The following is a 133,150-nucleotide window of genomic DNA, read 5'->3' on the forward strand; positions in this document are numbered from 1 at the left end:
TTTCATCTAAATATATGACTATGGTATATAAATCAAACTTGGTGTTTTATTTGAAAAATGGACATGTAATATATTTCAGTTTAATGAATGTTTTTTATTTTGCTCTCTTTCTCTCTTTTGTTATTTTTATTTTAAGGAAAATCTTTCCAACAAAGAAGAAAATCTAGGTAGATAAACAGAAACATATATAAATCTACGTGACAAATAGAAAAATATATGAATTTGTGGACCTCACAGATAAACATATAGATTTAGATTTATTTTACTGTTTGAGAGGTTTTATTTAGAGAAATACCTTAGGATATCCCTAAATTTGTTTTGTAACAAATATAGTCTATAAGAATTAAAATAACCAAAATATTTCATAAAATAGGTAAATATAAATTTATACCCCTAAGGTTAACTAATATAGATCTTAGAGTAGTCATAAGCATTTGTTTTTTTCGGGTTAAACAGGTCGGTTTAATCGGTTTACGGTTTGTTTGGTTTTAGAATTATCACACCAAAATAAACCCAAGTAAATTTTGGTTTGGGTCGGTTTGAAATTCGGTTTATTCGGTTTTAGAAATAATTATGTGGTCCGAATTGAAACGAAATAATTGGCTTCTCGGTTTATTCGGTTATTTTCCGAATTATTTTCAGTTTTCACGGTTTTCTCGGTTATGTTTGGTTATATTCAGTTTTTCGGTTATTTATGGTTTGATAATGATAAATGAAAAATTTAGACATGAACGATGTGATGTCTATAATGTTTTTGGTCCATAATGTTTATCCATAATGTTTATCCATAATGTTTTTGGTCCATAATGTTTTCAGTTTATCCAGACATGAACGGTTTTTGTTTTCAGACATGAACGGTTTTTGAACGGTTTTTGTTTTCAGTTTATCCATAATGTTTTTGGTCTCAGCCAGTCATAATGTGATGTCTATACAATAGGATTTTTTGACAGAAACCACCAAAAGCGAAAACAAACACCTTGTTCATCAACTTCGTAATTCTACAACGAGACTGAAGGTTGAGACCAAAAACAAACACCGTCTCTTTCTCTTCACACCAAAAGAAAACACCATCTCTTTCTTTTACAACCAAAAACAAATTAAGGTCTCTCTCTCTCTCTCTCTCTCTCTCTCTCTCTCTCTCAAGCAACAGAAGAAACCAAAATCCACTGCTTGATGAGAAGGTTTCAAGAGAGAAGGTTTCTCTCTCTAAATTTGTTTTGTAACAAATATAGTCTATAAGAATTAAAATGACCAAAATATTTCATAAAATAGGTAAATATAAATTTATACCCCTAAGGTTAACTTATATAGATCTTAGAGTAGTCATAAGCATTTGTTTTTTCGGGTTAAACGGGTCGGTTTAATCGGTTTACAGTTTGTTTGGTTTTAGAATTATCACACCAAAATAAACCAAAGTAAATTTTGGTTTGGGTCGGTTTGAAATTTGGTTTATTCGGTTTTAGAAATAATTATGTTGTCGAATTGAACCGAAATAATTGACTTCTCGGTTTATTCGGTTATTTTCCGGATTACTTTCAGTTTTCACGGTTTTCTCGGTTATGTTTGGTTATATTCAGTTTCTTCGGTTATTTATGGTTTGATAATGATAAATGAAAAATTCAGACATGAACGATCCATAATGTTTTTGGTCTCAGCCAGTCATAATTTGCTGTCTATACAATAGGGTTTTTTGACAGAAACCACCAAAAGCAAAAACAAACACCTTGTTCATCAACTTCGTAATTCTAAAACGAGACTGAAGAGGTTGAGACCAAAAACAAACACCGTCTCTTTCTCTTCACACCAAAAGAAAACACCATCTCTTTCTCTTAAAACCAAAAACGAATTAAGGTTTCTCTCTCTCTCTCTCTCTCTCTCTCTCTCTCTCTCAAGCAACAGAAGAAACCAAAATCCACTGCTTGATGCGAAGGTCTCAAGAGAGAAGGTTTCTCTCTCTCTCTCTCTCTCTCTCTCTCTCTCTCTCTCTCTCTCTCTCTCTCTCTCTCTCTCTCTCTCTCTCTCTCTCTCTCTCTCTCTCTACCTTGATTTGTAGTATTCTTAAACTGTCCCAACATATATATTGTATTTTATATATGTTAACAAAAATACAATACTTAAGTTTTGTTATAAAACTCACAATGAACAAAATAAGATAATACTAATACTTTTGTGTTACATATCTTTGTAAACGGTTTTGTGAATATATGATGACAAAAATTTTCACAGTCGACCACGTTTATGTTTTCACTTTTCACAGTCGACCCTTCTGCAAGAGTCTGTCAACATGCATCGGCTTAACATTATCAAACACCTTCTGAAAGAAGGGGCCACTTACAAGATCATTGGCTTCGAGGTTTCAAGAAGCAACACCCACTTCAAACTGGCAGATTCAAGCGTCCTTATTTGCCTCAACATCTTAAGTTTGTTGAAATTAGTTTAGGTTATGTTACTATGGTCAGCTCATGGCATTACGAAGTGCAGTCATAGTCAGCTGTCAGGTAAATCAGTAAATTGAATAGTCACAACTATTCAAGAATCAACATATAAAGACCTCAATTTCATGCTTTGTAGACATCTTTGGGTTTGTTGGTGAGATCAAGTCTACCTTCAACGACCATGAGCAACAACTCAATAGATCATGGTTGACCTCCAGATCGACATATACAATCATTTCTTCATTAACACTGATTTGTTTACATATTATAATTCTTTTAGAACATGCATCCCAGGTTCAACTTTTCAACAAGTACAAAACCTCCACTACAACGAGAGAATTAATATGTCCAACAATAACATCCATAAAAAAGCATCTTCACAATTTACTGCTTTTACAGTCAAGCTTTCAAGTCTCAGTGCTGATTTCCTATCATAAGTGTATATTCTCTATTATTAAACAGTACACTGAAAAAAATAACTATATAAATGTGCTACAACAAAATTTATTATCTCTTTGCATCCATATTTATTAAGTCAGACGGCATCTCCTTACGAAATATATCTAACTCAAAACGTTCTTGACATTTTTACTACACCAGAAAAAAGAATTAACAACATATTTAAAGAGGAAACTAAAGAAACAACCATCAATCCAACATGATCATCTAATTTATGGAAATAAATTTGTAAATTTGTATGCGACATGATTCACTCATAAATTACACTTCTACATAATAGATCCATTTAACTTATATCCCACATAAGAAGATATCATAAAGATCATGTCTTCCCACAGTGTCGTGCAAAGGTCCAAACAATAATTCATGCCAATAACAAAAGAACTCCCACTTAATTTTATAATGGTACAATAAATCACAACTCCACACACAAAATTCAAAGGTGAAAGAAATTCAGTAGCATTGGTTACAGAAAAAAATCCGTAACTCAGTCACATTATTAACTTTCGTTTCCAAAATATATGCCAGCAAAGCACAATCACAAAATAAACTCCCACCATAACAGCAATATAAACAAATATTCGATATACATCTCAATAACTCCGGCGTAATTCACGCTTAGATAATATAACATGTCACCTATAAATTGACCAACATATCCGACCTTAATAACAAACGCAAAAGAAAAAAGTCACAATGTCCCATACGCTGTGGCTCTCTTTATGCTTAAAATATTGGATACACTTGAATAGAAAACTGATAAAACTTACATCGACAAATGCTGGAAACAAACCAAAAGGTCTATTCATGGAGTGAAAGTTACCTGACTAGAGTGCTATCTGATCAATTATAGATGCACAAGAACAACAATAATATGTCACTAATCCAACATAATTAAATAACCGTTGTGACACATGCTATTACTATAAGTAAATGAAAAGAAAATATTTCTCTTACTTAAGTGAAACATAATAAATTATGTTCTAAAATACCTTTTCCCTTCTGCTGAAAAAAAATCCGATTTAAGACTAAACAAAACAAATTCTGAGAAGATAAAACTTGTTAGATTAGCCAAAGACAATGCAAATTTAGTATTTGGTTACACAAATTTTTGAATAAAAATATTGTTACAGACACACTCATAATTATGGATAAATACTTTCAGATTTATCACAATCAAACATAAAGCTTTTACACACAATTAAAAAATAAATTAAAATACTACACATATAATCTCATGCAAGTGCAAAAAGAGATCATATTTCCATTATAAAAATATAACTGAAATTAATACTGAAAATAAAATAGTACAATGTCATAAAATATAGTTGATAACAAATAAAAATCCAAACACGTAAGATTATAAACAAATGTCAAATGTTTAGAAAATAAATATATATGATCTAATTATAGAACAAATTATATTTATTATATTCAAATTTAAAATAATTTTTAAATGTTTATTAAAATATATTTACTAATAAAATAATTTTAGCATAAATTCATCTGTCAGTAGGAAGGACCAATTCTTAGTATCTAAATATATAATTGCCTTTTTATTTATGATGATGCAAAGGAGATTATATATGCTCCTCCACGGGCACTTATCGCTGAAGGACCACAAGTCTTAAACTTGGGTGATATTTGTATGGTGGATGGTTCATGGACCTTTACAGTTCAATTCAGTGGATTAGGATAGGTTTGGAAAGATAGCTCAGGGAAGATCTAATTCATTAGGATGCATAACTTAAGGAGGCGTGAGTAACATTATACTCGGAACTGGAAGCGCTAAAATGGCAATGGAGAACATGCCACAATATTCGAACTGTCAGAGTTTCGAGACAGAATACAAAGAATTGATTGCAATGATAAATGATCCAAAATCTTGGCAAAACTTCTCAACTGAGTTGGAGATCTTCCAAACTCTCTACATATGCTTCATGGACTTCTAGATATGCTACATTTCAAGGCCACAAAATGGAATCGCTGATTCGCTCGCTAGGACTGCTCGGCCATTTCATAGATCTCTTTGCTTTATTGGTTGTTCTATTCCGGTTTGGTTACTCAGATCCTATAAAGTTTAATTGATAGAACTAGAGTTTGACCCGCCCTTTGAAAGGGCGGGCAAGATTTTATTTTTGTCATTATCTTATGCATTGATCTTTCGGGTTTGTTAAATGTCTGAGATTATTATCAATCTTAAAATTTTGCATTTTGATGATTCTCGTTGGGACATAAGATATTTATATATATATATATATATCTTGTTGACAAATTTATTTAACCCGTCTTTTTGTTCACCAATATGTTTAAATATGATGTTCGGTTTTCGGTTTTGGTTTTGCTTTTAGGTTGTTTTCCGTTTTGGATTTATGTTTCTGTTCAATTATGATTTTTCCTTTTTTTGTTCAAGAGATATATAAACCGTTCTGTTATTTTTGAAATAAGATAATATAATTATATTTTCCTGACCCGGATATACGGAATCAGTTTTTTTTCAACAATTTATTTACTGAAAATTAGAAATTTCATACTTGTATTTTTATTAATTTTTTTATTTATAGATAATAAATTAAAATTAATAAATATAATTTTATGAAACTAAGATAATTCATTTATATAACCCGTCCTTATTAATTTACTTATATTTTAAAACTGTAAATTATAGTAAAAATTTATTTTTTATTTTTATCTTGGTCAAAGCTTACTTTAATATTATATAAATTAACTATATTTCATTCAACCAATATCATACTATATTGAATTATGTTTAATATTTTAATTTAACTATGTAATTATTTATTATTTTATATATCTTAATTTACTATTTTGTTTTAATACGTTGAAGTATATGTGGTAAAATTCATGAATGTATGTTAGTCTTTAGTTTTATGATTTGTAAAATATTTAATAAATGAATTAAGTCAATTTATATTTAGTTGATGTATAAATTTAATTATGAGTATAAATATTATGGGTATTATTTCTTGTTCTATAATGAAAGATTAATATTTGTAAATAATTTTATTAATATTAATACGAATTTTATTATTTAAAACTAAATATTTAAAAGAATTTTATGTTTACATATTAAATAAAAGATATTAAAAGATATTAGTAAAATAAAATCTTGGAAAATGATACTTGACAATATATTTTTAGAAATCTTATTTTGAAAATATTAAAATAATAGATTGAATATAATATATATTTAATAGTAATTAATTTAGTTGTAAGAGAATATAAATCAATGAAATTGTCTAATCTAGACTACTTGTAACTAGATAAAAAGTTTTCATGTATGTTTTTTTCATTAGGATTAATATATAGTTGTATATATAAAATTTAATAGACATATATATTTATTTATTACATTAATAAATAAAATTTAATTTATTTTTAATGAAATTTCGTATTTATATAAATTAAATTCATTAGTTTATAAAAATAATATCTTAGTTAGTTAGTTCCTCTATTTAAGGAATTATGTATATTTAATTACAATTAAATTAAATATATAAATATATTATAACATGTTAAGTTAGTTAGATTATTAGATAAATGACTAACATAGACTTTTTTTGTAGTCCAAAACATAGTTGATAAATATTGATCCTGTTTTAATAGTATTGACTAGATTTTGACCCGCGCTTTCAAAGCGCGGGTTTATTTTCCTTTATTTTTTTTTAAATTGACAAATATTTAGTAAATGTCATATTTTTATATATTTGTTTTTTTTATAAAAGATTTAAGCTTTTTTATTTTTCTTTATCGTGTTTCATTTTAAAAGAGTATAGGCCAGAACACAATATTCGGACCCGAAGAACCAACCCGAAACCGACCCAAAAATCAGGGTCCCGAACCCGATCAAACCCGGGGTAAATATCCGAATGAGTTCTAAATTGCTATATCCGAAGAACCGGTCCCGAATCCGACCCGAACCGAGAACCAAATGAGTACCCGAAGATATCCGAAATATATCTAAAAATATATGTTATAATTATATTTATAATTATTTTAATTTTTTAATTAATTTTATAAGTTAACTAAAGTAGTTATTTTCGGTAATTTTGAGTATTTTTGGATAAAATATGATAGTTTGGATAAAAATTTACCCAAAAACTGTATAAAATGTATATTTTGGTTACTATTGAATAATTTGGATAAAAAAATTTGAACCGAATCAGATACTTTGGTTACTTTAAGTACAAATAACTGAACCCGTTAGATACTTTGGTTATTTGGTTATTTTGCAGGTTCTTATGCATGAGAACCGAATCCACTCGGACCCGGAAAGACCCGACTCGAACCCAACCCGAAATTTTATAATATCCGAATGAGGTTTAATTTCAAAACCCGAATGGGGTTTAATTTTAAAACCCGAAAAACTCGATATCTGAAAGAACCAATCCGTACCAGAATGGGTATCCGAACGTCCAGGTTTAGTGAGTATTTATGTTTAGAAAATTAAACTTTATTTTTAATGAATTAAGTTAGTATAACTCTGATATATTAATTTTATTATGTGGTTAATTTTTTAATAAAAAAATATATACTTTTAGTAAAGATTTATACTTTTCAATGAAAAAATTCAAATTTTTTATGAATACTTAAATTATATTAAAAATAAAAAACATAATAATTAAGTTATTAATTTTTGTTTACTACACAAAATATTAAGAATGGTTGAAAATAAATTATTAGAATTAGGGAAAAAAATAAGAATTGGATCTGATTTCTTAATCAGCCCAAATAGCCCAAGAGAGATGATGTGGGCAGTGGGCTGAATCAAAAAAAAATAACCCAATAAAAATGAGTTATTAATATTACTTGATTACCCTTAATGAAATAAGCAATGTGAGTTAAAGAAATGGCATGTTTAGTAAAAAATCCAAATGTGCTTGTACTTTAATAGTATAGATATTGCAAAAAAAAAAAAAGGTTAAAGAAATGCGAAACGCCGACGTATCAAAACAAGGAATCATGAGGTCCCCCACTCTGTTCAGTGCTTCGACATCTAGTGGCTCACCGCCATCGGATGCTTCTCGGGACTTATACAAATCGCATAGCTTCAAAGTTTCAATTTGACTTCTCCTGTTCACACAATTCACGAACACTGCAGAGAAGAACGAAGAAGACGAACCTTCTACGTCTATTCCTCGCATTACGTAAGCATTATTTATGCATTATCTGAAGTTCTTCCGAATCTAATTTTACAATCCTTCACAGGTGAATCGATCAATTGGATCCATTGAGTTTTCGGATCCGAAGATCCGAACACTCAAGACGGATCATCTGATTCTGTTGGAGAATAATGAACCCCGAGATAGCCAGCTTCGATTACTGGTTTAATTGGAGAGTGCTTCTCTGCGCGGTATGGGTGCTGGCTCCGATGGTTGTTGCTCTCTTCGTTATATACAAGTACGAAGACAGTTCTGTTGAAACTCAGCGACGAAACGGTGATGATAGTGAAGAACACAGTGATGTTCTGTGCGTTGATGATGCTTGGAGACCTTGTTTTGAGCGAATCCACCCGGGTTGGTTGTTGGGTCTCCGGATCCTCGCCTTGTGCTTTCTTCTGGCGACCAACATTGCCCGGCTCGCTCTTCGCGGGTGGCGTATCTACTACTACTACACTCAGTAAGATCTTGTTTGCTGTTTCAAAATTGTGACTTTAAGTTCAGTGATGCTCTGTGTGAACCTTAGTTAATGTAATTGTTACGTTTAAAGATATTCTTGAAAAGGACTGAGATTTATCATTTATGAGATGATGGTGTTTGTTTCGGTTTTGATTTGGTATCTTATTGGGCTGGTTGTTTTGGCAGGTGGACTTACACGTTGATAGCAATCTACTTTGGGGTATATTTTTGATCTCCATGTTATGTTTTTGTAATGAGATAGTGATGATGGATGTGTTTGTTTGACTTTTATCTCATTATCACATGTGTGTGTTCCGTAGATGGGATCAGTGCTTTCTGTTTACGGGTGTTTTCAACACAAGAAGCAACTGAGAACTAGACTAGCGGACGATGCAGAGAGTGGATTACGTTTGCCTCTTAATGGGGAGAAAATGGTTTTGCTCGAGAAGAGTAAAGCTTCTGATTCAAAGGCACTACAGTCCTCTGTCCATCTCTTCCAGATTATATTTCAGGTTCAGACAGAGTCCTTTGGGTGTTTTTTACAGTTTTGTAACGTTGATTTCTGATGTTATATTATTACAATCTGTGATGAGCACTGACTTTGTTTTGGTTTTGTGGTTTGTTGGAAAAAAACAGATGAGTGCTGGAGCTGCAGTGCTTACAGACAGTATTTACTGGACCGTGATTTTCCCGTTTCTGTCTTTACAAGACTATGAGATGGGTTTCGTAAGTTTCCTACCTATCTCTATATTGTTTAAAAACCGAAATTTGTTGTTACATACTTTCTTGAAACTTATTTGAATCAATATCAACTTGTCTACTGCAAATTGTGTGTTTTCAGATGACTGTGAATTTGCATACTAGCAACCTCTTTTTGCTGCTCTGTGACACAACTCTTAACCGTCTGGTAAAAAAACCCTTCTGCGTTTAAGATGTTGCCAAGCGTTTTCGTTACATTATAAAGTCTCAACGTGAGGTTTTTTTTTCTTGGGTGTTACTCGCAGAGGTTTCCCATGTTCAGGTTCGCGTACTTCATCTTGTGGACAGGATGTTTCGTTATTTTCCAATGGATTCTCCATCTTTTTGTCTTCGTTGGGTAAATAACTCTTCCTCATTTGATGTAGGTGACCATATCTTACACTTGTTTTTTGATCTGCTTACCCTTTCTGTTCTTGATTTATGTAGGTGGCCATATCCATTTCTCGACCTGTCACTTCCAATGGCTCCAGTGTGGTAAGCCTTCAAAACAGTTGCATTCTACATCTGTTGGTTACATAGATAACGTGTTGTTAAATCAAAATGCTTCATTCCCTATAATAATTTTACTGATCACAATAGTAACTTTTAATTCATGCAACTGCAGGTATCTGTTGGTAGCACTCCTGCATCTTCCTTCTTATGGACTCTATGCATTATTCGTCAGAATCAAATACAAACTGAAGAGTTTTGCGTCGTAAGAATCAAAATCTTCATTTCATTTTAAATGGTTTTCCACAATGAATGTGAACATAAGTTTATTAGCATATATACCCATGTCTAAAAAACTCAGAACAGATGAATATAATCACCACAGTTTTTAAATCATTCCCAGTTGTTTTTGTCAATGGATAAACCTTATATTTGCTATCCTCTTATGCCTTATGCAATGCAATGGCTGTGATCTTCTGTTTCGACCAGAGGTTGTTGCCTCATCCAATTGGTCAAGTCTTATGTAGCTTCATCAGCTTGTACTAGTATTCCTCTGTTGAACCAGTTTGATCAAGAACTCAAGGCCTCGTCACTTTGACCAAAAGCTTCCTCTTTTGAACATTTTCCCCTGATTATTAACAGTTAATATCGGTAGTTCGGTACATCGGTAACACATCTCCCAACATTTGACTTTGAGCTAACGAAAGATCTGACGGCTGGAAATGGATCTAGACAGCAAGATGGAGATGTCATGGAGCCATGGAGGAATATAATCTCAGCCATGAAATTTTGTTAGGATGGTAACAGAAAGTAAACATTCCACTTGCAGTAGTCTCAGAAAGTGAACAAAACATATATTTTTGAACTTACCCCGTTTTAATAACTTATTTGCAAATTAAGCCCAAAATTTGTGAATAAATGTTAGATGATCCTATAAGTTATTTCAATTTTTCTGATCCGCCCAAAAGCTATTAACCGGAAACCGATAACTGCCCGACGTCGTATATGAAGCTTGCGTTACACTACAACGGTCAAAAAGGAACTTTGACTCCAACTGAATTTGAATCACTCTCTCTCTCTCTAGCTTTCTTCATTTCTCTCTGATCGTTGCTCTTCAAGTCTACTCTCGCACAGGTTAGATCGATTGATTCTCTATGCGTTTCTCAATTGGATTTGCTCGATTCGTGATCGGTTTCAGTAGAGTCATTGCGACCTCCGTCTAGCGACTTATCTCTGAGATTTCGCCACCGTAATCTGTTTCCAAGTTTGAATTCCGGTGAGCGGTTAGAGATAAATCGTTTTTTTCGAATTAGGATCTGATCAGGTTTTCGATTTGAATGTGAGGATGATGATGATGGACTAGTAATTAATGTTCGTGTTTATGAAGTAACCGATCTATCTAGATATGATGATTACTTGACGATTCTGTATCTCACGCTGTTGAAAAAATCTGCAGATCGTCGTCATGGATACACACACGCTCAAATCTGTCTCCGATTTGCCTCCAAATTTCCGCTCAGCTTTTAGTTTCAGGTAATTAGATTTAAGGAATCTTTATGAAGACGATGGTGATTTGAATTTGATTATCCAAACGCCGTTTTTGAATCTTTTCCTTTTGTGTTTGTTGCTTCTGGTGATGGTTTGTGTGTTCAGATACTTCAACTCGCTGCAGAGCGAGTGTTTTCCGCTTTGCTTTCACTCCGATATCAACATGGTTATCTCAGCCCCCACGGGAAGTGGCAAAACCGTGCTTTTTGAGCTATGCATCTTGAGGCTACTCTCCAAGTCTATCTCTGGCGACGGGAGGTTTCTCCATGCAAAAGGAGCTCTTAAAACAGTAAGCTTTTTGTGAAATGTTAAATGCCTTTTGTTTTTTTGCACCGATAATAATTAAAGTGCTGCTACCTTTGGTGTGGAGGTTTACATATCTCCGTCCAAGGCTTTGGTACAGGAGAAGCTTCGTGATTGGAATCAGAAGTTTAATTCGTGGGGAATCAGTTGTTTGGAGCTGACTGGTGATAACGAAACTTACAGTTCAAAGAATATACAAGACGCCGATATTATCTTGACCACCCCTGAGGTCAGATATCAACTTCTATTCCTTGTTCTGTGTTTACTAGTCTGGGAACCTGATTACTGTTTCTGTTTGGCCTCCATGATTTTATCCGGTATTCTAGCGATATATGACACTCTTTGTTAAAAGAAAGTTTAATTACATTTTTTTTTCCCTGCAGAAATTTGATGCAGTGAGTCGTTATCGCGTTACTAGTGGAGGCTTAGGTTTTTTCGGTGATATAGCACTTGTGCTCATTGATGAAGTTCACCTGCTGAATGATCCACGAGGAGCTGCTCTCGAGGCAATTGTCAGTAGAATAAAGATTCTTTCTAGCAATCATGAACTGAGGTTAAGTACTTTAGCCTCCGTGCGTCTTCTGGCTGTCTCAGCTACAATCCCAAACATTGAGGATCTAGGTAAAATTTAGCTCACAGTTCTGCAGATTTTATGACTATTTTTCTTTGCTTTGTTAACTTGCTCCAAAAAGCTAAAGTGGTAAATGTTTATCCAATTACTGCAGCGGAATGGCTCAAGGTTCCTGCTGCAGGAATTAAGAAGTAATCTATTGATTGATTTTCAGAGAAATATGCCCTTATGTCGTAAAATGTTTTAATGTCCTCAGTGTTTCCGCTCCCTTGTTGTATAGGTTTGGCGAAGAAATGAGACCTGTTAAGTTGACAACTAAAGTTTTTGGTACCTGCGGCATCTCAAAACTCAATACTTTGCCTTTTTTGTTCAAATTTTAAAATGCTCCTGTTGATGAATTAGGTTCGCTGTTTATGACATTCATGTTTTCATGAATTTTAAGTAAATGTTTTTGTACAGGATATGCTGCTGCCAAGAATGACTTCCTCTTTGAAAAGGTATACAGTTTCTGCATCTTTATTTTCGTTAGTCTTTGCCCGTCTTGTCTCTTCCTTGTATAAACTAAATCAAGTCTTGTTTCCTTCCTTTCATTTTCTCATATCCAGCGCCTCCAAAACTATATATATGGTAAGTTGCTATTTTCATGATATTCGTCGCTATTGCTGTCTTGCTTAGGTTGTAACTTACGAGAATCTCTTGAGGAAATCTATGAAATTGCAGACATTTTAATGCAATATTCCAAAGGAAAATCTGCCTTAGTTTTCTGCTCGACAAGAAAAGGCGCTCAAGAGGCTGCACAAAAGCTTGCGCAAACAGCAATGACCTATGGCTACTCAAATCCATTTGTTAAAAGCAGAGAACAGCTGGAACGATTAAGGGAGGCTTCGCCAATGTGCAGTGACAAACAAATGCAGTCTTACATTCTCCAAGGCGGTATGGACTGTTTCACCTTTTTAAGCTTGTTCATCGTGCCTTTGCTTCAACATTGTTCTGCAAGCTGATTAGCACCGGAATCCCTCAATTAGTTGGTTATCACAACGGTGGTCTTTGCCAAAAAGACCGCAGCCTCGTAGAAGGGCTCTTCCTTAGTGGAGATATCCAAGTTCTTTGCACGACCAACACTCTTGCTCATGGAATCAACCTGCCTGCACATACAGTCGTCATCAAATCAACTCAACATTTGTACGTCTTTGCGTAGATAATTCCTTAAAATTTATCCTGGATCTAATAAGCTAGTTTTCACTGACACTGTTTTCCTTTCAGCAACAAGGAAAAAGGTCACTACATGGAGTATGATCGTTCCACACTACTACAGGTATGCTATTCAAGCATGTGTAGTTGTGTAGATGTAATATTTGCCACCTGCTTATCTGCACATGGTACTGGAATTTGCTCTAAATTATAATGCTAGCAGAAGAAGTAATCTCTCTTTTCTAGATGTGTGGCAGGGCTGGTCGGCCTCCATTTGATGACACGGGACTGGTTATTATTATGACTAGAAGAGAGACGGTTAAACACTGCAACTTTTCTCTGTGCCTGAATCTCTAATTTTAATTTTATATCATGTCTTATGGCTGTGATTTATTAACTGATTGCAGGTCCATCTATACGAGAATCTCTTGAATGGATGCGAGGTTGTTGAATCACAGTACGTATTGACCAATAAACTTTTGTTTCTGGAACTCTTTGCGTTTTTAAACATTCTTCAGAATCTAGTTGTTGAATTCAAGAAAATTCCTCCTCTTAATTTTTTTTCAGATTGCTGCCATGCTTAATAGAGCACCTAACCGCAGAAATAGTTCAACTTACTGTCACTGACGTTACACGGGCAATTGAATGGATGAAGTGCTCATACTTGTATGTCAGAATGAAAAAGGCACGTTCACATGCTTTCTCAGTAAATTGTCCAGTAACTTTTTTACGATCATATATGGTATAACTAACTTCAAAGTTCGTTTGGACAGAATCCAGAGAATTATACTATTAAGAAAGGAATTCCTAAAGATCGAGTAGAGAAGCATCTGCAAGGTGCCCTAAGTGAATTTGTTAGATTACTTATTTTTTCCTTTCGAAGTACTCATTTGTCCTAGGTCCTACTAGAGCTTTGCCTTCAGAAGATCAATGAGTTGTCAAGCTATCAGATGATATGGACTGACACAGACGGTTTTGTTTTAAAACCAGAAGGTATTGAGATTTATGATTTTCATATTTTCGATTTCAAAGTTTAATTCTCTCTCGTTGTTTTGTGTAGAGCCCGGAAGGCTGATGACAAAGTACTATCTAAAGTTTGACACAATGAAGTACATTATTCATGCGCCAACGGGCCATAGCGTTGACGAGGCTCTTCATATTGTATGCCGAGCTGAAGAGATATCTTGTATGTCAAATCTGCTTTGGTACATACCTCTTTTTTACGTGACGAATACACTAATTTTGTTTATCCGGGGAAAATGAAGGGATACAGCTCAGACGCAATGAGAAGAAGACCTTAAATGATGTAAATGCAGATAAAGAAGGGCGGCTCAGATTCCACATCAATGATAACAAAGGAAAGAGGAAAAAACGCATCCAAACCAGAGAAGAGAAACTCTTTGTGCTTGCAAATGATTGGTTGACTGGGGATCCTTCAGTCCATGATTTATCCATGACTCAGGTCCACCAAGATTGTATTCATGTCTCCCTCTAATTATTTATCACCCTTACTTGTTAGCTCTGCATCTGAAAGTTAAATCTTCTTGTCTCAGGATGCTAACTCTATATGCTCAAATGGATCTAGAATAGCTAGATGCATGAAAGAGTACTTTATATACAAAAAGAATTATAAAGGAACGATTAGCTCAACTCTTCTTGCTAAATCACTCTTTCAAAAGCTCTGGGACGATAGTCCATATTTGCTGAAACAATTGCCTGGCATTGGGATGGTTACAGCAAAGGTTTAATCTCTGTCTGCTCATTGCACTTTACCTTCTTCAGATGATTCAGTGATTCTCTTTCATGGTAACTTTTGTCTGAATACGTTGTTTTGCTAGGCACTTCATTCGATGGGAGTCAGGTCATTTGAAGCTCTTGCTGAAGCTGATCCAAGAAGGATAGAGATTGTTACCGGTCGAAAATACCCTTTTGGAAATCATATCAAGGAATCTCTATCTTCTCTACCTCCAAAAGTAGAAATCAAGGTCGAGGAAGTTGAGTGTCAGAAGCAAGGGGTATCGAAACTAGCAGTCACATTGACTCGACTATCACAACCTCTCGTATCCACAAAACGCCATTATGCTGATATGGTCGGTTTCCTTAACTTTCTGCAAATATATTCTAACTCTACTGAAGATACCGTTACTGCATCTCCACTTCTCTGCATAGTCTTGTGATATTCTCATGAATTAAATGAGCTACTAATCTGTATCCTTTCCTGGCAGATTGTTGGTGCAGAGGAAGAAAATCGTATTCATTTTCATGAGAAAATAAGGTAATGAGCACGATCAAGTAAGGTATCACGCCTTTTTTTAAAACATTCATGTAACTGGCAACTAATCAGTGATTTTTTATGGCAGCAGAATGGATGACTTCTCCAGGTATGCTTTACCTTGCCCATCACTCTTTCATTATTAACCTAATGCAACTCTTTTATGTATTAATTTTATTGAACTTTTGCCGCCTTATGTCTCTAGTCCGTACAGCGTCACCATACTCCTGGAAAGACCCCAACAGGGTAAGGTGACTGTGAAGGCTGATCTCATCTTTGAAGAATACAGTTAAGTTCTCTAAATGACATAACTGATTTTAAACTTGATTATCAAGTATTGAGTGATACACTGAAACATAAACTGATCAAGTGTGTGTATTTCCGGGATTCTGAGTTGTAGTTGGTATTGATCTCCATGAAACGCTTCTACTTAAGAAGGCAAACAACAACACAGTAAATTACAAAAGCGAAAACAGGATGCCACACTATTATCCTCCTATGGTGGATGTATGCATTGTAGATGATGACACTCCAGTAAAATCTGCACCCCCAAACCGAAAGGATAGAAAAGATGATATGTGAGTCCATTATCGTTTGTTTTCTTGCTCAGAAAGTGTCTTATTATTGATGAAGTCTTTCATGAATACAACTCTCTTCTCAATTTTCTTCTGCAGGCCTAGTTTCAAGCTCATAGATGAAGATTCAGAAGAAGGTTTAGATGCTCATTAATATTTTAAATCCATCACAAGTTATTTTGTGTTCTTTGTTCCATTGACCACTTTGCAACCCAATCTTCTGTGCAGAGAAAGAGCCTTATGTGACGATGGAAGAAGACGACTGCGTCATTCTCAATGAACATACAGTCTTCGACCACATACGTCAGAAAGCAAAGTGTTTCCCATCACTGTGCACTCTGAATCCAACCTCTCCAGCATCAGAGAAATCAACACTGAAAAGGAAGAGCTTAGTGAAGAATTCTCCTGAACTCGATCCTCTGTTTCAGTATAATTCTGTGTTTGGCTCACCTACAAATACTAACGACATCAAACAAAGCGCACAGCAAACCACAAGCCCGGTTTATGCAATAAATAGTGAGTAAATCTTCATTCATTCTGAAGTTTATATTGTGTGTATATACACCTTTGCTTAAACTCTAACACTGACCTCCCATTAACCTGAAAAAATTGAAAACAGAGAGATCATTCTCAGATGAAACAGTATTCAACTACATAAGGAAACGGTCCAAGAACTCTCCCATACTCGCCACGTCAAAACTGGAGGATCCTATAACCAACTCTCCTCAGGAAGGAGGAAAAGCAGAGACAAGTCCGTATAGATCATACGGGTTATTATTGCCTAGTCCTTCTGCTAAAATACCAAGCATCAAATCTGGTGCACCTGCAGAAATGCTGTCGTTTGATATCTCGATGGCAAAGAGAAGCAACACCAACTTAGAGGAAAATAAGAAAGGATCCTGCTCCACACTTGCAGCTAAGTCCAATGGTTCTGATTCTTTTCTTGGATTTAAAAGCATCTTCTCTTTTCTGTGACATTCTCATTTGTATGTCAACACAAAACTGAGTGTTATTGAGTATCTAGTCTCCTCATGCTGATATGATACTACTAGTAGCGTGAGTGATAAAACTGCATTACATTAAAAGAAACTGAAGAATAACCAAAATAAAAAAAAAAGAGTTCTGTTGAGCACTTGCATCAATTGTTTACAAATTAAAATTAATATTAAATAATTTTTGAATCCTACAGAGCATCTAGTGTCTTCTAAGTTCTCTGATACGTCAGCACAAAAACTCAACTGCTTTCTCTATCCCCTCTGATCTGTAAGGTGAAATGCTATGGTTGATTCCATCTTGAGCTGTACCCAATAAGTCATTCTCAATGCACTCATACATCAATTTGCAGACTTTATCAACCACAACACCAATATCTCTGGTCTCACATCTCATCTTTTCTAGCTCATCAGAACTATACTCATCAAAAGACACGCTTAGAATCTTTGATAGTGTCTCAATATTACCTGTCAGTTGCTGCTGCTGATTTTCAAACAGATTCTTCTTTATCTCTCTATCTTCATCGCTCATCTCATCTTTAAACAGCTCTTCTCCAAACATGTAGAAGGCGAAAGCATACGACTTTGAAAGTATTCTTCTTGATCTGAATAACAGGTCGGCTCCGTTTATTGCCCAGTCCATGTTTTTAAACGCTGAATCTTTAGTCTTTAATGTCACCATGGCTGCCTTCTCACGGACAATCTCTCTAAGTTCGTTCTCTTGCTTTGATGAATCGGTGTGTGACCTGTATTGGTGAAGATAATGTGCGTACCTATCGAAATCCCTTTTGGCTCTCTCCTTTTGCCTCACTTTGTCTTCTTTGTACTTACCACAACTATGTCCTGATATACTCGTCCAGGTATGGTTCGATCCAGTAGCTCCACCACACAGCCAACAAAAATACTGTCCGCAAATACAAGTCACGAGATTGCATCCAACAGTCTTGTGAACAGGTTTGCTGCATTTGGGACACATCCTCGTGTGAATGGTTAGCCAAGTAACACTCTCAGACTCAACCTCACACTTCTTGGTCCATAGCTTCCACATCAAGCAAGAGCAAGGAGAGTGAGACTCACCAAGACAGGAGAAACAGAACTGATGACCACACGAGCATTCAACCTCGCCGCCATCATCATCCACTTTTCTTATCGCGTTCCCGCAGTGTGGTGTGCTTGGACACCACTTGACCAGTTTGTTATCATCTACGTATGACTCAACGAGGAAACGATCAAACTTCTCAGCGAGTTCCGGACAAACTAGTGTCCTAACAACATCTTCATCGCAAATCGCGTTGCATTTATGAGCCATACATGCGATTCTTTTGCTCTGGCCTTCGTTGATCTTGATAGTAAAATGCTCTTTCCAACAATCATTGCAAAAGCAATGACCACACTCCATTCTCGTCATCGCGTGACTTGTTAAATCATCTTCCATGCAGATGTCACAAGCCATCTTCTCCCTCGATTTACTCAAAGAAGGAAGATCAAAGACAGTAAGACCAGCACTTTTGAACAAGCTATCTTTGCCTCTGTCGATATAGACAGCAAACAATTTATCAACGTTCCATTGGTAATGAATAAGAAGTGTCCTAGCTTGACTCTCCTTGACAGATAAGTATTCCATGACCCTAACCAAAACTTCCTTCTGTGCTGCTACGAGAGATTCCATCGTGATGATTTGGCACGTTGAGTTTTTGGAAGACACGCCTTGCAACTCTGTATCCTGGCAAAGTTCCTCTAGACGATCTTCATCGAAGCAATCATAGTCCTCCTCCTCATCCTCAAAGCTCATATAATCGTCATCCATCGATCAAAATATAGTAATGACCAATTTATCGATAAATAGGAGGCGACCAAGATGGAAAAATATCAAGCTAGGGTAAACGAAGTACTCGATCATCACGCAAATCCTTAATTAAGGGTTAAGTAGCGTGACTTATATACTGTACGGAGTGAATCTATTTTCCTTTTTGACAATTTATCTAATACAGTACTTTTTGCTTATTCCGTTTACAACTTTACATTTTCAAAAATTGATTAAATTCTCTGTTTTACCTTATTTAATCCATTATTTTGTTTGATTTTATTAATTAATAAAATAAAAATAAAGGTAAAATTGAAAAAAAAACATTTTACATTTATCTGAACGACATTTATAATGAAAGAAAATTTAAAATCTAAAGCGATATTTATTAATAAGAAACATAAAGAGTATATAATGTATTTAAAAAGAAATATTTTATGTGATGTTAACAACAACAACATAAGAGAGAAAAGTAAATAAGTTCAGTTGAGATTTTACATTCTAGTATTGTCAATTTATGAATTCTTAAAATATTAATAAAATTCACTGTTATTGGTTTAAACTTTTTTAAAAATCAAAATTTTGTTATTCAAAAAGTTTTACTATGATTTATTCTTTAGTTGCATATAAATCTGATGTCGATGTTATTGGAGTATATATTCTTTTATATTTTATTCATAAAATATATATAACTTTTTAAATAACTATAAGGTTTTCAAATTTTCTATACTAAAATATAAAGAACAAAATAAATATTGTTAATAAATATCTATTGCAACGCTAATCCAAATTATAAGTTTAAAAAACTAATATACCTTGTTTTTATCCTTTTCAATAGATGATTATATTGTTAACTAATGATGTTTACACTATTAAAAACAAAATAATATAAGAACACCTAAGACAAACATAATACAATATTGTTCAAAATATTAGCATAATATTAATCTTATCATATTTACACAATTATTTTATTTATAAAAATAAACATCTTAACAAAAATAACCAAATATCTGAAAGCAACCAAATATCTGAAAGCTGAAAAAAAAAAATTTGGTGGAAGCACCTTAGCCTAATGGTTAAGGTCTAAAGGTTTCTACATTCATGTCTGGGGTTTGACTCTCAGACTATGCAATTTATTGCAGATTTTCTTAAATTCAGGTTTTAAGTTCCAGAGAGAGTACGATTTATTAGGCAACTATGCAGATAATGGAATGAAGGATTACAAGAAATCTTTAACATGGTGCAAGTAAATCTGGTCAGACGTGAATCTTTATAGAACGGCTAAGATGATGCAGTTAGGCGTAGGACCGGCTAAGATGATGTAGTTAGACGTAGATCTTCCTAAGACGGGTAGTATTGTTAGTTGTTGAAATGTTGTAATATCATAATAAATAAGGTTAAAAAAAAAAGAAAAAAAAATCTGAACTTTGCAGATAAGCAAACACAAATTAATAGAAAATATAGGGTCGTTCTGTAAATTAGGAAAACTCTTGTGGGGTAGCAAATCCAATTTCCCGGTCTATCCCCTCTCTCTCTCTAGCCTCCCTCTCGCTCAGCAGCTCTTCAAACCCTAACGACGACACCAGTCGACATCGGCGACGTGACTCTCTCAGGTTTCTCCTCGTAATCCCGAAAACTCGACGGCGAATAATCTCCGCCGCGGATTTAGTCTTCATTGCCGATCCCTCCTCCAGTTTCTTCCCCAGATGTTCCGTCCATCGTTTTTGATTTAGGTCATCAGACCTGAAATCTCGTCAACAAGACCAGCAGAGAGAGAGAGTCATCTGCTAAGCTATCCCGTGAGAATCTGTAAGATTTTGTTTTCCCCCTTCACCGCTGCTTGTTGTTTACTAGAATGGAGTTTAGCTTAATCGTTAGGGTTTTCGTTTTTGTATAATTATCTGATTGACACCAGACGAGAAGCTCAATCAGCATTTATCCATGGAGATTTCAGTTTCCTCTCCGAAGCAGAGCGTGTTGTTATCTGCATCGGATTGTATGAGTGACCCCGAGGAGGAGGAGGAGGAGCACGAGATCAGCGAGGATGAGGATGACGATCGAAACCACAAGCACCGTAGGAAAGAAGAGACGAGTTCTCAGTCCTTGGAACAAGGCGGCGCTGCTGCTTCGGATCAGGCCTTCTCGCAGCGTCCGCCCTACAGGAAAAGCTATGAGAAGCGGTCTCTAGGGCACCGTGTGCAGTTTGATAATAACCAAAGATCAAGATCCAACACTGGTAGAGGGAGAGGAAGTTATGGTTCTTGGAGTCAGCGTGATTCCACCAGGTTTAGTCACCATCCTGCTGTTGATCTCTCATCTCATAATATGGTTCCGGGGATGTTTGGAGGGAGGGGGCTAGCGGCTCAAACCGCACCGTGGCCTGCCTTTGGAATGCTTCCAAATGGTGGTGGCTTGGATGGTTTTCATCACTTGCAAGGGTCCTTAAGACCGCCGCCCTTGGGTATTCCTAGGCAGCGATGCAGAGACTTTGAGGAACGTGGGTTCTGTCTCAGAGGGGACATGTGTCCCATGGAGCATGGAATCAATCGTATTGTTGTTGACGATGTTCAGGTATGTTTTCTTGAATTAATATTCTTTTACTTGGGATCGGATTTATATGGAAACACACACAATAGAGATCTATTTGCATGATCATATACTGAAGCTCAACACATCTATGTATCTTGAATACGTTGCTAGTAGTATGACCACTTTATGCACTTAAGAGTACTTCTAGGTGAAATGAAATGAAACTCTTACTGTTTTCAGTGCTAGCTTTAGCTGCCATGGGTGGGTCTCAGCTATTTTGTATAGCATGACTAATATATTACTACTTCCAATTTATAACACCGTTATTCTCCTGTGTATACTTAACTGAGTAGTAGGTTTCCTTCGTTTTGCATTTGTGCAGAGTCTATCACAGTTCAACCTTCCTGTTTCTGTCCCCGGTGCACCTCATATGGCAGCTTCTTCCAAACCAGTGTCTGCACAGTTTGGGGGTGGTAATTTCATGAATACGAAAGGAGCTCATGGGAAGACTAATGAGAGTGGAAAGGCTGTTGATGGTATGGGTTATGGTGATGCATATCATAATCCTAGTGCAGGTGGAACTGATTTTTACGATCCTGATCAACCTTTGTGGAATAATAACAGTGCTGGTGAAACTTCAGGGGCATTTTCTGCCCTAAATTCTCATGGGATTGATGGGAATGTCGCTCCAGTGGATGACAATAACCAAGATGGCCCTGTAAATGCATGTGGTATTCGAGACTCAAGGAACACTAGTCAGCCGGTGTGGGGCAGAGTGCGCAATGGTCAAGCAAATTTCAAAGAGAAAGGTGATGATTTATTAAATACATCAGCTGGTCTTGAAGGTCAACCGAAGGAGGTCTCAGTTAATTTACCCCGCCAAAACAATGTTGGGGGAAGTGTCGCAAAAGTTGTTGATTCATCAAACACTTTAAATGATGCAGTGAATAACACAAGAACACCAATGCAAAAGGCAATGCAGACTCTATTTGTGAATGGTGTTCCCCAAGAGAGCAACAGAAGAGACCTCATTCTTGCCCATTTTCAGAAATTTGGGAAAGTCATTGACATTCGCATCCCAGTAAATAGTAACCGAGCATTTGTTCAATTCTCAAAACGCGAAGAGGCTGAGTCTGCTCTCAGGGCACCTGATGCTGTAATGGGTAACCGCTTTATCAAACTTTGGTGGGCAAATAGAGATAGTATACCTGATAATGGCCTGTCCACTGGCAATGGTGCTTTTATGAAGGGTCGTGGTGTGGGTGCTTCTGGAGGGCAGAACAAGATTCCTGTTACTGCAGCATCGAAAGGCAACCATGTCTCTTCTACTGCGAAGGGGCCTGCCTTCCCCACCGGTGAAGCTCCGTCATCCTCTGAACAGCCTAAGCCTGTTGGGATCACTAGTGGTCCCAAGGTTACGCCGCTTCAGAAGAAAAAGGCAGAAACTCTTGAGCAGTTGAAGGAGACACTTCGGAAAAAGCAGGAAATGCTGGATAAGAAACGTAACGAGTTATGCAAAAAGTTGGCGACGCTTCAAAAACAAGTAAGTACGAGTAACTGGATCCCTTTTCATTGTTTTTCAATCTCGTCAATACCTTCTTGAAGGAAATTACAATTTATCAGTCACTAAGAAGTTAAGCATATGTAGAGGTATGAGTGCTGAGGATTTGAATCTCAGCTGTGTCTTTCGGGAAAGTGAACATGTGAAAATGCTAAACAAGTGCAGATCTATGTTCTCAGTATAATAAAATTGAGTTTGTTTCACACGAAGTTTTAAGTAGACTGCTTAGTGAGTTCTCAGTCGTGATATATTCATTTTTCCTTTGGGGTGTTTCAGCGAATAAATAAATGAACTATACCTGACCCTGTCTTATTTAACAATCTGGTAGATGAAGTTGAAATTATTTACTAGCATTCATATCATATTGCTTTAAATCTTCTCAGGACACGGGTAAGGACGTGGAAGCAGATGAGCCGGTTACTAAGCGCGCTAAAGTGGACACAGGCTCTAACTCCGGTGCTGCAATCCCATCACCAAAAACAGAGTCATCGACTGATAAGAATGTGCTTTTCCATAAACCACTTTCTATTGCAAGACTGAGCACAGAAACGCCATCACCTGATTCAAAAAAACTAAAGCAAAGACCGTACTCGTTTGCCACAAGCTTGAACACTCCAATGGTACATAGGTATAAGTTGGACAACCGCACGACTACCATCAAAGTTGTCCCTCCTTTGCCAACTGGGTTAGCCGATGTATGTCCCCTTATTTTGTTCTACTTTATGAATTTGCAAAACTTTCTCATTTTCCGAATTGGATACTGTTAGATTCTACCTTTGATTATTAAGTGGTAACTGATGGTTTAAACCTTTTTTTTTTGCTTCCAGATTACCGTCTTGAAGGAACATTTCTCTTCTTATGGCGAAGTCTCAAAAGTGGAACTCGAAGACAATGCATCGAGTGATAGTGACAAGGATCAGGAAAGTGAAACACATAGCAAAATCGTTGCAGCTTGTGTGACATTTGTGAAACGCAGCGCAGCAGAGAAAGCGTTTGCTAATGCAAAGTCTTGGCAAGAACACACGTTGCAGCTCGCGTGGGTAACACGTCAAATCAAGAAAGAGAATAACAGTAACAGTGTCAAGAATAATCCATCTGCTTCTAGTGGCCACCTTAGCAGCAAAAACAATCCCGCTTCTTCTGTTTCTAATGACCCAAAACCAGCAGATGAAGTCAAAGCCTCTTCTACAGAAGAACAAGAGGTTGCAAGTGTCTCTGGAGATGACAATACATTGGATGAACCAGAGGCCAAAGAAAGCGACAATGGCAACGATAAAAGTAATAGCGAGTCCATCGAGGGAGCTTCTGAAGCGGTTGCAGCGACAGAAACTGATGAAGAACAGATGAATGGTTAAAGCTGGGGAAGAAGATTGGGCAGTGAGGTAAACTTTTGTCACAGAAACGTAATTTTTATTTGTTGGTGAATCTGGTATAGTGATCTTTTATGCTTTTTAGCCAATCCGTGAGACGTTAATATTTGTTGGTAGCAAAAGATATATCTCTATAGTTTTTTCTCACTTTTTTTAAATAGTAGAAGTGTATTGTTACATTTGGCCTTCCAAGAACTGTGGTTGGGTCTTTGTATCAGCAGAACTTTGTTTTCTCAGTTATAGCTTCTATAACAGTCTCGACTTGTTTTGTACATACATACATTGTTGGACTTGTAGACTTGCTTTATGCAATGGTTTCTTTGATAGGTTATATCATTAGGTTCGGAATCCTATAATTATATGCTTGTTCTAGTTTTAATCTAATCTATTAAAATGGAAGTACAAATAGTATTTAACCCTGAATTTTTCTTAATAATTACCATCACATGCCACTCTTTAAACTAATTTTAATTACTTAAAATTAACCATTTTATATGGGCTTTGAATTATATGGCCTTCGAATTTTTTTCTGCAGGCATGGGTTTCATATATTGTTCAATGGGTTTCAAATAAAATTGCCAAAATCTTAATAATATAAGTGCATGTGTTTTCGATTAACTTTTCATTATTTTCATGTTCATGACTATATAATGTATTTGTTTTTTTAAATCTATAGAACCATAATTAAAATATAGTTTTAAGTTTTAACCATAATATTTATATTATATTATAATTTTATAAAACACATAAAATTATGCTTAATAGTCTATTTTTTATACTTTAATACTTTTACCAGTAAAATGAATTAAAAACAATGAAAAAGAACACAACCGGTTAACCAGTATTATGAATGTTTTTAAATTCAAGTGAAAATCACAAATACTTATGAAGAACATACACCCGCACGGGCGTGCGGGTCAAAAGCTAGTATTCATTAAACAACAGTTGTAGAGAAATGAGTTTGAAATTCGATAATTTTATGTCCGAGAGCCGGTCACAAATTTTCTAGATCAGCAAAAGACAAGGACCACAAGCTTACGATGATTTCTTTTATTAAGACAGAACATCAAATCAACTGACACATATTTCCCATACATTAATTGTTTTAAAAACATTACATTAGCTGATAATATTCTATTTTCCGGGGACGAAGTTGGTGGCGTAAGCCCAGGCATTGTTAGCCACAGGGTCCGCAAGATGGTCAAACAGATTCTCAATTGGTCCTTTACCAGTGACAATGGCCTGGACAAAGAAACCAAACATGGAGAACATAGCAAGCCGACCGTTCTTAAGCTCCTTCACTTTCAATTCTGAAAACGCCTCTGGATCCTCAGCTAAGTTCAACGGGTCAAACGCCCCTCCTGGGTAAAGCGGGTCAAGGCCTTCACCAAGAGGTCCACCTCCGATTCTGTACCCTTCGATCAACCCCATCAGCACAACTTGAGAAGCCCAGATAGCTAATATGCTCTGCGCGTGGATCAAGTTAGGGTTTCCGAGGTAGTCAAGCCCTCCTTCTGAGAAGATCTGAGACCCTGCCTTGAACCACACGGCTTCGCCGAATTTAACACCGTTTTTGGAGAGGATCTCTGGGAATGTGCAACCTAATGCGCCGAGCATTGCCCATCTGCTGTGGATTACTTCAAGCTCACGGTTCTTTGCGAAGGTTTCTGGGTCGGCCGAGAGGCCAGCTGTGTCCCAGCCGTAGTCTCCGGGGTATTCTCCGGTTAGGTATGATGGTGTGTTCTCTGAGAATGGCCCTAAGTACTTGGGACGGTCTGGTCCGTACCTGTCACAATATGTTTGTTATGTATAAAATATTAGATATTTTCCGTGATTAGTTAAACCAAAACTGAGATTGGAGTATGAACCAGATGCTCTGAGGAGTTGACTTGACGGTACGGCGCATGACGACGCGACCACCACCGTTGGAAGCTCCGACTTTGCGGAGGAGATCGTTGGAGGACTTCAGGGCCGTTTGGCCGGCAAAAGAGGAGTGTTGGATTGCTGATGTGGCCATTTCTTGTATTTCTCTAACTCCCAAGCAAACACACAAATGAAGAGATGAATAAGAAGAGATGGCTGTGTGTTATGTTATGTCATTTCGATTTTATAATAGAGATACCAAGGTGGTCATTTTGAGGGAGATCACAAGATTGACATGTCAGCGACTTCTAATTGGTCGGTTTTAGATTTTCACAAACTCGAATCACGTGGTGCAGTAGATAGCTAGAGGCAATGGTTATGCCACGTGGTCGTGGAAGATCTTGTGACAAGAGGATAGTGTTCCAACACAGTCATGCGGCTTCTCTTGTTTCCCATTGGCTATGCTTACGAATTACGATTGCGATGATAAGAACAACCTTTGAAGCTTTGGGCCGAAAAAAATATATTATTAGCCCATAAGTATTTACAATAACATATCCATAACCAATAATACAATAGTGGGCCATGAAAATTCCCTTCAAAATCTATAGTCTCCTAATTATACAATATTTTAAAAGGACCCAAGGGAGGACCAGCGCATCATGTTAAAAGCTGTTTGCCTGTTTCTCAAGAGGCAGATGGTCTCTGAAGCTAGGCAAATGTGATGCATCACCTCCACAAGCATTGTTTCATAAATGTCGATGAAGTCATCAATGAAATTTATAACAAGACGTGTGAAAGCTGATGTGGTCAGGAATATGGTATGTACTATTGACGAACTTCTAGCTAGTGTCTAGCTAGTGTCGAAGAATAAATGTCTGGAGAACAAGTGTGGAAGGATGTATTATGCAAGTGGCTTAAAGAGTCAATTCTACAGTTAGAAAACGAAAATTCATGTGTTTGAGAAGTTGGAAGATTTTTTTATGCTATGAAATACCTGACTAACCCAAGAAAAACAGACAACAGTTCTATTCTTATTTCACCCACAAAATATTTTATTTGGACACGACAAAACAAACTTACACATTGACAATATATTGTAAAAGAAAAAAACTGGGACACAAGAGTAAAATTACATAATTGCCTTTCCAACAAAAGCCCACAACAGAGGGTTCTTCCATACTTACCCTATATGGGCCCTCCTTGCCTTACCCGGTTCGTTGGTCTCAGTGGTCAGACTAGTATCGTGGGCTTCATGAGCTTTATCCTGCACATACTGCCCCATATCTTTTCCCTTCTGACCAGCATAGCCTACTGCATCAGCCATACGCCTCTTAGCATAGTCTAATTGCTCCGGCACAGTATCACTCCTCCCACGGATGTAGTTTAGGACCCACGAGACTGAGCTAAGACCCGTCAGACCAAATAACCCTGACGCCAAAATTCCGGTTACAGCTAGCCCGATGGTTAGAGCGGCCGGAACAATCACCGGACTGAAGAGGAGGAAGAGTGGAATGGAGAGCATGAAACCTATCACCGAACCGGCTAGAGTGAGTCCAGCTAAGGCTAGCAATGAGCCTCCAATTGGAACTCCTGCTATAAGTGCCACGATCTGCATGATACGGTTAGACCCTTTTAAAATTTTGTTATAATTTTTAGCAAATTTTCTTTGTTATAACTAATGTCAACAATCAAAACTGTTACAAATCCTAACTATGCCCTGGATATGATCCTATATACATGCATGCATACACATGCAAGTGGTTTAGCTTTATGTTCAACACATTTTTTAAACATAATGTTTGATACATTTTTGCATATTTTGTTTTGGATAAGATTATATGGACCAATATATTTTAAGTTCGAACTCATGATTCTTCATATATCTTAGTCAGTAATTTATTTACAATTTGCAGAAAATCTTCATATAGTTTGAGTAAATGATTATTAGGAACTAAAAGGAAAAGCTAGAGAAGAACACAAAATACTTGGTTAGTGGAAGGGCCACGACTCTTGTAATCAGCACCAGCACCGTAACCATATCCATAACCGACACGGTCTTCGTAATGCGGCTGAAGTTGAAGTCCTTTGTCAGTACGGTCGACATTCACACGCCTGTCCACATTTGCCATAGCGATTGATATGATTTAGAACTACTAAAAAGCAAAGTCTAAACAAAAACAAAGAAAACACAAAAGGGGTATAAGAGGTATATAAGTTGTTGTTGCATACAGAACCTTTATATAAAAGGGATTGAAAGTTTTTTTGAAGCAAAAATGAGATTTAGATTAGAGAGAGAGAGGACACGTAGAATGTGGTGAAGGGAGAGGTGTGGCTTTGCATGATTTCCAAGTTTCATTCATTACCTGATCATCTTTATGTCCTTCTTTTCTCGCTGTCTCCCACCGTATTCAAATAAAAACAAACATATGAGATTGATCGATGCATCTGGATGCACTTTGTGCCAAGATTATCTTTCGCTTTTATTAACTGTGTGTTTAGTTTTTTTTTTGGAGCACTTTTTGTGTGTTTTAGTTATTTTCAATTTTTACAAGAATATATTTTAATATTTTATCTCATCCAAGTTTAGTCCAAATTACAATTCAATCTTTTTTTTGTCTAAAAAAATGGTTTCACCGAGAACCCAAACATTGCAAATTGTATTTTCCAACACAGATTGTACCGAATGGCTGAAGTTACGGCTGCAACTTCTATACCATTAGACCAACTCAACATTGGTTACAATTCAATCTTTTGATAAAAGAAAATCGTTTATGTCTATCTACGATTAACATGGACACTAATATAGCAGAAGTAACACTAATAAAACCAGCGAATTCAAAATGTAAATAGTTTGGACGTGTTCTTTTTCACCCGGGCATTTTCTTATGAGATCAGTCAGCATAAGGCAGCAAAAAATTGACCCCAAACAAATGTTTTCTAATCTCATACACAACTTTATAAGATCCGAGAATTCAATCTATACAAATTTGAAAACCCAAAAACAACCCAAACCTATGTGAAAAGGATCACTTAGGCCTTATGGTTCGCGTACATGTGACCTAGTAGTAGTTGGACTTTGGATCCAAAGTAGTCTTTCTTATCTCGAGTTACATAGTACGACTTGGGGGTTTTTTTCTAGCCACTTTTAGATTTTTTTTTGTTCAAATATTTTTTTTTTTGGATTTTTAGAATATACCTAGTTTTTTTCTGTCTACTACGTTACTATGGCCTGTTGCTTTACTTTTCACATATCATTTGATCTAATCTCCTTTGAATTTTGGTAATCAATATAAACTATCACACCTTTAGTTACTTAACATTATATTATTTTCCCAAAGTTTGCGTTTATGATGTGGCAATGTCAATCCAACATCATGTGCTCTCTGTTCTACACTCACGCTCACTTTTTTTTAGTCAAATGTGAATCCGCCTCCACAATCTGGCAGACCTTTCAAGGATAAGCAGTTTTCCTCTTTTGAATTTTACCTATGACTGTAGCTTTCTTCCCGCATAACTCACCATATTAAGCTTCCTCTTTAGGTTGCGAGTTACTCGGTGTATATGGAATGTAGGGCTCGTATCTTCACCTTTCCGGACTTTGCGATATATACTCTTAGGGATAACATCTGTAACACGAGCACACTATGGTCGCCCCCGGTGGCTTTAGTTAGTACTTTATCTTACATAGGTCTGTCTAATCAAAGAAAAACAAAAAGAGATAATCGAATCTATCAATTTCTGGACAAAGAAAACGATGTCGTCCATGGAACAAGGCTTTTTGTTTCTGTTATTGGACTTTACTAAGCTATTGTGCGGTATAGTGGTGTTTCACTGCTGCTTGATGACGAGATGGCAACCTTCTCTCTCGCTTTCTCATGGTCCACAAATTTGGCGCATATATGGACTATTTTACGTTTTGTTTTGTGTTCTCTTCGCCTTTTCTATGAATTTCAAACAGAGACGGATTTGAGCTTCTGAAACATTCGTCTTAACTTCTAAAATTTTAAAATGATACTACATATATATCTCATAGTTTCTAAACTATTGAAACTTATGTTTTCGCTAACATTAATTAAAGATATGTATGATCATAATCTCAAAAATAGAACTGGTTTTAAACTTGGATTTAACCTGTAAAAAGTCAGGTCTATGGTTCATATCGCAAGTGTGAGACATTAGAACATCATTAGAACAGCTTCATCAGTTACAAACTTACAACCAATCCAAGTTTCTAAAACAATAAAGTATATTATTATAATTATTTAGTTATGCGTTAATTTTTTGTAAGACCAATTAAACCAAATGCAGTGACATCTGTTACTTGAAACTAGTAAGGATCCTTAAAAACTCGGCAGTAAGAACTTTTCAATACTCTCTCACCAATATTAATTATTTTTTTTTAAATGGCAAAAACTCATCTAAGAGCTTACCGTTGGAGCTGTTCTTGTTCATGTTGGTATCTTATTCCTCATTATTTTGTATTTATCTATATTTTAATGCTTAGGAACTCCCGAAAATATCTTTGATGCATCTGCTTTTAGGGCATCTTTGGATGAGGACGTTACCAAGTTCAGTTTTTGTTATAAAAGGTTTAATTGTAAGAAAAAAGTGTTAACCGTGACAAAAATATTACAGGTCAGTCGTTTCTTAATTCATAAGATGCGGAAGAATGTAAAGAATTTGTTATCATTTTGCAATTATCGCAAAAAAAAAGAAGAAAAAATAAAGGAGATCAAGAAGAATGAATGAGATGGAGGGAATAACTGATGACCAGTCTAAAGATGTGTACAATATGATATATCATCTCACATGGCAAACAATCATATTTCTGCAGTAGACAGTGATAGTTGTAATAAATAAGTTGTTATAATAATTTTTTAAAATTGTTAAAATAGAATTGTAGCAGAAAATGTACCTTTAGTTACTGTTTCTGAAACTGACTCGTGTCTGAACATAATCTTCAATCCCCGGTGTCTTGAAGTCGACATGTAATTCCAGTAATCCACCCATGGAAGCCAGATTAGTATACATATGTTGCATATGTATATCAGTATACGTATCATATTATTATTTTAAGTTTAATCAAAACAATATACATAGTATCTTAGCCATGGTGTGTATTCCAGTGGTGATTAACTTGAGGGGAAAAAACCAATACGGTTAAACTATCAGGATTCAAATCTCAGTCACTGGAAAATTAATATTTCAGCATCGTTAGGAGATCGATACGTAGCAACACGTGACTGGTCTGGACCACTTATGTAGGACCATGATATTCCTGTATAACTAAATATATATATATATATATATAGTATCTCTTATACATTATTTGCGAAGTGAATATGACATGATATTAATTTAATTGTATCATTTACAATTTTCCTTATAAAACTTTATAGTTTTTGGTAAAAAATTCTAAAATATGGCAACTACTATTAATTCATATATTATCATTAATTTCTATATTAATATTTAATTTTAGCAAAATTATGAAAATATATTAATAACTGATATATTCTTTTTCATAATACAAAATTATAAATATATTTATTTTTAATATTACAAATTTAAGAAATATTGTTTAGTTTTATGTTTTGAAAATTATATATCTAACAAAAATTCTTTTAATTTTATAAAATTTTATTTAATATGTTTTAACCAAAATAAAAAAAAATATTTTCAAGATTATAATTTTAAATATATACATAAATCTTATTAAATATAAATTTAAACAAAAAAATTGTTTATTTTATCTAAACTTTTTACATATAATTAAAACTAATTTTTTTTAAATATAATTTAAATTTTAAATTATATTTCTGCACATTCTGCAAAAAAACACCTAGTGTGTGTGTATATATATATTTGGGTATACTATTCTCGCTGTTGGTTTATTTAAATTTCAAATACGTCACTCTTAATTACTGTCAAATTTAGGAGTGGGGTTCTGATGAGTTTTTGTATGTGAATGCATCGGTTGTTCGGTTACCGCCAGTTGACATGAAAAAATGTACCGACTTTAAAAAGAGTTATGCCCTATGAAGACATGTGCTTAAAAGGTTCTTAACTTTTTTAAGTCGAGAGTATATTAGAATATTAGCAAAATGATGTTTCTGACCAGTGACTAGTGTGTGTAATCAAACAATCAATTATTAGCGCTACTCTCCTATGAGTCTACTCGAAAACTGTCGACGCGAAATTGAAGTATCACAATCCAGTATTATTTGCTGCTTCATGGACATGTTAGGGTCACAATTGTTGAACGACATTTTGAATTGCTACAAAAGTTGGCCATGATAAATGAAGAATTGAATTATGTTGTGTCTAAACGTGACTCCTTACTTGACTCCCTGCTAATAATAAGATTACTTAAGTTTATTGAAATGCTCTTGGTGGAAGTTAGATAGCACCTTAGAGCATTTCAAACCCAAAACTTCATTTTAAAGAGAGCAAAACCTCAAAATAAAGATTTGAGGGTTGATTGTTGCAACCATGAATCTTCAAAAAAAATCCTTAAAAGTTTATCTATTTGCATTATAATCTTTAATATTGACAAAAAGTTATTAATAATGATAAAACTTCACAGACACATAAAAACATATTTTTAATATATTATACAACACACAATATTACAATATCATATGATAAAAGATAATATAAATTATATATATAATAAAACAACATATATACACAATTGTTTTTAGAAATTACGTATAAGATACCAAATGACTGAAGCAAGATATGTAGTATTTAAATGTTTTTGTATTTTTTTAATTTATGTTATGTTTTAATGTATTTGTGTTTTGTGTGAGATTTATTTAATTTATTTTTTATTTGTGAATTTTATTTTAATGTTATGTAATATTTATTCTATTTTATTTTATTTGGATGTACTTAAGTTATTTTAAATAAAGTTAGTAGTTGTATTTGTAAAATAAATAATTATAAGAAGTAAAAAAAATATAATAGTTTTGAGGTTTTGAATAGTGAAACCTCAAGTTTGAGGTGTCACTATTCAAAATTTTAAAATTTGAAAATTTGAAAATTTGAGGTTGAAAGGGAACGACAAACACTTCAAAATTTGAGGATTTGAGGTTCGGTTAAAAATGTTCTTAGCAAAGTATTTTGAGGTTGAACCATAAACTCATGGACTTTTTATTGTATTTATGTGTATGTAAAATTTAACAGTTTCATTAACTGTCACTAGTTTCGCTAAAACATATTATAAACAAGATTTAAAAATAACATTATCGAATTGTATTTAGAACAAAACTATATATCATATGGTCTCGATCTAAGGTAATATACTCGAATTCATTTGACCCAATGATGCCATAGTATTTTCTTGCAGAGAAGTTTTGTCATGGAAAAATAGCTTCCTAATCAAATTTAAAGGTATATCACCATAACTAGAAACATTTGTAAAGCAAAAAAAAAAAAAAAAAGCTAGAAACATTACATTAATTTTAGAAAATTATGCTGGAGAACTTTTTGCATTTCAACCGCTTATAGGTGGGCTAGTGGTAGGACGGATTTCGGATTGAGGGTGAGATTTCCAATACTCTCGGATTTGAATCCCCGCAGCTGCAAACACCTTTAAGTGGCCACACGGATATGAGTCAATTGCTTAGGACTCATTTGAATACCCGGGAGAGGATCTATCCGTGGGTTGCACCTCCCACCCGAGAGTTAGGCTTGGTTCCATTAGTGGCCCGGGTTTAACCATTTTATTTGGCAAAAAAAGAAATTTGCATTTCTTTCCGGTTTTTCTTTTGTGCAACGCATTTCTTTCCGTTTGACACCACACCAAGTTTAAGTTAATACTACTCGCCTATAGTGTCTAGGGCTGGGCATATTTCCCGGTACCGAAAAACCGAACCGGTAATTAACCGAAAAATCGGGTTTCGGGTCGGATTCGGGTATAGAAAAATACCCGATTGGATACAGTTTAAAATTTGATCGGATACCGGGTCGGTTACGGGTTATACCTGGGATCCATATGGATATCCGACAGATCTGACTTTTACCTTTACCTTAGTTAATGCACCCACCCACGCCATAGACATTCTCTATTTCCAAAACCCAATCTTCTCTTGATACCCGTAATCGCCGTTTCTTCTTGCCGACATAGAAGACGACCTTTGCGATTTCAGATGGTTTGATCTGCTTATTAAAGAGCAGAGTTGCAGTAGAGATGGATATCAGACACAAATCTCAAATTCAGTCTCTCCCTCTTGCTTCTGAGTCATCGAGAAACATATCTCAAGTAAGATTGTGTTTCTGTTTTCTTCTTCTGATCAATTCTTTTTCACTTATAACATCTCTATTACTTGAAATCGATTTGTTTAGTAGAGTTGGGATTGAAATCAATTTTTGAAATCGATTTGTCATGTAGAGTTATCATTGTAGTTCTTTGTGTTCTCCTTTTGTTCAACTCTTATGATCTTATTGATGTTCTTTATTTTTTTTCAGATGGATTCTTCACCATTGCCGATTAACAACGACTCTGAGAGAGAGAATGGAACTGAGAATGGGGTTCAAGAAACTCAAGAGGAGATAGCAAGCCGTGATAAGAATGGAAAAAGGAAGGTTTGTTCAGGCGGTGGTTCTGAACCAGCTACAAAGAAGCAGCCAAGCACAAGATCTGATGTCTGGGAACAATACACAAGAACTAAGGATGATCGTGACAAGTGCAGATGCAACCCTTGTCAGCGTATCTTCGGCTGTGCGTCTTCAAAAGGAACATCTAACCTTAGGAAGCATCTACTTTCGTGTAAGTCTCACTTGGCGTGAAAGCAGAGCTAACGTCCTGGTTCAACTGTGATTACCAACGATGGAGGTCTGACGTATGCTAAAGTTTCTGAAGCCGTGTTTAGAGAGGCGACTAATGAGCTGCTAGTTTTGGGTGAGTTGCCTCTGTCTTTCACCGAAAGTGTTGCTTGGAGACACTTTTGTGATCGTGCTGCTCTCTACAAACCTCATTCAAGAAGGACTGCAACAAGGGACATTGTGCATATGTATGTGAGGAAGAAGGAGGCTCTGAAGAATTGGTTTAAGGTCAGTAAGCAGAGGGTGTCACTTACCACAGACATCTGGACAGCACATGCTACAGGGGCAAGCTACAGGTGGTTACGGCTCATTTTGTTGATGATACTTGGCAGTTAAGGAAGCTTATCATCAGGTTTAAGCATGTCTGTGATCACAGAGGCCAGACGATTGCTACTGTTCTTCTTGAATGTTTGGCGGAATGGTCTATACAGAAGGTGTTCACTATCACTGTTGACAATGCAACAGCCAACACATCCGCCCTGAGAACGTTTCATAGTGAATTCATCTTGCTTGGTCCAGAAGCATTGGTAATGGAAGGCAACTTCCTGCATATGCGGTGTGCAGCTCACATTATCAACCTGATTGTGAGAGATGGCTTCCAAGATATTGATGGGAATGTGGAGGCCATACGTAATGCGGTGCAGTATGTGAGGTTTTCTACTCAGAGGCAAAATGTCATTTGAGTTGCGAGTTGAGTCGGGAAAGATGAGTCGAGGCAGCTTACCTTTGGACATCAAAACGAGGTGGAATTCTACCTATCTCATGCTTCAGAGAGCTATCAAGTTCAAGGTGGCGTTTGATAAAATGGAAATGGAAGACAGGCTCTACAATGACTACTTCAATGAAGTTGAGAATGGGAACAAAAGGATAGGACCTCCTGCGACTGTTGATTGGAATGCAGTGGAGAGGTTAGTGAAGTTCCTTGTCATCTTCTACAACTCTACGCTTGTTGTCTCAGCTTCCACAACAGTATGTTCTCATAAGTGCTATGGTGAGATAGTCACTATAGAGAGCAATCTGAGCAGGCTAAGTACGAGTTTGGATAGGGAGTTGAGAACCAAGGCTGATGGGATGAGGGCAAAGTTTGACAAGTATTGGGGAGGCATGAAGTATTTCAACAAGATGGTAATTGTTGCTTCAGTCTTTGATCCGACGAAGAAAATGCAGTTTGCGAAGCTGTGTTTTGAGAAGCTCTACGGCAAAGAAACACCTGAGGCTAAGGCGATGTATCAGTCGGTTCACACTCTCTTGACTGATATGTTCAAGGAGTACAGTCTTCGCTTGAGGAGAGATGCAACTGGTGGACAATCATCTCAGTCTACTCAAGCATCGTCATCAAATGTACAAGATCAAGATCAAGAGTTAGGTGAAAACATGGAAGACTCGATGGATTTGGTCGATGATCTCTGTTATGAGAGGATGGACTTTGCGTATACTGAATTGGTTGCTGAGATAGGAGTAGAAGATGCAAGGGATGAGCTAGAGCTGTATTTGAAAGAGAAGGTAGAGAATCCTAAAAACTTTCTTGGAACAGAGTATGATGTGTTATCATGGTGGAGGCTGAACTGTCACAAGTATCCCATCTTAGCAGAGATGGCCAAAGACGTACTTGCAATGCAAGTTTCCTCTGTTGCAGCTGAGAGTGCTTTCAGCACCAGTGGTCGACTTGTTGATCCATTTCGGAGTTGCTTGTCGCACTTCATGATTGAGGTGTTGATGTAGCCCTCGATTTATGTGTTATTTATCCATTCTTACTTTTTTATGCCAATGTTGGTGACTGGAGACTGCACAGAGCAATGGCTCAAGGCTGATATCAATCTGTTTGAGAAACGTGTTACCAATGCTCAAATGCTAGCTGAGGTTGAGCTACATGACAAGCTAGAGAAAGGTACATACTACATTCTCTTCTTTCTTCTTTTAAATTTCTTTCTGGTCTTACATGTCTTAAGTAGTAATTGAATCTTGTGATATTTGTAGAGTTTGATACTCTCAACCTGTCCTAGAAGTCATCTTAGGCAACGTGAGATGAAGGGGAAGTGAAGTAGAAGGTGGTCCGAAGACTGAAGTTGTTAGAAGTTGTGTTGTTGTTGCTTGCTTTATTGTTTCTCGGCTGCTATCATTTTTTCAAATCATATGATATGCTTGTTTTCATTAGGAGATTGAACCTTGGATTGGTATGCTTGTTTTTATTTTGGAGATTGAACTTATGTTATTGAGTTGTAATGTTATTGAACTTATGTTATGTTATGTTATTTCGGTTTTATTAATTGTTATAATTCATTCGGTTCTTTTGGATTTTTTTCGGTTTTATCGGGTCAAATGGTTTGTTATATATTAAGAACCGAACCGAATTCGTTGAATTTTCGTTGAATTTTGGATACTTCGGATGTAACCGGAACCGATCCGGAACCGACATGTACCGAACCGTATCCGAACCGAAATTTTAAATTATCCGAACAGTACCATTTTCACTAGAACCGAAATATCCGAAAACCGAAAGAACCGACCCGGACCCGAACCGGTTATCCGAATGCCCATACCTAATAGTGTCCTGACTTGAAAATTATTATTAAGCACCCAACAGAACCATAGATACATCAATTACTTATTCAAGATATTCAAAAACATCCTTTGACCTCCTATGTAATACAATTCAAATTACACATGCGTATAAGTATAAACGTGGAAAAAAAACATACACACATACGAAGATATCCTCATTCATCACATCAACCATTCACTGTCTCTTTATACCTGTCCGCCGCTAAATTCCTCCAAAGAGTGATGATGACTAGTTGACCAGTCAACCTCTCTGTCCTCCATAATTCGACGTCGTTTCACCGCCAAGAGCCCTAGCGTACCTCCTGAGATCAGCATTTGTCTCTTCTAGTTCCCTTTGCAGCTTCAAGACCTGTCTTTGAAGCACCGAGATGGCCCCAACGCAGCCGTACACTGGGTCATTTAGCCGTGCCTCCGCCTCGTAAGCTAGCGAGTTCACGGTGTCTTCTCGTTGATGTGGCGCCACCTCGTGGAGGATCTTGCTCACGTTGCTTGCCCCGAATATACGGTGGACGTTCGCAAACTTTGTAGGTTCATCTGGAGGAAAGTATGGTGCGAACACGCAGCCTGATGTACATCTCCGCCGGAGGAATTTGCATGCCGCGCACGGTGAGTTTATGTAGTTCGAATGTGATGATGCCATTTTTGGGTTATTTATCCCCTGATTTTTTCATTCGTGGAAACACAAAACTATGTAATCATATAATACCAAGAATTTATGCATCTAAACCGTTTGCACAATACTGCAATATAAAATGCAATTCCTTTATAATCAATTAGCTTTACATATTATATTGGCACATCAAAACAATATAATATCAAACATACTACATAGATATATATATATATATATATATATATATATATATATATATATTGCACAAAATTTTAAATCTAAATCGTATAGGTGAATCTAACACAATACGATTATGAAAAGTTATATAATACAGTTAACTGCATTAAACATAAACAAAAAACGTCTAAATGATTTCCTTACCTATATGAATAAAATGGGTATTGCTATATTAAATGCAGATTGAAGGTAACTCGGACCCGTTTTACTTCATGAGTAAATGGGGGTGCTTGGTAGAGGCTAGAGCAACTTTTATTTTTACAGTCTTGTTTTGAAACAATCATATGATTTAGTTTTAAAATTGAAATCTAAAGCCAAAACATTATAAATGGAAAATATTAGCTCTAGAAATCAAAATTTCTAGAGATTTTGGAGGTGATTTGAATGGGTAGTACTAGTACCTTTATATTTTTTACTGTAGAATTTAATATGTAGATATATAAGATGTAGTTTCGCTTGTTGTAGCTTTATAAAGCACTAAATATTTGCTTTTTTATTTTGGAAATAAAACTCTCTACAGAATTTTTTTTTATATTTTGGAGATTTTTGCTATATATTTTCTAAAGAAAGGAAAACTTAACTGATTGATTTATATGACTTTAAAAATCTAAAACATAAAATTTAGAACAAAAAATATAAAGTCACAGCTTCAACCAATCAAACCATATATTGGTTGGGTAAATCTGACGACATCATGTATTTTTCAAATGAGAAAACAATTTGTTCTTATAGATTTGACATTAAATTTAAATAAGAAAAAAAGAATTTTAAAGAAGGTAGTAATTAAGTATACATATGATTACTCGTGTTCCACCAAATTTGGTAAAAACAATTCAAACTTTTATTTGTCTTCTTGAAATTTTTTGACTAACTCATTTTATTTTAATTCGAACAGAAAAAAACTCTTGACCATACTTTTTTGTTCTTGGCGTCTAGTTCAGCAGCTTTTCCTGATTTTATCCTCACAACACTCTCTGTCTTTCTGACTCTGAGTTCCCACATCTATACAAACATGTATCTGTTTTTCTCTAGAATCTACGACCTTATTAAGTAGCTTTATTATCTACTTAATAAAGGAGTTAGTGTTTTAGTATGGTACATTATACGTATATATCATTAAGATCTCACAGAATATATATTACACGTTCAACTGTGACTTTTCGTTTCTAAATAAAGTTCGAGACCAGGCAGCAAGTCGTAAAGATCTAAACTCTCTAATACAGTATTATAAAGGTAACCATCATAAAACTACAATATGCACACTATGGTATTTGTATGTGTGAATTGACTGAGTAGAAAGAATGAAACACTTTTGGTCTTACCTTCTGATGGAGCAACAAGAGAAAGTGGCCCTTGATATCTAAATGGTTTGATCTTCTTTATTTCTCTCGTTAAATAATGTCTTAACTATAAGAAGGGGAGATGTAAAATTCTGAAGAAGATTTTGGGAGTCTTTTACTGTTTTAAAGAGGAAACCCTAGTTGAAGACAAAGAGGAGTCTTCTAAGGGGAAAGTTAGAGAGAAGAAGAGGGGAGGGAGCAAAAGGCATTTTGGTGGTATGAGCGAGAAAGAAGAGTATATATAATGAGATTTGCAAGAAGACAAATTAGCGTTAATTAATTGAGAACCTAAAATAAGAACTAGAAAATAATATATTAAATTAAATTTCGAACCGTGAAAATTTGTACTCTATCTAATACTTACTAGGTGATTCTTCCGTGCTCATGCACGGAAATAAATATTTACAAATAAGTACTTTACTTTGTTTGTTTATATATTTTAAGTAATCTTTTATTTGTATGTATAAAAAATTGTATTAAATATCTTTATGTTTTAAGTATGATATTTTGTATTATTTCAACTTTTTATTTTTTATTTATTTTGAGTTGTATATAGACGGTTAAATTAATGATGATTTTTCTCATTAGGTTAAAATTATCGTATTAGTAGGTAATTCAGTTTATCCTCTTATATTTATAAATATATTTCATAAAATTTTGTATAATTTGATATATCTTATTTTAGAAAAATAAAAAAAAGTAAATCAGATATTCATTAATAAACATAACTTGTAAAATATTGAAAATTTATTCACGTATATGAATATATGCAAAATAGATACGTCATAATAATTGGTTGATTTAGTTGTTCATATTTTGATTGATATCATTACTTGCATTTGTTATATTGGGCTATATCATTTTTTAATCATAATGTTTTGGTTATAATTAGACTAAAATAAAACGATTTTGCTAATTACATTATTTTTAGTTTACCTTAGGTTCATAAATATATTATGTATAATTTATATATGTTTTTGATAAAATATATAAGTCTATATTTTAAAATTTGATAGATAATTTATATATGTTTATGTATAATCAATCTTTTATATTCTAGAAATATTATTATCTTATAGAAAAATGTCTAAATTATTTTATTAATATTATAAATTTTCTTTTTCTTATAAATATTTTAATACAAATTTGATTTAACTGAACATTAAAAACTAAGATAAAATAATTTTGTTTATTTTGAATTATATTTAAGAATGTGCATGTATATATTTAAAATTATAATCTTAGGTAGATTTTCCTATCTATTATTTTAATTAAATATATTAAATCAATATGTAAAATTGCTTTATTGTCAAAAATTAAAATTAAAAAAATATTTATAAAATCTGTAGATATATATAAGAAACTAATGATTTTACGATTTAATTTGATTTTATGATTTTTTTTATAATTTTCTAAAAATATGTATATATTTTTGAAATATTTTTAATTTAAATGATAATCCGAAATTTGAAATGCCATAATTGAATATATTTATTTTAATGATGATTTATGAGTTATTACCATGTTTTAAAAAGTCCAAAAATATAAATCGACAATAAATGTAATATATGAGTTATTACCATATTTTAAAAATTTTACCAAAAATATAAATTAACATTAAATATAATTTTTTATGTCATATTAATCTTTAAAACATGTCATCAATTTTAGTAGTCATGTCACAATTATTAATTTAGGTGTTTTCCTGTACCATATGTAGTGATGAATTTTTTGAAAGTTAAATTTTATATTTTAAAATGTAATTTATTAATATTATATATTTTATTACTTTTACCAATAATTAATATAAATATCATTAATTAAGCATAAAATTAAGAGAAAATATTTTTTTTATTTTAAATTATATTTAAGAATATATATGTATATTTATAAAGTTAAAATCTTAGATAAAAAAATTATTTATTTCATTTGGTTAAATGTATTAAATCAACTTGTACTAAATTACTAAAAATCATATAAAATTGTATAGTTATCAAAAACTAAAACTAAATAATATTTACATAATTTGTAGATATCTAAAAGAAACTAATGATATTTCGATTTAATTTTTTTTTTTTAATTTAGAAAATTTAGAAACTTTTAGATAATAAAAATTTTATAATTCTAAAAGTAAACTTATATAATATTTCGAAATTCTAAATATCATATTTGAATATATTTATTTTAGTGATGATTTATGAGTTATTACCATATTCTACAAAGTTTACAAAAATATAAATCAATATTAGATGTAATATATGAGTTATTGCCATATTTTACAAAAAATTCCAAAAATATATATCAGCATTAAATGTAATTGTCCATGTCATATTTAACCATATGACATGTCATCAATCTTAATAGACACGTCACAATTATTTCTGTGAAAACGATTGTAGAGAAGACATGTGGCAAATCACTTCGCAAGTAATGTCTAGGGGATGCTAGTGTTCCAGTAACTATAAATCTTTGGTAATTTATTTTCTATGTAATTTGAAGATAATTATTCTTTGTGTAAGTCAGTAACTTATAAAGAAATTTTCAAGAATCGAGTGATCGTAATTAGTAATCCAATAAGTTCAAGTTTCAAAATATGGTACGTCATGGTGTTGTCGGATTCAAAATTGGACTAGCCCTTCGACCATCTGACCTTTGCGACCAATGTATATTTCATCAAGTTCAAGGCTAAAATCGCCTACAATTGTTTTATTTACCTTTGACCTTTTAACAAGGTTCAGTATTCTGCGAAAATAATAATTTCTCTATTAATTATAATGTTTGTGAAGTCTTTGGCCCACTTCTGAATATATTGCTTTTAAATTCAATTTCAGAAGGTTTGGGGTACAAAGTTACAAAGACATCGGAACTGTTGAGATCTGAGAAAATCTGACATATATAGTCATTTTGTTTGATTGAATTTAACTGTTAACACATAATCCCTTCTAGTTTTACTGTACATCTCTCTGAAAATAAGTATGACCTTTTACAGATAAAAAATAAATAAATGTTGTGTTCTTTCAAAATTTGCATACTTTGATGTTTAAATACAAAAAATGTCTATAATGCATATTCTTAAGGGAAATTTGCCAAAACCCAAAACAAAATGAAAATTCACTATCTATGTCCCTATAGTATAAAACAAACATTATCATTTCCATATAGTATATTTTTTTCATAATTTCAGAATTGATCTTGATTAATTAAATAAATACATTTAAAAGTATCTAAATATTAAACTAATTAAAAATAAAAATTTAATTTTTAAAATATATATACATATAATTTTAAGTCGACAATTTAGAATATATTAATAAAAATAATATATTCAATGTTTATTTTTATATTAATATAATTATTTTCTATAAACAACTGAATTCCAAATAATAATATAAAGAAATATATTAATAAAAAGAAACAAATATACTAATAAAAGTTTAATTAACATAAAGAGCACACAAAAATTGAAATAGATTTTTTTTTATAATTTGTACATTTAAAATTAAAAACAGACATTTCAAAATATCGACTAAAAGTTTTTATTCGATATTCAACAATTTTTAGTGTATCTTAACTTTTTTATAAAAAAAATAAATATCTTAAACTTGTATTATATATTTAAATGGTTAATCATTTTGATAAATAATTTTATACTTTAAAAAATTATACGAAGTAACACTTATATTAATATGTTTACGATACTTAAATTCAATTATTATTTTTTAATATATAATGTTAATTAAAAATAAAATATTCTCACGAAGAGCATGGGAAATAATGTTTATCTATTCTAATGATATACAAAATTGAATTCCAAGGAGTTCTACAAATTCCTAGTTAATGTAGTAATAAAAATAAATATACATATATAATTTCTAACCGATATATGTTGGTAAATATATCAAAACGATATATATATATATATATATATGTGTGTGTATATGTGTGTTTAACGTTTTAGGCAAGCACAAAGATTACAAATATTTTTAGAATATTTTGTGACCGAATATACATGTTTTAGGGAAATTAGAATATTACAAATAGTTTTAAGATATTTTCTTAATTGAACTTCCTAAATTTTCACAAAATAAGGTTTTCTTATCCGTAAAATCACTTTCTACACTGCTTAGCTTATAAACAAGACAAAATTTCTATATGCGGATTCTACCACATGTAACAATTTGACTTGTGCCTAGATTTCGCATTTCTATAATTTTAGAATATCTCATAAAAGACTAAAGGTAGAAAATGCTTTCACAAAAAAATATAGCTATCTTTACAACGGGTAGAGTTCGCATTCCTCATATTTAAACGTTTAATTTAAAATAGATTGTTCATTCTAAAAAAGTACATGATTTTGTTTAATCTGGAATTCAATTTCTACTAACCAACTTTTAGTAGATGATGAAATATACTTTTCGTAGAACATAATTTCAAATTTTAATTTATCAAGGTTTTCAACCCGGAAAAATATTAGTTTGTGTATATGGGTATTTTATCTATTGTTTCTATTTTATAAATTTTTAATTCATAAAACTGTTTATTTCACTAAGTTTTAAGTTTTAGAAATAAAAAGGTAAATGGGACAGAAAAATGGACAAAAAAATTATACCAAAGGGACAAAGAAGCTGATTTTTTCGTTCTTTTTGGCAAATTTTTCTATTTTCTTATTTTAAATATATAAACTGATTTTTCTATAGAGTTAGGTGATGATTTTTTATTTGGTTTTTAGATTTTAGTTTTTAGTTTTTGGCTTTTGGATTTTAGATTTTAGTTTTTGGTTTTTGATTTTGCCGTAAATTTTAGTTTTTGGAAAAACTTGATTGGTGATTTTAGATTTTGGTTTCTTTTTTCAGATTAAATAAGTTTTTAATGATAAAATATATATTTTTTAAAACAACAAAATAAAAATATATTAGTATCACTAGAAGGCAATAAATATAAATTAATAGCTGTTAAAAGCAATTAATTGTAAAAACCATAAAGTTTATGTAATTCATTTATTTTCACATAAAAGTTAGTCGTGTGAGTTTTAAATAAAAATTAAGTTACAATGTAATAAATATATAATAAATTAATAATAATAACTAATTAATTAATTTATTTAAATTTATCTAAAGTGTATACTACAAAATATTTATTCAAAAATTATCGCATATAAAACATTTTAAATCAAGATGTAGGGATTTTTTCTGACAACATTAGAGTGTTTGATATTCTCCACAAAATCTATTTTCTCATAAGCTTTTGATATAATATTCTGTATTATAATTTATAAACTCCATATAAATTTAACCGAGTTATAATTATTAGTTTATTATATAATTTAGTAAATATTTTTTAAAGAAGAATACTATCAAACGGTAGGTTCTAAATTTTTCTCTGAGTGCTTCAAATCGAGTTGAGATAAATTGAGATCCGTTGTTAGTTAGCATTTTGCATGGACTCCATAGATATGATAAGCCATTAACGAAGATTCTTTTGTGTACAATTGATTTACACAATCTTTAGATAAACTTCATTTATACACAACTGGGCTTCGTAGCCTGGTGGTAATGGAACCTCGGCTGAGGTGTCCGCCACCAGCTTCGAAACCCGGCCACAGCGATTTAACATCCTTACTGCTGGGGCGCTGGACCCCTTCGGGGATATTTGGGAAAGTGGCTGCCCAGACACCAGAGATATCAAAAAAAAAAAAAAAAAAAACTTCATTTATACACACACACTATAGAAACCACAGTGATTCAAAGAATGGAACCGCTTCTACCGCACCGACAGCCACAATCGCACCTCTTTAATAGTGTCTACTGTCTCTATCATTCGAGTCACAAGTGAACGAAAAGGAAAATTACGGAAGTGTTCATTGTTTTACTAAATTTTACACAACCATACAATCTTTCTGTTTTCACATAAGATGACAAAAGAGCGGCTATAGATGATCGCTTAGGCAATTCGAGTAGGAATCACGCTATGTTTAAGGCAAAGGCAGATCCAAGAATCTGTAATGATTAGAAATTGATATAATATGACAATGCAAAAAAAAAGTAATTTAGTTGCTTGTTTGTTTTTTCCGTCTAGATGAACCATTTGAGTGGAAATGATAATTTTGTTTTTTGGACATTAAAAATACAAGTCATCTAGATAGTTAATTTTAATGAGTTTAAAAATTTAGGTTTAATTTTGAAAATAGCGACTAATTCAAATTGGATCATCTTAAAAATTTAGGTTTAATTTTGAAAATGGCGACTAATTCAAATTGGATCATCTAGATGAAGATGAGTTTGTCAACCTTACACTTAATATCATTTTGTCACTCACAAAATATGACAAAACTACAAAAATACATATTCCCACCAAAACCGCAAAAACGTGTTTTCCGCAAAAACTACAAAATAGGTTTTCTTTGCCAAAACTGCAAAAACATGTTCCTGTCAAAGCTGTAAAAACAAGTTTTCCATCAAAATTGCAAAAACACAATTTTCTGCCAAAATCGCAAATACGCGTTTTCCCGTTAAAACGTGTTTCCCGCCAAAACTGCAAAATATCGTTTTCCTACCAAAACTGCAAAATCTCATTTTTCCGCCAAAGATGTTTACCCACCAAGACTGCAAAATGCATTTTCCCACTAAAATATGTTTTCTCACCAAAACCGCAAAAACGTGTTTTCTGCTAAAACTGAAAAATGTGTTTTCTGCTAAAACAACAAAACGGATTTTCCAGCCAAAACTGTAAAACGCATTTTTCGATAAAACCACAAAGCGTGTTTTTTTGTCGGAACCGTAAAACGCGTTTTCCGCCAAAACTCAAAACATGTTTTCCGCCAAAACATGTTTTCTCACCAAAATCGCCAAAATGCATTTCCCACCAAAACCGCAAAACATGTTTTTTTACCAAAACTGCAAAAATATATATTTCCGCCAAAATCACAAAATATGGTTTTTCGTCAGAATCGTAAAAACATGTTTTACCGCCAAATATGTAAAAACATGTTTTCCTATCAAAACCATAGTTTAAAATAATTATATTTTAAATAAATAATAAAAATTAATTTAGTGAAACAAAAATAAAATATGATTAAATCAAAATAAGGATATATAAATAATTTGTTTTCTAAACTCGTCTGGATGGAAATGAAAATAAAAAAACAAACACAAATTCATTTAGATGAACCATCTAGATTGATAAATAAACAATCTCATAAAATCTGGATGAATCATTTGGATGTATCACATAAATTGATTTTGGATGGAGATGAGTTAGAAGGAGATGACAGATGGTGAAACGAATAGCCTTTTAATCATTACTAATCTTATGCAATACAAACAAATTATTAATATGTTTATATGGCTTTATTGACTCATTCTTTTGTGATTTATACAAACTAAATTTTACTTTTAAAACATCAATAAATCCAATTTCGCATTAATTTCTCAAATTGACAGATGTTGAACTAAAAAAATAATTGTAGTTTTTATATCAAAGGTGTCTTAATTTTTTTTTCATAGTTGTCATCATATCTAAATATTTGGGAACATAATTATTTTTGATTAAAAAGATATCATCACAAAATATTAAATAATATAAATACGCTATAAACCCGGTATGTAAGAGAACTAGAGCTGGTTCTAAACCCAAGTTTAAGAGTAACCACTAGTAATAATATTAAGAGAACTCAATGGCTTTGGTCTAGTCATGGGGCCAAAGCTCCATAAGTAGTCGCTTCACTAATAAAAAAATTATACACATCGACTGAGTAAGTTGGCTTCTGAGTTTAAACTTACCATATTTAAATGATGGACGATCCTAGAACTTACGTAAGGTACATAAATAAATACATGAGTTATCCGAAAAAGATGGTATTAAGACTATAGAGATGTGGGTGGGTTATATAAACTTACCAGAGACTCAGTAGTCACACACAAACATCTGAGACATGGAGGAAGATTGGGCTTAGTTTCACTAATTTGGGCCTTAACTCAAATAATGTGTTCCTTACTGTTTAAAAAATCGTCTTGGTAATAGCTAAATTAACTGTCAGTCACTGATACAGTTTGACGGACGAGTAAAATGGTAGTTCTAAACGAAACGACGAATCTCTTGGTGAGCTGGGGTTGGTAACGGCTTCTATCACCGACCAGTCACTTTATTCTAAAGCCCATTTCGCGTGGGTATGGGAGCGACGGTTGTTCAGCTTGTTTCCTTTCAAAAATAATTAAAAGCTAACGAAAATAACAAAACCTTCATTCCTATCGCTTCTGTGAAACCCTAAGGGAAGAAAGAGGAAGAAGACGAGGCAAATCTTCAATGGGGGAAGTCGTGGAGGGGAACATCAACGCTGCTCCAGTCTCGGAAGACGAGCTGTACGGATTCAAACGCCAGGAGATGTACAGCGGCACTCTCGCCGGATCCGTCGCTCCGTACGGTCGCCACGTGTTCCTCTGCCACGAGAGCCACGAGACCTGGCTTCCTCGCGTCGAATCCGAAGGTCTTCCGCAGCGTTTCGCTAAGTCGTTCAAGGATCGAAGAGCTGATTTCGCTGTTGAGGTAATAATAATTATCGAAACCGTTTTTTTTTTCTTTTTCCTGATGTGAAAACAATCGATCGATCGAGAGCTTATGTTGAGATTTTTTTTTCTGATTGGTTGTTAGACGAAGCTGACGGTGTGTGGTGGTGGAGGTGAATCGGATGGAGATGTGTTGGTTTTCCCCGATATGATCAGATACAAGTGAGTTTATGACTAATTGATTTTAGAAACTGGTAGATAGTCAGATTTGAGTTTTTTTTTTCGAATATAGATATTTGATGGTGGTTGAGCTCGCTCTAGGTTCGGATCTGAAGAGGCGTTTTCAATTGTTTCTACTGATTATGCCTTTTATGTTTCTGTGTTAATGGTTGTTTTGGATAGGTTTTTGGGCATTTTGTAACTGAATCTGAAATCCTGAATCAAACCGGTAATTTGGATATCGGGCCTGACCCGACTCGGATATCGGAAACAAACCCGAAAAATGAATCCCAAGTTTGAATTAATATTTGAATTTTTGAAACCTAATAAATACTTCAAATTATGTAATTTCATTATTATTTTTGATCCAATACGCAAAAAGTATTCAAATCCGAAAATTTATTTACCCGAATTTGAAATGAAATCGGATTCTAAGTGGATCTTATGTAAAGTAATAAAATGTTATCAACTAAAGCCCGAACTGGAACTAGGAAGCTGAGATCTTTATAGCCATCTTTGGAGGTATTAGCTTTTGTGTCTTATCCTTTTGTATAAGATTCTTATTCTTGTTGTCATTGCTACTAACAGGGCGCTTAAGGACACAGATGTGGATGCTTTTGTGGAAGATGTGCTCGTTAATGGGAAACAGTGGGCCTCTGGGATTCAGGAAGAGTTATCAGGCTCCTTTGTTTTTGTGTGCGCTCATGGTAGCCGGGACAAGAGGTGTGGTGTTTGTGGACCTGCTCTTATGGAGAAGTTTGAGGAGGAGATAGGCTCACGTGGACTTTCAGACCGAATCTTCGTCAAGCCATGCTCTCATATCGGTGGGCACAAGTATGCTGGAAATTTGATCGTCTTCAGTCCTGATTCAGCTGGGAATGTTTATGGCCATTGGTAAGAATATGCCATATCTGAGCTTGTGTTGTTGTAATTTTAGAAAGAAATTGAACTGTAGTAGTACCTTATGCATCCGGAAACGATCTTGCTATTGTGTAGGTATGGCTATGTGACTCCTGATGACGTGCCTGCAATGCTTGATCAGCACATTGCAAAAGGAGAAATCATACAAAACCTTTCCAGGTCTGTTTTCCTGCTTGTTATTTCTTGCTTAGTGCTAGATATGTCTGTTAAAACAGCTTTACATTAACCTAGTAATCTTTGCTCTAGATGAATACCCCCGTGTTGGAACTGAAGTCTGTATCGTTTATAACTAGTAACTAGTGTGATATTGCAACGTGATTGCTAGAATCAACGTGGACAAGTTTCTGCATAGAGACAGCAAATGGTAACATGTAATGTGTAGTTTAGCTGAGGTTTTTGTTGGTTGAACTAGGAAGCTCATAACCCTTAACTAACATTGCTAAGGGGTACCTTTCAAGTTTATTCAACTATGTATTTCTGTTTCCATATAGCAACATAGTTTACCGAGATAAAATATCTGTTTCAGGGGGCAGATGAGACTAAAACCCGAGGGTGAGGAAGCTGAGAAAGAGGATGAGCATAAAATCTCAAATGGAAACAGTGTAGTGGAACGCGAATTAGTGGAGACGAAAGGATTCACAGGAGGTTGTTGCCAAGGTGCGAACGGGGTTTCATGTTGCCAGGAGCAAACTCCAGAACCAGTCAAGAAAGAAGCATCCGTGAAGAAGAACTGGTTCAGTTGGATGGAGAAAGAAGAGGTTCTCTTGGGAGCTGCCGCAGTTGGGGCCATCGCGACCATAGCAGTGGCTTACAGCATTTACAGGAGGTCAGGTTAAGAAACCACCCTCCGATTTTACATTTTAAGAACTTACACAACAAGTATAAAACTTTACTTTTGGTAGCGCCATATTATATAGCTGTTAAAGAAAAAAACATGGAGGTAATGATCTTTTGAACCATGTAACCAGATATCGGATTGGCAATACCGGAATGTCATGTATACTCAGCTTTTGAATAAATCTATTATTAGCCTCTTCCCCTGATTTTCTGTGTATTCATTTTGGATTGAATCGGTTTAATTGTTATCTTGTGTTGGTTCTTTTGCTCTGACTATACATTCGACATGTAATATTAATCTTCTTCTAGCTTTGTGTGTGGAGTAACGGATAATGTAGCTGCTGATGATCTTCTTCTGCTGGCTCATAGATGATGAAGATTTTATATGTCTGTTGTAGTTTTGTAGAGGAAACGTGAGGAAGTGTTTGTGAATTGATAGAAATTTTTAGGTCACAGTAACGGCAAAACTTATTGTTCGTGTCCATGTCAAAAATGTTCAACTCTCAAACCCTTCTCTTATGTTTTTGCCTGCTATCGGTAAGTTTTGACGAATCAAACAGGTTTTAAAAGCAAAAAGACGCCGTTGCCGGGGATCGAACCCGGGTCACCCGCGTGACAGGCGGGAATACTTACCACTATACTACAACGACTCGGATGTTCTTCTTGCGAAAACAATAAACCTAAGTGTAAACCGCTAAACCTTACAAGGTCACTTCTCTCTTGTTCGATAATTTGCCAGTTCTCCCTGTGCTAGTAGCTTCACTGGCAGAATACCAAAATGTTCGCGACGAGGAATCTCTCGAGAACTTGTAGACGCTCTCTATCGTCTCTCCTTCAATCCGATTCCTCCAGGTAACTCCAGATTCCAAAACCCTAAAACCCATTTCCCACTTCTGAATCCTATTTTCTCTTCGATAATTGAGATTTTATGAGTAACCCATCTCCCAGATTCGTTTGTACTCCCCGAAAGTTCATAACTTTACGCCCCCAATGATTGGTTTTGCCATTATCCTCTTGCTTATGGATTTTTTGGATTTTGAAGGAATCTTGTTTTGCTATCGAACCATGTTACAAGCAATGTGATGCTTCAGCCTGGTAGCTCCAGTGAATGCAACTCCAACTCGTCTCAGCCGTTGATGCACCAAATCTTTAAAGGATGGTCACGAACCATGTCAACATCGAGAGGAAGGAGCATGAGGAGCAAAGTAGAGAGTAGAATGCGTAAAGAATCTGGTAAGACGTTAAGAGAGATTAGGAGAGCCAAAAAGCTGAAGAAGAAACTCATGACTGATGAAGAAAGACTCATCTACAACCTCAAAAGGGTAAAAAAATATAATAACATCATTCACTTGATTCTATTGTTCAAGTTTGAGACTTTAAGTGTGTTGTTGTTATATGATGCAGGCGAAGAAGAAAGTCGCGCTTCTGTTACAAAAACTCAAGAAGTACGACCTACCTGAGCTGCCATCACCGGTTCATGACCCCGAGCTTTTCACACCCGAGCAGATCCAAGCGTTTAAGAAAACCGGTTTCAAGAACAAGAACTATGTTCCCGTTGGTGTCCGTGGAGTCTTTGGAGGAGTGGTGCAAAACATGCATATGCACTGGAAGTTTCATGAGACGGTGCAGGTCTGCTGCGATAACTTTCCAAAGGAAAAGATCAAAGAGATGGCGACAATGATAGCGAGACTGAGCGGTGGGGTAGTCATAAACATACATAATGTGAAGACTATTATCATGTTCCGTGGTAGAAACTACAGGCAGCCTAAGAATCTCATTCCTGTTAACACTCTCACAAAACGGAAGGTAAAGCTGTATAAAACTTAGGCTTTAATAGTTGTTTGATAGTGGTGGTATCGTAATGAGCAAGTAATTATGTTTTGTAGGCTTTATTTAAAGCGAGATTTGAACAAGCACTTGAATCACAGAAGCTGAACATCAAGAAAACAGAACAGCAGCTAAGGAGAATGGGTGTTAACCCCGAAGATCCAGTTGCGATGGCTAGCATCCAGAGAGTGGCCTCAACGTTCTTCAACGCGATCGACAAGAAAGAAGGAAGCCCGTATGTCTTTCATGGAGATAGTAAACAATCAGAAAGAGAGACTAGTGTGGCAAATAAAGAAGGATCAGAACCGGTTGGTGATGAAGAAGATAGTGACCAGGAGGAGCTAGACAGATTCATAGCTGAGATAGAAGAGGCGGCAGATAAGGAGTGGGAGGAAGAGGAAGCTGCGGAGCAAGAGGAAACTGGTAGGATAAGGTATTGGAACAGAGAGGAGTTTGCAGGAAGAAGCAGAGACTCAAGTCAAGGCTTTAGAAGAAACGAAAGAGATACACGTAGCCAGAGGAGATCCAACCATAATGATGATGAGGATGATGACAGTGATCGATTGGATAGTGAGGATGATGATGATGAAATCCCAAAGAGATTCGACAGGCCAAGATCAAATACAAGAAGGCAAGGAAATGATTTTATGAGAAGAAGAAGCCCTGATCCTCGTGATGAAGATGTGCTGAGTGATCTTGATAACACAATGTGGGACTCAGGAGATGAAGAAGATGAACCGGCTAATTATGTTTCGAGCAGCAGCGATGCGGATGAAGATGGAAGCAGGGGAGTATCAGTATCTAAACAGCCAAGATTCAGTAACAATAATAGTTCAAGAGAGGGTGCTAACAATTTGAAGACAAAGAGTGGGAAACAAAAGGATGAGGATTGGGATAGTGATTAGAAATGAAGAACACGAGAGATGTTATTAACTCTGGTCTGAGTATTCAAAGCTGATATGTCTGTTCTGTTGTTAAGCTTTGGTTTTGTGATGATCAGTGGAAGACGAAGAACATGATATGCTAAATAAAAACTTGTGGTATTGCTTTACAAAGTTGTAAAAGAGTCAGACTTTTAAGATGGCTTAATTACACTGACGTATCCAATCACTTCACTACTGTTTACTTAGTTTAGTTACAATCTGATCTGATTAGTCTATTATCATCAACCAAATGAGCTATCTTTTATCTGTTAGTTAAAGTGAATACTCGATGTTCTAAATCCGGTGTAAGCGGCAATCGTCCATAACCGGAACTGTTTTTTATCTTTTTCTAAAATTCGAAACTGTTTTTCTTAAACATAGGGCCATTGGACTTAAAATGGGCCCATAATTGAGCATCCTCTAATCTTTATGGTCCGGTCCACTTGATGCAGTTATGTACACGATACGACTTAGGAGCTATTATCAGGTGCGGGCGTGAGTAGAGTAACACGTAATCGACCTTCTTCTTCTTCTTCCCGAATTAATAGAGAGAAAAAAAAAAAAAAAGAATTTCACGGTTTATCAGCTTTCTGACTTTTGCTTTGAAAACATCGGTCAGGTGAAAAGAGAAAGAGACCATCACGATCTGTCGCTGATTGATTGGAGGATTCTTCTTCCTTTTCTGATCCTCTCCGTACTGACGTAGTACGAGCCAATGGATTTGGCATCCCGTTATAAGGTGTTCTTTTTTTTTATTTTATTTACCACATTGGCTTCTTATGCTCTGTGATTTCTAATTACGATAAATTTTAGGAGTAATCTGTTTTGATTTGGCTTTACTGTCAACTTTCGGTATGATCTTCGTGAGAGTGTGACTTTGTGTACTAATCAATGTTGCTGTTAGCTTTATAGAGGATTATTATTATCGTTTCGTTTAGGTCCGATTTTTTTTTTTGCCTAGGACCGATTTTTAGAATGGTACTAATCATGGAGGCTTCAGAGTTGCTTCAATCTTATCTTGTAGCTCTTCACATCTTTGGTTTTAGTACTTATGGCTGTTCTTAACTTGGTTCTGAGCTCTTGTACAGGGAGTTGTTGGTCTTGTTTTCGGAGACAATCCATCTTCTAATGAAGACAGGTACTAGTAGAGAGATACAACAAGTTCCTTTTTTTTTTAATCAAATCTAACATATCGTGTAAGTATTGAGAAAATTATTTAAATGAGCATTTGATTTTTATTAGAGTGTTTTTGTGTTCTGTAGTTACATTCAACGCCTGCTGGATCGCATTAGTAATGGCACTTTGCCTGACGATAGAAGAACTGCTATTGTAGAGCTTCAGTCTGTTGTTGCTGAAAGTAACGCTGCTCAGCTTGCTTTCGGTGCTTCTGGTATGTGTCTTTCTTTTCTTTTTTTTTTCTATGTGTCTTACTGATTGTTAGATCAAATTCAGAACTGCAGTTTACAATTTTACATGATGTGATTTCAGGATTTCCTGTGGTTGTGGGCATCCTCAAGGACCAACGAGATGATGTCGAAATGGTGCGGTGTCTTCCTTTTCTAGCATGACAGTCTTTACTATAACATTTGCAGTTGTAAACGTCTTGTTGTTTTACCGTGAGAATATCCAGATTTTGTTATTGAATTTCTTGTTTGATATGACTGTGCTGTGCACTTTTGTTATGTTTTAACTTATTGTATTGTTCTGTCCAGGTTCGAGGTGCCTTAGAAACTCTTCTTGGTGCTCTAACGCCAATCGATCATGCAAGGGCACAGAAGACTGAAGTCCATGCGGCTCTTTTGAATTCCGATCTGCTCTCCCGTGAAGCTGAAAATATCACTCTTCTTTTGAGTTTGCTGGTTAGAGTTTACTCTCTTTTTCGGATTCTTGTTAAATTTTTACACATGGTTTGTTCTTCTCGTGGTATGGCAGGAGGAAGAAGATTTTTATGTTCGATATTACACTCTCCAGATTTTGACAGCTCTTCTTATGAACTCTCAGAACAGGTATATATATTCTTACAAAGTGTTAAATCTGTGCCATCATTTTATCTTTATGCTGTAGAGTCTTTGTTGATGGTCTCTTCAGATTGCAGGAAGCTATTTTGACTACTCCTCGCGGCATAACTCGGCTCATGGATATGCTGATGGATAGGGAGGTAATAGTAAAAGACATCTTGGATATTTTTATTAGTTTTTTTAAAAGTCTGATATCTTTAGCCTTCAGTCGGAATATTATGTTTCATAAACTTCATTTTAATGGTGTTTGCCTTGCAGGTAATCCGGAACGAAGCTTTGTTGCTTCTTACGCACTTGACGCGTGAAGCAGAGGTGAGATAACCTGCTATATTTGTAACTTATTGTTTTCTGCTGCCTTTAGCTGAAGTTGCCAATGAATCTGATCGATGTCGCTTAATGATCAACTACTTGTAGGAGATCCAAAAAATTGTTGTCTTTGAAGGTGCTTTTGAAAAGATTTTCAGCATCATCAAGGAGGAAGGGGGGTCAGATGGCGATGTGGTTGTGCAGGACTGTCTGGAGTTGTTGAAAAATCTTCTTCGCAACAGTTCATCAAACCAGGTTTCAAAGCTTTTTGTATATGTTCTGTATTTTCCGGATTCATTTACTAGATCTGCTCATTGGCTGATATTTGAAATTGTACAGATACTACTAAGGGAGACAATGGGTTTTGAACCAATCATTTCAGTTCTAAAACTGCGAGGGATTACATATAAGTTCACCCAGCAGAAGGTTAGATCATTTTCTCTCATTTTGGATTTGATTCTACCAGCTAGTGCAACTTTGTTAATATTTGTCCTTCTGAACGAACAAAATCCTAGTAGACTGTTAATCTACTTTGTGCACTGGAGACAATCAATATGCTGATCATGGGAGGTGCAGTTACGGACCCTGGAAAAGATTCAAACAAGCTAGCAAATAGAACGGTTCTAGTTCAGGTTTGTGTTACGATGTAAAAGTGTTGTGGCTCCCCATCGTTGACATATGTTTATTTATTATATCATATTTTGTCTAATCAACAGAAAAAACTGCTAGACCACCTCCTGATGTTGGGTGTTGAAAGCCAATGGTCGCCTGTTGCTGTTCGGTGTATGGTAAGCAAATCTCCTTTAGTCAAATCCTCGGTCCTTTAGACCTCCTCTTTCTTGTTATCATTCAATTTTCATTGTATATTTAACTTCTAGAATTATTTTGTTGAATCTTTTTCTCTAAGTTGATCATAGAACTGGTGTGTTTATGGGTTTTTATCTAGAGATTGTTAATGTATCATCAAGGCAACTGCTGAGCAGTTGGCTTTCTTATAGCTGTTTCTTTTCTAGCCACAGTAAGCATAAGTATCTAATGGATCTTCTACTTTGTGATTCTTTGCTACTAGACATTTAAATGCATTGGAGATCTGGTTGATGGACATCCCAAGAACCGTGATATCCTTGCTAGCAAAGTTCTTGGTGAAGATCGGCAAGCAGAACCTGCACTCAATTCTATCCTCCGGATCATTTTACAGACATCTAGTATTCAGGAGTTTGTTGCTGCTGATTATGTCTTCAAGAGCTTCTGTGAGGTTTGGAACTTATTTGTTATATGTTATTATTTGATATGTGTAATGTGAGCTTGCAGCGTATTGTTATTATAATTGCGTTACTTACTTTCTCTAAACGTCTTCAGAAAAATCGGGAGGGTCAAGCAATGCTAGCATCAACTTTAATACCCCAACCACATCCCACCACCCGAGATCCTCTGGAAGATGATGTTAACATGTCATTTGGAAGGTGTTATCTTCTTTTCCTTTCTCCTTTAGCTTTTCACAGTTTTGTTTCTGCTCCCTTATCATTGCGGTTTTGACCTAATGCCCCTTGTATCAAATCTTACTGGTATTTTATATTTGTGTCCAGTATGTTATTACGAGGCATTTGCTCTGGTGAAACTGATGGTGATCTTGAGGTAAATTGTTTTGTCTCTCTGTTGATTGTAATTTGTTCGTCTTCCAGACCTTAATCTATTTTATTTCAAACAGACATGTTGCAGAGCTGCGAGCATTCTTTCTCATGTTTTGAAGGACAACATTCAGTGCAAGGAAAAGGTAATGAATGACTTCAATGCCACCACCAATAACTTTATTATACCTTATATTCTGCATTGGCTGACTGTTTCATAAAACTCAACAGGCTTTGAAAATAGTACTTGAATCACATGTGCCTTCCATGGGAACTCCAGAGCCTCTCTTTCAGAGGATTGTCAGATACCTGGCAGTTGCCTCTTCCATGAAAAGCAAAGATAATTCAAAATCATATATTCAACAGATCATTTTAAAACTGCTTGTCACATGGACCGTTGATTGCCCAGCTGCGGTCCAGTGCTTTTTAGATTCACGCAACCACCTAACGTACCTGCTCGACCTGGTAGCAAACCCGTCTGCAACAGTTTGCATTAGAGGCTTGGCGTCTATTCTACTGGGAGAATGCGTCATCTACAACAAATCAAACGAGAATGGTAAAGATGCTTTCGCTGTAGTTGACGCTGTGAGCCAGAAGATGGGCCTCACAACATACTTCTCGAAGTTCGAAGAGATGCAGAGCAGCTTCATCTTCTCCTCTTCCTCCGAGAGGCCTAGAGAGGATCATCATAAACCGTTGACGAGAACAGCCACGCCTAGTGAAGCCGAGATTGAGGATGTTGACGTTGCAGGTGCGATGGATAAGGGGAGTGAAGATCACCCAATGCTCACATCGTTGTTTGATCCTAGCTTCACAGGCTTAGTGAAGAGCCTTGAAGGTAGCATTAGAGAGAGAATCGTGGACGTGTATAGTCGGCCAAAAAGTGAGGTGGCTGTAGTACCGGCGGATTTGGAGCAGAGGAGCGGAGAAAATGAGAAAGACTACATCAACCGCTTGAAAGCTTTTATAGCGAAACAGTGCTCGGAGATTCAGGTACAGGCTTATTGCTCAACATCTTTTGTTCCTTAAAAGAGCTTATTGTCGTTTTGTGTTTACCAGAACCTTCTTGCTCGGAACGCTGCTTTGGCAGAAGACGTAGCAAGCTCTGGGAGGAGTGAGCAATCTCAAGGATCAGAGCAAAGAGCAAGTACAGTAATGGATAAGGTTCAGATGGACAGCATCAAGCGAGAGCTCCAAGAAACGTCTCAGCGTTTAGAGACGATCAAAACAGAAAAAGCCATGATCGAGTCCGAGGCATCAGAATACAAAAGCATAGCTGCGAAACTTGAATCAGACTTAAAAGGCTTGTCGGACGCGTACAACAGTCTAGAACAAGCGAACTACCGTCTCGAGAAAGAGGTGAGATCGTTGAAAGGAGGAGAGGGTCCCATGGAGATTCCTGATGTAGAAGCGATAAAGGAAGAAGTGAGAAAGGAAGCTCAGAAAGAGAGCGAAGACGAGTTGAACGACTTGTTAGTGTGTTTGGGACAAGAGGAGAGCAAAGTGGAGAAGCTAACGGCGAAGCTGGTAGAGTTAGGAGTTGATGTTGATAAGCTTTTGGAGGATATTGGGGACGTGTCAGAAGCTCAAGGGGAATCTGAAGAGGATGATGATGATGACCAGTAAACAAAGTTTTAGAGATCAAATCTTCTCTGTCACTCAAGTAATATATCATCTACTTTCAAACATGTTAGATTGTTTTCCAAAACATGTTACAATGCTGAAGTTTATGTTTACAGATTGGTATACATATAATATAACAATGAACTCAATCTGATTTTTAAGATACTGTAGCTGTTGTGTTTCACATTGTATATTGTTGAGACTAACATTAAAGAGTAGCATGTAGGGGTTCTAATCAGCATCAGATTTGTTGGTCAGCTCCATACGCCAAGATCAAACAATGACTGCTTGTCTTCTTCGTCCGTTGATTTGAGAGGGACTTGGATTTTAATTTTTTTTTTTGGCTTTAGAAAATATGCAAATAGAGAGAGGCGGAATCTCATAAAACGACTTTGGTTATAAGGCCTGATATTAAATTCCTCCATATTAAAAAAATAGTAAGAAAAAAAGATAACACCAATACAATTACCACAAAACGAGTCAAACAAATCTAACCAATTTTTATGGATCTCCATAACCAATTTTTATGGATCTCCATGCAAGACATGCAGTACTTCAATTTAGTAATTAGTCGAAAAATCTATAAATCAATCAATTGTATAAAGAAATTTCAACCATCAAACTATCAAGTTTAAATTCAAAAGAAGTAACAATAATAAACGTGTGTCTCGTAAGAATATCACAAATAACAATATGTCGTCATCACAGTTTGCTATATTTTGCATAATCTTGATTGCTTTATTTCCTCTTCACGAATGTATGCATCTATAATAATTTTCCTTTGTTCATCATCTATATTTTTCACCATTGTAATTACATCATAGCATCCTGGATAATTGTTTTTTCCTTCCAATGATATTGTTGTTACTTTTTGTTTATATAGTTGTCGATGGCCAAGGTCTTCAAGCGGGCAATGCTGCTACAACTTGCGCACCAGAAAAATGCCCCGACATTGGAGCCAAAGATAACACTTGCTATTGTTGTCCCTACAAAAAGAAGAAGGAGAACACATGTTATGTGACCAACGATTATGTACACGTTTGTGCAAAAAATCATAAGTTATCTCAAGAACCTACATCAGGGATTTATTAAATCCTAAAAACCTGTGTTATTTAATACTTCCTAATATTTATTTTCGTTTTATATGAATAAAACATTCTTATTTGGAGTCCAGAAAATACAAATTTATGCCTATTATATTTGTGTTTAAGACTTCATATTCTATGTAATGCGCCTAAGTTAAACTTGTTTTCTCTCCTTTTCGTTTTGATTTGCTATTAATTTCTTTAATATTTCTTCGGATTAATAGATAACAATCTATTATATTAAAACAGAAGTCATGACTTCTAATTCATGTGTGATTTTTAAAAAAATGGATTATCTACTAGATTTGGTCACACTATATTTTTAATCATTATTAATCTTTGAAATACTTTAATCATAATATTTTTTGATATCTTTTCATTTAAAATTTAAATATATATTTATATATATATTTTAAATTTCGAAAAATCTCTTAAAAATATCTTAACAAGATCTTAATTTTCAAATTATATGTAAATATTTTAACTAATTCCGTAATTAGTTTTGAAATATTATTATACATTAATATATTCAGTTGTTTTTATAAAATGAAAAATAAAATATTATATCTTATTTTTATCTATTATATAATCACAATCAATCATGTTAATTTTTTTTATCTTATTGAACGTAATATGATAAAATTATATTAAATTGATAAATTTTTAATTTTATTTTCATAAATAGAAAATATTTATGTTAAAAATATAATATGACAGAGCGGCTTAACATTAGCATACTATACACTACATGTATAAAAATTAACATATTTTCACTTTTCTAGATATAATAATATATTGTGTAAAATGAATAAACATAGAAAATACTGCTAAAAAGAAATCCAGCTTTGAAAAACGGGTAAAAATTTAACATCAAATAAATAAAAATAATAATTGTCAAATATGTTTTTCATGCACATATTAATATGTTTAATAACTAAATGCAAATATAATAAGATAAATATATAATAAGAAGCAATAAACGTACGACAGTTTAAACAGTTGATTATTTACAACATGCAAACTATACATTATTGTATTTGAAATAGCTTTATAAATATTTAAATATATGATTAAAATTAAAAATCTATACTATTAATGATTTAAATAAATATATATACATATAAAAATGAAAATAAAACATGCACGGTTGTGCGGGTCGAGATCTAGTAAGTTTTTAAAATTCATAATTTTATGGTAAACAGTATTTTTTTCTACTTTCTTCTACATTGTATCACTTACCACTTATGAGCATGGAAAAGAAAATATCAACAAGGAAATGTAGAGATTTTTATTATCAGTCTAAAAACAACAACAAAAATCTTATATCAATCTCATTTATGTACTTCTATTTTCTACTCAATCACATCAAAACTCTTAGTCCAACTGGAATTGAATTTCAAAAAGCAAAATATAATAAAAATGGTAAATCTCATCCCCACATTACATTTTTAATCACTTTGATCTAAAATGGGAAAATGATAAATCGCTAAGTGTTTTGTCCGCGTATGCGGTATAGTCATGTTATAAATATTTATTACTATATTATTATTAACAATTTACAAAATTTAAAGATTTATTTATAATTTGTTTGGTAAACATTAATAATGTACGTTGTTTTCTATCACTTGTCTTAATCACCGATGCATGACACTTCCACAATAGGAAAAATCAACAATATATAAGAACATCCCTATTGAGAGTTTATGGGGGGAGTTCACACAGAAATCAAGAAAATAATAATAAAATAACTCAACCACATGAATCACTCTCTCCTAAAGCTCTCTCGGCTGAATCTCCTTCTCCTAAAGTTCATCACTATAGCGCGGGTCCCATATGTCGTGGCGGCCCGCGATAGGTCTAGTTTTTTCTTTTTTAAAAAAAAAATCAAAAAGAAAAAGAAAAAAATTTAATAATAAAAAACTCAAAAGATGAACCCCAAGAGGGGGTTCATTGATGGGAGTGCTCTAAGGTACTATTAGGCGACACACAAAAATCAACAATCTTTAACAAACAAACACAAAAATCTTTATAAATACATCATTTTAATCACTATTTTTAAAATGTCCCATTTTTGGTTCTTCTAATACATTTACTAAAATATTTAATATATATATATTAAGAAATAGTTGATTATAAATAATTAGTAGTTTGTGTTTTTTTAAAAGTTAATAACTCATAGTATTTTCCAATATATATATATATATATATATGGTTTCATATTCTATTAGAATCAAGTGTATGCGGTTCTCTAGCACTTGTCTTAAACACCGAAGCATGACATTTCCACAATAGAAAAAATCAATAATATGTAAGGTTTTATCATGCGACACACAAAAATCAACAATCTTTAACAAACAAACACAAAAATCTTTATAAATACATCATTTTAATCACTATTTTCAAAATGTTCCATTTTTGGTTATTCTAATACATTTACTAAAATCTTTAATATATATATTAAGATATGGTTGATTATAAATAATTAGTAGTTTGTGTTTTTTTAAAGTTAATAACTCATAATCATGTAAACGATTGTGCGCCAAATCATAAGTTATCTCAAGAACCTACATCAGGGATTTATTAAAATCTAAAAGGGAAACTTGTTTTCTCTCCTTTTTGTCTTGATTTGCTATTAATTTCTTTAATATTTCTCTGGGTTAAAAGATAACAATAAAAATTTTAAATTCATAGTTTTTATAACTTACCACTTGTGAGCAAGGAAAATGAAATATCAACAAAGAAATGTAGAGATTTTAATTATCAGTCTAAAAACAACAACAAAAAATCTTATATCAATCTTATTTATGTGCTTCTATTTTCTACCCAATCACATCAAAAATCTTAGTCTCACTGGAATTGAATTTCAAAAAGCAAAATATAATAAAAATGGTAAATCTCATACCCACCTTACATTTTTAATCACTTTGATCTAAAATAGTAAAAATGGTAAATCGCTAGGTGTTTTGTCCGCGCATGCGGGTATAGTCATGTTACAAATATTTATTACTATATTATTATTAACAGTTTACAAAATTTAAAGATTCTTTTGTAACTTGTTAGTTAAACATTGGCTACAAAAAATGGGTAAAGATTGAGATCTGTTAGTTTGGTCGACATATATTTATTAGATTTAGTTTGCCTTAGTTTCTTTAGTTAGACTATATTAAAAGATGGGTAATTAATAATAATACAGGTTAGACAAAAATATATAGAGTATAGATTCTTAGAAATATTCTACTTAGAATCGGTATTTTTAAACCCGACCGAACCGATAATCAAACCGGGTTGAACCATGAACAGAAAATAATCCGAGTTGGTTAATGCTGAAATCCAACTAAAATTGAACCAGTTTTTTTTTTGTCAGCTCCTAACTTCGTAGTCGGTTTTGAGGCGTTCCTAAGAGACGCTCTGTCCGGCTGGTTCTGATCTATATGGGAAAAAAGAACACCGTTGTTTCTCGCCTCCTTGGCGAGAGAGTCTGCACGCACATTCCTAGCCCTGGGTATATGGGCGATGCTGAATTCCTGGAAGCCGGCTCGTAGAAGACGGAACGAGGCTAACTTGGAGGCAAAGGCCGGCCAATCAGTCGGGTTGGCAATCATATCCACCAGGTCGGAGCAGTCCGTCTCCATATGGATCACGGTACATTGTACTTCTCGTAGACAAAATAAGGCCCATATGAGTCCTTCCATCTCTGCATGGAGAGCTGATAAGCTCTTCCGGCATCCTTGTAAACCAAATCTTTCGACTCTCATTTGATCCTTGTAGAACCACCCTAGCCCACTAACCGTGCCATTATCAACCCATGAGGCATCAATTTGACAGGTCGGGCTTTGAGGGTTCACAGGGAGAGTCGAAACTCGCGACGGTGCTGGTTGTAGCTCATTCTCCTCTCCATCCTCCGGTAAATTTGCCTTTCTCCAGCATTCAGCTTCTATAGAAGCTAGCTGCAAGGTGTCACCTGGTGAGATTTCCTTTCCATTGAAAACTTTCTCGTTGCGTGCCTTCCAAATGTACCATAAGATCCATGGGAAGGTCTCAATAAGTGGTTCCATATAGGCCATGTTTCTCTTCCTCCTAAAAAGGAGGTTCATGTTTTGATAAACAGAAGTACTCGGGAAGTAACCCGGAAGGGACGGATTGTCCGATAGAGCCCACACCTGAAGTGCCGGGGGGCATTCAAAAAGCAAGTGATTAATAGTTTCCTCAGAGTCACCGCATCTAGGACAGTTCCTATCAGTGCTCAGGTGTCTATATGCAAGCCTTTCAGTCGTAACAATACATCCTGTCAAAGTTTGCCACATAAAGTGTTTCATTTTTCCCGGGGCCGGGATACTCCACACATGGCTCTGTAAACCAGTGATGCTTGGTTGTAAAACCTGATCTTCAGCTTCACACATTTTAATCTTCTGTAGTCGAGTGTATCATGATTTCACCGAGTACACACCCGATTTCGTATAGTTCCATGCATACCCATCCATTGACCATGTATTGCAAAATTGAACCAGTTAAAAAACCTTATTGAACCGTCAAAAACCCGGAAACCAGTGACTCAAAAAACCGGCCAAACCCCGGTTTATATATCAACCAAAATCTTGTTAATGAAACAATTAATTATCTTATTTTTAAGTAAAAATAGGATTAAAAAAAATAGCATCTCTGGTCTTTTTCTTTTGTCATCTCTAAAACTCATAAATTACAAGATTCACAAAGTTTAGTATTCATGTGAAGATGTCGGTTTTTTCTACTTCTCACTTTGTCTAAATTTTATTTCATTATCACTTATTTTGAAGATTTAAACAACTGAAATATTTACGTTTGGAAATTTGTATTTCAAAATAAAACTTTTACCTAATGTGTATATATATTTTAAACAAAGGTGATGAATATTTAGAATGATAAAATCTGTGAATAAAGTTTAAATGTGCTTCAGTGAAGAGTTATAAAAAGAAAAAAAATCATCTTTCATTAAAAACTGTAAAACAAAAATACAAAAATAGTTGAAAATTAACTAGTAACCCGGTCAATTATTCACCCACTACAAAAAAAAAGATGATTTAACATCATTTATTTTTTATATTTACATTACTTATAAATGATGTAATATAATTTTGCATCACTTATCTAAGTAACTCCGAAAGTGGTGATGCAAATAATTAACATCATTTTATTAGTAACTGATGCAAAAATATGAAATATTTACATCAATTATTATAAATGATATCAATATGTATCATTTCTAAGAAATGTTATTAAGATTTACATCGGCTTTGCAAAATTATTTTATTTTTGTTTCGATTAAAATAACCGATGTTAAGTTTTATATTTTTATTAATAAATAGACCTAATTTGATATAAAATTACGAAATTAATATTATTAATTATAAAATTTTGACCATCGAATTATATATTAAAACTATGTCATTAAATAAATTAAGTAAATATTTTTCTATAAACAACTTATTATTATTATTTTCCATTGACTAACAATCTGAAGAACATGGAAAAAATAAAAAGAAGTACAAAATAAAAGAATATAAACTCAGAGAAAAACTGTAACAAAAAATGAATTCTTCTTCTTTATATTCATCTTCAATCCTTATTGCTGGTGTAAACTGAGTTGATTCAGTAAGTTAAGAGATTCACGGAAGCATTCTCCTTCAGCATCATTTCCTACGAAACTTGTATTCCTTAAGATTTGCAGAAGATTCTTCATTTGTCATTGAAGAAATCGAAACCTAATATAAAAATTCTTAAACCATAAATAGAAGAAAATAAATATAGTTTTAAAAAGACGTAGAAGGAAAACAAAAGAAAATCATTACCTTTCCAGAAAATTTTCAGCAGGTTCGTGAGGTAGGAGTTCCTAGTTTCTTTTCACATCCTGCATAAAAGAAAAACAACCTCATCACGATTTATAAAAAAAAAAGCTGAATACCTTTTGATTATTTTTATAAACCAAAAAGACTAGAACAATAAATTTCAAAACTGATAAAAGTTTTAAAAGTGAGAGGCAGAGGAACGGATGAATGAGACTATACTATGATCAGAACTCATTAGATCTTGACAGAAAAATAATAAGTTTCTGTAGTTAGGATGAAACAGTTATAGTCTTATAGAAGATCATGGGTTAATTAAACTACAACCATAAAAAATAATTAAATCAGAAAAAATAGTAACTGCATCTCGTAAATCAAGCTATAATTTTTAAAGGTTTTATTGAAACAAATGTTTAAATGAGCCAGTTTTTTTAAAGTAACATCACTTTATTAAATTGATGATAATGTAAATTATAGTTATATAATTTTTTTGTATCAATTTATTATTGATGCAAGATTATTATCATTTTAAAAACTGATGCTAACCAAAAAAAGCTAATGCATCAGTTATCTAAATGATATAAGTTTATTTAATAGTATCAATTTTGTCAAAGGGATACAAATTGATAAAAGTTATATCATTTAACTAAACTGATGTTAATTTAATTAATAATAAAATCAATTATCATAACTGATCTTAAATTGATTATATTTGTATCATTTCTAAATAAGTAATTTAAAATAAAATCATTTATTTTTGTGATACAAGTTAAGTGATGTAATTCACTGTTTTTTTCTTGTAGTGACCTACCATAGAGGACCCGGTCGGATCAATTATCCGGTTTAGCTGGGTCGAGACTAAAAACGGTGTCGTAGAAAGAAAAGAAAGGGTATATTTGTCAAAACAGAGCACACTTCAACATTAGGGTTTTATTCGTGTCGTAGCTTCCTTCCTTCTCCTTCTCCTTCTCCTTCGTTTGTTTATCGCCACTGCAACTTTCTCATCTTGGTATAGCTCTCGCTCATCCTCGAATCCGTTTAAATCAGATCTGATATTTTCCCTTAAACCTCTAATCGATTTTTTTTCTGTATCTGTTCTCAGATTAAAAAAAAGACTAGAAAAGAAGAAAGAGGATGAGGCCGATACTGATGAAGGGACACGAACGTCCATTGACGTTCCTCAGGTACAACAGAGATGGAGACATGCTCTTCTCCTGCGCCAAGGATCACACTCCCACTCTCTGGTATGCTGACAACGGCGAACGCCATGGAACCTTCCGTGGTCACAACGGTGCCGTTTGGTGTTGTGATGTCTCAAGTAAGCCCCCCTCGAAAAGTGGTGGACTTGATTGATTAGTTAGGGTTTTGAATTGATGTTGTGTAGAAACCCTTTTTGTTCGTTTGATTTAAAGTTTATTTCTTTTGGTGAATTTTTTAAGGGGACTCGTTGACGTTGATAACCGGAAGTGCTGATCAGACTGCTAAGCTATGGGATGTGAAAACCGGACAACAGTTGTTCAGTTTCAAGTTTGGTTCTCCCGCGAGGTCTGTTGATTTTTCTCTTGGAGATAAGCTCGCGGTTATCACCACTGATCCCTTCATGGAGCGTACTTCTGCTATTCATGTCAAACGCATCGCTGAAGATCCTGCAGACCGTTAGTTTGTTGCTTTTTTACATGTTGCTATTCTATTTACTGTATGTGTAAAAGAGGAAACTTTGTTGTTGCAGAGGTTAGTGAGTCTGTGCTTGTCCTTGAGAGCCCTAATGGGAGGAAGAGGATAAACAGAGCTGTTTGGGGACCATTGAACCAAACCATTGTTAGTGGTGGTGAAGATGCTGTGCTCAGGATCTGGGATGCTGAGGTAAATTCAAATAGTTTCTTAAGATGCTGTTATCAGTTTCACTCTTAAAAGCTAACGAATATGGTGCTGCTTGCCAATTGTTTGTTACTAGACTGGAAAATTGCTCAAGGAGTCAGATGCGGAAGTGGGGCATAAGAATACAATCACGTCGCTCACTAAAGCAGCTGATGATTCTCACTTCATTACTGGTTCACTTGACAAAACTGCAAAGGCATGTGTTTCCTTCTATTCTATCTTTCGTTTGGTAGTTGCACGGGTCTATACATATTTCTGATAAAGACTCTGATTTGGTTTTGTTTTTAACTGTTTCAGCTGTGGGACATGAGAACGCTGACTCTTCTTAAGACTTACGTTTCAGGGGTGCCTGTAAATGCCGTCTCCATGTCTCCACTTCTTGACCATGTATGTAATGAGAATACGTCAAAGAAGATTGAATTCGATTTCAACTAGTCTTTAATGTTGTCTCTGCTCTTTCATAGGTTGTGCTTGGAGGTGGTCAAGATGCATCAGCTGTTACAACCACTGATCATCGTGCTGGAAAGTTCGAGGCTAAGTTTTATGACAAGGTTAGTGTTATGATAAGATCTTTTCTTACTTGAAAATTGCAACCAGGAACATGTATATATTTATATAACTGTGTGTTGGTGATAACAATTTGTAGATTCTGCAAGAGGAGATTGGTGGTGTGAAAGGTCATTTTGGACCTATAAATGCTTTGGCATTCAACCCTGATGGAAAGAGGTATGACACATTATCTTATTCATTGTTGATACTGTGATTCTTTTGGCTTTGTTACTGAGTTTGTGAGTTTTGTTTTTTGTTCAACAGTTTCTCAAGTGGAGGTGAAGATGGATATGTCAGATTGCATCACTTTGACTCTGATTACTTCAACATCAGGATTTAGATCTTTTTTACACCAAATCTCTCAATCCGCATTTTGTTTCAGTCTCTTTTCTGGATTATAAGTGTTGTTTTTCGCTACTATCAATACTTTAATGGTGCTGAGATATGAAGTGTTTGAATTTTGGATCGAATCCTTAGATTTTGTACATTTCATACTTTTTTTTTAATTACAAGTTACAAACTTGCGATCTGTTGGATTCCATTCCATTAGGTTTATTTGTAAGTTATTGTTATAAAATACGAGTCTCCCTTTATTGGAATGGAGTTAACTAAGGATGTGTGCAATTTATCAAAAATAATATATAAGCATTGAGCTCCCTGGTTCTGTGTGCCTGTGTGCGTCGAGCAATTTGAAGTTTGGCTTCAGGCGACTATTTAAACTTTGACGTGTTTATAGTTTAAGGCTGAAACAAAACAGCTGCAAGAGCATACAAGCTTGTTTTCTACGTTTTCAGTCATCTGTTAGTTCATCTGGATAATGAACTTGTGTCTGTTTTTTTTTCCTTCTACTGCAATGACATTCTGTTTTTTTTTTCCTTCTACTGCAATGACATTTTTGGTTTGAAAGACTGTTTCAGCTGAGAAAGCATGTGGTGGTTGAACATGAAATTATGCCTTCTGGATTTAGAAACAGAGAATGACGATGGAAGAAACTCAGGATGATCCAAAGTATAAGAGAGAACACTTCTTTTATGCTGACTAGGAGATTTGCAGACTAGCTTGGTCCACAAACCAAATGTTAAACGAGTAACTTTGATAAAATTCGTTCCATAAGATTCCAAACAAAGAAATTTCGAAGTCTAATTCCGTTGATATCCTTTAAGATTGGTAAAAGAAAAGATTCGGAATAATCCTTCACATTGGTAAAGAAAGACGAGACTAATATGTTTCACGCACACTAAGTTTTGATCTTGGTAAAGATGAATGCAAAAGCAAAGAGACTTGAGAGAGATCCATTCATTCTTCCATAGCTTCACCCACTTCTGTAATCTCAACTCGCTCCATCAATGGGGTGATTTTCGTGCGAAGAATCTCTGTTTTCATATGTAAGATAAACTCAAGTGAGAAAAGGGTTTAGGTTAAAGCCAAGGCTAGCGTTACAATCTCAGAAGCAAGTTTTGTTGGGGTGGGACTCTTGAGACTAAATCATGTTGTGTTTGATCCAGTAAAGAGAGAGATTAGCTTACCGGTTTTCTTGGTGAATGAATAGCCTTTGCTGCTGACATAGGTTCTTGGGTTTGGCTCCATGTAGTTCCTGAGATATTCCTTGTTACCCTGTTTGCCAAATACAATTACAACAAATTCAGCAAGCAACGAACAAGACAGAAGAGAATGTAAAAAAGAGTTTGATTTGAAGTGGTCTTTTGCATATATCTAATGGTAATGCAAAGAGTTGAGTTCTACGTGGTTCAATGGCGATTTACTAGGTCACTGTAAATGTCTATGATATGATATATTACAAATCACATATGCTGACCAAGAGTTCTGTAATTGAAACCTAAGTTATCAGGCAAAGAAGGGTGAGGACAAACCTTTGTGATCACGCAGATGTCCACGTTGCTACCACTACCCAGGTCGTTAAATATTCCCGAGCATATGGCTTCAGCGACCAGCTTGATTCCTTCATCTCTCTGGGGGGATATTGTAACAAGAGAATCAATAGAAAGTAGCAAATGACACATCTTGAAATTGAAAGATGAAATGTTCCTCAGATTTACTTACAGTTAGACCTTCTTTATACTTTGCCTCAAAGACAGACATAGCAGCAAGAGAACCAGAACCCATTGTTGCGAATGGTAGAGTGTCAGTTGAACCGTGTGGGTATATCTGCGCATAAGTTAAAAAGTAACGTAAATAAACAACAAACAAAACAAAATCTCTTCTCAGAAGATATCATCTGTTTTAAACTTACGGTATGCAGATGAGGACCGGTGATATCCACTCCACCAAGGACAAGAGCAGCTGAGACATGACCTTGATAGCTGGACGAAGTTTAGGTAGTTAAGTCATCTATATGTTCCTCTAAGGAATGAGGTTATAAAGAAAAACATTACCTGAAAAGGTGTTTTTTGAGAAGGGTCAAGGCAGTGATGACACGAGAGTCTCGGCCAGTCTGGTAACGATGCAACCTCAGCTGTGAGCTGACCATATCTAGACAAATGAGATAGAAACGAAGCATCAACACCAAACTAGATCAGAGTTCTTAACAGGGAAAAAAAAACATCATTCATACCAGTAACAGCTTCAGTGTCAGCAGCGGTTCCAGCACCACAGCAGTATATGTTAGGAGCCATGTAGTGAATCTTCTCGCAGTTCTTATCAGCAACGATAGGTCCCTCAGTTGCTCGTGTATCAGCGCCTAGTATCACACCATCCTATTCAAAAACACCAGAAGATACTGAAAATCAGCTTAACACACAAAACCATTTACTAAACAACAGTGCTAAACACAAGAACACCAAACTATCTAGTCCCCTGTAACACTGAGACTTTAGGCCTCAACTTATTAACTAACCGAATCTCTACAGACTGACATATATATGCATCATCTTAACAACAAAATAGTATCGGTTCTCACTTTAGCTAAGAGATTAATAACTATATAGATTCAATTGACTAGATAGAGTTAGGGTTGAACAAGCATGTATATAACACCAAGAGAGAAAGAGGGGGGACCTTGAAGATCAAACCGACGATGGTAGTACCGGTCTTCAAAAAGGAAGGAGCTTTAAGACCCTTTTCGATAAGCATGTTGTTACGCTTGCACAGATCGAAGCTGAACCCTCCCTTTGCCGGTACATCTACGGATGATTGAGTCATTCTTACAATCTACAATAACAGGTGACAATTAAGTAATTTAACAGCAATCGATTACCCAGAAATTCGAGAACATGCGAAATCGACTAGAGAGATCTCAAAGAGTGTGAAGAAGACGGAGAAAGAGAGATTTACCTGGACGACGAAGACGAAGGGGAAACAGATAGTACAAGTCGAGAGGAGAGAGCTGTGCTTCGAAGCCAAGAACAGATGAATATAGAAGAAGTGTTTTCTTCTTCCCCAATTAACCTTTCAGAAGATCCATCCAGGGGTATTGTTGTCTTTCTATATAGATTCCAGTTCCGATGGGCCTTTATTCCTTGTTATTCAGTCCATCTATCAATACTTCTATATTTGAGCCCATCTACGGACAGTTAAAAAGTTCTAATCTCTAATTGGCTTAGAATAATTACTTGTCTACTCTTCGAAATTGAATGGTGTTTGGGGTAAACCATCTTTCGCAAATACAGTGTTAAATATAATCTTTTATGTTAGGCAGGTAATCTATAACTAACCAGTGTTCATCATACTCAAGATGATGACGAGACAAGACGTCGAAAGAACATGTATGTATACCCATCCATAAAAATTGTAATAGACCAGCCAATCTCAATCTTTGATCAACGTCTTGCAAAATCAAAACCGGTTTAAACCAGTTTATGAGGAGGAAGAAAACAAAAACAGTATATAGAGGATTCGAGACCGGTTTGAAAGCATCACTTCACACCATTCCAACACCCCCTAACCATCACCCATATACACAGTCTACGTTAGCTAGCGAGCTTCTGAGCATTCTTGACTGCTCCTACATAGAAATGCAATCTCCATAGCATTATATTGTCCTCCTGAAAAACACACACACAGTTTGCTATTAGTCTTCCACTTTTAACTTACCGAACTTTGTATTATTCTGTCTTACCGACTGATCCAGGTTGGCTATAACCTCGTCAGAGAAATCCTTGCCAGATGTTCTGCAATGTTCTTCCACTATCCCAGCGATCCGGTCACGATTCCCGCCAGGTAACTCCACGATCGCTTTCTGAAGATCTAGCTTTTCAGTGCGAGTCATAGGTCTGTTTTCACAAGACTCAATAAGTAACAATTAAAGAAAGAATGTTTCAATCCTACACGAAAGAGTCTGACTACATACCTGCAAGTAGCTACCACATCATCAAGGAGGTTCTCGAGTTGCTGCTGCATATCCTCCAGCTTTTTTCAAAAGCAGACCATACACACAGAAAAAGCTATTAGCATCTCTCCCCAGGGCACTAGCTATAATGCTATATTACATCTTTTTTTACCTCATGATAAAGAACATTTGAGTACTGGGACGTTAATTTCTTGACAATATCAGGGTTACACAGAAGAGTTTCTACATCATCTTCCTAAAGTAACCATTGTGAGACAAGAAGAAGAAGACGAAATACAAAATGAAAAAAAAAACCATGAAAGCAAAAAAGACATACAGATACAGTTGCCTCTTTAGATTCTGCAGGAACATTATTACATCTGGTAGCCTTGTCTGAAAACAGTTTCATGCTGCATACACGCATATGCATCTGCGATTTTCGCAAATCTTTCCCATCAAGAACTAGTATATATAATAAACGATATGATAACTTTTTGATGTTATAATAAATAATAATAACCTCATTAACTTCTGGAGTTAGATCCCTCACGCACTGCCTTAACAAGACATTCAAATCCTCTTTCTTTAGATGTGACATCCCGGCTCCTATCGCGGTGCTGGAATGGCTCATAGTGGCTTCTTCTTGATCGCGAAGAAGCGAGATCTTCTTCTCTTCTTGAGACAGGAGTTGAGATACTTGAGATCTGTAATCACCAAAAGAGTCCGCAGGTTTGACTCCTTGGGTTTCTGATGAAGGAGGCGACTCTGCTGCTCTTTTAGGCATAGCTGCTTTTGGTAGACACTGCATTGTAACCACAGAGCTCAGACCAATGGAAAGCAAATACACATGAAAGAGAAAGAAAAAAAAAACGAATCTCTTGACAAACATATTAATATAGAAGCACCAATTCAAGACACAGAAAGTAAAAACTATTTTAGTTCCAACTCTGACTATTGTTTGAAACAGAACATGTCTTAAGGCAAAGAAGTAATGTAATCTAAATACAGAGTAACATATCCAGACAATAGTATGTGACTATGTGTGTATATATTATGCCAATCTCGTATACACGACACTATGGAGTTTTCGGTTACAGAGTTTTCAATATAGAATTTTTTACGAGAAAGCTAATGTAATTACTGGGAATTAGATGAGTATTGGGTATCTCTATAGCGACATGATGTGCCTGTAATAAGATTCGACGAGAACTTACCGAGGAATTCGCAGTAATTGTCGCTGAAAAAGGCGAAGATGGTTATCGACGGGGAAGCCGAAAAGATTGAGAGTGGAAGGAACAAATAAAAAGGAAGAAGAAGAAGACCAAACTATAAGGCAAGTACAGGTGTATGTATGTCGTGTACCACGTCGACACAGTCTTTCTTGGGCCTTGCAATTGTACGGGCCTTTTTATTAGCCCATTTTAAAGCTTAATTGTGATGTATCCGAAGTAATTAGATAGAGAGCAGTGCGAACACTGATAGCTGCCCCTAGGTCTGGGCACAAAAACCGGACCCGAGGACCCGAACCGGAACCGATCCGAAAAATCAGGGTATCGGATTTATTCGGTTCTTCAGAAATAACTGTTTGGGTCCTAAACTGTTGTATCCGAAGAACCGGTATCCAACCCGACCCGAACCGAAAACCAAATGGGTATCCGAAGATATCCGAAATAAAATATATATTTCAATATATTATTTATAATTATATGTATAATTATTTTAATTTTAATTATAAATTTAATATATTAGTTATTTTCAATAATTTTGTATATTTTCGGATAAAATATTGTAGTTTGGATAGAAGTACTTAAACAAAACTGTGTCAAATGAGTATATTTGGTTATTTTTTGGTAAATCTGAGTAGTTTGGATACAAAATACCCGAACTGAATCGGATAATATGGTTATTTTGGGTACTATTATCCGAACCCGTTATAGATACATTGGTTATTCGGTTATTTCAGATTCTTTTATATCAGAACCGAACCCACCCGAACCCGGAAAGACCCGACTCGAATCCGATCCGAAATTTTATAATACCCGAATGGGTTTTAGTTTTCAAACCCGAAAGAACCGATACCCGAAAGAACCGATCCGTACCCGAATGGGTACCCGAACACCCAGGCCTAGCTGCCCCAAGCTAATTTTTTTCTTTTATATATGAAAAGATGTTTATAATAATAAAAGTTATTGAGGTTTAGGTTTAGTGTAAAAATCCTAAAACAAATACTCTCTTCGTTTCACATTAGTTGTCGTTCTACATTTATTCACACAGATTAAAAAACATTTAATTTTACATATTTTCAAAATAAAAATACTATTACCAATACACCTAACCATATTTTAAACAATAAAAAAATAGAATAGAGAATATTGTCAATAAATTTTGTATTTAAAACCGAAAATGACACTTATTTTGAAACAAAAATTTTGCTTTATAACGACAATTAATTTGAAACGGAGAGAGTATATTTTCTTGTCATTGAAAAATATCAAAATTTTACAGAGAAAAAGAACTACTTATCTAACAAATTTGTTTAGCAAATAACAATTGTTTACAATCTAAGTAAGACCTAACTAATTAATGGTGAAAAATGCTTTTAAACCTTTTCTGAAAAAATTTGATGCCCTAGTAGACTTACCACCACTTGTCTACTACAAAACGTTGGGGGGAAGAAAAATAGTACAACCATACTAATCTTCACTTTCTTGTCTAAATTTAGACTAGAAAAATAGTAAAACCATACTAATCTTCACTTTCTTGCCACATTGTGTCTTGAAAGTTGAGATGAACACCACCATGCACCACAACATGTTCTCTCTTTTACTATACAAAAAAAAATGAAAGCAATCAAATTCCAAAACAAGCTCCTATGGACCCGGTCAACAAAAACTACGGTCAAATCTCTGGACTCCCCTATAAATTAAAATAGCTATTTTCTCCCCCTTTAATATTTTTTCACCGTTACCAACAGCCACTCAAAATTGAGTGACACAAAAACAAATAATTTAATAATTAATTACCGCACTTAAAAGAAAATCTCAACATTCACATAAAGATGACAAGGACCTTTACGCTTCTATCTCTGGCCGTTGCCGTGCTGGCCATTAACGCCGTCTTCGCCGCTGATCCTCCAACTCCAGCCGGAGCTCCTAAAGCCAACGGCAACAAAAGCTCACCCACTCCTTCTCCCGCCGCTGCAGCATCCCCAAAACAAGCAGCCGCAGGGTCCTCAAAACAAGCAGCCGCAGGGTCCCCAAAACCAACCGCCTCCGCCCCAACCTCGCCGCCTACGGCTTCTGCTCCCACCGCAGCCAAGAAGAACACTACCTCTACTCCAAGCGCTTCCCCATCCTCAGGTGGTGGCGCCCCCGCAAAGTCCCCGACATCTTCGTCAGCCAAAACTCCGTCTCCAAGCCCCGACTCAAGCTCCGGAGGTCCTACCAGCTCGTCTGAAGGTCCTACCAGCTCGTCTGAAGGTCCTTCCAGCTCGTCCGACTCACCCTCCCCCTCGTCTCCACCAGCTCCGACTCCAAACATGTCTCCTGACGAAGGAAGCCCTAGCGAGGGCCCTGAAGCTTCAGCTCCCACGGGAAGAGCCTCATCATTGCTAGGGATCTCTATCTCCGGATCTGTTCTCGCCGCAGTTGCATGGTTCTTCTGCATATGATCAAATGTTACTCTTGTGTTTCATATTACACTTAAAAGGCTCGTTTCGTTTTTCTTTTTTTCGCTTCCTTAAAAAAGGTTTGCACTCAGGTTCATTTGAATTCATTAAAAAGGACTTTTGATGAATATAATTTAAAATTCATTCAAAAAGAAAAAAAGAATTCGTGCATATTAGGAAGGTTAGGATTTGATGTTTGTAATAAATGTTTAGCTTGTGTTAATTTATGATTAATTTGATCATAAGATCTTTAGTCGTTATAACGACCATAAAATTCTTATGGTTAAAAGGGTCTACTATACTGGTAATTTACGTCCATTTTCCAATTGGCTAGTACATGTTCTAGTACTGACAGCGATTGCTGAAGATCAATGACAAACAATATACAGGAAAATTCAAATAAAACTTAGCAAGGAAAACTCCATGTTAGAACTATACATTACCGCCTGACCAATTTTTTTCTCTAAACTATACATTACCATAAAACAAAAAAAAAAGAGAATGTAATTTTACACAAAAAGGTAAAATATAGATTAATTACAAATAATTAGCTTCTGATGAATAGATTGTCTTCAGTTATCAGATACATGCATTTGAAGACAAATAGCTAGTTAGAATACCCTAACAATATGCTATAAATATGTAAAACCATATTTTCTTATTTATAGAGAAAAGGAGAATAGCTCAGGTACTCAAATATGGGTAAAAACAACACAAACACCTTAACCCCCTAAATAGCAAACTAACCTAATAAAACACTTAATCTAATACGTCCATCTCCCTTACAAGTTTAAATTCCAAATCTCCATTCCCATTTCCCTTCAATTGTCCTTGAAAGTTTAATCAATCATCTGCTCTGTAAACCTCACAGAACATTGTAAATACAATTAGAAAATATACCCCAAACATTCAACAAAAGAGACCAGGGGATCATAATCATCAACACACATATATACATATACCATGGCAAGCCGGTTTTTCTTAGTCTTCATTCTCGTAATTCTAACCATCGTTAACGCAACATTAGCAGCTGAAGCTGAAAAACTTCAACCTGTTGTTGACGACACCAAGAAAGCAGCAGACAACGCTACGAAGAGCTTGATAGATAGCCTTGGTCCGTCTCAAGATAACCCCGATTACGAAATCCCTTTAGAACTTGCACCGGGCGGCGTCCAGGTGGTGGATGATTACATGCCCAATATTAGCCCCACCGGAGAGAAAGATGACTCTCTTGCACAACCAGAATCGGATGTCAATGCCTCGCCATCCAGCCCCGCCTCTGTATCTTTTTCAACCGTTGCCGTTGCTGCGGTGGGAGGAGCCGGCTTATTTTTCTTTTGAACACACTGCAGGAGACCAAATGATGTCCTTTTGACTACTCATGTGATACTTTTATGATTTTTGGAATCTATGGCAAAAGTAAACTTTGTTCTGTCTGCATAATGACATTTGTTACATTGATTTCAAGAACAAAAAAAAGTTAAGTATGCGCGTGGAATACAGGTTACCCAAGATTATGTACATCAATTATCAGGATCATAAAGAGGACAAAAAAGTATCAAGCTCAATCCTGTGGTTATTATGTTACGATTAGCCATACTACTAGCTAGCTAGTTATGCACCCATGCATTATGGCGATGATCAAAGATCATAGATAGCCCCGAAAAATGTGTCCTGTCTAGAAAACTGGACGTAAATAGCGTGCCCATTCACGAGTGGCCGACAACTTTTTATAGCGTTAGTGGATTTTTTTATTGTCAACTCAAAATATCAATGACATTTCTGGGCATGACTTTACCCCGTTATCCATGATAAATTGATCACCGAACTTTCTTCCTCAAATCACTAAAGACAATTCGATCTCTTAACATGCCAAGTTTGTTACTAATAATTACTGCAATCACTAATTAAAAATTGCCCAGATTTTTGAGGTAGTAAACTAAAATTAAAATTAGTTTATTTTGAGTCGATGGCTCGACTGGTATCCCACATAGGCATCTAAAGAAAAGGTTGGGGCTTGGGAAGATCAAAGACAGAAAAAAATAAATTAAACCAAATTAACATATCACGATCTCGATCTGAAGAAATATATGCTTAGATCAACTTCTTTGTTAACAAAACAAACACAAACTATATATTAATATAAATTTAGAAATCATCTCTCCCAAATGTCCAGAGACATAGCAGACGCATTACACTTGTAACATTACTATGAAAAACATAAAACAAAAAGAAGTCTTTTACCATTCATTCGAACATACGAACCACTGCATAAACATTGATATTATAATAGTATACTATTATTTTCTCTTAACGATTTCATTAGCATTGTTATACTGATCAATCAACAGCGACGACCTCGCCGACAACTTAGTGTTCCTGCTGCCGTCGTGATGGAACCCACAAGCGATGATGGCCTCGCACTTAGACTAGAAGCTCTTGCATAAGTCGATGAAGCTCCAGCACCGGATTGCCGGAAATATGCTCCGTTCAACAACATATCCCCTTCCGATCTCCAATTCCAATTTCTCCATTTGCTTTCGGGTGCATCTTCATGTTTTGTAACCTATTGTTAAAAAAAAAACACATGTGAATATATGTATTTTCATATATGTCACTGTTTAATTTTAGTCGTCCAACATCCATACTATACAAAACTACAAACCTGGCTAAACTAAATACTGGGGTTAAATGCCACATGTTACATCTACTTAACTAATAATACATATATATATATATATATATATATATATATATATATATATTAGTGTATATTATGATTATTTCTTAAAAATATATATTATGAATATTTCACAACAATGTACCTCTTTATTAAACCGGGTATTAGGAGCAAGAAACCTATTGCCTTGGCTGTATATCGTCGGAGAAGCGCTTCCACCGATGGCATACATTTCCCAGTGAGTATAATCATTGTTCACCACGTGGAAATATCCATGCCTGCACCTGTTTATTATAAAACCCTGACTATTAGTAACATACTCAACTATTACTAACGTGTTCATTTCATGGTCTAACCAAGAAAATAATAACCTTTATATATTATTTACAGTTTCCTAGTATTGATGTTGATTAACTTTTCATCCATGCATCTTCCTATATCCACTGCGTGAATCTTCAGGACGTACGTATAAAATTTTCCCAAGTATAGCTAGATACACACTCAAATGTGTACTGAAAGTCAGAAACCAGCTAAAGTATTTCCTCTAAACGTCTTGAATTAGATGAAAATCAATATTGTACATCTGTAAGCGAATGGTCTATTTGCTTTTTCTGGATATCATGCATTTATGTTCGTGTCATTTAATGAAATAAACCTTATACATATAGCTAGTGATGTGATCGGTCGGTGGTGGTTTAAAAAGTCTCATTTTCCTTTTGTTGACTTTTTCATACTCTATAAATTCAAGCTTTCACATGCAAACTCTTTATGCGCGTGATTCGGACCTCGCACCCAAACATATATCAAGGTGACTATGTGTGTGTGCGATGAGGGTAAAATTGTAAATTGCTTACCGTGGCATCCTTTGCACAAGCCCTTCACCGAAATGATTAAAGGCAATGGTGACTTGCATGTTCTTGTCCTGTGTGTAGCTATCGCTGTGCCCCAAAAGCATGACCTTGTCATGGTGCGTCATGTGGTTGTTCGATATGGTTATAGCCGTCGAACCATGTATGGCGTCTATGAGACCGTCATCGCAGTTGGAGAACGAGCAATGGTCGATCCACACATGCTTTCCTCCAAATATAGCCACTGCGTCTCCATCTGATGGGACCCACCATCCGGTGTGATGTGGGCCATCTTTTATCATGCCACCTATAAAACAAAATATTAGCATGTGTTTTCGGGTGAAATGTCAATAAATATTAGCATGTTTTATAAAGACGTTTTGGTTCTATTTTATATCAAACATTCACTAAGAAACTATAGTCTAAATTTGTCTCACCTGATCCTGGTTTGCAGTCATGGATGTTAATTCCATGAATGATGATGTTAGTTGCATAGTGGATCTTGATGCATGGTCCATCGGTTATGTGAACACTTGAGCCTCTACCATCAATCGTCTTAAAAGATGTGATAATCAGTTCTTTCTTGAGCCTAATGACCATATCTCTCTTGAAAACGATCCATAATGGCTCTTCTTGCGTGACCGCATGTCTTAGAGTTCCCGGTCTAGGATTTACTGGATCGTCGTTGCCCGGATCTGTAACCACGTAAAATCGGCCACCGCGGCCTCCAATAGCGTGTTTGCCAAACCCTATAGCACAATCGGCTAGCCGTTGGCGGTTTTTCTCCCAATTTGGATCGCAACGCCAACAGTCATCGATAGGATTTCCGGTTCTACAGGATAGGTAGGCCAGGCTCCTCCTTGACGCATTGAATAGACTTCTACAATGAATATAGAAAATATACAAACATTCGTATTAATTGTAAAGTCGATCTATTTAAATGTGATAGCTGTGGAAAAAATGTCGGCCACAATCGGGTATATAGTGATAAACACTAGACTCTAGCTAGCTTGGGAAACCCATTATATAAATAGAAAAATCTAGCTAACTAGATAGCACTGTTAAATATGAAATGCTTTTTTTCTCCTAAAAGGTTTTCTTGATTTTTGATGAATCAAAAATGCAAATGTAGTGTGAGTAGTTTGCAGAAAGTTCAAAGAATCATTGGAAGGAAAACTTTAATGTGAACCAAAACTAGTTTTGTCAATGGTTAGGGTCTTCTTAATTTCTTAGTTTACAAAATCTTTGTACAATAGAGTGATGCGAGTGAGTCATATAGTAAACCATGATTACAATTTACAAGTGAACGAAACGAATGAAAGACGTTTACGGAATAAAATGCTATACATTGTATAAACAATTGAATCACAGTAACGTTTTATATTTATAAAGCAAAATTGTTATAGCAATCGTACCTATTGACCTCGTCAACTACTAGATTCGGATCTTGAACATGAGGCAACGAACTCGAGGAGAATGCAATCGTGTTGCCAATTGATAGGAGAAAAACAAAAGTGCAAACAAAAGGATTATTAGAATACGAAATCATTATTCAAAACAAAACAAGAACGAGAGAGAAACAAATATTATAAAAGAGAGAAGGTTGTGTGGAAGCTTGCTATTGTTGGAATGTATATAAAGAGGACGTGAGTTCCGGGAGTGGAGGCGTGATTTATTTTAACTTACTATTTTAAATATATGATATAGTTTTTTTATTACAATGACCTACTTTATCGTGATTTCAGGTGAGGATAACCAAAGCGGTTAGTGTTGTGAAACCGTTAATTGGGCTTAGTAGTCAAAAGTAATTTGCGAAAAGTCAACTTGTTGACCTCCCTAACGATGTCGTTTTTTAATTTCCCCCTTTTTTTGGTTCCGCCTCACTTTGCATTCAAAGAAAACAGAATCACAGTAAGTAAGTGATTTGAAATGAAATGATTGTCTTTGTAAAAGTTAAACCTAAAAACCGGTAATTTGAGAATGGTAGTCAAAAGTAACTGCTTAAAGTCAACATCTTTGACAGTAAGTACGGCACCATTTCTTGTTTTCCTTCCCCACTTGTATGTACTTTCAAAGAACAATTTGTTAATGACATGACATGTCACATAATAGGTGTTGTGAACTTGTGATATTTAATAAACCTTGTTGGGCCCTAACTAAAAGGCCTTTGACAAAGCGATGCATATTAGGAATCTTCATCCTCTAAAGCATCTGTTCCAATACTTCTGTTAGCCCAAATAGACAGATTTACTTGTGATCGAGTACTACTTCGACACTTCAGTATCCAAATCTGACACGAGGTTTGATGTATCACGGTTTTAAATTACCATGAAATGTTTTTTAATATTAAGTACGCATTCATTTTCTAGTGGAAGTAACAACTTTTTGTTTGATTTCTTTTTCTCAAAAAGGGTTTAAAACACTGGATGATGATTAGCTTTAGACGTGTTCGAATACCCGTTGGCATTCGGATCGGATTTTTTGGATTTTTGGGTTCTTGAATTTACGCTCCTAAAATCCATACTAAAATTTTATTAATACAAGTCGGATTCGAATAATAACATTTTGGTTTGGTTTAAAATTGTAATGCGTCCTAAAATCCATAAAATAACAATATATTGTTCGGATTCATGTTATATCAGTTTGGTTCGGATATAACCGAAGTAAATAACAAAAAAAATAAAGCAAAACATTAAAAACACATAAATTAAATAAGAAATAATCTATCACACATAAAATTGATAAAATAATAATAAAATGTTAAATCAAGCATGAAAACAAACATCATTTGTAAACAATGTTCATTACTTTATAGAGAGTAGACATATTATTTCAATGAGTAAATTATAAAGTACTTATTTATAACTAATTTTGTACTTAAAGAGTTTTTTTAAAAAATTTAATATTTATTTTTATATATCATATGACCATAAATATTGAATCTAATAATTTAAATACTTTTATATATATTTCAAAATATTTATATTAACTATTAATTTCAGATTTATCGGGTTATCCGTTCGGGTTTGGTTATTAACATTTCGGTTTCATATATCTTTTGTACCACTTTACAAAATTCGTTTGGATATTTTCACATTTCGGACGGAGTTAGATATTTTGGTTCGGTTTAAATTTATGGCCAGACCTAATGATAATGATAAAGGAAGAGATCACGCAGCAGAATATTGAGGTTAACCCAAAAAAGTTGTCAGTAAACTAGAATACACGTTTCTGCCATTCGTAACACATCAAATAATATGCAACTATATATTATAAACATTATTTATTATATATTCCCTCGTTCTAGATCACTGCAAAATCACAAAAAGAAGAATCGTTACAACAAAACGAATCATATTCTTGTCCAAAGAAAGAATTAACAAGTGGAGAATCATTAAACTGCCGATTACTTGAACACTAAAATGGCAGTTGTCAAAGCAGCTATTTTGCTTTAAGCATAAACTAGATTTTGACCCGCGCTTTCAAAACGCGGGATTGTCTATTTTAAAATTATATTTTTGACATATTATATTTATATCATTTTAGTAAGTGTTTTTATGTTATATATGTAGTAGTTGTTTTATATAATTAGGATGATAAGTATTGATATATAAATGTAATAATATCTAATCTGATTGTAATTAATAATATATATATATATATATATGTGTATTTATAATTGAGAAGTTTTGAAAGAGTTCAAATATTAATTGGTTTCGTTTTTTATATATTATCAGATAAATTTTACTATCACAACTAATAAACTAATATATATGATTTTATAAATTTGTAATAATTAATAACTTTATATGTAATTTTAAAATTATAGATATCTAATGTGTTTTGTATAGTTTTGTATTTCTTGTTTACTTTTTTGGGTGATCATTATGTATATGTTTGGGTAGTAGTAGATGATTTGTGTTAATTATGTAAATTTATTTTTAAAGTGTAATTAGTATCATATTCTCAGATTTGTTTAATGGGATTTTGAAATTAATTTTCAATCTTATTAGTTCTAATGGGAATATGAATTAAGACTTTTTGCATATATAACTGGGCTTAGCACACAATATAAGATGGCCCAAAATATTTATAAATTTTTCTTATGTTTAATTAAAAAGACGAAAAAGTGAATGGTCACTATTATTTTTAAAAAAATCAAATAGTGCAAGAAAGTCAAAAACTCTGCCGACACTTTATTTTTCTCAGACACTTCTCTCGGATTTAGAAAAGCAATCGATTGTTGAAGAGAAAAAAAAAAGAAAAGCAATCGACATCCATTCATCCCACAGAATCAAAAGGAGTAATCGCATGTGTTGTTCATCTCTGTGGGTTATAAAAAGGTAATTATCCAAATATTTTCTTCGATCCGAGACATGCATGTAAAGTTTTTAAAACTCAATGCAAGTAATCTGTTTTAGTTAAATCTGTTGCTTATTCTTCTCTTTCTTTTTGACTACCAAAGCCAAAGAGACAAAGCCAAAGAGACGCTTCAAAAGTCGATAGATCTACGGAGAATTTCACCATACCCTATATCTGTAAGTCATATTCTCAAACGCTTTCCTCTTGTATTTCTTCCAACACTAACATATATATCAAAATTTAAAAAAAGAAATTTTAATTGTTTTTCATGTCAGAGCCGTAGTGAAAATCTTGAGAAGAAAGATGAATTTGAGATGGTTGTTGATTTTTCCTTTTCAGATCTCTTTGAGAAAGTGATAAGAAGCGTTGAAAGACAACCAAATGGTAATTAGAATATCACAAGTTCTTATTCGTAGTACCACTCATATATGAGATTTTTAAAAAGCAGATATTGAATGGTAACGTTTTGTTTGATTTCAGATTTCGAAGATTCATCCCTTAATTTGCGCTTTCATTAGAATAAATACAGAATAGATCATTTACATATTTACTCTGAAAAAGATTACTATTTGTGGTAAATGTTTTTTTGTATTTAACCTAAACATTTGGTCCAGGATAGATATATTCCTGAAGAATAAATTACCAATTCCAGATAAAAAACTACGGATTTCATTCTTCTATGAAAGAAAACATGACTTTAATATAAAAGATAAGTTCTTTTCAGAAACTTAGTATTTTTTACATTAGATATAATGTAAAATGGAAACAGGTTAGTATTGATAGCAAAAACTTACAGTATCAAATCTAAAATGACTTTTTTTTGTTTACCAATTAATTTGTTTTCATCAAGAGTTCCAGACAAAACAGTTTGAAAGTCGGTCAAAGTAAGATACAACTCATCATTCATGTGATTGGATTGAGTAATGGCTGTACTGTAATTAAAAACCATCTTGTATGGCCTGTTGATCGAAAAGCTCCAATTGCAGGTCTAACTTGGAAAATCCGAATGTTGTGCCATACTCCAACTGAAAGAAGCCTCCTTTTACTCTCAATGTAAGTCATTTTACATATTGCATGAATCTTATCATGCTTGTACAATAAACAAAGCAGATTGAAAAACTTAAGAACACAGTAGAACTTTTAAATAAGAATACATATTTCAAAACCATAAATAATTAGTTAGGATTGCTTACATTCTCTATCAGCCAAGATGAATTCTGTGGTTTCACCTGATTGTTGAATGTTTTGGATCCAAGAGTGGAGAACCTTGACATGAACTAATTTAATAGTGCGTCTCGAATGGCCACTTTTTCAGAAAATGAACTCGATTTTTGGATTTACTTTTCTGTAGCCATTTCCGTATTTGACGGTGAGGGTTAGGAAGAGGAGACTGGTATATATAATAGGAATAGGTCGAAGGGATATGTATTTAGGTTTGCCGTGTAACTTGTCGCATACTCTAGATCTTATCTCACGGGATTTTATGGTATTGATTTCAATATTAATAACTGTTAATATTAGGAAGGTTGAGTTAACAATTTCAAATCCAAATATATTTTTTGGGTATTGCACAAGCAATATGAGTAGATGTAATTCTTGATGCCGTGATTTTAGCCAGATCATATAATATTCTCTCTCTATATTTTGGGTAACAATATAATTTTTTTGATTTATAATAGGAAGAGGAATTAATGACTGAGTTAAAGAATATACCGCAATAAATAGATTTGGTATAACGAAATTTATGGGATGATTCGTTAAATTTTGTAAATTATTGTTCAAATAGAAATGGTATAAATTTATTGGTTGTTTTAATAGTATAGATTAGAGTTTTAAATAAATATTCTAATATAAAATTCGAAATATACCATAATTATTTGTATAGGGCATTGAAAAAAAATAAGATGATTAAATATATATTTTTATTTTTTATTTTTTTGTTTGATTAAAGTATCTACCAAAATATATGTAGGTGTTATATTCATCTTGGTCATTGTTTTCATTTCAGGTTTTAGTGTTTGAGAAAAAGAGAAGTTCAGTTATATGGGATTTCTTGGTATAACGTTTGATCAACACATGATATTGATGGGCTGGCCATTAATTTATGTTTTGGAAGTTAAAAGTAAATGGACTTACAGATTTTGTGGGAGATGGGCTTGTTATATTTGAAAGGCTGGATGTAAAAGAGTTGTCGATTTTCTTTTAAAAAAAGCCAATGGCATAGACATGTAATTAACTTGAAAAGACAGTGGCAAAAAATTATTAGGTATTTTACTTTAATAGTATAGATCATCCCAAGTCTAAATTATCTAATTACAGTGGGTTGTCATAATATTCTTGAAACATAATCATGATCTAATTTACAAAGAAAATATTTATTAAAATTGAGTAGTACCTTTTTTTTTGTAAATGATCTCCGACTATTTTTACTATTCCTCTATAAATTTAGAAAATGTACTAATTTAAAAATAGAATTTTAATTTGATATTTATTTACGAAGTGCTTATAAATAGATTAATAGTTGTACGTTTTTTTTCTTCAAAATTTCACCATTGGTTTCCATGATAAATAATTAATACTACAAGAATAACATTATTTAATTATATTATCAGCAAAAAGTTTCATTTAGATACTTCCTTTGTTTTCAGAAAATAGTTTTGTTGTTGGGTGTTTATGTATATTAAAATATTAAATTTTGATGATAAATATATTATTTTATGTGATTAATTATTTTTAATAATTTTAGAAAAATTACAAAAATAATGTTTTAAAATTCCAATTTATCATTATTAATTCATAAAAATACGAGATACATGAAAACAGCGAAAACTAAAAAAATTTGTTACTTATTACAAATATTGCAAGAATATTACTCTATCCATTTCATATTAAGTGTCGTTTTAGTTTTTTTTTTTTTTTGTTATAAGTGTTATTTTACATTTTTAAAACAAATATTACATGTTTTTCTGTTTTCACTTTTACTCTTAACTCATTAATTAATAAAAACAAACAAAATCATATATTAAATAATGCTAAAGCAGAAAATTTAATCGGTTTCTTAATTTGTGAGCAAAAACATTAATCTTATAGTGAAAATATGAAACAAATAGAGTATCTTGTTTAAGAAAATAAAAACCCCGATAAAAAAAATTTTAGACGACAAAAAGTAGCTACCACCACATTTAATACAAAATTTATCTGCCGATATGAATTTATTTGACATTTCATGGCATCTCCGTTGATGTTAACTTCGTTTGTCCTCTATATGCCTCGTTATCTGTAAGTTGAGATATTTCCTAATGCGTTAAGCTCAAGCCATCCACAAAAACAAATTATTACTATTAGAGAAGATAATTCGAAAGCATCCCCTCAGTACTACTTCTTCTTCGGACAAAGAGGTATGTTTCTTTGGTTCTCGTGTTTAATTTAAAATTTTAAAAATCTTATCTCGTGAAAGAGAAACGATTTCTTAACCGCAGATCATTGCTCATGTGAGATTTTTAAAGCTGCATCAGAAAGATAGAGATTTCACTTCGTTTTGTTTATTTGTAATACTTATAAAAGATTTGTGTTACAGTCTTACAAAGAGAGAAAGAGAGAGCTTCAACGTTTCGTAAAGATGAAGAAAATACTCATCTGTACTCTGTTTCTGTTCTCTCCAGCACTTGTTTGCTTCTTCTAAGCTCAGTTGAGTCACTCACTCTCTGCTTCCAGGACTCCATAATCAAATACCAAAATAGCGTTGAAGCTCTTTGGAAGGCGTGTGTGACTGGTTCTTGAGAGATGGGTTTTTGTTAAATTCATGAAAGATTCAAAATTCAAATGGAGCCTCCAAAGGGATTTCTTGCTTCTTTGTTGCAGTTCTTAGTGTTCCTTCCTTATTTCACTGCATTGCTGTTACTGGGTGTCATCAAAGGTATGGACTTAATAGTTTCCTTTAAACATTGTTTCCATGTTTCAAGCATTTTGATTCTGTTTAGGCTCATTTGTTCTTGTCAAATCCAAATATAATGGAACAGTGCTTTCTTTGTTACTTAGGTATCGTTCTGTGCCCACTCGTATGCCTCGTTGTGACTATAGGCAACTCTGCTATCATACTAAGCCTTTTGCCCATCCACATCGTTTGGACGTTCTAGTCAATAGTGAGGTAACTAACTCCTCTCCTGAAAACATTCCATTGTCCTTTTTTTTTGTGTGTCTCTTAGGCGTTAAAGACTCTCTTTGTTTGATTCTTCTCAGTGCCAAACAATTAGGACCGGTCTTGAAGCTCTTTATATGCTTATGTCTTTCTGCCGCCATCATTCTCTGGCCAATTCTTGGTGTCTTAGCAAGTGTTCTTGGAGGAGCTTTATATGGTTTTCTCTCCCCAATTTTCGCCACCTTTGATGCCGTTGGCGAGGGCAAGTCTTCCCCGCTTCTCCATTGCTTTTGTGATGGAACTTGGAGCACCGTCAAGCGCAGCTTCATTGTTGTCCGTGACTTTAGAGACGTGTGCTTTCACTCCTACTTCTCACTCATGGATGAGATTAGAAGATGTTGCCCGGATAAGAACTATCATGAGATAAGGTATATGTTTATGCTACTTCTTTGAGTTTGAACGTATCTTTCAATAGAGCTTACTAGGCATGGTCATTCGGTTTTGGGGTTTGGATCGGCTATTTTCGAATCCGGTCCTAAAGATTTGGAACTAACATGTGATGTCTGTTCGGATTTATAATAGAAATACCTAAAAAATACCTCTAAACCCGAAAAACTGAGAAAACTCAAACTACCCAAATTCCATAAAATAATCGAATAGAGGTAGTTTTAAAACTGAGAAAACTCAAACTACCCAAATTCCATAAAATTTAGCTATATATACACACATATATATAGCTAAAAATTATATCTATATAAAATTTTGCAAAATAATAAAAAACTAATAATAATTGAAATTAAACATTTTTAAACTTTAAATTTAATATTTAAAATTTTATATTACGTTGCAAACAAATTAACATATACTTATAAATTGTAAATTTTCCATTCGGTTTCGTGTCAAGTATTTTTTAGTCGGTTTCGGTTTGGATTTCCGTGTCAGGTTAAATTGCCCAGCTTACTTTCTGTCTGCATTTTTATTTACAGGCTACTTCAACTTCCAGGGGCTTTGATAACTTCAGCTCTCGGGATTCTTGTTGCTTTCCCTGTGATCTCACTCGTAGCCTTGTGCAAAAGCCCTTACATGCTCTTCAAAGGCTGGCACCGTCTGTTTCACGACCTCGTTGGACGGGAAGGTCCATTCCTGGAGACAATGTGTGTCCCCGTAGCAGGCCTTGCCATCTTACTTTGGCCTTTGGCTGTCGCAGGAGCAGTTCTTGGTTCAGCGGTCTCTAGTATCTTCCTTGGTGCTTATGCAGGAGTTGTCTCATATCAAGAATCATCGTTTCACTACGGACTATGCTTTGTGGTCGCCTCTGTGTCCATCTACGACGAGTATAGCACTGATATACTTGACATGAAGGAAGGATCTTGCTTCCCAAGGCCCAAGTATCGAAAAAACGAAACGGCTTTTTCAGGTCCTGTACAAAGACCAGACTCTGTCAAGAACATGACTTCAACAAGAGTAGGGTCAGTGAAAGTTCCTATGATTGATGTTAAGCCTCTTGACGTAAGTATTACATCAAAACCCAAATAGCAAAATAGAGATTTTTTTTTTGAGGTTTTGATGTGTGTTGAAACCTTGCAGCTTTTGGATGGTCTCTTTGTGGAATGTAGGAAGTTTGGAGACGTTTTGGCGAGTGAAGGACTGATAAACTCAAAAGATATCGAAGAGGCGAGGTCCAGTAATGGCAGCCAAGTGATCAGCGTTGGCTTACCAGCTTATGCATTTCTTTACGAGATTCTACGCTCTGTTAAAGCCAATACTTCCGGCTTGTTACTCAGTAAGTCTCTCAACCTTTTCTTTGTTTTTTTCTTGAATCATCATCAAAGAGGATTTGAACAAAATGACACAATGTTTATGGTGCAGGAGACGGTGTAACTGAACTAACTACCAAGAACAGGCCGAAAGATGCCTTCTTTGATTGGTTTCTGAATCCGTTTCTGATATTAAAGGAGCAGATGAAAGCTACAAACTTAACTGATGAAGAAGAAGAGTATCTCGGAAGGTTGGTTTTGCTGTACGGAGACTCAGAGAGGCTGAAGAACTCGTATGCTGCTGATTCATCTTCTCCTCTTCTCACCGAGCGTAAAAGAGCTGAGCTTGACGCCTTTGCTCGCAGGTAAACTTAACTGTCTAAAAAGTTTCTATATTTTTATATCAGAGAGGCTAAAGTTTCTATCTTTGAACTTTGTCTTTGGGTTTTGTTAGGATTCAAGGGCTAACTAAAACGGTATCAAGGTATCCAACATACCGTAGACATTTTGTGGAATTAGTGAAGAAACTATCCGATGATTTAGACCAGGATCGGGCCGGTTCGGAAACTATAAGAGAAGCGCGTGGTCCGGTCAAGATATTTTCTCGGATATTCAGCCAGAGTCAGAGATCGTTCAGAAGGAAAGAGAGTATCAGTAGATCCGATCATGGATCACGTAAGGTTGATATCGTTTAATCTCAATGGTACGTGTGCATGGATATGTGGAACTTCAAAATCTTTGCTCGATACAAGTGTCGTTCCTTGTAAAGATTTTTCCAAGTGGACTGTATTGATTTATACAACAACAGTGTTATAAAACAGTGTATGCCTTCGGTCAAGAAACTATAGTGTTGGAAAGTTTAAAATTTGTACATGCTGCTGATTATTTCTCATGCATATGCCAAGTGTTTTTCTCTTCTTCCCGGGTGCTCTTTTTAGGTATAGACAACAAATGATATAACGCCACGTGGTTGATAACACCTTCCTCGAGACGAGCACACGCCTTTGAAAACATCCAGTGCTTTGATCGTCACGATTGACCTTAGTTAGTATCTATAACGAACGGTCACAATGAACTGTACAAAATATCTACGGCTATTATACGTATATGAAGCTCGGAGCCTCGCTTCTACAAATATTCACACGTAGCTGATCAAATCTTGTGTTAGTTATAAATTAATTATTTTCGGGAAAATATAAGGGGAATTTTCAAAAATACCACTTTGAAGTTACCATTATTCATCTTTACCACCACTAAGTACACATTTTCAAAAATACTTTATTTATTAAAATGTTAAAGACTCTTATATCTTTGTTTTTATATGCTTTTCAAAATTTTAATCCAAAATTCTAAATCCTAAACCCCCAATTCTAAACCCTAAACCCTAAATCTTCAACTCTAAACCCTAAACCCTAAACTATATACCCTAAATTCAATATCCTAAACCCTAAACCCTGAAACCTCAACTATAAACCCTAAATCCTCAACTCTAAACCCTAAACTTTATACCCTAAACCCTAAAACATCAAATCTAAACCCTAAAACATAAAATCTAAACCCTAAATCCTAAACGTTCAAATCTAAACCCTTCATTAAAAGTAGTGGTAAAAGTGGTTAGTGTAAACATGAAAAGTGGTACTATGAAAATGGTATTTTTGGCAATTTCTCAAAATATAAATACTTTAAAATTAATATTCAACCATCTTCAATCTCCCGTTGAAAATGGCGTCCGGTTTAATCGGAAGATTAGTTAGAACCAAACCGTCGCGACTAACCGCCGCGGCGAGGCTGATCCCGTCGCGATGCACAGCTTCCTCCTCAACGGATAAAGCATCGAACCTGAAGACATTCCAGATCTACCGATGGAACCCCGACAACCCTAGCAAACCTCATCTCCAAGACTACCAGATCGATCTCAAGGACTGCGGCCCGATGATCCTCGACGCCCTAATCAAGATCAAGAACGAGACGGATCCCTCCCTCACCTTCCGCCGATCGTGCCGAGAAGGGATCTTGCGGCTCGTGCGCGATGAACATCGACGGGTGCAACGGCCTCGCGTGCTTGACGAAGATCGAGTCGGGAGCCGAGGAGACGACGACGACGATCACTCCCTTGCCGCATATGTTTGTGATCAAGGATCTCGTGGTGGACATGACGAATTTTTATAATCAGTATAAGAGTATAGAGCCGTGGCTGAAGAGGAAGAGTCCCGCGGGGGATGATGAGGCTGGGAAGGAGATTTTGCAGAGTAAGAAGGATAGGGCGAAGCTTGATGGGATGTATGAGTGTATTCTGTGTGCTTGTTGTAGCACGTCGTGTCCTAGTTACTGGTGGAACCCTGAGTCTTACCTTGGCCCTGCTGCTTTGCTACATGCCAATAGGTAAAAGATGGAAGATTGATAGTGTTTGCTGGCTTGTGAATAATGGATATATAGAAGTTGGCTCTTTTATGGGAATAGGTTGCAAATGGTAGGACTAGGAACCTGTTTTGGGACGATTCGTGTATACATATCTTGTTATTCAGCTGCATTGATTCGACTTGTGTAGTTCTTCGCTTCTGTTTTTGCTTCTTGGATTGGTGTTTTCCAATGTATCTAATTGTAGAAACACTATATTCTTCTGTTTCTGGTTTGGGAAGCTGTTTTAAGTCGAGCCACTAGATAAAGTCTTCATCTTTCCATGGGAAGATTAGTTGTTAGCTGCAGTGAATAATGGATATCTAGAAGTTGGCTCTTTTATGCGAATAGGTTGCAAATGGTAGGACTAGGAACCTGTTTTGAGAATCTGCATGGATGGTTTGGAAAGATTCGTGTATACATTGATTCGACTTGTGTAGTTCTTCACGTCTAGTTTGCTTCTTGGATTGGTGTTTCCGATGTATCTAATTGTAGAAACACTGTGTTCTTCTGTTTCTGGTTTGGGAAGCTGTTTTAAGTCGAGCTACTAGATAAAGTATTCATCTTTCGATGGGAAGATTAGTGTATACATATATCTTGTTGTTAGCTCTACAGTATGTTCTATATTTTGGTTTGGGAAGCTGATTTTGATCTAGTCAGTAGATTAAGTTTTTGACTTTTTCCATGTGTTTGTAACACTATTCAAGTTGGTTTTTAATGGGATTAGGTTGCATGTTGTAGGAGTAGGACTAGGTTCGGTATTTGCATGGATGGTTGGGAAGATTCGTTTGTGTATATCTTGTTGTTAGCTGCATTGGTTCGACTTGTGTGGTACTTTAGTTAGTGTTTCCAATCTATCTAATTTCAGAAACAGTTTGTTCATTGTTTTGGTTTGGGGAAGTTGATTTTGTGATCGAGTCAGTAAATAAAGTTTTGATCTTTCAATGTGTTTGTAGCACTATTCAAGTTGGAATAGGTTTCGTGTTGTAGGACTAAGAACGTGTTTTTAGAATGTGCATGGATGGTTGGGAAGATTCGTGTATGCATATTCTTGTTGTTAGCTGCATTGGTTCGACTTGTGTTATGTGGTTCTTCACTTCTGCTTTACTGTTTGAATTGGTTGTCTCCAATCTTTCTAATTGTAGGAACAGTATGTTTCAATGTCTTTTTTTGGTTGGGGAAGAAGCTCTGATGTTAATCGAGCCAGTAGATAAAGTTTTGATCTTTCCATGTGTTTTTTTAACAAAATACTTGCTTTCAATTGTGCAGGTGGATAAGCGACAGTCGTGATGAGTACACTAAGGAAAGACTTGAGGCTATAGACGACGAGTTCAAGCTTTACCGTTGCCACACAATCTTGAACTGTGCACGTGCCTGTCCAAAGGGTTTGAACCCAGGCAAACAGATCGCGCACATCAAGCAACTTCAGCGTTGAAACAGCTTTTTGAGGTATTATGAGGTCAACGTAGACATTTGAAGCTAATAATCTTCACAAAGTCTTGGATTGTCAATTCATTCTTGTATCGCTGTTGCCAAGTATTAGCACCTGAGAAAAAAAAAAACTCTTTTGCAAATCTTCCCCAAATAGATGAGCTTTGTGGTTGTATCTTGCTGAAAATCTCTATTTAAGTAATAAAAATTGAAGAAACTTAAATCTCGTACACTCTCGTGTGTTCCACCTGCATTGTCTTTTTGTAGAAAAATTCATGTACTTGTGTCTATACCTGAACTCAACGTAGATTAACATAGCTTGGCCATAGAACACATAACATCACTTATTTGGTGGTTCAACTTCAGTGGCATATGATTAACTGCATATGTATTACCGCAAGTACTGACACAGACTACTCATTTGAAGTGTATTTATTCCTCCATTAAAGGCTGGCTCTTGGCTTATATATCCTTCAAGCTAAATTCAGTTCAAGATTCATCAGACGCTTGAGATGAGATGAGGAGAAACTGAAGTTGTAACGAGGAAGAGAGAGAGAGAGAGAGAGAGAGAGAGAGAGAACGGACATAATAGCTAGCTACAAAGAAGATGGTGGGTCTCATGACAATGATGAAAGCATGAGTTTTTACAATGTGGGGGTTATGATGGAACATGTGTTTAGATGAAGAAGAGGGTTGGCGTTTGGTCTGAAAAAGAAAGAGACGATGATTCCCCATCTCACGTGTATCAGCTTTTTTCTCAGTGTAATTAGATTATTGTATTTTATATAACCAACACTTTACGTAAAGTTGATACCTTTATTATCTATCAAACAAGAGCTAAGTTCAAAGAACAAGATCCAGAACAAATCAAGAAACTGGAGTTGTTCGTCATTACATAAGTAGATATGAAACAAAAGGAAGCTACTTCCAGTTTTTTTTCTTCTATCTATGGGTACTAGAGGACTCTTTTTAAACTGGTGACAAAAAGAGCATACTCGTTGACATGTACGTAACGAAATTGTTTGTAAAACTACTAAGTAGCTTTGATCGAACGATCTGAGCTTTTTTTGAAAACCCTAAAATCGATCTCTTTATTCTTCCATTTGCCCATGGGCGTGCAGACAGACCTGTGTGGAGCGTGCCAAAGAGTTTCAACGTTATTTTTCTTTGAGATTCTTTAGGCTCTCTTTAAGATTCTCTTACAGTCTTTGGCTTGAAACAGAGACAGTTCTGTTTCTTTGTCTCCCTCTTTCCCTGTGCAACAAGCAACAGATAATATGAGAATCATCTTGATGTGACCATGTGAATTCCAATTCTAGAATTAAATCTTTTTACCTGGTTCCTGCTCTGATTCTGATCTCGAGTTTTAGAATTACCCTTGAAACAACTGGAGGCAAACACACAAAGAAACCAACCATAATCAAAAACAGAAACAAAATCAAAAACCAAGAAAGAAGGAAACACACACACACACACACACAGAGTCTGACTTACTTCAAGAAACTGAATTTCTTACGGTGAACCGGTTTCTCTTCAGTCTTCCCTGAACTCTGAGTTATCGGTCTTTCGCTGCAATTACTTTTAAAAACAATCAGTAAAAAGTAAATATTTTGCAGACAAGATTAGTGTTTACATAGAGAGAAACCACAAACCTTGTTTTCTCTGGTGAAGCAACCTCCGTCCTTGTTTCTATAGGTTTAGGAGGAGGAGGAGGAGGTATTGTTTTCTCCAAAGACAATCTAAACACCGGTCTGTTCTTGGTTAACGATCTCCTAGTTTTCTCCTCTTTCAACAACTCTTCATCTTCCTCCTTGTCATCATCACACTCACCAATCAAACCACTCTCCTTCTCTTCTTCCAATGAATCCTCTCCAGAATCAAGAACAAGGTCATCGTTGTGAATACTTTTACTTCCCATTGATTCTTCCTCTGGCAACAAGCTCAACGGAGGCTGCGTCTCCAAAGCCTGGAGCAAGACTTCAGCAGGCGTCACGGCAGGTTGCTCTTCCGTCGCAGCTTTCTTGGCTTCGGCTATTCTCTTGTAATGAGCTTCGAAGAAAGCTTTCTTCTGTGCGACGGAACCAGGACGAGAGTACTTCTCCGCTTCTTCCACATACTTCTTGTGCGAAAAAGTTGACCACTTTCCCCACTCCAGATTCTCTGTCATGAACTTCCCAAACGAGATTGATTGGCTAAGCGCATGGTTCGTATGTTCCTGCCAGAAAAAAAAAACTCAAATCCAAATCCAAATCCAAAGTTGGAAACTTTCAGTTAAAATCTAATGAAGAAACTAATCGTTTTGCTTCCTCTCTACAATCCAAAGTTGGAAACTTTCAGTTCAATCTATCTTCTACTTTCTCTCTCTAGAATGAAACTTTTCATATTTGGTTTCTTAGAGATTTGGTTTCTTAGAGACTTCATTAACAACAAACCCAGAAGCTTTCTTTGATCTATATTGATAAAGGTTGGAGCTTTCTTCGTGGGTATTCATGAAAAAGCTTATAAAAACAGAGCCCAGTTTCCGTTGGATATTTTCCAGAAAAAAAAAACAGAGCTTTTTAAAAATAGAAAGGAATTCAATAAATGGTAGAAGAGAGAAGAAACTAACCTCATGAGAATCGGTACGGGTAATAGGAGCTGCGAAGGAATACGAATGAGCTAGAACTGCAGATTCACCCATTTTTTTGCTAACACCAAACAGAACTCAGAAACAATTAAAGGTCTTTTTTTTCTCTTAATTTTCTGAGGAAAGTTTTTTTTTTTTCTTCTTCGTTGTCAATAAAACGTCTCTTGAAATTCAAAATTTGAAAGGGGAAAAAATGTTTTATCTTTCTCTCTGTATGTATGTATGTCGTTGAAAGGGAACTCAGATTTTCTCTCAAGCTGAGGTGGTGGAGAAGATCTCAAGAATATTATTCAGATCTGGGTCCCACCAACAATTTGAAGATAAAATCAAACGTAAATTAATGTTTTTAATTTTAAAATTTTAGGTTTTTTGTTATTTTTGAGGATGGGAATTAAAAAGTGGGATTTGAATTATGCAAACTTGGAAGAAATGATTTTTTTTTTGATGTGGTCGTTGAAATGAAGTGGTTGAGAATTGAAGCAAAAGGAAAATAAAATGATTTCTGGCTGACAATTTTGTTTTATTTTATTTTTCTTGTGATAAAGGAAAATGAAAAACACTGAGAAATTCCAGAAACTTGGTCTTTTTCTTGGCATCCGATTTTCGAGTTCTTTAATATTTATATATTCTTATTTATTAGTATGAAACTTTTTAGCTCTATTTCTGGAATGTTTTTATTAAATAAAATAAACAAAAAATCAAATCAAATGGATTTAGATCCAGGATTTCCTGTCTATATGTAAAACGAACGTTACTTTATGTCTATATGAATTTCTGTGATGAAAACATGTAACTAGAAAATCTTTAATTATATTTAAAATATTTTTTGCAAGAGATTATTTTCACCATGCAGTTTATTTTCTTTCTATTTTTTTCAGTTTGACAGAGAAATACAAGAGCGGTAAGATTTAAGAAAGAGTTTTTTTTTTCAGTTTCTTTTTTTTTTTTCAGAACGCCTTAAGATAGAGTTTGTCTGATTTTATGATTTTCATTGATATTATATAAATATTTCAATGATTTGGGAGTGAGCTTTATTGTGTAAAAAAAAAAAGATTTGGGAGTGAGCTTTGGTCATTTGATCCTCTATACGAATCATCTCGTAACAAAACGTATATCACTCACTGTACCACTATTTCTAAAATACCAAATACTTTACGAACCCTGCATAAAATACATTTTCACCACCATCTAGTTTCCTGTTTAATATGTTTTCACGACTTTTGTAAATTAGACTCTGTAGCAACACCCTTTGGTAAAAGTTTGGAACAATACAATAACTCAATAAGGGTATTTGTATCGTGGTTGTTTACATTTCTTGATATATGGTAGTTTTAAGATGCTTTGGACTAAGCGATTTAAAATGTTGGTTTCCAAGAAGATTTTATTTTCAACAAACTATGTATCTAATCGAGAGTCAAAGTGCTAACAGTAATTCACTAATTTGACAATGTATCGAAAAGGTAAACAAGTTGGAAAATTAAACAAAATTGTTTTTAAAACAAAAAAAAACAAGGGAAAAAATAATATTGCATTTTCAAACAGAAATATGAGTTTTATATGTTCGGGTTCAAAAATTATGTTAGCATAATGTGATAGATTATAAACTTATAAATAAGTTTTTGGTAAACTATTATTAGCTTAATTTTTGATCAAAATTTAAGTTTCGATATACTTTGCCCAAAACCATTTTAATCATATAATCTTCGTTAGATCGTTGGTGGAAACAAAATTAGATGAGGTAGGAGGTATCAACGTTGGTGTATACAACCGTTTTTGAATATTTTGTAACACCAAAAAGACAGATTTAGATTGCAAGTAATCTCTAACATGGTAGTTAGTACGATACATTACGCTTCAACCATCACAGAAAGCAACACTATTCCAGACCGGTTGTATAAAGCTGCTTTGTTTTGCATTCGTTTTTAACGTTTAGCGATTAAAGATCAATTTTTTCAGTTATTAGTTTAACGATATGTTTCAATGATATCTACACATTTCAGTGGCTATTAAATAAAATATTTATGTCTTAATCTATGGATAATCAATAATTGTTCAAAAAGCTAAAGAATTATTTGTTGGGGGTACACTAAAAAGAGTAATCAAGAGCAGAAGTCGCGAGGAAGCCCACATTATGTTATCATATCCCCTTGTATATTTAAAAGAAAACTTTTGGAAATCTAAATCATTTTTAAAACAACATATAGTTATATATTAAAACAGAAGTCATGACTTTTTTCATGTATGATTTTTTTAAAATTGGACCATCACTTAAAATTTTTATTAAATATATTCAACTAAGACTAATAATAATATATAAAATCTTTAAAATAATTTAATCATAATATCTTTTGATATTTTTCATTTTAAATATAAATATATTTATTTAAAATTTTTAACAAATCTGTTTAAAAAGAGTTTTACAAGATCTTCATTTTCGAAATTATATTTAAATTTCTTTATTAATTTCGAAATTAGTTTGAAATATTATTATACATTAATAAATTTAGTTATCGTTTATAAAATGAAACATAAAAATTATATTATATTTTATCCATAATCATAATCAATCATATTAAAATAAATTATTATATTCAGCTAATATAATAACATTTTATTAAATTGATAAATTTATATATTTAATATATTTTATTTTGTATATATATAATATTTATGTTCAAAAATAAAATCTAATATGTTGGTAAGATGAGTTCACATTAACAAACTATAAATATATGTATAAAAATTAATATGAATTTCATTCAAGTTAATAATATAAAATCATTGTAAATATTTTAATCATGATATCTTTTTTTAAAAAAATATGATGACAGAATGACTTAAAATTGCAACTATATAATACAAATATAAAACGAAAATAAAATAATATATTATTTAAAAAATAAGCATAAAAATATTTGTAAAAAAAATTCATTTTTGAATGGCGGATCATAATTTACGTAAATTAAATACAATTTTTTTTAAAATATGTTTTCTCATGAATAATTTGTTAAACTAAATGCATATACAATAAGATAAATATATAATAAAAAGTGACAAATACATACGGTTTTCAAAAATTGATTAACTATAACATGTAAATTATGAAATCATTGTATTTGAAATAATTATATAAACATTTAAATATATGATTAATGTTAAAAATATTTACCATTTATATTCTAAAACAAATATTTATATTTATAAAAATGAAAACAAAACCCGCGCGGTTGCACGGATCAAGATCTAGTTCATATCTATATTATTAAAATAGAAATACACTTTGGAAATGCCCCTAAATTTTTAAAAATATTTACATTAGAATGCCACTGAAGTAATAAATTAATTTTCATTAATTATAGTTGTCTTTCTGATTTATAAATATATTTTCCTTAATTATAACTTAAAATATGGGTTGACAAAATTTTTTTATTAATGCAAATTAGGGCTGGGCGTTTGGGTACCCATTCGGATTTCAGTTTAGTCCATTCGGGTTTCGGGTTTTCGGGGTCAAAGATTTCAGCCCCATTCGGATATTTCTAAATTTTGGTTCGGGTTCGGTTCGGATCTTTGCGGGTTCGGTTCGGGTTCGGATAACCCATTTAAAATGTTTTTAAATTTTCAAAATTTATTATATACTTTAAATTTTTAAAATCTATAAGAAAGATAATATATTACATATAAATTTTCATAACATATATGTCAAAATATCTTAATTTAACATATAAATTGGCTTTCTTTGAATATTTGAATAAATAATCAATAGATATTTAATTTTTTTTTGGTATTTTCAGTATACTTTAGCTATTTTAAACATTTACTTTTGACTATTTTCATATATTTTTCGAGTATTTTGGAAAACTTAAAAGTATCTTATATATTTTAATATTTTTAATATTTTTAATATACATTATATATAAAAATAGTGTATATATTTAAGTATATAAATTTATTTCGGATACATTCGGGTACCCAAAATACTTCGGTTCGGATCGGGTTCGGTTTCGGTTCTTTAAATACCGAAATTTTGAACCCGTTCAGATATTTAATCAATTTCGGTTCGGGTTCGGTGCTACTTTTTCGGATCGGGTTCGGTTCGGTTTTTCGGGTTCGGATTTTTTGTCCAGCCCTAATGCAAAACATATAAATGTAGGAAACGTCTGATAGATCAAAATATATTACATAGCGCTTGATGTACACTGTTAATATATATAATTGTTGAGAACATTTTGATATGAAAATGATTTTTGTAAGGAGGCTTGAAGGTTAAAAAGATCATTATTTATTTTTATACTTTCAGTGTGTGTGACGTCTTGCAGAATATTCGTGGTTTTACAATCACGTCTAGTGAGAGTGATCTGAGCCCAAATGAATATATAATGTATACGGCCTGCACTCTGAAAGAAGCCAACAAGATTCCATGTTTCTGCACAAAGATTCTAACAAACACTTTGAACCAAAAAGTTAGAAAAACACATTGACCAGAATCATATCCTTCTGGGGGGAGGTTCACGGCTGAGATGATGCTTTTGAAGAATCTTGATATAGCTTCTCATGAGACCAAACTTATTGCTCCCAAGCTCGTAGAAATAATCCCACGGATATATTCCGGTTCTATGCAAGTCATCAAACACTAACCTGAATCAAAATCAAAATAACAAGTTCTAAGCAAAATTAAAACAAAAGCTCTCGCATCTCTGATGGCTAATTTATAATGTGACCTTGAGGGATTTGTAAGTACCTTACCCCATAGTTTCCCACTGGTTCTGCAGACATGATTCCTACATACCTCCTTCCAGATATCACCTAATTGAAAGAAAAAAAACAAAACAAAGTGGTTTAGGCCAGAGACAAATCAGCAAAGTTCGATGTCATGGTCTTGAGAGTAGAGTAGAGCTTAAAGAATGCAATTAATGGACTAGTATAAGGCAAATGAACAACATCAAGACCCATTGATTAGATACTTAAAGATTGCACTTTCAATTTAAAACCCGTCCCATAAGAAGTGAAAACTAGTAGCCATAAGGCCCATAAGGCAAATGAACAACATCAACAGCACAGCATATTGGTTAGCCGTTGCCTCATCTACATAAACTAAAACTCTATCTTAAGTTTCAAGTATAGAATGTTGTGACGAGAACAACGAACTAACAGACACTAATTTCACCTATGGTTATGCAAAAGCCAAACCAACTAGACTTGATTTTTTTTAACCAACAACCCATCTAAAACAAAAGTATAAGTTAGGACATGGGAGTAAAAGAACAAGTCGCTAGTGGCTATAATCTTTAGCTGGTCCAAGAAACATTTAAGACAAAACAAACAAAAACCAGCATCCAATGCTAGTGTTAGCCCTCAAAAGGAAGCTGTCACATTATTGCAATAAGCATGCCTAGAAGATAAACCTAAGACAAGGTAATCAAAGTCTAATAAAAGTATTCACCTTTTCGCCACCGATTGATCTGACTTTTCCATCAGCAGCTGGACTATGCACTCTCAGAAACTCAGATGAGAAACTGAACTTGCTCCCATCTCCATACTCTACCTCAACCTTCCAAAACGATTATTCGTTCAAATCAGATTTGAACTTTAAGAATTTGAAAACACAAACGAAAGCTTACGTTTTTGGGAGATACAATAGAGAATCCTGAGAGTTTTGGAACAGCTAAATCACCTCCCTTGCCATGGATTCTCCGGCTAATCACTCTCGTGATCGCCAACATTTTCTTAGGGAGACGACGATTGTCGCTCAAATCATCTCACTCCCTAATAGGCCCAGTTACAGGCCGTTTGGGCTGAATTGTATTAATTTTTGATAACGAATAAACGATACGACGACGTGGAATGGAGCTAAAGTGCCGGTTGGGTCCCACCTTACTCCACAAAACTTTAGTCAAAGATAAAGGTAGAGAGTAGAGTACTACCTAAAACAAGATCACGCCTCACTCGGAAAATCAAAGCAAAACAAAAATATATATTCCGAAATGGTTAAAGACTTAAAGTTATAAAAGCTGTAAAGATATCATGACTTAGAAAATATAAATACGCAAGGTATTATTCGCGAAGCTGGGAACATATTTTTTTCCAAAGTTAGTGATACGAAAAATATATTTATTAATTATTAATCATGTAATTTCCTCTATTAAGAGAAAAGAGAAGTCATAAGGATAAAATCTGAAACTCAACGTAAAAAAAGTGAAGTAAAACTAATAAAACCGTGGGTGAAAGTGAAAGTAAATTAATAAGAGACCAGTAGTTTTAGAGAGTTTCTCGTTCCCCCAAGTTCGTACCTTTCATTGATATTCTTCAGGTAAACTTTTTTTCTTTTTTTACCTTTTTCTTATTTTTAATTAAAAGAAAATAAAAGAAATAATTTACGAAATTCTATTCTTCTGCTAACCATCATCGACCTATATTCTCGTGTGCCTGACGAGAAGAAGCAACCTTACTTACTTACTTTTTTCTGTTATCGGAAAAAAACATAGAACAGAGTTTCTTCCCTCACACATCGAACGGCCAGCGCCGGCGATATCGGCGGCGTAGGAGATGAAAAATCGTAGGAAGCTCGGTGGTTTTAGCGGAAGCGACGTCGTTCTCTCGTGGAAGACGTTTTTCTGGTTCGTCGTCCTGTTCGTCTTCTCCTTCGTTCTCTTCTCCACCATGTTCGTCTTTAAAGGTATATTTATGAATGATCAGTTTTTTTTCTTATTTATCAGAAAATTAAATTTAAATTTAACAGGGAAGTTCCGTCCTGTTGTACGTTCGTCGACGATGAGCTTCTCAACGGCCAGGGCGGTTCTCCGCGAGTCCGTAACGCTATCTCCCGCGGTTTCGATTCGCGAAGCGGTGAAACTACCTGAGCAGACACTGGTTTACCTAAAATACCCTCGGTCTCTTCGGTTATACTCCAAAGACGATCTGGTTTGCGTTTTCTCCGACGCGTCGAAGCAACGGAAGGAGTATCCGACGGCGGTGGACAGCGACAGATTTAACGGTCAGATCGTACGGTGCCCTGAGACGCCACGTGGATACAATGTATCGCTTGCGGTGTCGAGATGGACGGCGGACGATCGCATTCCCGCTGGGCCCACTCACCGATGGGATTGGCTGGTTTACGACGCCGTGATCGATCTCGATAACTCAACGGTGGTTTTCGTCAAGGGTTTAAATCTACGGCCCGGGAGAGTCGCTGACGTGTCGAGATACGAGTGCGTGTACGGCTGGGATTTCGCGAGACGTAATCGGTTGATAAGATCAGACGTGATCTCTGCGGCGCAGGAGATTATACGGTGCAGAACTCCGTTAACCGTGTTGGATGGGCCTAAATCAGCCCATGGGCCTGTTAAAGTCTCGGTTAGAATTAAAGGAGGAACCGGAATGCTCCCATCGATCGCTCGACCGGGTCGGATCGTTAACCCTCCGCGACGGAAACCGTTTGAAATGTGCGTTTGTACCATGACGCGAAACGCAGCCGCGGTTTTAAGAGAGTGGGTGATGTACCACGCCGGGATCGGCGTTCAACGGTGGTTCATCTACGACAACAACAGCGACGACGATATAATCGAAGAGATCAGGGATCTCGAAAGGCTTGGTTACAACATCACGAGACATTTCTGGCCGTGGATCAAGACTCAGGAAGCCGGATTCTCAAATTGCGCGATCCGAGCAAGGAGCGATTGCAATTGGATCGCGTTCATCGACGTCGACGAGTTCTTCTACATCCCTTCCGGTCAATCATTAACCAGCATCATCAGAAACCACACCGTCTCCAATACCATCGGTGAAATTCGAACTCCTTGCCACAGTTTTGGACCGTCCGGTCTGCGTAACCGGCCTCGCGGTGGAGTCACGGAGGGATACACTTGCCGTGTGATTTTACCGGAGAGACACAAGAGCATACTCAGGCCGGAGGCGATGAACGCGACGCTGATCAACGTGGTGCATCATTTTCACCTGAAGGATGAGTTCACGTTTGCTGACGTGGACAAGGATGTTATGGTAATTAACCACTATAAATATCAGGTTTGGGATGTTTTTAAAGAAAAGTTTTACAGAAGAGTCGCGACTTACGTGGCGGATTGGCAAAACGACGAGAATGTCGGGTCGAGAGATCGGGCGCCCGGTTTAGGAACCCGACCGATTGAACCACCTGATTGGGCCGAGAGATTCTGTGAGGTTAATGATACTGGACTTAGAGATCAGGTATGGGAGAGGTTCAAAGACGATAAAACACACCGTTTGATATGGGAAAGTGAGGAAGATGAAGATAGAGTTAAAAAGGCCTCATTGGCCCATACTAGGATAGCTCGACATAACAAGAGCTGAATAAAACTCATTAGTCATAATAATTTTTGAATTTTCTTTTCACGGAATACATAATTTTCTCTTGTAGTTTGGGTTGAGTAGTGAAGTAAAAGTAAGGCAGTTTTCAAAATAAAAAGAAGGAAATCAAGTGTGTATCTTAGAGTTGAATAGGCCCATAGGCCCCATAGGCCCAATAGAGATCAAGACTTTTAAAAAGAAATCCGACCGTTGTGGACTAGAGAACTATTATCTTCCTTCCTCTCTCTCTCTCTGGAGCGTTCTCGGAAGAATCAACAGGAAACACGAACCCTAGATCTCGGCAATGGTGAGTGAAACACCATCCAAAGCCACTAATCGCTCCAGAGATGGATCGAGCGCAGACATTTTCATCAGCCCGAGATTCAAATCCGCGGCGGCTCTGGCGGGGTGGGACGAAGAGGATCTGATAATCGCTAGCTTCGTGGTGGAAGATACCCCTGAAAGAAGTTCATCTAAGCGAAGGAGACGATCCAGTTTGCTCTCTAAAACAAGCCCGCCTTCTTCAGGTTCAAGAAGGTAACCACTTTTCTTTTAGGGTTCTTCAGATTGGGGGGTAAATCAATACATCCTCTGTTTTTTTTTCCTGAAAGTTTCGATTTTTTATTTTGGGTTACAGGAGGCAGAGGATTAAGCAGAGTTCTAATTCCTTACCTGTTATTGATCTCGATGAAGTAATTCGACGTGAAGGTACTTGCCATTACTGATCTTGTGCTGGAAACACATTAGGATCCATGAAATTAGAGATAAAGATTGATTTTTTCTGCTCTGTTTTTCAGAGGAAAAATCTGCAGAGAAGAAGAACAGAAAGAACAAGGAGACGAAAACAGAAACAAAGGAAGAGAAGAGAGCAGAGAAGGATGAGAAGATGCTGTCAGAGCAGAAGAACTCAACTTCTGTTGTGCTTCCTTGCATTGATAAGCTTCGTGACGAGTTGTCTTGCGCAGTATGAATCTAAACCTTGAAGACTTTTTTTTTCCTTGATTAAGGTTCTTAAACTTGCAATTTTGCTTCTTGGTTCTGCAGATTTGTCTTGAGATTTGCTATGAACCAAGTACTACAACTTGTGGACACAGGTAGATCTTACTACACAACAACACAGAAATGTCTTTGTATGGTGAATTTGGTATTGACTTGTTCAATTTTGTGTCTGTGTAGCTTCTGCAAGAAGTGTTTACGGTCTGCAGCAGATAAGTGTGGAAGGAAATGCCCTAAGTGCAGGCAACTAATAGGGTAAAACAGAATTAAAACTCTATGAGTTTTCAGATCGAAAGATTCGAACTTTATTTAACAATGTTATATATTATTAAATCTATGCAGAAATGGAAAGTATTGCACGGTTAATACGGTTCTTTGGAACACAATCCAGCTTCTGTTCCCTAAAGAAGTGGAAGCACAGAGAGCTGCTGCTTCTGCTAACTTCCTAAGCAAGGAAACGCCGAGCCCTAGAGACCCTAATCAGAGGCTAAGAAGCAGGAACAGAGAAACGGCATATCAAGCTAGGTTGCAGAGAGAGGATCTTTCTAGATTACTTGTATCCGAAGAGAGAAGCGAGAGAAGGAGGAGAGGCGTGAGGTTGGATCAAGATGGCGATAGAGCGTTTGCGTTGCGGTTACAGCGGCAGGAATTCGCGTCTGCGTTTGGCGTTACTGCAGCTGCCGCAACTTCCTCTTCTTCTTCTTCTTCTTCTTCGTCAAGGGATGTTTCTCTGTCGAGAGCAAGAGCTAACCTTCGAGCTATGGCGTCAAGAGCTGCTCGCAGGCAATGATAGATGATGATGATGATGATCATTTCATCAATGACATCATAAAAAAAATACATTGTATTCCTTTACGTTTTCTTGCAACAAACACATTGTAAAACTTCATTGTTGTCTCTTTACGTTTTCTTGAAATGTATCTTTCTTTGACAATGTTTTGACATCTTAAGAATCATAATATATGTTCTGCAATGTGTCCACACAGAGATACATGGGTTCACTACGGATCTATTGGCTCTATGGACTAATCTTTCTATATAATTGAGCTAGTGTGTCCTGTCTCATAGGATCATATGAAGCTTGGAACCAAGTGGTTGACAGTTTTGCTGAACATGCATTGTATTTTCATCGATATTTGATGTTTGTAGTCTTGTAGAGGAGGCTGTTGTAAGCCATCAGAGTCATTAGTCTGTGTTAAACTATATAATCTAATCTCTCTTTAATACATTTACATAAGTTAGTTATTAGTCGGTTATTACACAAAGAGTTGTAACTCTTCATGAAGAGGTGTGTCTCTTCTTAGTATTGATTCGATCTCTATATAAAAATCAATCATTTGTTGTAAACAAAATCACAGAATCTTAATAAAGACAAAGTATTTCCACACAAGTATACAAAATTTGTAACTTGTTGAATAAGCCTAAAGCGTCTATCTTATTTCTTATTCCGAACTCGTAGGCAACACACTGCGATATTTGTGTAACACAAGCGGTTGGTAAAAGTCTAACATGGTATCAGAGCTTTACGTTTGAGAGGACGAAGAAGAAAGCACTATTGAGAGAAACACTTTGCGTGGAGAATAGAGGATTTTTGCATACGATTTATCAAGAAGGATGACGATGCAAAATCACAATCAAGTTATACCCATATTCGATGGGGAGAAGTATAACTTCTGGAGCATTAAGATGACAACCATTCTCAAGACCAGGAAGTTATGGTCTGTGGTTGAAGAAGGCGTGGCAGTGCCACCAGCACAAGTGAATGATACCCTTGAGACAACGAGGGAGAGATCGCTTAGAGAAGAAGCGATGGCGAATGATACGATGGCTTTGCAAATTTTGCAAACTACCGTATCAGATGAGATCTTCTCACGGATTGCAGCAGCATCAACATCCAAAGAGGCGTGGGATGCATTGAAGGCAGAGTATGAAGGCTCTCCTCAGGTTCGTTTGATTCGGCTTCAAACGTTGCGAAGGGAGTATGAGAATCTGAAGATGAACGAGGATGAAGAAGTTAAGACCTTCACAGATAAGTTGGTTGCTTTGGCAAATCAATTAACTTATCATGGAGAGCAGAAGACCGATGTTCAACTCATACAAAAGATACTCATCTCTCTCCCAGCCAAGTTCGATAGCATAGTCAGTGTATTGGAGCAAACAAGCGATTTGACTTCAACAAGGATGACAGAGTTGATCGGGATCTTGAAGGCTCATGAAGCAAGGCTGGCTGTAAGAGAAGAAAGCACAAGTGAAGGAGCATTCGATGCTCGTGCTAAACAGAAAAATTCGGGTGTCACACACGATAACTCAAAGCGCCGTGGAGGCAAGAAGTGGTGCGGTTTCTGCAAGAAGAACAACCACAATGAGAGTGAGTGTCTGAAGAAACAGAAGAAGGATGATCCAGAGAAGGATCACAAGAGTAACAAGAAGTGTTACAACTGTGGTAAGTTAGGCCATTTTGCAAATCAGTGCTACTCAAAGAAAAAGGAGAAAGCACATCTAAGTCTTGAAGAAGAAGACTTGAATGAAGACCACACGTTGTTCAGTGCGAGTGAAGCAGCAACAACAGTGATGGAAGATGTCTGGATAGTTGACAGTGGAGCAACTAATCATATGACAAAGGAGGAGAATTATTTCTCAAAACTTGACAGGACTATCAAGGTTCCAATACAAATTGGAAATGAAAGCATGGTCATGACAGCCGGTAAAGGAGATATCACTGTCATAACCCAAGGTGGCAAGAGGACCATCAGAAATGTGTTCTTGGTTCCTGGTATGGCGAAAAATTTGTTGAGTGTTCCACAAATTATTTCAAGCGGATACCGGGTGAACTTCCAAGAGAAGAGATGCATCATAGATGATGCAAAAGGCAGGAGGATAATGGATATCCCAATGACTCACAAAAGCTACAAGATCAGGATGAGATCGGCTCAAGAAGAAGGAGCCATGAGCGCAAGTGAGCAAGCCAAGATGGAGACATGGCACAAGAGACTTGGTCATGTAGGCGACAAAAGGTTGCAACAAATGCTAGACAAAGACTTGGTAAAGGGGTTACCAAAGTTTAAAGTCAAGAAGGAAGCATGTGAAGCGTGTAGGCTTGGAAAGCAATCACGCAAGAGCTTCCCAAAGGAATCTCAAACTAAGACAAAAGAAAAGCTTGATATTGTGCATACTGATGTATGTGGACCAATGCAGCACCGATCTATTGATGGAAGCAGGTACTTTTTGCTATTCTTAGATGATTATGCTCACATGTGTTGGGTATACTTCATGAAGCAAAAGTCATAAGCCTTCTCACAGTTCAAGAAGTTCAAGGCAATGGTAGAGAAGCAATCGGATTGTTCTATCAAGACGTTGAGATCAGATGGAGGTGGTGAGTTCACTTCACAAGAATTCAACCGGTTCTGTGAAGAAGAAGGAATCAACAAGCAAGTTACATTGCCTTATTCACCACAACAAAATGGTGCAGCAGAGAGGATGAATATGACCTTGGTGGAGATGGCTAGATCGATGTTGGTTGAGCAAGACTTACCGCTCAAGTTATGGGCAGAGGCGGTATACACTGCTTCATATCTTCAGAACCGTCTACCATCAAAGACAATAGAAGATGATGTCACTCCTATAGAGAAGTGGTGTGGACACAAGCCAGATGTGTCACACATGAGGATGTTTGGTAGCTTATGCTACATACATATTCCGGATCAAAAGAGGAGGAAGCTAGACGTCAAGGCAAAGCGTGGAGTCTTTGTTGGATATAGCAATCAATCCAGAGGCTATAGAGTTTTCATTCTGGAGAATGAGAATATTGAAGTATCAAGAGATGTAGAGTTTGAAGAAAACAAGAAGTGGGATTGGGAAAGGCAAGAAGAAGTCAGGAAGACACATGAGTTGTCTATGGAAGACATTCAAACGCCTACTCAACAAACCGAAGGTACTTCTAGCCCTGTTTTCATTCAAAATGATGATCATGATACTAATGATGAAGATGGAGAAACGTCTGAGCCACCAAAGAAGTACAAGTCTATGATTGAAATCATGGAAAAGGCACCGAGAGTAGACCTTGATGAGGTGGCTCAAGCAATAGAAGCTTGTCTTCATGCACAAGAAGAACCATACACTTATGATGAAGCGTGTGGTAAGAAGGAATGGAGAAAGGCAATGGATGAGGAAATCGCCATGATAGAGAAGAACAAGACATGGGAACTAGTGGACAAGCCAGAGAAGAAGAATGTGATCAGTGTGAAGTGGATCTACAAGATCAAGACCGATGAAAATGGCAATCACATCAAGCACAAGGCGCGGCTAGTTGCTAGAGGGTTCTCTCAAGAATATGGTGTTGACTATCTTGAGACGTTTGCCCCTGTCTCAAGACATGATACAATAAGAGCAATACTCGCATATGCAGCTCAGATGAAGTGGCGTTTGTATCAAATGGATGTGAAGTCAGCTTTTCTCAATGGGGAGTTAAGAGAAGAAGTGTATGTCACACAACCGCCTGGGTATATGACGCATGGGAAGGAACACAAGGTGTTAAGGCTACACAAGGCTTTATATGGTTTAAAGCAAGCCCCAAGGACATGGTATGGAAGGATAGATTCATACTTTCTTCAAAACGGTTTCAAGAGGAGTATGAATGATGCAGCCTTAAACATCATGAAGCAAGGAGGAGATGTGTTGATCGTGAGTTTGTATGTGGATGATATAATCATCACAGGAAACAATACTCAGATCATCAACACATTCAAGGAGAACATGAAGAAGGAGTTCGAGATGGTGGATCTTGGATTGTTGAACTACTTCCTTGGAATGGAAGTTATTCAAGATGATGGAGGCATATTTCTTTCACAAGAAAAATATGCAAACAAACTTGTAGACAAGTTTGGGATGCGAGACAGCAAGAGTGTAAGCAATCCACTTACACCACAAGGGAAAGGAGGAAAAATTGAAGATGACAAGGAGTATGGAGATCCGACTAAGTATAGAAACATTGTTGGAGGGCTTTTGTACTTGTGTGCATCAAGACCGGATGTGCTGTATGCAAGCGCCTATCTCTCAAGATACATGTCATCACCTCGCATGAAGCACTACCAAGAAGCCAAAAGGGTGTTAAGGTATGTCAAAGGAACTTCAGACTTTGGAGTGTACTTTACAAGTGTGGAAGAACCAAGACTTGTAGGCTACTCGGACAGCGACTGGGGTGGTTCTAAGGAAGACAAGAAAAGCACTTCAGGTTATGTGTTTACTCTTGGTTCAGCCATGTTTTGTTGGCAGTCAAGCAAGCAACAAACAGTGGCACAATCAACGGCTGAGATGGAGTACATAGCCGTGTGTGCAGCAGCAAATCAAGCCGTGTGGTTACAAAAGTTATTTGAAGACTTTGGACATAAGTTTGAAGGAGACATTCTGATCCTATGTGACAACAAATCAGCAATAGCAATTGGGAAGAATCCAGTGCAACACAGAAGGACGAATCACATAGAGATCAAGTATCATTTCGTGAGGGAAGTTGAGCAGAAATGAATCATTAAACTCGAGTATTGCAAAGGGGATGATCAACTCGCAGACATTCTCACAAAAGCATTGGGCGGTTCAAAGTTTGAAGATCTCAGGAAGCAGCTTGGAGTCAAGTCGATATATGATTAAGGAGGAGTGTTAAACTATATAATCTAATCTCTCCTTAATACATTTACATAAGTTAGTTATTAGTCGGTTATTACACAAAGTGTTGTAACTCTTCATGAAGAGGTGTGTCTCTTCTTAGTATTGATTCGATCTCTATATAAAGATCAATCATTTGTTGTAAACAAAATCACAGAATCTCAATAAAGACAAAATATTTTCAGACAAGTATACAAAATTCGTAACTTGTTGAATAAGTCTAAAGCGTCTATCTTATTTCTTATTCTGAACTCGTGTGTAACACACTGCGATATTTGTATAACACAAGCGGTTGGTAAAAGTCTAACAATTCAGAGCAAAAAAAATATATAAAAACAACAAAATCATTTGGTTTATCTAAATCTGTTTCGACCGTACAGAATTAATAATTTGCCTCCACGTTCTTCTTTTCTTAATTTCTTGAAGTCTTTAAAATAAAGTTTGACTTAATATAATTTTTTTTGTCTGACAAATAGATCATTACTGGCAGACTTGTGCAATGTGTACATAAATGTCGTCATTGGGTCGCTCGTATTATTTCAGTTTCATATAATGTTACAAAATACAGAAAAAGTATCCAATATTTTCAATTAGAAGCACATATATATATATATATATGTTCACCAATTTATGTTATTGTAAAATTAATAATTACAAAGTAATAGGGAATGTCAACAATCATATAATATATTAGTGATGTTAGGACTTTTCAAAGGTCCCTAACCAAATGTTGTAGTATAAAAGATTGTCGAACCAATCTTAAGTGATTCTAAAACAAAGGGAATGCAAGACCATGCTTAATTTAAGTGCAATCAATAAGTGGAGTGAAGAGAATTAAGAACTAGAGTTGAAATGCAATAAAGAAATGATCTTTGTTTCTCAATATGAAGCAAGAGGACTCATGGGATTAGGAAATTGACATCGGGTGATCAAGTTTCAATCTAAAGGTGGCAGCTTTTCAATCAATCTATCAACCTTAAGCCTAGACACAATCCTAAACAAACTCTATCTCTAGATGAATGTTCATTTGCTAAGGCAACTCAAGCATCAAATCTCTTTGGTTGAATGTTACAAAAGCAATCATGGAGAACAAGTCTACTAGCCATCTTAACACCTTTAACAACAAATCTCTTTGGCAAAGTATGTTAAAAGCTTAGGAGAGTTGGTTCAGGCATTTCATCAAACACCTTGTGGGTGGGAAATGCCTAAAGCTCAACTTTTGAGATGCCAACTTAAAAGATGCATTGAGAACACTCTACTAGCAAGGAACAAGAGAGATCTATATTAAAACACCTTAGATCTAGCTTAATCAGCCTTAGTCTCCCTAATCCATGAATCCAAAAGGAGTCTACTCACTAATCTTCATGATTAACCTTAAACCCATGGTTGATTTAAGAGAAATCATGTTGAGAAGCAAGTTTAATCCAATAATCACAAAGAAATAAGAAGAAAAGAGACTAAAGATTCAATCTTTCTTCAAGGTTTCAATGTGTTCTTAAGAGAAAACAAGATCATCCCATCGTTAGGGTCTAAAGATTATTTATAGTAGCCTAAAAACGAGCTGGGTCGACCCAACAAACCTGGGTTGACCCAAGATAATTTGGGTAAAATTTGGTAAAAACAGATGTGAATATTTTTTCTAAGTGTCACAGCTGGTTTTTGACGCGTCCAATAAGCCGCTGGAGGTGCAAAAAGCCGCTGTGACATCACAGCTGGTTTTTGACACGTCGTCACTTGGCCACTGCGAGAAGTCGAAGTTGGACAGGGAGGGAGTTATTTTCCCAGCTGGTTTTTGACTTGGTACATTACACCGCTGCAGAAGGCCGCTGTGACACTTAGGCTCCATTTTGTTTCTCGACCAAAATCACTCTTTTTGCATCAAATCAAGCTCTAAATGCTTCCAACTCACCAAATGACATCTCCATCACCTAATATAGACAAATGAAGTGCAATGCAACCTAAATATGCCTAAATGATGATGATATAGTGATAAATATGCACACAAAATGATACTTAAAAACATGCAAATTCATAAGATATCAACTCCCTCACACTAGTACTTTACTTGCCCTCAAGTAAACTTTTCAAAACTCAAGGAGGAGAGATATAAAGATGGGAGCTTATAACCAAAAGAAACACTCATGGCACTCAACTTGACATCCTAAAGAAACATAGCAAATAGCATGAGCAAACTCTCTTATTAAACTCTAGCTTCTCAAGGCCTATTAATACTCTTATGTCTCTACACAAGATGCAATACTCATCAACCAACAAGTCTTCCTACCAGCTCTCACATTGATTCACACACACACACACAAGGTGGATTCTCACAAATGGGCACATGATCTCAATCATTTGGCTAGGTAAACAAATGGTCTAAAGTGAATGAAGAGAAGGATTCAAATGTATCATTTTAAAGTGGTTATCACTCAAGAAAAGGAGCTTGATCATTATGCAAAATTTATCTAAGATTAGAAGCAACTCATGCATACATGGATCCACTCTCATCATTCTACCCTTTTCCTAAGTGATTACAAGTTCTACCCCCATTCACTTCATTCCATAACCCAAATAGCAACTCAATTTCATGTCTAACCCAATGAAAAAATTTCTCTTTTTCTTTTCTTTTTACTTAGCTAACTAGGGACAATCTTTGCTCAATGCTTAGCTCTTACTTCTCTTTTCCCTTCCCCACTATCTTATTGATTCTTCTTATCATTTTTTTTCTTTTCTTTTCTTTTTTTTTTTTAGGGGGAAGGAGTCAAAGACCACAATCTAGAGCTTTCTTTTCTTTTTATTCTAAGGTCCCTAAGGCTTTTCTTATCAATCTACACTCTTTTGTTCATTTTTCTCAACTTTCTCACTACCCAAACCCAAGATATAAGCTTATAGAGGACATAAACCCAACCATCATCCTAGAAGCTAGCTCAAATCATGATTCTATGCTAGCAAGAAATGAGAACAAATCCATGTCGCCTCTAATACTCTCAAGATTTTGCACATGACAAGCTATCAGAAAAGGCTTCACTCATGCAAATCAATGTTGGCTTCAAAGAAAGGTAAGGGTTCAAGGGTGAGGGAGTACCATTTGGGTTAACAAAGAGTGGTACAATGGAAAAAGATAATCCAAATCTGTATGAGAACCATGATCAAGTATGCAAATGCCCATAAGTGAGACAAATTAAGTTCATTTAAGCCTAAGTTCAGTTTGGAGCTGGTTTTCAGAACAATGTCAATGACAAGCAAGCATACAAGTTTCAAGAAGAGTTTTCAAGGCACGAAGCATGCAAGGCTTTCAAGAGATGCACAAGCTACTTGATATGCTTAACTAGGGTGTCAAATTCAGTGCAAACAAGTGTTCTTTACAAGGCATTATCAACAGCTGCTCCATATGCAAGTGAATGCAATCTATATGATTTAGACTCAATCCTAAGAATGCAAGTGATGCAACTACATGATTCTTTATGCATTTTTCAATTTTTTTTTTAATTTTTATGGTTTTTTCTATGCATATATGAATGTACAATGCAATGCATGAGACTCACAATCAATAAAACAAACATGATTAAATACTTGGTACCTCCCCCACACTTAAATCACACGGTCTCTGTGTGAATAAGATAGAAGGAGATACCGAAAATATGATCAAAGCAATGGTATGTACAAAGAAGGGTTGGAGTGATACCTCAAGTGGAGAGTGAAGTGTGGTGATGGGGTGTCTAGAGCTTGAGCTTTGAGATGGCATGAAACTTCTGCTACACTTATTGAAAACATAAAGAAATGAAATAGCAGATTTATATACAAGGATAACCATGGGAATTCCTCCCAAGTGAGCTTGTTTTGAGTCACTAGCTTGACTACCTTTTCTCTTATACTAGTGAGAAAGAGGATCCTTCCCACCTTCAAGAGTGATGGTGAGGACCTGAGAGAGGAGTTCTTGGAGCTTGATGGGGTCGTTTTGAAGCTGAGGAGTGATGATGGCCCTTGCACTTGAGAATGGCTTGGACCTGCCTTTGCACTTGATCTTGTACTCAATGGTTCCATTCTTGAGCTTCATTGGGTGGAGAGTGAGAGTCTGAGGAGTCTTATCAAGAGGTGGAGAATGAGTTTCTTTCACTATCTTCTTCATGTCATGAGCAGCCTTTGTGGCTCTACTCACCTCCTCCATTTTAGCACTTTTCAAGTGCTCAACACATAGCTCTCGAGAAGACTCTCCAATAAGACCTTCTTCCTTACAAACAGCCACTCCAGCTTGGATATTCTCAATGGATGGTTCTTCACAAGTGATTGTTCCACAATACCCAACATCCATTGAAGACTGAATTGGGTAGGAGACAGCTTTGTTCACATTGAGGAGTGTGACCTTCTTGTTTGGGAAGTCAATGCAAGCTCCAACTGTTATGAGAAATGGAGTGCCAAGGATCAAAGGAACTCTCTTCTCAGTTGCCATCTTCAGAACAGTAAGGTCTACAGGAATTGTGCATGCTCCGATCTTCAAAGGGAAATCCTTGATGAGGCCAATGGGGGTTGTAGAAGATGAATCCCCAAACATGAGAGAAGATGTGTTTGGCTCCATGCTCTCAATACCAAGACTTTTCACCATTTCCAATGAGATCACATTCACACTTGCACCAGAATCAACCAAAGCATCATTCATAGTGATCTTACCAAGGGAGCAAGACAATGTGAACTTCCCTTGAGACTCTAGCTTAGGGAGGGACTGTGGAGGGACTGGTGGATCAATCTTCAAAATGGAGATGTCCAAAAGCTCAGCCACTTCTGCTTGGTGGTGTAGAATGTCCTTGATGAGCATCATTTGGACATGAGCTTCACGCATACCGGAGATTTCTGGGAGCCTGACCCCAACATCACTAAGATCTTTTCTGAACTTGGAGATAACCTTCTTCTGAGCTTTGGTGAGGACCCTTTGTGGAAATGGGAGTGGGACCTCATATGGTGGTAGCTCAACCTCATGAGCTTCTTCCAGCGTGGCCTCTTTCAGCTTGTGGTCAGCTCTCCTTTCTACCGGTTTCTCAGCCTTAGGCTCAGCTCTCTGCAAATTCGTTGCTTCAACCTTCCTTTCAGCTTGTACCTGAACCCTTTCCATAGCTTTATCCACCATTCGTGCTTCAGCTGTTGCTATAACCAATTTCTCAACTTTCCCAAGCTTAGTCCCAAACACTAGCTTCTCAATCTCATCTACCTCTTTCTCATAATCACTCAGCCCAATCTCTGAAGAAGTAGTAGAGATGATAACATTGCAAGACACCTTGGGATTCTTTTCTGGTTTTCCTGGTAGAGATCCCATTGAGCTCTTAGAAGATGATGGCATAGAGGCGACCTGACTCTCCAAAGTGTTGAAGCGAGATGCAAGTTGTAAGAACTTGTTGTTGAGGTCAGAGTAGTTCCTATTAATCTTTGTGTGGATGTTCTTGAACTCATAAACCATTGTCTTCTCATTTCTGGCTTGAAATTCCAAGAGTTTCTTGAACATAGAATCCACACTTGAATCTGAAGTTGGAGCTTGAGAAGAACTGCCTTGAGCTTGAGTAGACTGATTACTTTGGTTGCTGAAACCAGAAGGGTAGCTTTGTGTGGCCTGGTATCCTCCTTGCTGATTGTTGTAGTGAGGTCTTTGCTGGTTGTTGTTTTGGTATTGAAAGTTTGGCTCTTTCCTATACCAGGTGCCATTAGCATTGATGAAGCACAGTTCCTCTTGGCTTTCTAATCCATCAACCTCCTTGATCCCTGCATGCTGCTTTTGTTTCTGGTCCCCAACAGAGTTCAACTGCCCTTGCTTAGCCTTCTCTTTGATAAGCATGTCTAGCTTATCTTGGAGAGACTTAATCTCCTTCCTTGTGGGCTGATCATCACTTCTGTTGGCCCTGTCGTGCTCCCCACTGTAGACTGAGTCACTCTTCACCATGTTCTCAACCAGCTCCTCTGCATCCTCTTTAGTTCTGCCTAGGAAGAATCCATTGCTTGCTGTGTCTAATCTGGCTCTATACTCAGGTAGAGCACCCCTGTAGAATGTGCTCAGCAAGCTTTCCTTTGTGAATCCATGGTGTGGACACTGAGACCAATAGCCCTTAAACCTCTCCCATGCTTCACTAAAGCTCTCAAGGTTCTGATTTCTGGTACTAATGGAGTGAGGTTTGTAGTGTCTCTACTTCTCAAGTTCATACACCTGAAATGCAAAAAGAGGAAGAAGCAGAGCCAATATCACAATAAAAATAAAAATGACTTAGTCTCAAGCAAGTGACTAAATCTCAATGTCAAAATCAACTTAGAACTTGGCAACGGCGCCAATTTGATGTTAGGACTTTTCAAAGGTCCCTAACCAAATGTTGTAGTATAAAAGATTGTCGAACCAATCTTAAGTGATTCTAAAGCAAAGGGAATGCAAGACCATGCTTAATCTAAGTGCAATCAATAAGTGGAGTGAAGAGAACTAAGAACTAGAGTTGAAATGCAATAAAGAAATGATCTTTGTTTCTCAATATGAAGCAAGAGGACTCATGGGATTAGGGAATTGACATCGGGTGATCAAGTTTCAATCTAAAGGTGGCAGCTTTTCAATCAATCTATCAACCTTAAGCCTAGACACAATCCTAAACAAACTCTATCTCTAGATGAATGTTCATTTGCTAAGGCAACTCAAGCATCAAATCTCTTTGGTTGAATGTTACAAAAGCAATCATGGAGAACAAGTCTACTAGCCATCTTAACACCTTTAACAACAAATCTCTTTGGCAAAGTATGTTAAAAGCTTAGGAGAGTTGGTTCAGGCATTTCATCAAACACCTTGTGGGTGGGAAATGCCTAAAGCTCAATTTTTGAGAGGCCAACTTAAAAGATGCATTGAGAACACTCTACTAGCAAGGAACAAGAGAGATCTATACTAAAACACCTTAGATCTAGCTTAATCACCCTTAGTCTCCCTAATCCATGAATCCAAAAGGAGTCTACTCACTAATCTTCATGATTAACCTTAAACCCATGGTTGATTTAAGAGAAATCATGTTGAGAAGCAAGTTTAATCCAATAATCACAAAGAAATAAGAAGAAAAGAGACTAAAGATTCAATCTTTCTTCAAGGTTTCAATGTGTTCTTAAGAGAAAACAAGATCATCCCATCGTTAGGGTCTAAAGATTATTTATAGTAGCCTAAAAACGAGCTGGGTCGACCCAACAAACCTGGGTTGACCCAAGATAATTTGGGTAAAATTTGGTAAAAACAGATGTGAATATTTTTTCTAAGTGTCACAGCTGGTTTTTTACGCGTCCAATAAGCCGCTGGAGGTGCAAAAAGCCGCTGTGACATCACAGCTGGTTTTTGACACGTCGTCACTTGGCCACTGCGAGAAGTCGAAGTTGGACAGGGAGGGAGTTATTTTCCCAGCTGGTTTTTGACTTGGTACATTACACCGCTGCAGAAGGCCGCTCTGACACTTAGGCTCCATTTTGTTTCTCGACCAAAATCACTCTTTTTGCATCAAATCAAGCTCTAAATGCTTCCAACTCACCAAATGACATCTCTATCACCTAATATAGACAAATGAAATACAATGCAACCTAAATATGCCTAAATGATGATGATATAGTGATAAATATGCACACAAAATGATACTTAAAAACATGCAAATTCATAAGATATCAATTAGTATAGTGTAAAGAATTTCTGCCTTGAGCAAGCTGGAATAAAGAACAAAAATAGACGTCCACAAGAGGTTTTTAACTTCTCTATATAAATCCACTATCAAGAATCTATTGTCACAACAAAAGAACATCCCAGTCTCGTCTCCGCATTTATCAACCTTATTAGCAGCGTGATAACAAAAACAAGCCTCGGACAAACATGATGAAGAAGATCTTTATTCAGATCACTGTGGCTTGTCTTCTGTTGGCCATGATTGCGATGGTTTCGGCTCAGGAAAACCACGACGGTCATGATCACCACGAAGGCGACGGCCACGACCATGCATCCGCACCTGGACCTTCCTCTAAGAAACCTAACTCTGCCGTCATTGTTACGGCCGATATGCTCACCGGCTTGGTCGCAACCACCGTGGCTTTGGTCGCTGGTTTCATGTACTGAGTTCCTAACTCTTTATCTCGGTTTTTAATGTTTGTGAGTTGTGATTCATTTTTTCTTTTTACCTTTTTTTATTGTTGTCACTTTTGTTGCCCTCTCTAAATCCGTCAAATCTTTTTCTTTGTGTGTTGAAATTGTTAATAATAAAAATGTACGGTGACATTTAATGATGATGTATAACATGTGCAAAATGCAAATTATGATATGGAACAAGAGAGCTAGTACATATATGGTGACCTATGTTATAAATACATACAATACAAAGTCTTGAAGAGCTCGTTATAATGAAGCTGACCTTATATACATATATATCAAACTCTGAATATGTGATGGAATACATAACTAAACTGTTTTTTTTCTTTCAATTGCATCCGTTTAGATTCGAGTTTTATATTAACATTAGAATGGTCTAATAAAAAAAAATGAAACTACTACATAGTGAGAAGTGATCCAAAATAACTACATGGTGGTCAAGTTGGTCCAGGCCAGGAATTAATTCCTTTCTAATGTGAAATTACTAGTTTCATATGTGACCATGTTGATAAGTCCATCGTTTATGGTCCTTTTGAATATTTGGAAAATGATCCATCTATGGATTACACTTTCCATTTGAAGGTTAGGTCTCTGTGTTTTATTAGATCTGGATTTAACTATTTTTGTTTTCCAAAAACAAAACAGAGAAATGATCCAAAATCCACGTAGAATGCCGTCATAATGGAAACACAAGTCACAAATTAATTTGGGAACTGACTAGGAGAAACCCAAAGAGACATGTGTCTGCTGATACCAAATTATTGAAATCCAGTCCGTACGTACGTGCCAATATATATAGTGTATATTTTTTCGTACTAGATTATTATCGACTATTATTAATCAAATGATATTTGCTAAAACTAGCTAGCACGTACTTATACATAACCTCCAGCAACCTATCAGTTTTCTAATGTCTTTTTTTGGGAAAAATATCTATTTCAACATTAACTTTACACCATCATGTATATTCTTTCACAAAGTTTGTAGTAGTGTGTATTTCACACTGAACTAAACAAAAATTTTAAAATACTATATGAATTTTATACGTCATGTCTATTTCTTCACGAACTTTATAGCAGTACATTTATCAAATTGAACTACACAAAAATTCAAAATATTATATAAACTCTCAAAATCGTGATTATTTATATATTGACCGCTATATTTAGGTGCTGATAAGGTTAACAACAACCGAATCTCTGAAAACTCATAATAAAGAAGAAGATATTTTTCACTAAATTGCAATGTGTATATGTGCCATCAAGTCTGAATTTTTTACAAATCGCAACTTCTTCCTGAATTCACGAATTAGGAATACATCAATAATTTAAATAAATACATAAACTACAGGACCTGGATCAGCGTTTGTTTCTTTTTTTTTTCCGGCTAATCTTGGTTTTATTAATCACTGTCAACAGTTACAGAGTTTAGTAAGAAGGATATGATACACCCTCGTAGATTATTAAAAATAAGGGGAAAATTAGCTAATATGTCAGCACATGAATTAGCTTCGCGATGATCAGCGTTTGTTTCGTAGTTTATTAAATTAACCAGACCGTAAACAATTATCTTTTCGACACAACAAGAAAAAAATTGAGAATCAACTAGATCTAAAAATGTTGGAAGATTTTATTTTCATCATTATTGCTATTTCAGACTTTCAGGGGGAAAAAAACAAAACGATAAAGCCACAAAACAAATATGAATCAACAATGTGACTGAACCTCGGTGTGATTGTTATTACTACCAGTGTCTTTAAAAGACCTACTTCCAAAAATCATAAACCCTAATCCAAAACCAGCCATTGCAGCCAAGAAGACTCCTCCATTGAATGACATCACAGCCAACATGATCAAATAAGACAAACCAGCCCTCACAGTGTAAACCACCGTCTGGATAAGCCCGCCGCCAAAGCTAGCCGGACCAGCTTTCATGACTCCGCACCGCGAAATATACTCTGAAAATGCAGAAAAGACGAAAATGCTGGCGAGGCAGACCCAATACATGGTCAGATTGGTCCCTGGCCAGCCGTCGAATAGAACCTCCGTGTTTTTGCCCCAAAAGAAAGTCATGTGCATCATGCCACCGTGATGACGGCGGCGATGTTGGAAGAACGCCGATGGTGAAGGTGCCGGAGCCGTCTGAGAAGATCCACTCATGCCGTTCATATTTGTTTAGAGATATTTCTCTTAACTTGAGATGTGAGGGTTTGCTTGTGTGTGCGTGTGGGGTAATTATAAGGGTTTAGTTTTGGGGTTGGAGTTTGGTGTGTAGTACATTTTTACAACAACAATGCGACAATTTTGTTTATATTCTTGTGTTGAAATTGTACTTCAAAGAGACTTAGTTGAGATAAATAAGAAAAAGATATCTAAGTGAGACTAGATAATTCCTTTTTTCACGTCTAATACGTGAAATTTGAACAAGTAAAACCCAAAGATCTAGTTGGGAAATCTTTGATTAGTTTTTTTGAGACTTGAAGCAGTTCGTCTTGTTTCTAGCTTTACTGTTATAATTGTTTTCATAGTATAAAGCGTGTAGATTTGACTTTAAAAAGGTTTAAAGTGCGTAGAATTTTTAAATTAAGAAAACCGTGAAATAACATTATCTTAAAAAAGCATTATCTTAAAACCTTTTCATAGTATCTATACTCCATGAGATGTAGTTCATCTCTCCATGGGGACGAAGCTTGTGTCCCAAGAGAGATGGGAAAGAGCGTAGGATGCTTGACTCATGTCTCGAGTTCATTACTCCGTGTAAGATCACGCCAACACAGAGAGCTGAATCAGCAAACCAAGGGAAGCTTTGTCTCGTTCCAATACGGGTCTAAGTAAAGTTTAGAACCGAAGGAGTAAACCTTTAAACAGACGAGGCTGGAAGTAAGTATAGAAAACAAATGAAGAAAAGAAAGAGAAGAGCTTCTTTCCAAAGCTTGGCACCTCTGATCCATTGACACTTGTTCAGTTATTTCTGGACAGAGCTTAGTAATATATACATTAGACCAAACATAAGTGATAAAGCAATGTACTTACTTTGAATTAAAAGTGGTGTGGATGAGGGCAGACACTTGAAAGACAACCTTGGAGACAGTAACTAACACACTGATGAAGGCATTAGCCAACAAATAACAGATCAATGAGACAACAGTGAAGCTTGCGAGGGGAGGAATTGGCTGAGCCATTAGGAAGGAGAAGAACAAAGAAGTTAGAAGAGGGAAAGCAGCTAGAAGCAGAAATGGACAAGGTATTTCTAAGTTGTACTCTAAAGCAGAGAGCAATGGTGGCACAGATTGTTTGTTGTCCCATTGATGAGCTTGCCGCATAATGGTCAACAATATAACGGCAAATGAGAAGCCAACTAGCTGCAATATCAGCTTATATGTGAAGAAAGGTTATTCAATTTGTGGAGGAAGACTTGTCGTGCGATAAGTGCATGATTACACACGCACGCAAGCGTGTGCGGTAATAGTTTTATGCACCACACTACTATAACATGCATGATTAGTAAACTGGGGATGCGTACATACATCTATGCTCAAGAGATGTGTGTGTGCAAAGGAAACAAATCAAGCATTTTTGTAATTGATATATCACCTGTTTTGGGGCGGGCCCTTTTGGAATGATAGAACCATTTTTGACGTAACTTCCAGAACCACCCTTTCACAAAATGGTAAGTTTGAATTCGATTTCTCCTTCTCAGGCCATCATAGATGGAGTCTTACTCCAGAACAAGGGGCCAGGTTTGTAACAAAGATAAAAGTGTTTCTTTCCATTTGATCCCTATAGTACAGGAAATGTGTCGCGGGAGATCAATACTGACATCTTAAGTGATAAACAAGTCTAGAAAATAGCAAATTAGCAAGCATTAAGTGAATCCTTTCAGCACAGACCAATAAATTCTATGTCCAACCAGCGCCTTCTCCCGTCCATATATAGATAGCCAATATTGTAACAGTACTTGTTGTTTGTTGTCAAGAGAGCATCATCATCCCTCCACTCCAGGCCACAGGTAGAGAAGTTTGTGGTTCAGAGCCTCCTGGGAAGATAGACATCAATCAATGTTAATAAATGTATTTTTTTTGTAATCTGCTGTCACGTTTTGCTCTGTATTGTTGTAAACACTGTTAAAAAGCCTTTGGGATTTAATCGTATGAATGAATGAATGATCGATGTTGACAAAAAAAGAATTTTTTTTTTCTTTTGTAACACAAGGAAAAAAAAAGGTTTAAATGAGTTATCGGGCCGGTCCGTTGTGGACCAAAACAAAAGAAAGGGTTAAATTGAATCTTAACTATTCATCATCGCCGCAGCTCTCTTCCTTGAATTTCTCGAATCCCAAAACCTAACGCCAGCTGTTTCCGGGGACGGCGAGTGAGATAAAACCCTAATCTTATTACTCCGGCGTCAAAACAAGGTACCGGCCGACTTCTCTCTCCCTTTGCAATATAATTTCGTCTTTAAAATCGAGATTCTTCCCTGCTTCTTCTTCTTATATCAGTTCTTCTATCAGTTTAAAGCATGAAGGGAGGCGATTGCAATTTAGATATAATGCCTCCAAGGACGAAGAAGAATAATAATAAACAGATGAGTGATAAGCTCAACTTAAAGAAGACAGCTTTGAGCAAATCACAGAAACGGAAGCTGAAGAAACTTGAGGAAGAGAAAGAGAGAGAGCTCCTCTCTGCTAAAACTTCCCACTTGTTAGAGTATGTATGCCTTTACTTACTCACACTCTCTGTTCTTCACTTCCTTCCCACTTCATTCATCATCTGAGTTGTTCTCTGCAGCAAGTATAAAATATCTGAGGATGTGTCTTTGCTTTTACAATCTTCTAAAGCTATCGGAAGAGTTAAGCCAAAGTTTCTCATCTTTTTGTTAATTAGTTTAGTTATATTGTGTTTCTGTTTCTGATTCTCCTTTTTGTGTGTGTTTCAGTCTGATACCAAGCTGGAGAAACGTAGGAGACCAATGCAGCTATCTAAAGCGGGTGTCTTGTCTGATGAGCCTGCCAAGGAAAATGACGACGACGACTCTGATTCTTTTATGGACGATGAGCCTACCTCACCTGAAAACCATATCCAAACTGATTCTGACCAACTTATTCATCATGCCAATGAAGCCGATCCCAAAGTGATGATGATGATCTCTTCTGCTGAAGAGGAGGTCCGTGAAGAAGATGATGAAACTAAGATCCGTGAGGAAGATGAAGCTATGTATATGAATCTACAGACAACACGTCGTCGTGATGATGAAGGCTTACAAAGAATGGTTTGTCAATATTTTTCTTTTTTTGAAAATTCGGCTATGATGTGTGTGTTTGGTTTGATTGTTTTTTTTTTCTAATGGAGTTTGATAATTGAAAACAGGATGAGAGTGAAGATGTAACTGTAAAAGGACCTGCGTTTGTGGTTCATGTTTCAAGACCAGCTGAAGTTGAAGAGAGTAGGAAAGATCTTCCTATAATTATGATGGAGCAGGAGATCATGGAGGCTATTAATTATCATCCCACCGTTATTATTTCTGGAAAGACCGGTTGTGGTAAAACCACTCAAGTTCCTCAGGTCAGTTGGTTTTTTTTTTGCTCATGTTCTGAGGGTTTTTTTGGTCTCAGCGCTGCTAATCTAATCATTCTGTTTCTGAATCTTTCAGTTCCTTTATGAAGCTGGTTTTGGTTCAAAGCAATTCAGTTCACGAAGCGGGGTCATAGGTATTACACAACCACGTCGTGTGGCTGTCCTCGCCACTGCCAAGAGGGTGGCTCTTGAGCTTGGCGTTCGTCTCGGTCAAGAAGTCGGTTTCCAAGTTAGGTACGACAAAAAGATTGGCGAGAACTCAGCTATCAAGTTTATGACCGATGGGATTTTACTCCGTGAAGTTAAGGGTGATCTCTTACTGAGGCGTTACTCAGTGATAATTCTCGATGAAGCTCATGAAAGAAGCTTGAACACAGACATTCTAATTGGGATGCTCACTCGATCCATCAAAATCCGACAGGAAGAGTACATGCGTCAACAGAAGTTTCTACAAACCGGAGGCACAATAGCATCAGAAGACCTCATCTGGCCGCTTAAACTTATATTGATGAGTGCAACTTTGCGAGTAGAAGATTTTGTGTCAGGGGATAGGTTGTTCCCTAAGCCACCTCCGGTAATAGAGGTTCCCACTCGACAGTACGCGGTGACTATACATTTCTCCAAGAGGACTGACGAGGTTAATTACATGGGTGAAGCTTACAAGAAAGTGATGTCGATTCACAAAAAGTTACCACAAGGAGGGATACTCGTGTTTGTGACGGGGCAGAGAGAAGTTGAGAATCTATGTGAGAAGTTACGCAAATCTTCAAGGGAACTTGTTGTTCAAGCTGCTAGAAGAGATGCTTCTGAGGCCAAGAAGAAACCTGATGATGATGATGATGATGATGATGATGATGATGGTTCGTTTGGTGGTGTTGACATGAAGGAGATTGCTGAAGCGTTTGATGATGCCTCCAACACTCAAGATTACAGGTTTAACTCGTTTGGAGAAGATCCATCTGAAACTGGTGGTAATGTTAACGATTTTTATTTTGACGATTATGATGAGTCTGATGAAGAAAGCGACTGGGAAACAGTCGTTGACGACGTCGGCCTTGCGAATTCACTTGTAGAAGATGGGAAGAAGGTTGATGCCCTTCGTGCAGCGTTTAAAGCTTTGGCAGACAAAAAAGGATCTGATTCTACTGAGCCAACAACGTCCGCTGAAGCAGAGGAGGAGAAGGAGGAGAAGAAACCATTCACTCCAGGGAAACTACGTGTTCTTCCACTATATGCGATGCTCAATCCAGCTGCACAGCTCCGAGTGTTTGAGGAAGTTGAGGAAGGAGAAAGGCTTGTGGTTGTGGCAACTAATGTAGCGGAAACTTCTCTGACTATTCCGGGGATAAAGTATGTGGTTGATACCGGCCGGGCCAAAGCTAAGAGCTTTGATATCAAGACTGGAATGGAAGCATATGAGGTTGATTGGATTAGTCAAGCTTCAGCTAGTCAACGAGCCGGAAGAGCTGGACGAACTGGACCTGGTCACTGTTACCGTCTCTATTCATCAGCTGTTTTTAGCAACACATTTGAGGAATCATCCCCTCCTGAAATCACCCAAGTTCCTATCGATGGAGTCGTTCTTCAGTTGAAATCTATGAACATTCCAAAGGTTGAAAACTTCCCGTTTCCAACACCGCCTGAGGCATCATCTGTTAAACAATCAGAAAGATGCTTAAAGGCTTTAGAGGCTCTGGACAGCAACGGGAGGATAACACCGCTAGGGAATTCAATGTCTAACTATCCCATGAGTCCACGTCACTCGAGAATGCTTCTCACAGTCATCGAAATGCTGAAAGAGGCGCGTAACTACTCCCGGGCGAATCTCGTCCTTGGATACGCGGTTGCAGCAGCAGCTGCGTTGAGTTTAGAGAACCCGTTGATAATGCAGTTTGGAGGAGATAACAAAAACGAGCATGAAGATGCAGGAGTCAAGGAGGAGGATGATAAACAACGGAAGAAGGATCGGAAAGATAAGATCAAAGCTGCTCGTGACAGATTCTCCAACCCGAGCAGCGATGCTTTGACCGTAGCTTACGCGCTGCATTCCTTCGAGGTGGCGAAGAACAGCTTGGAGTTCTGCGAGTCCAACGGGTTGAATATGAAGACTATGAACGAGATGTCTAAGCTCAAAGCTGATCTTCTGCGACTTGTTTTCAGGTCCTCTGAAACTGAAAACCTTTACGCATGGACTCATGGGACTGTACAAGACGTGGAGGAGTCATGGAGAAAAGCAGCGTCGTCGAAAACCCCGCTTTTGCAGAAGGAAGAAGAGCTCTTGGGAGAAGCCATATGCGCTGGATGGGCAGACCGTGTAGCTAGAAGGACTAGATCCACAGAGTACCAAGCGTGTGCGGTTCAAGGAGAACCTGTTTACTTGCACCGCTGGTCTTCTCTAATAAACTCTGCACCAGAGTTACTAGTCTACAGCGAGCTCCTACGAACCAACAAACCATACATGCACGGAGCGACGCGGGTGAAGCCGGAGTGGCTTGTTAAACACGCCAAGTCTCTGTGTGTGTTCTCCACGCCGCTCAAGGATCCGAAGCCGTATTACTCGAGGGAGCTGGATAGAGTTTTCTGCTGGGTGGTTCCTAGCTTCGGCCCTCATCTTTGGGAGCTTCCGGCTCACAGTGAGGAAGTAAGAGATGATACATACAGAGCAGCGGTTTTTGGATATGCGTTGCTTCGAGGAGAGGTGTTGCCTTGTTTAAAAAGCGCTAGGGCGTTGATGGCTGTGAAACCTGAGACGATGTTGGAGAAAGAAGGTTGGGGTTTAGAGAGAGTTGGGAGTTTGGTGACAGCGTTGGAAAAGAAGAAGATTGATAGTTTGGAGAGTTTGAGAAAGAGATGGGAACAGAACTCGAATTTGCTGTACCCGGAAATTGAAGCTTGGTTTCAGAAGAAGTCTCGTCATCATGTTAAAGAGCTTTGGCAGAGAATGCTGCAGGAGGCTAAGGCTAAGGCTAACATCATCCCTGTTGAAACTTCTGGGGAGTTGAAGAGGTCGGTCATCCCTTTTGAACGTTCTGGAAAGTTGAAGAGGCCAAAAGTGTGTTTTGAATAAGAATCAGCTAAAACATAGAACGATGAAATTTATTTGAGAATTTGGCATAATTTTTGTTTATCATATCTTCGTTGATTTGCTTCAGTTGCAGCATTCTGCTTATTAAATGTGTTTGGAGGCAGCTGAACTCAGTTTTAGGACTACAAAGATCAACACAACTCTAAATTGATGTGGATCTGCCTTTGGTTTGGTTTGGTTTTCCAAAAAACTTCTTGGTATGATGATAAACAAAAGCAGGAACACTAGGTCAAGAGAACGTATAATATATAGTTTTAATATAACGGGAAATACCCCGTGACAACAAAAGCTTCCGAGAGTCTTCTTGACTCGACCCATCTCACAGGACACTTTTCTAAACTAACTCTACTCACAGTGAAAAAGAAGCACACAGACTCGCTAGTATGAGAACTCGTGACCACGGAAAGAGATATACTTCTTAACCCAGATGGCAATATCTTCTGCACAGGCCTGAGCCTGTGGAGTCCTAAGAAGCATGTCGAGCGTTGCAAACTCGTGAACCGCGTCTTTGTACTCCAGCACAGGAGCATCTACGTTGACCTTCCTCAGCTCTTCTGAGTAAGCGATGGCTCTGTCTCTCATCCAGTCATGCTCCGCGACGATGGTCAGCGTCGGTGGCATGAACTTGAGCGGTGGGCCCCGGCCTGGAACGAGCGGGTTCGCTGCCGGGTGGTCCAGACTGAACTCTTCTTCCGGTAAGAAAAGCTTCCAAGCGAGGATGCACATGGGTTTGTCGTAGAAGTAGGAGTTTGCTTGTTTGATCTCGGATTGCGTGGGAACGGTGCCGATGAAGAACGGGTACATTAAGACTTGAGCCACAACCTTGACTGGGTCTAGATTTTGACCAGCTTCGATGGCTTTGCGGGATACGTAGTCAGCTATGTTGGCACCACAGCTCACACCAAGAAGCACGCATCTGAAGTGTCAATTTTTTTTTTTTGAGAAGTCACAGAACTCAGTAAGATTGTTTTTTTTTTCACCTGAATCACATGAAAGCAACACATCTACAGACACTTATAAAACCACAAATAGATCCCAGTTTCTTCTATCATTAAAAGGTTCTTAAGAACCATAAGAACATTTTATGGATAAAAAAGTCATTGAATAATGTGAAATCAGCGTTCACTAAGATAAAATAGATGTAGCATATGACATGAATCTCATTTGGCATACGAAGATCACTCTGAATCTGAATCCGTAAGTAGATATGTTTTTCTTGAAAAAAAAAGAAGCCTTGCTAACTCATTTCTAAGAAGATTGCTGGAATTTAAAGGATCAATTACACATATTGATCATGATGAATGAACCAGGCCAAAAATAATTAACAAAGACCAATTCAAAGCTATTATGTAAATGCCAATGAATAAGACGGGAAGGCAGCAGATATCCCCACAGCAAACAAGTGCCTTTTGACAAATATCAAGACATGATACGGACAAGACAACTGAACTCAGCACCAAGACCAATAAACAACAACATATATAAATAATCATCTACTTCCACAAGTAAATCACAAGATACATTGCACAGCAAAAGAAGTAACGTTAAAGGTTAGAACTTTTAGCTAAAGAAATCATTATAGACAAGGCAATCATAGACAACACTTCCCCAGAGCTAAGTAAGTATACTACCTAGACAACAAATCCAACCTCTTACAATCTCATAAGCAATGCAAATGAAAAAAGAAAAAAGGACTTTGGGGTATTTATTTACCTGGAAGGATCAGCATGAGAAGCGAGCCAAGGCTCAACCAAAGAAGCACCAAAAGCATCAACAACATGCTTCTTCTTCACCTCTCCTCCTCCTCCTCCACCTCTCCGCGACATGGACTTATTACAATCCGCGAGATTGGCCTGCTTCCCAAGCCACTGCAACACCTTGAACCCGTCCTCACACGCCGCGGGGTACCTATTCTCCGGCGCCAGCCTATACCCAACCGCCAAAACAATCACATCGCAATGCTTCGCCATCCTCCTACAGAAGAAATCATTCGCCACCGAGTCGTTGCTCCCACTCACCCACCCTCCTCCGTGGAACTGCACCATCACCGGTAGCTTCCTGCATTCCCCACCCGACGACGACGGCGGTGCGTACCCTCTGTACAACACCTCCTCCGCAGAGGAGGAGGATGAGGAGGAGGCGGTGGTGAGAGCGTAACTGCTTCTTCTAGACTCGGACTTGTGAGAGTGTTGCAACGAGTTTGACGAGCCGTGACTGTTTCTTCTAAGGAGAAGATCCGATCCGGTTCGAGACTTGGCGGAGGCGGCGAGGTTGTTGAGAGCGGATTCGGGGAGGAAGATGCGGACGGAGAGGGAGGTTAGGGGATCGATGTGGATGTCTTTGGTGGCGACGCCGTCGGTGAATAAGGGGTTCGGAGGGGAGACGGATTCTTCGGGTCGGGTCGTGACGCCGAACGGATCCGATGAGGATGAGATGGAGTCTGATTGGATCCGGTTTTGTAAACGGTGTTTTAAAAGGAACTTGAAGAAGACGCTGTAGAGCTTCACGCCAACGCTCGGCATTTTTTACTCGGATCTCGGAGAAGCTCGATTAGGGATCCATGGAGATTTAGGGTTAGTGGAGAGTGGAGGATTGCTTCAATGTGGAGCTTTGGTTGAGCGTAATAGAGACAAACAAGGTTAGTAGACAAACTTAATTAAAAAAAAAAGCTTAGGTGGGAAGAGAGACACTGTCTGTGAGATTATTAAAAAAATGTTTGCTTTTTGAGGTTTGTATTATGGTCACTACGCTTTAAATTTCAGGTTGTAAAGAAAATTTAAATTAGATGGGCTGTGTGGGCTTATTGATAGTGATATATCAACTCTCTTTTCTTTCGGACTGGGATCTATAATCCTAGTTTGTTTATGTGATACTATTACCATCATTTTCATCATATTACTGATTTAACTGATTTTTATTATTAAGAAAATTGCCAAATATATATATATATATATATATCATTGTATTTATCATTTTCATCATATTGTTAAAATACATTATCTCCCATTTTTGCATAAGTATCTATAAAAGTTAAAACTAATGCCAAGTAAATATATAACAATGTTTTTTTTGAAACTTAATATATAACAATGTTAGATATCCAAACATTTTCTAATAAAAATATAATTTTCGTAAATTCATTTAATAAATATGGATTTACCAATTTAAATAAAATTTTCTAGTGATAAAAACAAGTTTCGTTTATTTAAAATTGTCAAATTTTATATCTCACATAAATGCAAATAAAAATAAAAACTTGCAAAAAAAACGCAACAAGTATAATAATATTTCATGAATAAAAATATTGTTTCAAGCTGATGAAGATGATGAGTAAACTGACAAACCGACCTGCGTTTTTTTTTTTTGAATTAATTCAACCAATGTAATAAATTTTCTCTAATTTTATCCTTCGATGCACTTTGTATATGTGTGTGTGTATGTTGGCATTATACTACTGGTTGTGGATATTGGAACCAGGATTTAAATGGGGGCTCTATGCGGGATTTACAAGAGAAGAGAAAGACACCATGTACGTTTTTTCTTTCTCCAACTTCACAACTTTGTCCGATTGATAATGCCATTAGCTTGTTTTGGTTGATGGTATTCAGTTCCCCGTGTGGAATGGAATGGTGGTGCTGATTAATATGGAATTAAATTATAGTGAAGATATTTGTTACCCAAAGTGAAACAAATAACAATGATATTACAAGGAATTGAATTGAACTCAGAACAGATTCTTGGTTACAACTTACAAGTGTGTATCATTGTATGTAGTAACTCATGATGAACTGGTGAACCTTTAATGGCTGAAAATATACAAAATGGTTTCGTGGTGTAGTTGGTTATCACGTCAGTCTAACACACTGAAGGTCTCCGGTTCGAACCCGGGCGAAGCCAATGATAATTTTTTGTAGTATGGTAATAAAAACCAAGAATACATCATGTTTCTCCTGACTTTGAATAAAATATTGATCTGCTTTCTTTTTCAAAGTGGATCAATCTTATCAATCCACTCTTGCTTGGACATTCCTCTGAAATAAGAGCCCATAATTTTCAGTCTCAAAGGTAGTCTGCCAGCAACATTGCAAACTCTTATAGCAAGATCCTCATAACCATCTTTGGGAAACTTTTGATCAAAAGCAGCCAAACAAAATATTTGCATAGCTTCATAGTCTGATGGTAAAGCCACTCCATAAACATCATCAATCGTATGTGCCTCCAAAACTTCCCTGTCCTGTACCGCGATGACAACCCGGCTTCCAGGACCAAACCATGGACTTACTTTCATCATTGCATCTAACTGTACTGATCTGTGGACATTGTCAATAACTACAACAAGCACTTTCTTGCGTTTCAGCTTCTCTCTTTCAACTCCTAGGTCAATAACTTCGTTATCATTTTGGTATGTTAGTAGAGACATAAACTCCACATCAGAAGAAGCTGGTCTTGTATAAAGTGCGTTGATGTCCTTGATATAGAGACTCACGTTGAATCTTTGAGAGAGTTGTTTAAAGAGATATTTAGTGATTGTGCTCTTACCAATCCCAGGAAGACCCCAAATGCCTATCATCTTCACTTCATCCGAATCTAGGTATAACAATCGTCTCATCTCTTCCATATGAGCTCCCATTCCAACTAAGTCGTATTGAAATCAATTGATCTCATGAAATGAGTCAGCTTTTTTGAAACATCAGTGGTGATATTCTCTACCATGTCTGCTTCATTATCCCTAGGGGTGATCAATTCATGCAACGTGGAAAGAAAATGAAGATTACATAGACTATATTCACTTTGGCTGGATCATATAAAATAAGTTACAAGTAGAAAGATTTGTTTAAAAATTATCTCATAAATCATATTAACACATATCATCAGAGTGTTTTTGTTGATACCTTTTTTTTTTCACAATTTTTGTTGCTACCTACATATTAACACATATCATCAGAGTGTTTTTGTTGATACCTTTTTTTTGTTCACAATTTTTGTTTCTACCTACATATTAACACATATCATCAGAGTGCTTTTGTTGCTACCTTTTTTTTTTGTTCACAATTTTTGTTGCTACCTACATATTAATTTTTGATCATATTTTATGCCATGCACTTAACCTCTTTTAAGAAAAAAAAACCATTTCAATTTTGACTGAAGTAGAGTATGGTCTCAATCACTATTCTAAAAAG

General features: G+C 35.8%; 23 protein-coding genes, 1 long non-coding RNA gene, 3 other non-coding genes and 2 pseudogenes across 32 annotated transcripts; 15 read left to right on the forward strand and 14 right to left on the reverse strand.

Moving 5' to 3' along the window:
• The first annotated feature begins 7,903 nt into the window (after positions 1-7,903).
• Positions 7,904-10,117, forward strand: LOC108806338 (uncharacterized). Its single transcript, XM_018578427.2, has 9 exons — positions 7,904-8,062; positions 8,124-8,534; positions 8,720-8,753; positions 8,854-9,045; positions 9,170-9,259; positions 9,375-9,440; positions 9,538-9,629; positions 9,719-9,766; positions 9,897-10,117. The coding sequence occupies exons 2-9, from the start codon at positions 8,209-8,211 to the stop codon at positions 9,988-9,990; spliced, it is 942 nt and encodes a 313-aa protein (XP_018433929.1). The 5' UTR covers positions 7,904-8,062; positions 8,124-8,208; the 3' UTR covers positions 9,991-10,117.
• A 575-nt stretch (positions 10,118-10,692) lies between these two features.
• On the forward strand, positions 10,693-17,219 carry LOC108813273 (DExH-box ATP-dependent RNA helicase DExH17). 2 transcript variants are annotated; one of them, XM_056988196.1, is made up of 28 exons: positions 10,693-10,855; positions 11,178-11,254; positions 11,375-11,558; positions 11,640-11,801; positions 11,956-12,193; positions 12,298-12,334; positions 12,424-12,470; positions 12,603-12,640; positions 12,749-12,770; positions 12,864-13,076; positions 13,169-13,325; positions 13,407-13,458; positions 13,581-13,652; positions 13,742-13,791; positions 13,902-14,019; positions 14,108-14,171; positions 14,244-14,327; positions 14,395-14,520; positions 14,600-14,796; positions 14,888-15,076; positions 15,173-15,424; positions 15,560-15,609; positions 15,698-15,715; positions 15,812-15,894; positions 16,007-16,184; positions 16,281-16,318; positions 16,410-16,697; positions 16,801-17,219. In XM_056988196.1, exons 2-28 carry the CDS (start codon positions 11,187-11,189, stop codon positions 17,154-17,156), a joined length of 3,381 nt encoding a protein of 1,126 aa, XP_056844176.1. In that variant the 5' UTR covers positions 10,693-10,855; positions 11,178-11,186; the 3' UTR covers positions 17,157-17,219. The 2 variants fall into 2 exon arrangements, with proteins under 2 accessions (XP_056844176.1, XP_018441293.1); XM_018585791.2 differs by having other exon boundaries at positions 10,694-10,997.
• A 68-nt stretch (positions 17,220-17,287) lies between these two features.
• Positions 17,288-19,065, reverse strand: LOC108813276 (probable E3 ubiquitin-protein ligase ARI3). Its single transcript, XM_018585792.2, has one exon. The coding sequence runs from the start codon at positions 18,978-18,980 to the stop codon at positions 17,403-17,405; it is 1,578 nt and encodes a 525-aa protein (XP_018441294.1). The 5' UTR covers positions 18,981-19,065; the 3' UTR covers positions 17,288-17,402.
• Positions 19,066-20,464: 1,399 nt separating this feature from the next.
• Positions 20,465-24,716, forward strand: LOC108812830 (zinc finger CCCH domain-containing protein 41). 2 transcript variants are annotated; one of them, XM_018585199.2, is made up of 5 exons: positions 20,465-20,789; positions 20,896-21,551; positions 21,892-23,052; positions 23,454-23,765; positions 23,898-24,716. In XM_018585199.2, exons 2-5 carry the CDS (start codon positions 20,922-20,924, stop codon positions 24,423-24,425), a joined length of 2,631 nt encoding a protein of 876 aa, XP_018440701.1. In that variant the 5' UTR covers positions 20,465-20,789; positions 20,896-20,921; the 3' UTR covers positions 24,426-24,716. The 2 variants fall into 2 exon arrangements, with proteins under 2 accessions (XP_018440701.1, XP_018440702.1); XM_018585200.2 differs by having other exon boundaries at positions 20,935-21,551.
• A 749-nt stretch (positions 24,717-25,465) lies between these two features.
• On the reverse strand, positions 25,466-26,533 carry LOC108806223 (chlorophyll a-b binding protein 2.4, chloroplastic). Its single transcript, XM_018578274.2, has 2 exons — positions 26,309-26,533; positions 25,466-26,226 (listed from the first exon to the last, which is right to left on the reverse strand). Exons 1-2 carry the CDS (start codon positions 26,455-26,457, stop codon positions 25,575-25,577), a joined length of 801 nt encoding a protein of 266 aa, XP_018433776.1. The 5' UTR covers positions 26,458-26,533; the 3' UTR covers positions 25,466-25,574.
• Positions 26,534-27,317: 784 nt separating this feature from the next.
• On the reverse strand, positions 27,318-28,525 carry LOC108810309 (oleosin S2-2). The gene is made up of 2 exons (XM_018582429.2): positions 28,292-28,525; positions 27,318-27,915 (listed from the first exon to the last, which is right to left on the reverse strand). Exons 1-2 carry the CDS (start codon positions 28,433-28,435, stop codon positions 27,487-27,489), a joined length of 573 nt encoding a protein of 190 aa, XP_018437931.1. The 5' UTR covers positions 28,436-28,525; the 3' UTR covers positions 27,318-27,486.
• A 7,315-nt stretch (positions 28,526-35,840) lies between these two features.
• On the forward strand, positions 35,841-36,857 carry LOC108807946 (zinc finger BED domain-containing protein RICESLEEPER 2-like). Its single transcript, XM_018580167.1, has one exon. It carries the CDS (start codon positions 35,841-35,843, stop codon positions 36,855-36,857), a length of 1,017 nt encoding a protein of 338 aa, XP_018435669.1.
• Positions 36,858-37,679: 822 nt separating this feature from the next.
• LOC108811821 (LOB domain-containing protein 25) lies at positions 37,680-40,102 on the reverse strand. Its single transcript, XM_018583917.2, has 2 exons — positions 39,870-40,102; positions 37,680-38,355 (listed from the first exon to the last, which is right to left on the reverse strand). The coding sequence occupies exon 2, from the start codon at positions 38,335-38,337 to the stop codon at positions 37,939-37,941; it is 399 nt and encodes a 132-aa protein (XP_018439419.1). The 5' UTR covers positions 38,338-38,355; positions 39,870-40,102; the 3' UTR covers positions 37,680-37,938.
• Positions 40,103-48,048: 7,946 nt separating this feature from the next.
• LOC108805727 (uncharacterized) lies at positions 48,049-50,571 on the forward strand. Its single transcript, XM_018577656.2, has 5 exons — positions 48,049-48,428; positions 48,534-48,610; positions 49,196-49,501; positions 49,604-49,687; positions 50,055-50,571. The coding sequence occupies exons 1-5, from the start codon at positions 48,189-48,191 to the stop codon at positions 50,362-50,364; spliced, it is 1,017 nt and encodes a 338-aa protein (XP_018433158.1). The 5' UTR covers positions 48,049-48,188; the 3' UTR covers positions 50,365-50,571.
• Positions 50,572-50,715: 144 nt separating this feature from the next.
• Positions 50,716-53,317, forward strand: LOC108806683 (CRM-domain containing factor CFM9, mitochondrial-like). Its single transcript, XM_018578853.2, has 4 exons — positions 50,716-51,217; positions 51,408-51,687; positions 51,770-52,171; positions 52,252-53,317. The coding sequence occupies exons 1-4, from the start codon at positions 51,144-51,146 to the stop codon at positions 53,095-53,097; spliced, it is 1,602 nt and encodes a 533-aa protein (XP_018434355.1). The 5' UTR covers positions 50,716-51,143; the 3' UTR covers positions 53,098-53,317.
• Positions 50,944-51,015, reverse strand: TRNAD-GUC (transfer RNA aspartic acid (anticodon GUC)). Its single transcript has one exon. It is a non-coding gene; the product is annotated as a tRNA-Asp (tRNA).
• A 352-nt stretch (positions 53,318-53,669) lies between the features above and the next one.
• On the forward strand, positions 53,670-58,855 carry LOC108813743 (golgin candidate 6-like). Of its 2 annotated transcripts, XM_018586389.2 has the most exons (18): positions 53,670-53,854; positions 54,204-54,253; positions 54,378-54,505; positions 54,604-54,656; positions 54,828-54,974; positions 55,048-55,121; positions 55,204-55,273; positions 55,392-55,445; positions 55,548-55,694; positions 55,779-55,865; positions 55,958-56,071; positions 56,156-56,227; positions 56,509-56,694; positions 56,799-56,902; positions 57,026-57,074; positions 57,148-57,213; positions 57,299-58,060; positions 58,127-58,855. In XM_018586389.2, exons 1-18 carry the CDS (start codon positions 53,831-53,833, stop codon positions 58,691-58,693), a joined length of 2,754 nt encoding a protein of 917 aa, XP_018441891.1. In that variant the 5' UTR covers positions 53,670-53,830; the 3' UTR covers positions 58,694-58,855. The 2 variants fall into 2 exon arrangements, with proteins under 2 accessions (XP_018441891.1, XP_018441893.1); XM_018586391.2 differs by lacking the exons at positions 53,670-53,854; positions 54,204-54,253; positions 54,378-54,505; positions 54,604-54,656 and having other exon boundaries at positions 54,957-54,974; positions 55,211-55,273.
• A 6,424-nt stretch (positions 58,856-65,279) lies between these two features.
• On the reverse strand, positions 65,280-65,860 carry LOC130496746 (uncharacterized). The gene is made up of 3 exons (XR_008935916.1): positions 65,817-65,860; positions 65,601-65,659; positions 65,280-65,513 (listed from the first exon to the last, which is right to left on the reverse strand). It is a non-coding gene; the product is annotated as an uncharacterized LOC130496746 (long non-coding RNA).
• A 663-nt stretch (positions 65,861-66,523) lies between these two features.
• LOC108807310 (eukaryotic translation initiation factor 3 subunit I-like) lies at positions 66,524-68,550 on the forward strand. The gene is made up of 9 exons (XM_018579581.2): positions 66,524-66,603; positions 66,697-66,912; positions 67,034-67,249; positions 67,324-67,457; positions 67,549-67,668; positions 67,770-67,859; positions 67,937-68,023; positions 68,119-68,198; positions 68,286-68,550. The coding sequence occupies exons 2-9, from the start codon at positions 66,729-66,731 to the stop codon at positions 68,359-68,361; spliced, it is 987 nt and encodes a 328-aa protein (XP_018435083.1). The 5' UTR covers positions 66,524-66,603; positions 66,697-66,728; the 3' UTR covers positions 68,362-68,550.
• A 547-nt stretch (positions 68,551-69,097) lies between these two features.
• LOC108807095 (proteasome subunit beta type-7-A) lies at positions 69,098-71,427 on the reverse strand. The gene is made up of 9 exons (XM_018579347.2): positions 71,313-71,427; positions 71,037-71,189; positions 70,594-70,735; positions 70,415-70,511; positions 70,273-70,342; positions 70,083-70,187; positions 69,893-69,991; positions 69,548-69,635; positions 69,098-69,394 (listed from the first exon to the last, which is right to left on the reverse strand). The coding sequence occupies exons 2-9, from the start codon at positions 71,178-71,180 to the stop codon at positions 69,318-69,320; spliced, it is 822 nt and encodes a 273-aa protein (XP_018434849.1). The 5' UTR covers positions 71,181-71,189; positions 71,313-71,427; the 3' UTR covers positions 69,098-69,317.
• Positions 71,428-71,731: 304 nt separating this feature from the next.
• Positions 71,732-73,649, reverse strand: LOC108809190 (uncharacterized). The gene is made up of 7 exons (XM_018581328.2): positions 73,521-73,649; positions 72,827-73,108; positions 72,644-72,736; positions 72,479-72,562; positions 72,328-72,386; positions 72,097-72,250; positions 71,732-72,022 (listed from the first exon to the last, which is right to left on the reverse strand). The coding sequence occupies exons 2-7, from the start codon at positions 73,088-73,090 to the stop codon at positions 71,948-71,950; spliced, it is 729 nt and encodes a 242-aa protein (XP_018436830.2). The 5' UTR covers positions 73,091-73,108; positions 73,521-73,649; the 3' UTR covers positions 71,732-71,947.
• A 1,132-nt stretch (positions 73,650-74,781) lies between these two features.
• Positions 74,782-76,167, reverse strand: LOC108810276 (uncharacterized). Its single transcript, XM_018582398.2, has one exon. The coding sequence runs from the start codon at positions 75,970-75,972 to the stop codon at positions 75,355-75,357; it is 618 nt and encodes a 205-aa protein (XP_018437900.1). The 5' UTR covers positions 75,973-76,167; the 3' UTR covers positions 74,782-75,354.
• Positions 76,168-76,525: 358 nt separating this feature from the next.
• On the forward strand, positions 76,526-77,394 carry LOC130496295 (uncharacterized). The gene has a single exon (XM_056988268.1). The coding sequence runs from the start codon at positions 76,937-76,939 to the stop codon at positions 77,312-77,314; it is 378 nt and encodes a 125-aa protein (XP_056844248.1). The 5' UTR covers positions 76,526-76,936; the 3' UTR covers positions 77,315-77,394.
• A 701-nt stretch (positions 77,395-78,095) lies between these two features.
• On the reverse strand, positions 78,096-81,116 carry LOC108806773 (putative pectate lyase 11). 2 transcript variants are annotated; one of them, XM_056988295.1, is made up of 5 exons: positions 80,917-81,116; positions 79,939-80,378; positions 79,508-79,808; positions 78,799-78,937; positions 78,096-78,539 (listed from the first exon to the last, which is right to left on the reverse strand). In XM_056988295.1, the coding sequence occupies exons 1-5, from the start codon at positions 81,048-81,050 to the stop codon at positions 78,318-78,320; spliced, it is 1,236 nt and encodes a 411-aa protein (XP_056844275.1). In that variant the 5' UTR covers positions 81,051-81,116; the 3' UTR covers positions 78,096-78,317. The 2 variants fall into 2 exon arrangements, with proteins under 2 accessions (XP_056844275.1, XP_056844274.1); XM_056988294.1 differs by having other exon boundaries at positions 79,939-80,381; positions 80,917-81,115.
• Positions 81,117-87,109: 5,993 nt separating this feature from the next.
• Positions 87,110-90,636, forward strand: LOC108809701 (uncharacterized membrane protein At3g27390). Its single transcript, XR_008935011.1, has 8 exons — positions 87,110-87,261; positions 87,526-87,779; positions 87,902-88,010; positions 88,103-88,429; positions 88,988-89,510; positions 89,589-89,784; positions 89,871-90,123; positions 90,213-90,636. It is a non-coding gene; the product is annotated as an uncharacterized membrane protein At3g27390 (transcript).
• Positions 90,637-91,457: 821 nt separating this feature from the next.
• On the forward strand, positions 91,458-93,724 carry LOC130496845 (succinate dehydrogenase [ubiquinone] iron-sulfur subunit 1, mitochondrial-like; annotated as a pseudogene).
• A 658-nt stretch (positions 93,725-94,382) lies between these two features.
• On the reverse strand, positions 94,383-96,469 carry LOC108813757 (uncharacterized). The gene is made up of 5 exons (XM_018586405.2): positions 96,195-96,469; positions 95,239-95,801; positions 95,081-95,155; positions 94,922-94,973; positions 94,383-94,840 (listed from the first exon to the last, which is right to left on the reverse strand). Exons 1-5 carry the CDS (start codon positions 96,264-96,266, stop codon positions 94,775-94,777), a joined length of 828 nt encoding a protein of 275 aa, XP_018441907.2. The 5' UTR covers positions 96,267-96,469; the 3' UTR covers positions 94,383-94,774.
• A 4,099-nt stretch (positions 96,470-100,568) lies between these two features.
• On the reverse strand, positions 100,569-101,991 carry LOC108811514 (uncharacterized). 2 transcript variants are annotated; one of them, XM_018583571.2, is made up of 4 exons: positions 101,831-101,991; positions 101,653-101,760; positions 100,951-101,015; positions 100,569-100,847 (listed from the first exon to the last, which is right to left on the reverse strand). In XM_018583571.2, exons 1-4 carry the CDS (start codon positions 101,930-101,932, stop codon positions 100,697-100,699), a joined length of 426 nt encoding a protein of 141 aa, XP_018439073.2. In that variant the 5' UTR covers positions 101,933-101,991; the 3' UTR covers positions 100,569-100,696. The 2 variants fall into 2 exon arrangements, with proteins under 2 accessions (XP_018439073.2, XP_056845705.1); XM_056989725.1 differs by having other exon boundaries at positions 100,613-100,847; positions 100,956-101,015; positions 101,831-101,990.
• Positions 101,992-102,621: 630 nt separating this feature from the next.
• On the forward strand, positions 102,622-106,500 carry LOC108811515 (glycosyltransferase family 92 protein RCOM_0530710). The gene is made up of 8 exons (XM_018583572.2): positions 102,622-102,885; positions 102,949-104,480; positions 104,827-105,068; positions 105,169-105,239; positions 105,329-105,495; positions 105,576-105,625; positions 105,708-105,782; positions 105,870-106,500. The coding sequence occupies exons 1-8, from the start codon at positions 102,756-102,758 to the stop codon at positions 106,315-106,317; spliced, it is 2,715 nt and encodes a 904-aa protein (XP_018439074.2). The 5' UTR covers positions 102,622-102,755; the 3' UTR covers positions 106,318-106,500.
• Positions 106,501-117,241: 10,741 nt separating this feature from the next.
• LOC130497230 (small nucleolar RNA R71) lies at positions 117,242-117,327 on the forward strand (annotated as a pseudogene).
• A 3,603-nt stretch (positions 117,328-120,930) lies between these two features.
• LOC130496231 (copper transporter 3-like) lies at positions 120,931-121,594 on the reverse strand. The gene has a single exon (XM_056988126.1). The coding sequence runs from the start codon at positions 121,479-121,481 to the stop codon at positions 121,020-121,022; it is 462 nt and encodes a 153-aa protein (XP_056844106.1). The 5' UTR covers positions 121,482-121,594; the 3' UTR covers positions 120,931-121,019.
• A 1,975-nt stretch (positions 121,595-123,569) lies between these two features.
• On the forward strand, positions 123,570-128,036 carry LOC130497020 (ATP-dependent RNA helicase DEAH13-like). The gene is made up of 6 exons (XM_056989835.1): positions 123,570-123,726; positions 123,823-124,018; positions 124,100-124,160; positions 124,248-124,580; positions 124,679-124,873; positions 124,962-128,036. The coding sequence occupies exons 2-6, from the start codon at positions 123,831-123,833 to the stop codon at positions 127,950-127,952; spliced, it is 3,768 nt and encodes a 1,255-aa protein (XP_056845815.1). The 5' UTR covers positions 123,570-123,726; positions 123,823-123,830; the 3' UTR covers positions 127,953-128,036.
• Positions 128,037-128,195: 159 nt separating this feature from the next.
• Positions 128,196-130,678, reverse strand: LOC108811512 (probable carboxylesterase 11). Its single transcript, XM_018583569.2, has 2 exons — positions 129,684-130,678; positions 128,196-128,886 (listed from the first exon to the last, which is right to left on the reverse strand). Exons 1-2 carry the CDS (start codon positions 130,490-130,492, stop codon positions 128,349-128,351), a joined length of 1,347 nt encoding a protein of 448 aa, XP_018439071.2. The 5' UTR covers positions 130,493-130,678; the 3' UTR covers positions 128,196-128,348.
• Positions 130,679-131,793: 1,115 nt separating this feature from the next.
• Positions 131,794-131,867, forward strand: TRNAV-AAC (transfer RNA valine (anticodon AAC)). Its single transcript has one exon. It is a non-coding gene; the product is annotated as a tRNA-Val (tRNA).
• The last annotated feature ends 1,283 nt before the right edge of the window (positions 131,868-133,150 follow it).

The sequence above is a fragment of the Raphanus sativus genome, chromosome 6 (assembly GCF_000801105.2).
Source record: "Raphanus sativus cultivar WK10039 chromosome 6, ASM80110v3, whole genome shotgun sequence".
Lineage (NCBI taxonomy): Eukaryota > Viridiplantae > Streptophyta > Magnoliopsida > Brassicales > Brassicaceae > Raphanus > Raphanus sativus.

What these genes read in the sequence shown, in the direction of transcription:
- LOC108806338 (XM_018578427.2), top strand. Translation starts at nt 8,209, where the DNA reads ATGAACCCCGAGATAGCCAGCTTCGATTACTGGTTTAATTGGAGAGTG. An exon ending in TGATAGCAATCTACTTTGGG is followed by an intron (nt 8,754 to 8,853) that starts GTATATTTTTGA and finishes TGTGTTCCGTAG; the next exon opens with ATGGGATCAGTGCTTTCTGT. An exon ending in CTTCCAATGGCTCCAGTGTG is followed by an intron (nt 9,767 to 9,896) that starts GTAAGCCTTCAA and finishes ATGCAACTGCAG; the next exon opens with GTATCTGTTGGTAGCACTCC.
- LOC108813273 (XM_056988196.1), top strand. Translation starts at nt 11,187, where the DNA reads ATGGATACACACACGCTCAAATCTGTCTCCGATTTGCCTCCAAATTTC. An exon ending in ATCAAATCAACTCAACATTT is followed by an intron (nt 13,326 to 13,406) that starts GTACGTCTTTGC and finishes TTTTCCTTTCAG; the next exon opens with CAACAAGGAAAAAGGTCACT. An exon ending in TGCGAGGTTGTTGAATCACA is followed by an intron (nt 13,792 to 13,901) that starts GTACGTATTGAC and finishes ATTTTTTTTCAG; the next exon opens with ATTGCTGCCATGCTTAATAG.
- LOC108813276 (XM_018585792.2), bottom strand. Translation starts at nt 18,980, where the DNA reads ATGGATGACGATTATATGAGCTTTGAGGATGAGGAGGAGGACTATGAT.
- LOC108812830 (XM_018585199.2), top strand. Translation starts at nt 20,922, where the DNA reads ATGGAGATTTCAGTTTCCTCTCCGAAGCAGAGCGTGTTGTTATCTGCA. An exon ending in TTGTTGTTGACGATGTTCAG is followed by an intron (nt 21,552 to 21,891) that starts GTATGTTTTCTT and finishes GCATTTGTGCAG; the next exon opens with AGTCTATCACAGTTCAACCT. An exon ending in TGCCAACTGGGTTAGCCGAT is followed by an intron (nt 23,766 to 23,897) that starts GTATGTCCCCTT and finishes TTTTGCTTCCAG; the next exon opens with ATTACCGTCTTGAAGGAACA.
- LOC108806223 (XM_018578274.2), bottom strand. Translation starts at nt 26,457, where the DNA reads ATGGCCACATCAGCAATCCAACACTCCTCTTTTGCCGGCCAAACGGCC. An exon ending in TCAACTCCTCAGAGCATCTG is followed by an intron (nt 26,227 to 26,308) that starts GTTCATACTCCA and finishes ATATTGTGACAG; the next exon opens with GTACGGACCAGACCGTCCCA.
- LOC108810309 (XM_018582429.2), bottom strand. Translation starts at nt 28,435, where the DNA reads ATGGCAAATGTGGACAGGCGTGTGAATGTCGACCGTACTGACAAAGGA. An exon ending in GTGGCCCTTCCACTAACCAA is followed by an intron (nt 27,916 to 28,291) that starts GTATTTTGTGTT and finishes CGTATCATGCAG; the next exon opens with ATCGTGGCACTTATAGCAGG.
- LOC108807946 (XM_018580167.1), top strand. Translation starts at nt 35,841, where the DNA reads ATGAGTCGAGGCAGCTTACCTTTGGACATCAAAACGAGGTGGAATTCT.
- LOC108811821 (XM_018583917.2), bottom strand. Translation starts at nt 38,337, where the DNA reads ATGGCATCATCACATTCGAACTACATAAACTCACCGTGCGCGGCATGC.
- LOC108805727 (XM_018577656.2), top strand. Translation starts at nt 48,189, where the DNA reads ATGGGGGAAGTCGTGGAGGGGAACATCAACGCTGCTCCAGTCTCGGAA. An exon ending in GAGCTGATTTCGCTGTTGAG is followed by an intron (nt 48,429 to 48,533) that starts GTAATAATAATT and finishes ATTGGTTGTTAG; the next exon opens with ACGAAGCTGACGGTGTGTGG. An exon ending in ATCATACAAAACCTTTCCAG is followed by an intron (nt 49,688 to 50,054) that starts GTCTGTTTTCCT and finishes TATCTGTTTCAG; the next exon opens with GGGGCAGATGAGACTAAAAC.
- LOC108806683 (XM_018578853.2), top strand. Translation starts at nt 51,144, where the DNA reads ATGTTCGCGACGAGGAATCTCTCGAGAACTTGTAGACGCTCTCTATCG. An exon ending in CTTCAATCCGATTCCTCCAG is followed by an intron (nt 51,218 to 51,407) that starts GTAACTCCAGAT and finishes TGGATTTTGAAG; the next exon opens with GAATCTTGTTTTGCTATCGA. An exon ending in TCATCTACAACCTCAAAAGG is followed by an intron (nt 51,688 to 51,769) that starts GTAAAAAAATAT and finishes TATATGATGCAG; the next exon opens with GCGAAGAAGAAAGTCGCGCT.
- LOC108813743 (XM_018586389.2), top strand. Translation starts at nt 53,831, where the DNA reads ATGGATTTGGCATCCCGTTATAAG. An exon ending in ATATGCTGATGGATAGGGAG is followed by an intron (nt 55,274 to 55,391) that starts GTAATAGTAAAA and finishes TTTGCCTTGCAG; the next exon opens with GTAATCCGGAACGAAGCTTT. An exon ending in ACTTGACGCGTGAAGCAGAG is followed by an intron (nt 55,446 to 55,547) that starts GTGAGATAACCT and finishes AACTACTTGTAG; the next exon opens with GAGATCCAAAAAATTGTTGT.
- LOC108807310 (XM_018579581.2), top strand. Translation starts at nt 66,729, where the DNA reads ATGAGGCCGATACTGATGAAGGGACACGAACGTCCATTGACGTTCCTC. An exon ending in AGGCTAAGTTTTATGACAAG is followed by an intron (nt 68,024 to 68,118) that starts GTTAGTGTTATG and finishes AACAATTTGTAG; the next exon opens with ATTCTGCAAGAGGAGATTGG. An exon ending in TTCAACCCTGATGGAAAGAG is followed by an intron (nt 68,199 to 68,285) that starts GTATGACACATT and finishes TTTGTTCAACAG; the next exon opens with TTTCTCAAGTGGAGGTGAAG.
- LOC108807095 (XM_018579347.2), bottom strand. Translation starts at nt 71,180, where the DNA reads ATGACTCAATCATCCGTAGATGTACCGGCAAAGGGAGGGTTCAGCTTC. An exon ending in TGACACTGAAGCTGTTACTG is followed by an intron (nt 70,512 to 70,593) that starts GTATGAATGATG and finishes TCATTTGTCTAG; the next exon opens with ATATGGTCAGCTCACAGCTG. An exon ending in CTCAAAAAACACCTTTTCAG is followed by an intron (nt 70,343 to 70,414) that starts GTAATGTTTTTC and finishes AACTTCGTCCAG; the next exon opens with CTATCAAGGTCATGTCTCAG.
- LOC108809190 (XM_018581328.2), bottom strand. Translation starts at nt 73,090, where the DNA reads ATGCCTAAAAGAGCAGCAGAGTCGCCTCCTTCATCAGAAACCCAAGGA. An exon ending in TAACTCCAGAAGTTAATGAG is followed by an intron (nt 72,737 to 72,826) that starts GTTATTATTATT and finishes CGAAAATCGCAG; the next exon opens with ATGCATATGCGTGTATGCAG. An exon ending in GATGTGGTAGCTACTTGCAG is followed by an intron (nt 72,251 to 72,327) that starts GTATGTAGTCAG and finishes TTGTGAAAACAG; the next exon opens with ACCTATGACTCGCACTGAAA.
- LOC108810276 (XM_018582398.2), bottom strand. Translation starts at nt 75,972, where the DNA reads ATGCAGAAGAACCATGCAACTGCGGCGAGAACAGATCCGGAGATAGAG.
- LOC130496295 (XM_056988268.1), top strand. Translation starts at nt 76,937, where the DNA reads ATGGCAAGCCGGTTTTTCTTAGTCTTCATTCTCGTAATTCTAACCATC.
- LOC108806773 (XM_056988294.1), bottom strand. Translation starts at nt 81,050, where the DNA reads ATGATTTCGTATTCTAATAATCCTTTTGTTTGCACTTTTGTTTTTCTC. An exon ending in TGACTGCAAACCAGGATCAG is followed by an intron (nt 79,809 to 79,938) that starts GTGAGACAAATT and finishes TTTGTTTTATAG; the next exon opens with GTGGCATGATAAAAGATGGC. An exon ending in CTTGTGCAAAGGATGCCACG is followed by an intron (nt 78,938 to 79,507) that starts GTAAGCAATTTA and finishes TATAATAAACAG; the next exon opens with GTGCAGGCATGGATATTTCC.
- LOC108813757 (XM_018586405.2), bottom strand. Translation starts at nt 96,266, where the DNA reads ATGGGTGAATCTGCAGTTCTAGCTCATTCGTATTCCTTCGCAGCTCCT. An exon ending in CCCGTACCGATTCTCATGAG is followed by an intron (nt 95,802 to 96,194) that starts GTTAGTTTCTTC and finishes TTTTTCTGGCAG; the next exon opens with GAACATACGAACCATGCGCT. An exon ending in GCTTCACCAGAGAAAACAAG is followed by an intron (nt 95,156 to 95,238) that starts GTTTGTGGTTTC and finishes AAGTAATTGCAG; the next exon opens with CGAAAGACCGATAACTCAGA.
- LOC108811514 (XM_018583571.2), bottom strand. Translation starts at nt 101,932, where the DNA reads ATGTTGGCGATCACGAGAGTGATTAGCCGGAGAATCCATGGCAAGGGA. An exon ending in CTATTGTATCTCCCAAAAAC is followed by an intron (nt 101,761 to 101,830) that starts GTAAGCTTTCGT and finishes TCGTTTTGGAAG; the next exon opens with GTTGAGGTAGAGTATGGAGA. An exon ending in GATCAATCGGTGGCGAAAAG is followed by an intron (nt 101,016 to 101,652) that starts GTGAATACTTTT and finishes TCTTTCAATTAG; the next exon opens with GTGATATCTGGAAGGAGGTA.
- LOC108811515 (XM_018583572.2), top strand. Translation starts at nt 102,756, where the DNA reads ATGAAAAATCGTAGGAAGCTCGGTGGTTTTAGCGGAAGCGACGTCGTT. An exon ending in TGAAGTAATTCGACGTGAAG is followed by an intron (nt 105,240 to 105,328) that starts GTACTTGCCATT and finishes TCTGTTTTTCAG; the next exon opens with AGGAAAAATCTGCAGAGAAG. An exon ending in AAGTGCAGGCAACTAATAGG is followed by an intron (nt 105,783 to 105,869) that starts GTAAAACAGAAT and finishes AAATCTATGCAG; the next exon opens with AAATGGAAAGTATTGCACGG.
- LOC130496231 (XM_056988126.1), bottom strand. Translation starts at nt 121,481, where the DNA reads ATGAACGGCATGAGTGGATCTTCTCAGACGGCTCCGGCACCTTCACCA.
- LOC130497020 (XM_056989835.1), top strand. Translation starts at nt 123,831, where the DNA reads ATGAAGGGAGGCGATTGCAATTTAGATATAATGCCTCCAAGGACGAAG. An exon ending in CTTCTAAAGCTATCGGAAGA is followed by an intron (nt 124,161 to 124,247) that starts GTTAAGCCAAAG and finishes TGTGTGTTTCAG; the next exon opens with TCTGATACCAAGCTGGAGAA. An exon ending in ATGAAGGCTTACAAAGAATG is followed by an intron (nt 124,581 to 124,678) that starts GTTTGTCAATAT and finishes AATTGAAAACAG; the next exon opens with GATGAGAGTGAAGATGTAAC.
- LOC108811512 (XM_018583569.2), bottom strand. Translation starts at nt 130,492, where the DNA reads ATGCCGAGCGTTGGCGTGAAGCTCTACAGCGTCTTCTTCAAGTTCCTT. An exon ending in TCTCATGCTGATCCTTCCAG is followed by an intron (nt 128,887 to 129,683) that starts GTAAATAAATAC and finishes TTGACACTTCAG; the next exon opens with ATGCGTGCTTCTTGGTGTGA.